At 46.9% G+C, this 144179-nt stretch overlaps 2 protein-coding genes across 2 annotated transcripts in view; one reads left to right on the forward strand and one right to left on the reverse strand.

Moving 5' to 3' along the window:
• Nucleotides 1-23332: 23332 nt before the first annotated feature.
• Nucleotides 23333-110964, forward strand: LOC128278963 (protein dead ringer). Its single transcript, XM_053017686.1, has 9 exons — nucleotides 23333-23400; nucleotides 23502-23989; nucleotides 24716-24816; nucleotides 72806-72878; nucleotides 98226-98409; nucleotides 107819-107945; nucleotides 108694-109046; nucleotides 109128-109999; nucleotides 110528-110964. Exons 1-9 carry the CDS (start codon nucleotides 23348-23350, stop codon nucleotides 110962-110964), a joined length of 2688 nt encoding a protein of 895 aa, XP_052873646.1. The 5' UTR covers nucleotides 23333-23347.
• A 6548-nt stretch (nucleotides 110965-117512) lies between these two features.
• LOC128269379 (uncharacterized) overlaps nucleotides 117513-144179 on the reverse strand; it is a 27562-nt gene continuing 895 nt past the window's right edge. The window contains exons 2-7 of the mRNA XM_053006825.1: nucleotides 120957-122845; nucleotides 120621-120868; nucleotides 120350-120544; nucleotides 119904-120267; nucleotides 119674-119768; nucleotides 117513-119391 (exon numbers count right to left, since the gene is read on the reverse strand). Coding sequence (XP_052862785.1) covers nucleotides 119040-119391; nucleotides 119674-119768; nucleotides 119904-120267; nucleotides 120350-120544; nucleotides 120621-120868; nucleotides 120957-122845 — 3143 coding nt within the window. The 3' untranslated portion in view covers nucleotides 117513-119039. The remainder of the gene's footprint in view (nucleotides 119392-119673; nucleotides 119769-119903; nucleotides 120268-120349; nucleotides 120545-120620; nucleotides 120869-120956; nucleotides 122846-144179) is intronic.

Raw genomic sequence — 144179 nt, forward strand, 5'->3', positions numbered from 1 at the left:
TGGGCGCATCTGCTACACTGCACCGGCCCAGCAAAAAATGTAGGTCGCAGAAACAATGCACACAAAATTTGTTGGCAGTTCTTTGTATATTTTAATGTGTAATCTTAATTAGTGAATGTTATCCTTATTCTTCAGTTAGAATAAAATCAATTTTATAATAAACCATTATCAACGTTATCCGCGTTATCTGCGGTATCTGCCAGCGCGCTGTGTTTATGAACTTGGGTTGATTATTTCGGTTGCGTCATGACAAACACGATTAAGCTCGCCTTCGGCGGACCGAAACGCATCTATCTATCTTGATTGAATATTTCGTCCAACCTCTGTGTTCCCGGTAAAAGCCTGCGTGTGCTGGTGGCTGACGCACAAAAAAACGGTCTATCGGGTTATAGTCTCTCTTTCTCGGCAGATGAACTTTTGCACCTTCTAAACGTATTCGTCAGTACCGTTTCGAAGCTGACCGAAAGGCGGGTTAGAGTTATGAAGCTGAAGGCGGGACAGTTCCTGGTGCGTCGGTTTTTTGTGCTCGGTTTTCGGCGCTGTAGCCTCATTAGCCATCGTTAAATGTTGAACTGACAGTAGTAACGTAGTTTTGTTGAGTCTTGGAATTTGCTACGGGTTTTTTCGGCTTAGTTCTAATTGCACGTCCCTTAGATGAGAAGAAAAGCAGTCGATGTAGAAGGCTTTTTTAGTTTTTTCTTACGAGATCCTTTGGAAAGCCTCCTTCCGAGCTGTCCACTGAGCCGATGTGTCTCTATCGGAATTGGCTGTATAATTACAGTTTATTCTTCTTTAAACGACCTACTTTTATCTACCTTTTTTTGTTAGTGTCTGACACCGTTCGCTGTAAATTGTGTTAGTGCACGTTTGCGTTAGTAATGATAAATGAGTCCACGCGTTCAATGTAGTTATCTGTGCAAGGGAACTCGTTGCAAGTGTACGTAAACGCGTCTGATACGGCATTAACCTCTCGATGTACGGAACGATTGGGCAAAATCCAAGAAATCTTTTATCAATAGCAAAGTATAGCCATAGAAGGACCTTTGTCACTCAGCAACGTCGTTTAGAGCGGTATCGGTGTTTGAGTCGATCGTTGCTAGAAAGGCTTCATAATTAGAGTCAAAAGGCGAGTGCCCGTTCCGCTTTCGGGTGTCGTGATGGAGGTTAGCGAACGCCGCGCGGAAAGGGACACAGACTCCGATCTTGGGGATGATTCTCCGTTGGTAAGTTGCATCGCACAAGCTCGACGATTGGATCGTGACATTTGGAAATAGTTTACTATTTGTTTAATATTAATCAGATTGAGCACTTGACCTTTGGACCTTTTTGTTCAACAATAATTATGTTAGACAATATACTCACCACGTAAGACTCGACAGCTGCTGGTAATCCGAAGCTAAGCTTTCGGCGCGACCAATGAAGCGGCCACAGGCTCCGATTACGCCCGTCGCATTCTAATTGCAAATGTAAAAAAACGTAGACAAAGTTCAATTTATTTGCAGTCCAACGTTAGAATGTGTCTTCAAAATAATGCCACACAGATTATGAAAAAATTCAGAAATTTGTGATAGGTAAACTATCAATAGGGACCCGAACCCTGTGGATCGAACTTTGTGGACAGTGTATAAATGACGAAAATTAAGTTCGCAAAAGTATGACTCAGTCTGTGGGCGCAAATAATATCAGCACACCGAGCCGTTCCGGCGGAGGAACCTTCTCGTAATGGCGTTTCCCTTTTTATAGCCACCAATTTCGATAAACTGTCATTAGTATGCATGAGCAATTTATGCAAAATATGCTGTCGTTTATAAAAATTTCCATCCACACTCTCTCGGTCGGTCGCTCGGTCAAATGGATTCTTCGCGCCAGCGCCATCGTTTCACCGTCTTCACAGGACAAAGCAATTAATCTATGCGTGGGCAATAAAACAATCCTTCCAGCAGTGGAATGCGAATGGTGCACGGTTCGCGCCTAACCCGAACCCGGATTCCTTCCTCGGGGACCGCTCCGGGCTAAAGCTTTCCTTCCACTCCGGCTGGTCAGTTCCTGCCTGGTTTCGCCGGTGGCAGCGATTTTAAGCGAATTTTTCTCGTTGTTCGCTTTTAATTACGGTCCAAAGGCGGACACACACTCACACATATGTACAGCGGACTGGTGGTGGGATTTAGAAGCCAGCCCAGCGGGAAAAGCCGGCTTTTTATGTCGAAATGATATTATTGGCCTGGCCGCTGATCCTATTCTTAATTCCTTGCCCGGCGTGTTTCGAAGGAGCCCGTCTTTTTTTAATGGGCCAATGATTGCAGGCGGGCGGGCTGGGACATAAAATTAAAATTCAAGACCCCAAGGAGGCGCAGAGACCCCGGCGGGAAACGGCAAAAAACCGTATAAAGTAACGCATCGCGCGGTGAAAAACGGACTGGCGCGTGAAGAAGGAGGGGCCAGTTGGAGGTGTTTACAAATTGCATTTCCCGGCGATTTTCCTGCGCATCGGTTGTTGTTGTTTTTTTACGGGCCATTTCGGGGTTGCGGGCCCGCTGAAGGCCCGCAATTGGCCCCGAGGTGTGACGCCCGTTGGTTGGCTCCGAAGGTGTCCCGGGCCCGGCGAGAGCACCCCCTTTGGAGCACATCTTTGGCCCACGGGAGCGGGGGCCTTCCGCTGACCTCCCGAACCGCACGGCGCGGCGGTGGCGCATAATTATGATTTATATAAATATAAATGAACCACTTGCTGTGGCCCAACGAAAGCCCAACGGGTTGTGAGGGGGTTAGTTGGGGGGCCGGCCGGGTGAGGGGGCTGGTACATGTGCCGTTGAAAAACAAGCAGCGAAGCATGCGATGCCAAAACATCTCTCGATTGGTCGAAAACATGCACCGGCCGCGGCCGCCAGGGGAACAGACGGAACGGGGGCCGGCGGTCGGCGAAGGGACCGAAAATTAATATGAAAACGCAAAGAGGAAAACCCGGGGCAGGAAAAACGCGCTTTTCTGCCTTCGACGAAATGGCAGCCATTGAGTGGCGCAGGTCGCTCGCCCCTCGCTGTGTGTGTGTGTGAGAGAGCAGCGGTATCAGCGGTAATTAATTCAAAACAATTATCCTGCAATTAATACAAATTAACCGGAGGCAACAATAAAACGGAACAGAGAGAGAGAGAGAGAGAGGTGCAATGGTCGGCCATTGCGTTGGCAGCTCCGTCTTCGAAGTGATGGCCGCTGCCGGATTTTTCGCATGCCGCGGTTGACTGGGCGCCAGTGCCGGGGCTCTAAGTACAATTATCATTGCGGATTGGCAGCCACCGTGTCAGCCCACCGGGAGAAGGCCACCATCCGGTTGCTATCAGAAGCCACATCGAGCCGTCTCCGCGGTGGGAACGGGCCAAAGTCGTTTCAGCAGCCTTCGCGCAGATATTGGAGCGTTCACAAAGTGCTGAAGCTTTGGTGATAATATAATAAGTGGCGTAATGATCCATTTGCGGCATCGGAAGAGTGAATTTTCTGTAATTCGCTTGGCAATACCTTGCAAATTAAACTTTGTAAAATGTATGACGTCGATACCGTTAAGTAAATGCCGGATGCCCGATCGAGCTCGCAAGGAAGACATCAGGTCCGATACCGACACAAAAAAGGACGATATTTCAGAAGCGTTTCTGCGACTTTTGGTCGGGATCGGCAGATGCTCTTTTTATCCGGCACCGCGACAAACGCCGAGAGGTTTTGGCCTGCAACAGTTGCTAATCTTCTATTGCTTTCCCTAACAATATTGTTTTCTGCGGGCATAGTCGGGCGTATATCCCCATGCCGGTCTAGGGAATCAAACCATGACCAGCTGCGTGACGACGACGTACCCAACCCAAATAGTACGCCTTGTTGGCAGTCGTGGCTTCTGGCAAGAATTCAATATGCACGTTGGTTGGCAAATTAACTATTTTTTGTGGCTATTTCTTGTGTTTTCTTCAAGCAGCAACAAGGATTACGAACCGTTGAAACCGATTTTAACACAAATTCGCTCGTTGTTGCTCATTCAAATCCATTCTTAGAATGCTCTAAAATCGCCAGCACGCTCAGACACACGTGTAAAGTATGTCCCACTTAGAATCGGGAACAATTATTCAAGGTATAAAAATGAAGGTATTGTGTTGTACCTCGAGAGAAAAATTTCAGAAATTTATTATGTCGGTCGTCGGATGAAATCGCGAACTTTCTTTCGATTGCGCGCCATCATTTTCTGTACAATCTTCTTGTACACCTCAGCGGCTAATTTGTTCCAATTTATTGCTATCTGTGCCACATCCTACATCACCTTTCCAGTCTTCTTCAACTTCCTTTTGATTATTGCCCAATAATTTTCGATTAGACGGAGTTCAGGGAAATTTGGTGGGTTGATATCCTTTGCGATGAAATCCACCTTATTGTCACCCGATACCACTGAACTACCTCCCTGTAGTGGCAGCTTGCCGAATCAGGCCAAAACTTAACCGGTCCTTTATGTGACTAAATAAATGATAGAACTCCGCCTACAGGTGCCAACTCCTTGCCAGATCATTAGTTTCCGTGCAATTTTTTTAGCGAATACATATTTGAACTTGAAGGGGACATCTCCCCGGGCCGTGACGAGATAAAATTTTGGTCCAGGAAGCTGTCTAAAATCAATTTTCACGTATGTTTCGTAGTCCATAAGCAAGCAACCTTTTTACCTCGTCAAAACCTTCTCCTAACAACTTACTAGCGCGTGTTTTAGCGACTAGGTTTTGCTTAAGTGTCCTGTTTGGATGGATAGGAAAGAACACTAGCTTCTTCATAGACAGATTCTCTGGACAGTACTTCAGCTTGCACCATATTTGTTTACAATATCTCGAACCGAAAGTCCAAGATTTGCCTTCCAGATCAGCTGCAAGTCGTATATTCCACTACGACACCTACTCTAAATCTTTCGGTCTTCGGTATTGGGTTGCCAGAAACGTTAAAGCACACCATATACAGTTGATTTTGCGAATTTTAGTGTTTTGGCGATTGTTAAAGCAGACCACTCGGGGTTCTCGACGTGATTTTGTAGAATTATGTTTCTTCTTTCGAGTTCCATTGAGCATAACTTTCTGTAAACTCCGCGTACCAAGATGAAACTTTCAACACTAAAGTCTTTGACATATCTGTCAAAACATCAGAAATCCGACCACCAGAGTCCTTTGATTGCCCTTGAGGAGTTTGCCATTTCCGCTGCTAGAAGACATACAACTTTTCCCGATTCTAAGAGGGACATGCTTTACGTAACTAGACGTAACTTTCACAACCGATGATGAAATAACACCAAATATTTGTGGGGTTCTCAGAAATAGTTGACAGTTAACGAAACAAAAGACTAGAGCGTCGTTCATGCCAGGATGTTTTTATCAAGTATAGGCAGCATTTGTCAGTGATGAAAGGGAATCTTTGATTTGTGTCCTCCGGTGGATACATCACTTGCCAAATGGACAGGTGCACCACGACGGGGTGACTGTGGACATCTGCGTCGTAAATATGGCGTGCAGGGTGAACTTTCTCAAAGCGTTAGCGTTAGATAAGCTGAAGCGACCAGCGATTGTGTAGTTATGATTTTACAAGCGGTCCAACTTCAAACGTGTAACACTTGCCCTGTGCTGCCCTTCACGTTGCGGCCTATGGTCCGGTGGGCTCCGGTGGGGTCAGAGGTAAGACGACGATCCCGAACCTAGCGAATCTCCACCACACACACACACACACTGCGCTACCACAATAAATATTTATTGCCACCTTGCGTCCGTCCGGCAACAATAAAGCAATAATTTGATGGTTTTTAGGAAGGCGGCCAAATTGATGGCGTTGTCGGCGGTGCGCAGAGCCTGCGCATCCCTGCACGGGGCGCGGCATGTTGGCGCATAAAGAGCAAACATCGTAATAGGAAGTTGACGTGCACGTTATGCACCGTGCACACTCCGCTCGGGGCCGCTCGTTTTGGGAAAATATGGCCTTTTCCGATACAATGTTGGTACCGTTAGGTCTCCCAGCGTAAGGTCTCGCCACGGTCGCCTCGGCCACCTCGGCTGCGTCTCGGCGGCCCTCCAAACACAAAACCATTTAAACTTAATCGCTTACTTGACAACCACCCCATGCGACCCAGTGAGCGTGCGAGCCGGGACCAAGTGAGGCGGAAGTGATTGTGGCTAATTGATACAGCCGAAGAAATTAGCATCATTTGACGAACCTCTGTAAGCAGGCAGCCCGCTGTGGCGAGAAACCGCAACCGCACCGTGTGACACTCGCCTGTTTTTTGCCGGAGGAGAAACTTTTCCGTTGAACCGTGTCCGAAGCGGCCTTCCCCGCGTCCGAGAACCCCTTCCGATCGCTGATTGATTGATTGCCATTGAAGGATGGCGCCTTCGATAAGTTTGGCCCGCTTTCCGGCACCGACAAAATTGTGCTTTTTATTCCGAAAACTGATCAAACTGACCAACCCAGAGCTGACCTTTCACGGAAACGCTTCACGCTGAAAAAGGGACACAAAAACTGATCTGCCGACTACCCATCTACGGACCGAGGTCTGGACCGAATTGGTTGAATTAAAGGACAGCAAAAAAGATGCGGTAACATTACATTAAACCGCATCGTCGTCTCCATTTTGGGGGGCCCCAAATCGGGTCCCGATGGAAAGGTTTCATAATTATGCTCATCGATTGATGGGCGCCCGAGCGGGCGAAAGGCTAGCGAACGACCTGTCGATGCTAAAATCAAATGCTCGGGTGGCCGAATTAATAGGCAGCCCACTCCTATCGGCCGCGTGGAACGCTGGAATCGCGTGAATGGGCAAGGAGCGGGCAAAAAGCCGAGCGACTTGACCACTTCTTGTAATTACCCTTGAGAAAGAGGTTGGTAATTATCGATGTTACATATTCGACCGCTCTGCCTCGGCTGTGGAACGTGTTGAGCGACTGGGAAAGAGGTATGACTCGTCGAGGTGCACACACGCATGCAATCACGCACGCACGCACGCACGCACGCACGAGACCCAAATGGTGCGGACAGATACGGTGCTGTTTACCGTCAAACTTATCAAATCGACAATGGTTAACCAGACAACATAAAGCTAACTCTCTCTCTCTCGGTTGCCGGTGGCCGGAAAATCTTTTCTCACCATTCAGATCTTAACACACACACACACACGCGCGAGAAGGAAAAACGGCAAACGGCACAGGGAAGGTTTGGAAGGTTTACCCCTCGACCGTAAGGTTCTTTTGGGGGGGTTGTTGCGCGGGTTGGTGGTGTCCATTTTCGCACGGCCTGCATTTTCTCACACTTCCCGGCAACCCCGGCGAAGAGTGGGAAGAGCGGCGCTGCACACTGAAAATGGGGCACTTTGGCGCGAAATTGTCTTCGCCGTTTTCTCGGCGTCGTCGTCGTCGATCGTGTGACAAATTTTGCATAGATATCGGAGACACGGACGGGGTCTCTGCTGCTTTGATGATGCAAAACGGCCAACGAGCAGCGGCGGCACCAGTGGTGGCAACAGGGGCGACCACTTTCGCAAGTAATTGCACACAAATGGTGGAAAACTTCCAGCCCTCTAACAACGGAGGGCCGAAGGATGAACGGCGAACGAGGTGAATCGGTTTGCCGGAATAATTGGCTTTAATCGGTGCACACTTCGAAGCGATCGCTTTATTGCGGGATAACGCGGGCGTTTAAGTCGCGGGGCCGGGGCTGGACAGTTGCATCACTGGCGCGGATGCGGACCTGCGCCTGCGTGTCCCTGGAACCGATTGTTGTGCGCCGAAGGTCCGGCCTGCCGAGGTACTTGCTATCGCGGCTTCCTAACAATTGACGTTCGAAAGCCATTTACAAAGCCCCGACGCTACCGACGGTTGATTGATTTTAATTCATTTTTGTTTCGTGACTTGCGTACGATAATTTGTTGCAGAACTACAGCCAAACTCGAGGGCAGCAGTTGCAACTCAGATGCATTCACACTCCACCCAATGGGGCTCCATTTAAGTAGAAAGGTATATCAAAGATACATAAGACACTAATACGAAAGTAAAGTACGTTCTTAATCATTTATCGATTTGCAACTTGTAGTTAAATAACTTGCCGCATGTTCTGGATACATTTTGTGGTTTTCGTACAATATACGTTTCAATGTACTCCGGTAAGCATTTAGCGGTTGATGTGATCCAAATTTAGACACACGACATGTTAACGATCATTTTTTGGAAATGTGGATAAATTGAAGGGTACTAAGGCGGTGATCGATTGCTAATGAAATCTCTAATTGCCAATGGTTGAAGAATGCTGGCGTATCTCGCAGTCCAGTTGATTGTAGTTTATGATACAACAAACTTTTGGAACAATGGCAAGTGGTGTTCTATTCGCCTGACGAATCCATGCTCCATTGTAGAGCTTTTCTGTAGACATGTAGATTGAGCTAAATGTTAGCTAGGCCTTCGTTTTCTATGTTGCTATGTACGAGGGCTGTTCAAAAAGTACTAACACATTTGAATTTCTGTGGGCTACGTATATCCGATTTTTTAGTGGTGTTATGTTGCTACACATGTCAGTTATTTATGGCGAAAAGTTCGACCATTTTCAGTAATCGGCCAAGTTTTGACAACTGTTTTGCTTGGACAAGATTTGGCTCATCGGCGATGCCATATTTATCTCCTAAATCGTATTGTAGATTCGTCATTTCATGGCATCCTTCAGTTTCCGAAATAAGAAAAAGTCACAGCGGCCCAGATCTAGAGAATAAGGTAGCTTTGGCATCATTAGTTTGTTGTTTTGACCTAAAATTCGCGCAGAAACCACGATGTGTGAGCAAGAGCGCGACAGCCAATTTTGGTTTTCTCACAAATCCGGGCATTTGTGGAGGATTGCTTCGGGCGAATTGTGCATAACTTGCAGGAAATATTCTTTATTGACTGTTCTATCTTTTGACAACAATTCATGATGCACCACGACCCTGCAATCGAAGAAAACTGTAAGCAAAACTATTCACATGCGAGCAAACTTTTGGGTCATAATAGCTTCGCCATAAGCTACAGTCCTAGTACTTTTTGAGAGCCCTCGTACTTTGCATACTGTCAAATATTAACAAGATAGCTCCTTCCTTCGCCAGTAATGGCTCCTTCGCACGGTCTTTGTTCTTTCGTAGCCAAATACCTATTTTCAATATAGCAAAACCACCTCTTCATCATTTAAACAGTTAAAAAGATTTGATAAAATGATTAGGACCATGTCAGAAACATCCCATCGCTACTATTAAAATTTCATAAATGATTCAAAATTCTTCTACACTCAGTCAACTTTCTATAGACACAAATTATACACTATAGGTTAGACAAATTTATGCGGATAGGAAGCAATACAGCTCTATTAATGAGCTTAAAGCATCCATTTTGGAAGCTTGGGAACATATGGACCGAAAAATATTGAAAAACCTGGTTAACAGTATGACAAACAGAATTTTCCAAGTCATTCGGCGATCAGGGAAGCCAACTGACTATTAATCCTCATAATAAATACTGAGACATGAAAAAAATCCACGCATATTGATAATTTTATTAGGTGCGGCTATAGAAAGTTGACAGTGCCTATATCGTATTTGGTCGATAAAAAGCTAGAAATCATGAAACTTCAATCCAACCAAATGGTTTTATTCATAATTTGCCTACTTAAAAAAGTCCCAAAACCAGAAGTTGAATCGGAAAGACCGTTTGGAAGATACGTTAAAAACGTGGGTGCGGCTATAGAAAGTTGACTGAGTGTATTGTCCAGCACTTATTACATAACATCTAACTCTAATAAGTGATTCCGATCGACTGATAGATCGTTTCTTTTAACACGGCATCCCGATCCTTTTAACAGCAAAACGCAAAATCTAATGTGGGGCCAACAATTTGCAATAATCTAGTCTTTGCGATGTGATAAAATTGTGCCAATGAGCAGCATACCATTCTCATTCTTCCAACGGTCGTCGTATGTCGCCTTGGCGTATCCCATCAGTGCGAAGGGGCTCCTATCACCTATCACCAGGCCGCATGCCTTCTCCGAAAGAGGGGCACCACGAGAAAATTAGTAAAATGAAAATTAAAAACAGCCTGCGGCCCCTAATTGTTCGCTTCCTCATTCTGCCCGTTTATGATCGCGCCGCCGAGCGATGTTTCGATTCGCAACCCGCCGGTCCGGACCGGAAATGGGGAAGCAGAGTAAAGGAAAAAAAAGTGGCTGAAATGGAGCTTGCGAGTCGCGGAATTAAAGTGTTTCCCGTATCGATTTTTCCCCCGCCTAGCGTGGTAATCTTATAAACGCCGACCGTCGATCAGCGGATCGAGCCGTTTTCTGTGACACGGACGCGGTTGCCCCGTGGTCCTCCGCTGGCCAGGACTTTGGGTGCCCCACCGCCCACACCACGCCGGGAGCCGGTTGATTGTTTCGTGAATGGAGCAAGCAATAAAAACTAAATTACCAATAGGCGTGGTCCTCAAGTTTTATAGCCGTTTTACACCCCAACATTCGGAGAGTGCCGGGAAGCGGATGGTCCAACGAACACCGCCATCGTCGTCTTATCGTCGTTATCTTGCGCCTGAGGACGAAGCGTACGTTTATGTCGAGTTCTGGACACTAACACACACTACCGTGTGGCCGTGAGCGCGAACGCGAAGGTAATTTAATCGCGCAACAGAGATGTATGATAATGCACTGTGTAATCCATTAAAACAAGAACTTGAGGCTCGAGAGGTGCGAGCCAGGGTAGCGGACGAGAGGAGCCCTCGGTTTATCGGTTCGGTGCATCGCAATGTAACGAACGAGGCTTTGGCTTCTTCTAACCTCTGCTTCTTCGCATTACAGCGCATTCGATTAGTGGCGGCCATCGTGGATTTATAATTGCATTCCTGGCCAGCGCCGGCGTATGCACAATTAACCCTCGTCCTCGGTAGTTTCGACCGATCCGTTTGCGTTACACCGAGTTGCGTGTTTGAACGTTGCGTTGCGAATTGGTCACCGAGTTTTGCATTATTCGATCGGTAATCGTCAAAAGAACCAATAGTATTTACGTTAGTAAGAGTGGAACGGGCATTTCGTTGTTAAAACATTCCGATTTTGCACATCTATGAAATGTTTCCATTGGTGTAACTGTGCATAAGGGTCTACTGTCCACATCCACTGTCCACTTACTGACACACTGCCCTTTTAGTTGTCCTTACCTTACTAGGTCGATGCGTCGAGATTCGGAATTTGTTTGACACACAAAAATGTTTAAAAAATTTGATTGCGATTTTCTACATTGTTCAAAGTATGTGCCATTGCTAGCTATACATTTCTCTTATCTCTCTGCTAAATCATGGATTCCCAGAGGAAAGAATTCTTCGACTTTTTAAGTAAACTAATTAGTCTTCCCATTTCGACTTCCTCGTAGAAAACGAAGAGCTGCTCAGCCAATACGTGTCCCATCGAGGAAAATGAATGGTATTCGCAAAGAACCAAGTCTGGCAAATAACGCGGGGAGGGATAGCAGCTTTCATCCAAGTGATTTGATAGTATCCTGAAACAGTTTTGTTTTTTTGGGCGCCTAGTGCTTGATTCCACGGGCCACCAGGCGCCCCCATCGAAACCCCCTAGAATTGCATTTTGGTCATTTTTCGATCAATGCATGGTTCAAATAGGATATTTGTTATCAGTAGCGATCGGAATTAACGTTTGCATCAGATTTTAGGAGCTTGTGAAACACCACAACTTTCTGTCCCACCAGAAAGTTCGTTTTTTGGAGTCCTTCAAGGCTTTTTTTTGTAAAGTCAAAATCGCCATTTTGAAATGTTTTAAACCACTTAAAGCACTGTGATCTTCCAAACACAAGTCCCGACAAGCATTTGGTGCGATTCCGAAGCAGTTTTCTTCAACAGGGGCAGAAAAATAATAATCCCCGCAAAACGTCATTTTCAGGCACAAAAGTTGGCATGGTCTAACCCTTTCAAAGATGGGTTGCAAACCGAAATATTTTTTTCTTCGACCTGAAATCATTTACCGGATATCAACACAAGGTAATGATGAATGAACAACAAAACTGGGAAGTCCCAATCGGCAGATACAGCCATCTTTTTAAAATTCCGAATCTCGACGCATCGACCTAGTAGACTTTAAATTATTGCTTAAACAACAGCAAATATTGTCAGTAATAGTTGAACAATTGCCATTTTGTACATCACTTGTTGTGTGAAGGACTGTTGGTTGTTTGTTGCTGATAATGTGGAAACAATTGCGTACACAACATTGATTTTTCGACCGTGTTTTCCAATTACTGCCTAAATTTTCGCTCACGTTACCTCTGCTAACGCAATCAGGAAACATGTCCACCGGACCGTGGCTAATACAGGTAATCACCGCAACGTAACTGCAACGTATCACCCTCGCCGTATCACCCTGCTGCACACTCCACTCGACACTTCCGACAAACCAATAAGGAGAAAGAGAGAGCTAAGCAGACAAGGTGAGCGGCTAATTTCTCGCGCAATTTACTGTAATTTAAATCGATAGCCGTTGCTCGCCGCGCGGACTGCGTGCGTTTATTGATTTCCTCGACGATGACGACGCTGAACCGCTGAGCCTGGTGGGTTCGGTTTTGGACCTCATAAGGCACCCCTCTCAGTGTCGTTGGCGAAACGAAGCTCGCGTTTATTTACGTAACGGTGCAACTATGTACGGTACCACCCACCCACCCCCACGCAAGCATTATTGTATCGACATTTTTATGCACAGCACCGAGCACGAGCACAGTCGATACAGCCGATTAGAGTCGCATTTCGCGTTGTTTTGTGGCCCGTTGTCGCGGCCCAGCGCTCCTTTGGCTGAGGTTTTCTGTTCGTGCAACTCACCGGGACCAAGCTTTGATCCTTTTTTCACGAGCCTACGGGTGCTTTGACGCAATGTATTTGGTGGACTCAATGAAGGCTAAATTCGGTCTAACGGAGTTATGTACACTTTTTATGTACAAGTTTCAAATTATTTAGTTTTTCCCGTCATCGATTTATTAATAGAAAACTGTTTATGTTTTGAAAACTTTCGATGCTGCCACTTTCTGATTGTTTAGATGTATAAAACAATCGTTTACGGGAAAGATAAAATTTGAGGTTTGCTGGTTTGTTCGTTATTCATCGTAGTATTGAGCAACTGTGCAGACAGTTTTCCAATTATGATTGCAATCTAGTGGCCGTGCAATTTTCTCAAGTTGTGTCAATGCAGAAATACAAGTATGTTTCAAATACAATGCTTTTCATAATGATAGCTTTACCCCTTTTTTTTGTCACCTAAACGCTGAACCTATTTTTCGTAACGTAACAAAAACTGTTCGTAGTGTTAGACGCAGCTTTAACTACTCTTCGTTCATCTCGAGGGTAAAGTAGTTTTGGCCGTCCAGATGGCTTCCGAGTTCCATATTCCGATGGATCTTTCAAGTAAAATTATTGACTACCTTTAAAGATCGTTTTAGTAATAAGGCTATTTCACGATTTGACTTCCCAACACTATGGTACGCTTCAATTTTCCCCTTTTCGCCTTCTCCTATTTAAGTTCCACTACCCATTTTTGATCAAAATGGCCAATTGACTACAGGAAACATGCGAGTCTACTGAGATAATAAAATACAGTTACTTGACAATTCAACTACTGTTAGCAGGACTGGACTAGGACAGACTTTTACAAGTGAGGCTATCATTTTGAAACAGCCGTTTTATCGTTTTTTTGGCTCCCTAAGTCAAAATAATTTTTATTTCGGAAAACCAAACAATGGATATTATTTCTTTTGCAAATTTAATTGATTCCTCATCTACGAAAAATAGTTTCAGCGTTTTATCTTAGCCTCAGTCTGAAAAAACGTGTGAGGCTATGAAAAGCAGTGTAGCTTAAAACTGCTTTAAATCGCAAGTCAAAGGTATTTAGTTAGTTGGAGGATATGATATGATAGTTTTATTTACATGCTTATGATAAGTTGCACCGACATGGTCCTATCAGATGCACACACTTTGAGGCATGTAACTTTATCGTTTACCTTGATGTTTGGTCTAAGTATGCCAGCGATTTGATTATTTTCGGCCATCACATGCATGCAACTGCAACTCGTAAAATTAAATTTCTTGTCAGTAAATAGAGTGAATCGAAACGATATGAATTTATTATTTGAATTTGAAATGAATTTATTGTTGTTAGAACGAGCAGAGCCGTATTAAGCACCGGCTTTGCACTCACGTTGATACACTGTCAGAGGGTCAGAACTGACGTCTTTCGCATGGAAACCGATTAAACGGTACAGCGTAGACGGCTGATCAACGGACGAACCACGAATTGTCATAGGTTCAGTATCTTCATGTTTTTCTTCAATCTAATTATGTTGAAAATCTATTTTACTTCCAAACTGTTGTCGAACCAATGGTACGTTACTTGCGTTATAATTGATTCGCTTCACTCGAGCGATTCGAGGCATTTTCGAAGTGCTTATCGATACTTCTTCGAAGCGATACGGCTCGGAGGCCACGTTTTCAATCTACTTACCGCTGCTGCTGGTTCATTTGGCCCTCGGGACTAGCGCTAATACCTTGCGCACCTTGGTGCCGTTTTAAATTAAAATCCGCCCGCAATATCGAATTTCTGTCTCGTTTATATGCACAACAATTTATAATGCTATCTAGCGACGAAGGGCGGTGGTCGAGGTCGGTGTCCTGGTCCCGGAAGCGTGCGACGGAGACGTCGGGTTCGTCGGGAAGGCTTCACTTTCCTCGGCCAAGGAAGCCAAGCAAGAAAGTGGCAAGCCTGGCCTGGCCCAAGGAACTCCGACGTCTTCGCAATAAACGACCGTCTATCGCTGGCCGGAATGATATCACAACGGCGGCTCCCGTTGCTTCCCGGTGTCAGCTTTTGTGTTGGTCCCTTCGGTTCCGCTGTCCGGTCGGGGATTTGAGGGATTCGATTTCAGGCGGCACCCACCCCCCGCAGCCAGCTTGGGTTTGTTGAGGTCCATGCACGCGCCGTAGGACGACGTGTGCTCGTCGGCCCGGGCACTAGACTTTCGGGTGCTTATAAAGTCGAGTGTGTAGATCGATACATAAATCATAATTTCATAATGTCGCCCTCACAAAGTCGTCACCGCGCGTGTACGCCGACCTTTTGTGGCTTTAATTAAGTTGCAAGGAATGCGGAATAATGCCCGTAGGCCTAGCCGGCGTACACAATTTAATCCGATGACGGGCCACGGGAAGGTTCCAGAGGGTCCCCTGTTGGAATTCAAGCGCCGGGGGAATCGGTTTCGATCGATAGGTTTCGCTTGTTAAGTGGTTTATAAAATTCGGAGCTGGAAGTCCCCGTCCGACCTCCATGTTTTCCCGATTATTGATTCATGCGCCCGCAATTGTCAGGGTTTCCATGCGTTGGCTGTTGATCCATGAGAATTGGTCTTTGGTCAACGTTTGCGGTGACAATCATCCGTTAGCAGCGCGCCCTTTTTTCTGTCGAACCCGTAGCTTCGGAGACTCGGCAGATAATCAGATCGTAGAATGGTGTGTTTTGCGACGAAGTTGACAGAGGATCATGCAGTGACCCGGCCCCAGCTGGTGTGGGAAATCAAGGGATCGCATCGGCACCGCCATTTGGACGACGGTTAATTGGCACACGGACCCGTATGCTGCTGGGTGTCCGTAACACACCGAACCCCGGTGCCTCGGTGCCCTCGTTATTGGGACCTAATGAGATTGAGCGTAAGCGATACGAGACGCAGAGTTTGCGCCTGTTTTCGGCTGTGATTCGCTGGTCAAACGTGGGTGAACCCTCGTGCAATTTTGCTGGGTTTCGAAAAACTACTTATCTATATTAAAGTTTAAGTTCTGTAGAAAATCGCGCCCTTGCCCTTGAGCACTCCATAGTAACGTTCAAGATTCTCGGTTCTTTTGCCGTAACATTGTTGCTAGACAATTGCCACGGAGCCAGCAGCGGTCTGAAGAATGCGCCATGACGATCCGCACCAGCTTTGCGTGATGGAGTATCTTTATACTTCGTGTTGCTTGATGCTGCGTTGCCCACCGAACGAATCCTTGCCCTAACAAGTCCGGCCACTGCCCGTCCGCGGTGCGTTCATCAGCAAACGATGCGCATATGTATGCAAATAAAAATGCTCCTCTATAGACAAGCCATAATTATCGTTCATTAGCGTGTGCTCGATGCGGAGGCATGAGCATGCCGTAGAATCCTGCCCAGGCTCGAGAACTGTTCCTCAGCAGATTGCTGCCGTGGTTTACCGGGTTCTGTTTGCATTATCCCTGGCCATCTAGAGTGTAAGATCGGGCTGGCTCCACTGCTGGTTGCGGCAGTTGGAATAAAATCTTCACATTACATTATCCTGCCGATCGGCCCGAGTGCTCTATCAATGTGCCCCGGGTCCCGCTTGGGTGTCTATTCGACAAAAACTAAACGAAAGAAGCGCTTTGCGTGAATACGCAAGCAAATATTGATTTTACCCTTACGGCGCTGAATGCTGCGCTCGATGCACCCGGCGTTCGGATCGGTCTATCGGCATGCATCGCGGGTTTGCACCCCGAAGCACCGACGGACCGGTTCGGACCAACGAAGTCACACATTGATATTAAAAGGTGGTCCAGCGCGTCTGCGGACTTCCGCTGGACGCGCTCGTTTGTAATCGTAGCTCCAATCCGCCCCGGGGGAAGGGCACGAATTATCCTCTCGGCTCTTCTCTGCCGGACCCGCGCGGTTTGTTTGACTTCTAGCGTCAGCCATTATTGGGACTCGCTGCCGTGCCGTGAACTATACAGCTTTATATCGCACGTAATAAACCTCGGGCGCGCTTTCTCGGGAGCACTGGGGCAAGAGCACCGCACCAAGACTGGACAGGGACCACCACGGAGACGTCCGTCCGGCTGTGCTGTTTAATGAAAGTTGATTCATCTTGTTCGCCCGATGCTTAATGCGGCGTGCGGCCGGAACGACGCGGCGCAGCACTTTCGAGGGTCTTCGCGGGCGGTGTCCTTCGTCGGCCGAGACGAAGTCAACCGATGCAACGCGAGGGGCCACAATAAAACAACAGCGCGACCGGTCGGTAGGTCTACCTCCGGCGGTGTACCGTGGTGTCTTGGAGCACTTTTTTTTTATTAATTATCCTTCTCTTTCGCTTGATATGTCAATATTCAAATTAAATAAGTCAACAGCGGGGAGGGAAGCTGTCGAAATATGCGTGCTGCATGGCGAGAAGGTACTGGGCGATTAAAAAGGAACAATAGTGATGGTTGATGTCCGTCTCAACCCGTTTGTTTGGGTTGGCCGAAGAGAACAGCGTTTGGTAATGTTTTAGGAATTCAGTATCTGACGCCAGTATCAGTCACAGTCAACTAGGCTTTCGATTTATTTTAATAAAACTTGATTTTAGATCATTTTCTAAGCTATGATTGGTAACATTTTTGTTGCCTATTATATACCTGATTGTATTAAGTAATAAACCTTATTGTTTTGGGGTTTCCACAAACGAAAATCTGACCGTTCTGTAAGGTGCAGCTTTTGTCGATATTGTGGCGTATAACATGAAGAGTTAAATTTATTGCTTTAATACGGTTTTTGAGAGCTTTTCACTCAGGAATAACTAGTGTCAGTTTACAGAATCGAGTTTGACGTTTAAAATCCATACACTTCATGGATCACCCCCAATCGCATCCTTTGGGTGCTTACTAACCTAAGTTAAACAAACTGCTCGCATGTAAAATCAACTTCTATTTATTAGTTTTCGGCGAACTGTTTATTCGACAATAATATCTGTTGCTCCAAGTAATCTACTGTCAAGCGAGTTTTGTTAGTGTACTATCGGAAACATCGGAAACAGTACTGTTTTCGATGAAAATATGTAAACCGCCAACGAACAATTCGTAGCATTCGTGCCGTACACACTCATAAAGTTAATGAGATGCTAAAGCAACTGTCAACAGTATTGAGATCGTCGTGGCTCACCCTAAAATGGGGACCCGGATCGATCGCCTTTTTTCGCTTTCGGGCCACAACCGGTGAGTCGGTGAAGGTATTTTTGTTTATGATTTACGTCAACATGCCGTCTTGCCGTAGGGGGCGCACCTCCGGGGGGATTGGTTTCGTGTCCGGTTTTTATGCTTATGGTGAAGGAGACATAACACTTGTTGCTCGCTGCTCGATCGCCCAATATTGACATTACAGTTTTGGGGCAGAGTATAACGCCTGGGTAAAATGGTCGATCCCCGCTTGATGGGTCCATCCCAGATTTCCGTCCCACAATGCTGAGGGTGGATCTGCTTTATATTCGTATAAAGGAACGTGGCCGTTGGATTCTGGGGTTTGTTGACTTGTGGACCCTCGAGCATTCGGAAAGCGTTTCCAATATTTGAACTTATCTTTAAATCAGTGCTAATTATAAATTATTAATAACGCACCTTCACGAGTCTATGACATCGAATTGCACCACGGTTTTCCCCGTTTTTCCCGGAGGCTCCGTTTTCCGAATCCCGTTGTATCGGACGCCTCGTCGTGGCCACGACGTCGGGTGGATTCAATTTCTCTTCACGTCACGCGTCGATCGCCTGCAATGGCCATTCGATGCGTGGCTGGCAGTTTGTCATATTTCATCACGCGACCGAGTGTTGATTTTCAAATTTCCGGTTTCCTCTCCTTTGACGCCGGCCGAAGGTGTGGGTTGATTGAAGACGACAACGACGTCGTCGCTCCAAGACGCTCTGCGCAACGCCGCAAGACGAAGGAAGTCTCGAAAGGTTTAAGGTTGAAAGACGGAAAAAAAGAAACCGGACAATGGAGAGAAGTGTTAAACAGGGCCGCGCGAAGAATAACCTAGGGCGAGAGAGAGAGGGAGAGAAAGAGGAAGAGAAAGAGTGAGAGAGTGAGAGAGAAAAGGTAAAAGAAGTTTGGATGGCAGCAAAAAAATCAAAGCAAATTATGTTGCTTTCCTTCGGTTCCCCGCTCTCCCGTTTCCCGGGACCGAGGCATTTTATTTGCTTAAGAAAAGAATTTCATTACGGAAAGGGCCAAAAGGCGAGGGCCCATCCAGATAGGACCTCGGAGAGGTACCAGTGCGGTCGAGTTGTTGTTGTTGTAGATGGAGAACCGGCACGGACAACCCGGGGACAGGAAACCCGCCCCAGCAGCACCACCCTGTGCTATCGATGGTCTTTCATATTTTAATTTTATGAAAATGGTTGATCCATTCGCCCAAGTCCAAGTGGCGTCTTGGTGACGATCAACATTGTGCGGCAATTGGCTGATAGAGAATGGTGATCCCCTGTGATCGATAAGTGGCCGGACTGATGACCTTCAACATGAGCTCATTTTATGATATGTTTTTTCGATTTTTAGCGAGACCGTAAAACACCGTGTTGATTCAATAAATACACAACGAGTTCCGCCAACTTTCCCGCCAACGAGAGCTGAGTCATGTAAGGCGGTTGACAGAGCGGCTTGAAATATCGAAATGAGGCTCTCGGATCAACCACGGCCACGGGAGATGGCACTCCCATGTCCGGTGTGCGCCAAACAATCGTCCGTTGACGTACTCATTTGGCCGGAAATGGGGTGTGAAATGGATTATGTTTAATTTACTGATCAGCTCCGGCGTGGAACTTCGAGCGGGCCGAGGGTTTTCCGTTTTGATTCACTTCACTTCTGTTAAGCTTTTAAGTGCCACGTGAAATCAGTGACAAGATCCTATTTACATGAATATGAATATGTTTGGTCTCCAATACGAATCAGTTTTATTGAAATAGTCGAATCAGTACAGCATAAGTTAACCAGAGTTACCTATTTACTTTTTAAATACCTATTTATTTTTAAACGATTGAGCACAGCATTAACATCCGTATTATAAAGTAACTTCTATGCTTTATCGCGACCTCACAGAACTAGGGCAGCCTTCTGACCTGACAAACGTTGACTTTGTCCCTTAATGTTCTTTAACCACGGCTATCAACAATATACATTTATTAATCATCGGGTTGTAGAGCGTTGTAATCTGAAGGATCCTGCATTCGGACGAAAGTGCTGTTAGGAGGTGATCGGCGTGAACTGATTGATTTGAGATACAGAGGATAAGATTTAAGAGGAATTTGAAACCATGAGATTTGGAAATTTCTACTTGACGACTCCTAGATAACCCTTGGAGCCTTCGTTGTATGTTCTAAACTACTAGGGTGATCATTATGTTTTGACGTTCGATACCACAAGCTTAATTTATTTTTTGTCATATTGGTACACTCTTTAGATGAACGTATGTGAAGTTTCATTTCAATCCGACTCTTAGTTTATTTTTTCACAAGCCATTTAGTATCGACATGTCACAGTTTTTTTTCAATGGAAAGAATCAAGTATCGTGCAAAGATTTAATTTTTATTTTTAAAAAGTTTAAAAGGAAAGGAAAATTATCAACGAATGTTGAAATTGTATAAGGACTCTTAGCCTTCAATAAAAGGGTTAAAACGGGGGTTTCTGAGTTTAAGCGTGGTTGTAGTAGCCTTCAAGGCGATCCATGTCAAAAACGCCAAAAAACAGACACAACACCTGAAATCGTAAAACAATACAGAATATCGTTTTCGAAAATCGTCCAATCACTGATAGAAATTAAGTACAAGACCTACCCAACTTATTGAGCAGTATAACCAATATTTTGACTGAAGTTTTGGGTTTCAGAAAGCTGTTTGCAAAATGGGTGCCGCATTTGCTACAAACGCATTCGAATGCATCTTTCTTGACAACATTTAAAGCGTTTTCGATAGGATTAGGTGGATTTTGTGCATTGAATCATCACTATGGATGAGGCTTGGGTCTCCCTTATGATCCTGAATCCAAACAAGAGGTTAAGAAGTGGTATGAACCTTTTTCTTCAGTTCCGAAACGAGTTCGTCCAGAAATTGCCTTAAAAGATGTTAGCATCAGTTTTGTGGGATGCGAATGGAATTTTGCTAACGAATTACTTGTAAATTGATGAAACAATAAATTTTGATTATTTTTGTATCATTTTAGAGCAACTGAAAGCGAAAATTCGTGAAAAAAGACCCGGTTTGCAGAAGAAAAACAACCTCTTTCATCAGGGCAACGCACCCTGTCAGAAGAGCATTTAGAAAATGGCAAAAATCCATGAATTAAATAACGAATTGTTGAAGTATCCACCCTATTCACCAGATTTGGCCCCTAGCGACTTCCATCTGTTTTCAAACCTAAAAAAAATCCTGCGCGGAAAGTGTTTTTTATCAAATGATGACGTCATAACAGCTGTAAAACAGTAATGTGACATGTCGATACTAAATGGCGTGTAAAAAAAAACTAAACGTAAAAAAAAACTTCATCTGAAGAGTGTACCAATATGACAAAAAAAATTAGACCCGTAGCAGCGCCCTCTGGTATCGAACGTCAAAACTTAATGATCACCCTAGTATCATCAATGGAATGCATCGCATAGCTTCCGTGGTCAGGCAGTGTCTACATTCCCATGAAGAACTACTGTGACAACAGAATAACAAAAAAAACGGCACATAGCTAATAGCCCAAAACATGATGTCACAATCTCGCAAATCGACCGCCTGACCCAATGAATAATAAATTTAATCGTCGTTCGCGACGACACCGGGCAAGCCGGCTTCCTTCCTTCGTCGGCTTGTTCTACAACTCCAACGAGGTGTCATGTGGTACGTTAGCCGAGAACGAATAAAGCACCCGAATCAGTGGATCCCCGGGCCAGCTGTCATCGGGATCACGCCATTTAACTTGGCGCCTATAAATTATTCAATTAAATTCTGCTTCTCGAACACGGAAGACACGGCCCAACCATCGCCGCGAGCGTCCGAGGTTTCGTGCAAATTAATGCCCCGTTAATCAAGCAAAGCAATAGACGAAAGTCGCACGGTGAAGCTGGGGTGTTTTATTTATTCCACGAAGATGATGGTGGCCCGAAAGACAGGTACATTGGTATCCGCGATGTCCGCGAGGCGACGAAACCGACGATCGTTAAGACGATTTATCCACCGACAGTTCTCAGGGGTCAGGAGTTTCTGTGTGGTGCACATGAATTGAGATATCTTTCGCTGGGCCGAGCTCCCCAGAAGCGGACCGTTGAACAGATAAAATGTAAAAACTACATCAATTTCGTTAATTTGACAGTTTTATATCAACCCGAAATCCTCTGTGGCTTACGGTGAAGTGACAATAAAAATACTTCCGTCAGTCCACGAAGCGAACGATCGTCTTGGAATGGATTGCACCGTGACTCTCTATCGAAGCTTCCGTCTTCTTCGATCGTAAGCCAGCCGCGGGATCGGCGGTTTGTGGGACGCCGGAAAATTGAATCGTTTTCCCTGTGACTCGGGACGGGCCACAAATCCCGTGTTGTCGTCAGTGGCGTCTATCCCGGCGTTGTGTGGACAACAATGTATCAAAAGAGTGTTAAATATATGGACGTGTCGGTTAATCCACTCGCGACAGTTGGCGTTCGTGTGGTCGAGGTCGGGAGCGGGAGCAGCAACCAGTCCCCCCAGGGGTCCGTGTTTGGGAGATTGCCTCCTCTCGTACTATTTTTCACATCTTCTTCGTGACGCGTTGGTGCGCTATAGTTGATGGTGCTGCACGCTGCATGATTAATTATTTAGGAAATTTTATTTCTACCGTTTCGGTACCCGACCCGGCGCATTAGTCTGTCTTGTGATGTCACTACCCGAAAACTTTGTATGTACAGTTGACGGTAGACGCCGTTGGAAGCTAGGGACGACTCCTCACGATCACTTCTGTTCAAAGCATTTTGTTATTTCATTTTATCTTGCTTCATCTAAAATTCGTATGCCTAAAAATTTTTATGTTGTGGAATGGAATCGTGCTTGTTGGTGCACAGTAAATAGTAGTTTGTAGTGTACATTTTATTACTCGTGCCTCCAAATACAGAACGCTTTTGATATTCTGATGCAATTGCCTACCTTTTTCTCTACAAAACGCTTGGCCAAAGTTTAGTAAAATAAAAATACATCATTAGTTCCAAATGGCTTAGCTTAGCTTGATGCCTTTCTCATTGTCGATAACTGTTCATAGCTGCGATGCCTGCGATTCCAGCAAAAGACCCAAACGATTTTGACATTAGTTAGAAAGCCTATGCTTCAGAGATGCAGTTTTCAATCCATTTTCCGATGCAATATTCCCTAACATCACTCTTTCGATTCCCGTTTCACCTTTTCCCAAGTCCAACACGGCGGACGAACAGTCGGACCACGACACGGACCGGGGGCAGGACGGAGAGTCGAGCGACGAAGGCGTTAATGTAAATCGGCCGCCGATCGGCCGACCAAGGATGACATCCGGCATGGAGTTTGGCAGAAGTCCAGACCATCACTCGGAGCTAAGGTTCGGACGAAACGCCACGAAACGCCCCTGCCACGTTGCCTCTAATTAATATCATATTTTATGTGTCTGTCCCCGCGCTCTCTCTCTCTCTTTCTTGACAGTCAAGCGACACAAGCGGTGGCCCAGCTTGGCCCAAACCACCCCCTGGGCGTTCTGAGCAACTTGACGGCCCTTAACATGAACGTGCCGAGCCTTTCGGGGCTGGCGTCGGGCCTCCATCATGGGGATGTGCTGGAGAAGCTGAAGATGCAGGTGCGCGAAATGAAGGTCGGAGCGTTGATGGGCGAGCAGATGGCCGCGGACTTTGCGGCCTCCCTGCACGCCTCCTCCCCGTTCGGGGCGGCCCTCGCGGCCAGCGCGGTCAATGGGGCCGCCAACGGGGCGCTCGGAATGTTCGCAGGGGTCGGCCGAGATGGGGCCGAGCTTCGCGGCAGTGCCGGTGGCAGCCGGGACGCATCGGGGAGCGGTAGTTCTGGTTCCGGTGGTGGCGTCGCCGCCAGCGGCGGGGGATCGCAGGGTCTATCGAGTGGCGCTCAAAATGGGGCCAATTTCTCCTTCACGCTGCCGAACGCTCCGATCAGCAAAGACGGTAAGATAGTAATGCATCCTCTGAAACGTTAAAATATGTCCTCAAAAAATACTACTACTAACATCTTCAAGCATACAAATTTAATTAATAATTATGTTGCGATAATTTGCGACAATTTTACCATGGATATCTAAAATATGCATATTCGATTCTTCTGCAAAAAGTACATGGAGTACAAGGAGTTATTCCCGTTCGAGGAAAAGTTTCTTTTAGGAACTGCCCCCTAAAGCGTCGGTGCAGCTCAAAAGTTACCTCAAACAATTCTTCGATATCTGGTTTACCTTAAAGTATGATTTATGAAACAAGCTCATAGAGGTCATAAGCTCGTTTCTTGAAGTTCCTAAGCAACTCATTTATTACTAAGGTGCCCCACATTAACGCACACAGTAGCACAACTTAGATTCTTTGCATATTGCCGGCTATTGGTCGTGACCAGATATCCAGATACTAGGGACCAGATATCGCGAATCTATTATACTGAAATATTTATTAAACAATCAGATTAGCGGACCAATCGGATCTATTTGATACTCGCTCGACGCTACGAAAATTCATGCTTCAAAATCCCATGCTCAGGCGTGCCTTGTAAAAGGTTACACACCAAAGTTGTTGAGTTGCGTGTGTTTGGTAACACTTTCACCCCGCAATCGGCGAAAGAGAAATTCTAATTTAATAGCACCTACTGACGGGCCTTTCCTTTTTTTGCACCCCTAAACTGCACCGCAGGCAATCCCGGTTCCAATTCGTCAACCTCGAGCGAAACGTCGAACTCGTCGCAGCAAAACAACGGCTGGAGCTTCGAGGAGCAATTCAAACAAGTACGACAGGTAAGCCAAGGAAACAGATACGCTTGCGTTCGCCGGTTTTCGCAACGCCATAATTTCGTAATCAAAAGATGGCAATTTTATAGCCATCGGCAAAACCTCCAATGATGAACAGTACTCCCTGGCCCCGGCCCCAACGCCGGCCCCGACGACCGTTTCGCTGCGCAGTGCAGTTGCAATTTGCAGCGGCCATTCGCGAGCATCAATATTTATGGTTACAATCATTCACGATGTTTACAATTTTAATTAACTATCAAAGCAGCAGATAAATATACTGCCAGGTCTCGCTGATTTCCACTTCGCCAACAGTGCGCCAGCGCGCAACTATGGCCGGAGATGGCCGGAGAAATCGGCCTCCGTCATAAAACCCTGAACGAACCGCGACTCGGCGAGCGGCGAGCGGCTCTGAGAGGTGGCTCTGAAGAGCGCCCGCTTAGTGCAAGATAAATTACGCCTATAACTGGCTGATTAATTGCTGATCGAAAGTCAATAGCACACTACTATCAATTAATACTCTTCGCCATCTTGAGTAACGTCCTCAGGACGTTAGGTGGGGAGCGTCGTGGCAAACGTGGCTTTCGAGTGGTCTCCGGTAACTCCGGATGGACCGATCCATTACGGTGCACTTCGGTGCACAGCGATGCGCAGCGTGTTCGATGTCAACCGTCGGTTTTTCTTGCCTAGTGCCAATAATGGGGTAATTTGAAGAGTTTCGCTCCGGAGTGACCGAAGAGAAATGCATCATTTTAGGCGCACAGCCGTTCGGTGACGGTGACATCCAGCGTCCGAAACTGGAGACCCACTTTTACCAGATAGTAGTGGTCGGCCGCGGTGGAGAAATTGACCGATTCCTTAAATGGGTTTATTGGGGAAAGCATGCTGATGCAACGAATTACAACGTTTGCCATTTGAAGATGTCAAATATGAGGTTGCTTTGGTGGGAATAAAACGAAGAAACTGATCTGCAAGAAACGTTTTACAATTTGGTAACATTTTAAGTACAGTTGTGTAACAATTGTATTACATAATTATGGGGTGTTTTTTGAAAGCAAATTAGGATTTGGCCAACAGTCTAAATACTGTATTTTATCCTGCATAGTTCACGCCCGGATTTTTGGATCGAAAATCTTGGAAAAACCCTAGTCAATAGATTACCGAAGGTCTCAGCTACATCAGTAACATGTAGATCATCACTCTCTTCATAAATTACCTCACCCTCTTTCCCATCCAAATTATTTGTAACTCCTGTCCTTTTAAAAGACTTAACAATGACTTCTTTCTGGATATCATCCGAAGCATGAAGAACCCATCCACACACTTGCTGGATACTAGTTCTAGTTCAAACTTCCTTTCAGCAGCTCTGTTGCCATTTTCCTTGGCAAATTGAATTACTAATAACTTAAATTCAGCTGTGTAAGCCATTCCTTTACGCTTCGCATTCATATTGGATTGCCGATAATCACAATCTAAAATTAGCAAAAAATAAAAGTAGGATTAGCATTATGCAAGAAAACGGTTACTAAGTTTGAGAAAATAACAACTTGCGTATTTGTCAATAAGTTTGACGAATTAAGTGTTCGTCTCGCTTACTCCTCATCTCGCTCATAACACTTGGTTTTCTTCGAGTACAATAAATTTTGACTACCGTAGTGTAAGTCGCAGACGATTTTCAAGCCTCAAACAAGCGGACAAAAAGGACGACTTATACAGGATAAAAAAGCGCAGTTTTTGATTGCTTCCCGTTGATAGAGTACTCGGTTATGCTCAGCATTCTCACGTAGCCGGCCTGGGTTCCATCATAATCCTGGGTCCTAGGTTAAAAATCCATCATAATGACGATATATGAGAAGCACTGCTAGATGGCCTTTTGCGAAGTCTTTTTGAGCATCTATAGCATAGTTTCTTCAATAACTTGTCTGATAGTTTCGTTCAGCGCCCTCATTGAATGTCGTTTGCTCGTATAACGCTGCGATTCCAAATATCTCGATTAAAATTCTCTAGTGATACGTAATCATATGGTTTCGAAAGGCATGGTTTGTTTGCAGCGTTCGAAAAGTCGGGAGTTCTCTCTCTTCGTTCATAGCGCGGCGGTTTGACTAACGAACAAGTTGATCCAGATACGATTTTTCCAATATTAACTGTCCGATCGTCCAAAGCAATCGGATATTTTTAGGAAACTTTCACGATTCCCAAACAGTGTTTTTACCAAAAATTACCCTTCGAATCGTAGAATTATAAACCATTAACGGCCGGTCGACGGTAATGGAAGTGCGTTTGTTACAACACTCTTATGAAATGAGTGATCATCGGAATCACGGCCTCGGCCTACCCGTAGTTGTACCCCCTGCCGAACGAAAATCGTGTCACGTAATCTGATATAAATTTACCCCCAAAAACAGTAGACAGAAAAAACAGGGACTTTTGGTCGGGGTCTCCTGGTCGCTACGCCTCGGTCTCATCGGTCGACCCAAGCAGCATGTTCGATATTATTATTTTTTATGTCTTTACTAATCGATTTACGTGTGGCGGCGGTCCACATACACCGGCGGGGCAGGGTACCGGACCCGTCCCGGCGTGCCCACGTCGCTGTAGAGTCGCGGTGGTCCAGAAATAGCTGCTTCCATTCCCGATCCCATGGTGCGCGGTGTGGCATTCCACCACCCGAATTCTAATCCACACCACATCGGACGGAGTCCGCCGTGTGTGTGTGTCGGCCTCTTATGCGGTGTCCTGTCAAATGCCAACGCCTGTTTGAATCATCGAATGGCCGTTCCAAGAAGAAAGAAACACATCAGAGTTTTCGGGGGGGTTTTGTTTTTTTTTGCTGTTCGGTTGACGTTGATTGATTAATAATTTCGCTCCAATGATCGGAAAAGTGTTGCGCAGTTTTTCCACTTTTCCTAGCGTGCTTCTGTGCAATTTGATTGACACCAAAATGCCCCGCACTGTGTTTTCCTTCACCGGCAACGGTATTGTCCGTGGGGGGACTGTGTTTTAAAACCATCCATACAATGTGGTCATCGAAGGACATCGGACCGAATGGCGGTGAAATCATCGCTGACCGTCGCTGACTTTTCGACGCCGATTTTCATGGCCGTTCGGCTGGCCGCGGCTTAATTAGACGACCATATTTATTCCCTCATGCGCGCGTCATACGACGAGGCGTTGGGAATTTGTCGAGCATGTCCACCACCACCACCACCACCATGTGATCATGTTTGCACTCCGTCTGACAAGCCGCCCTGCCGCCGAGACATCCGACTCGGGGACGTTCGGAATAAAGTAATCAACCGCAGGAGCGGCGCGAGATAGGAGAGCCCGTCCGTCCGGACCAGTTCGGGTGAAGGGTGTGCAGTTTTTTTTTTATGGTCCATGTTTGCCAATCGTCACCGTGGCCCTCGGATCCTCGTGCTTGATCGGATGATCGTGATGATCGTGGGGTTGCGCCGCGACTGTGCCAATGTTTTAATTTGACATAATGTCACGTCCGTCTAATTAAATTAACTTCACTTGGAACGGAATCGGAAACCGAACGCGGATTGTGTTGCCACCGTCGAAGATACGACAACAAAAGCGACCGGTTCAGTTGGCGCACCCGTCCACTGGTTGCAACAATCTGGCATTTTTATTACCCAAAGTGCAGATGGCTTTCATCACGCCTGGAAATTGCAGTGGCGATTTAGCGTCTTGAACCTTGAACGCGCCAATTGCAGATTCGAGGGTCTCCTGCTCGTTGCGTGAAAAGTGCATCTTGGCGTCGCTGTCTCCTGTGCGATTGAGTGATCAGAGTGCAGCGCAAACGGGGTCCATCGATCATCACGCACGCTAAGGTGGACGGAGCTCACGCACGGCTACGGTCGCCAAACCTAATTGAAGCCGGGAGGAAGCCGATAGAAGCTCGACGCAGATCGTGACTGGCGGTGAGCCGGGATCCTGAGGTCGGCCCAACATTACAAAATGCATGCCCAGCGCAAAACGGAACGCATCGTGCGTCGTTCGTCTGTAATATATGCCGATGCATTTGTCTTTTAGCCACATTTCAATTTGGTTCGATGGGGAGTGATACCACCACGCACAACATAGTTGGTGGGCTTTTTATGCGCGTTCGCTTGGAATGGACCGCTTGCCCCGGAGGTCACCGGAGGGATGCGCATGCCTTCGCATAACAGAGCCCATGTACCGTCCTGTCTAAGATGATATTTCATAGTGCATGGCCGATGGTAGGTGCAACAATTTCGTCTGCCGTTAGTGGAGTGGACGGGTCCAAAAGGGCGATTGGAATTGCACTCAATCGCCCCGCACGTCTATCGGTAGTTTCAATTCAAGAATTCAACATAGGCTGGTAGAAAGTATTGCGTACCATTTCGAAGATATCTTTTCCGACTTCCGACTTGTGGTTTTTGAATTTCATTCAATTGCCATTTGTGACGGAACAGTTGTTGTTGTGTTATTATAGAGACTTTGAGCGCAGCTTCATTCGTCTCTTAGTTGGCTATTGTGGTCGTTGCTAGAGGTTGTTGCTGGTTGAAGTTTATCTCAAAGTATTCAGATTTAGGTGTATAATCCGGGATATGGTTGGGATATGTCTAGTTCTATTTCACAAATTGATCTTTCTAAGGAGTAGCCATAGCAGTCCAGGAGAATGTGGGCTACTGTAATATCAACTTCGCAGAACTGACATAAAGGCTTACTGAATCCTACTGGGTCTAATAGGTGTGAGTGTGTTAGTCTGATGTGTCCAATCCTCAGTCGAGATAGGACTTTTTGATGTTGACTAGAGGTGTTGTCCGTCCCCGGCGTGATGGAAGTTTTGATATATCTGAGGGAGCTTTTATTCCATTCACGTTGCCAGTGGTTGGCAATGTTTTCGGAGGTTATTCTAGGAGTCTGGCTTGGTTAGCGAGGTTGTCGGCTATTGAATTCCCTTGGATTCCAGAGTGACCGAGGATCCAACAGAGGGTCGTTTTTTGGGATACGGTGATTTCATTACGGTGATTACTTTTATGGACCCCTTTTCCAGGGCCTGTAGGACACTTGCGGAGTCAGTGAAGACAATGTTCAACTGATCCCATCTATAGTGTATCTCTCAGCTGCAATAGTGAGGGCTACTGCTGCGGCTGAAAAAATGGAAGTGTGATCAGGGAGTCGGATTGCGCGATCCACTGTGTCTGAGTGGATACCACAACCTGTTGTGGGTGTGTAAACGGAACCGTCGGTGTAGATGTGTTTGTGGTTATGATATTTTATACAGATTAGCTTGTGAAGGGTTTGGGTAGATTTGATGCTGATATTTTTCTTTTGAATGAGGATTTTCAAAGTTCAGTCTGTTTGGGGTGGGATTGACTTCAAAGGCCTTGTTTCAAGCCTTAGGAGTTCTTGTGTTTTGGGGAGTTTTTGTTTTGTTAGGAAGAAGAGTGTTTTGTTTGTTCTTTGAAGGAAGTTGGCGGGTTTGAACCCTTTTTCTATGAGTCTGCTTGTGGAGTCAGTTAGTTTTTTGAGAAGCACCAGGTGGAAGGGTAGTAGTCCCATCTCACATAGGGTGGATTCGGTGGGGTTTTGTGACGGAACAAATTCAATCAAAATGACAGGAGAACGATAAAGGCGACAGAATTATTTGAAACACTTGATCGTCTGGCTTGTTTTGGATGAAGACAAAATGGTTTGATCTGTGAAACGGTTGAATTCTCATTGTGACCCATTGGCTATCGAGTAAACACCTAAACTACGAAAGAGATTCTCCGACTGCTTTAAATGATTCATGAGCTGAAAATCTCCATCTTTCGCAAGTACACGGAACTGTTTTAACCCCCAAACGCCAAACATCCGTGACCTCAACCAACATATCTGCTTTCCATTAGACGAGAAAGAATGCTGTGAAATTGAGAACAACACCGTAATGGGGGCTCCGATAGGAGCGAGCCAAAATAACCTCAAACCAGCAACAGTTGTTGCCTCTACCGGGGGACGTTTCGTTGCAAACGACACCTGTACTTCCTACGCCCGAGACTCCCGGGGCCGGTTTGGATTCAGATAGAGTCCATTAATTCATCGCTGTGTGTGTTCGCGTTCGGCGGAAGCAACGTAACCCGGCCATCACACCATCTTGGCGACCCCACCTGGGCGGAGTGGAAGGGTTGAACGCCAGACTTGACAGGTTCTTTGCCGTCGAAAACACCACCATCCACCCATCCGGGGGAATATAAATGACATCGATATTAAAATGATTTCTGCTAGATGGAACCCATCTTGACGGCGCTGGTTCGGCGTGGTCCGCATCGGAACGGTCACCCGAGATGATCTTGACCAGTCAATCGAAGGATAATGCGGGGCGTAAAAATAATCTCGAACACGACGACGACGACGCATTACACGAAAAGTCTGGACGTGTTCCCCGAGTCTGGTGCTTCAGTTTTGTGCAACTCAACCATTTTAACTACACAGAATTGGCAGACGCATGAAACACGGCGTCGGCAAGGTAGCGGGAGCCATTTAAAATGGGAATCAATTGGAGGTGGCCCTGAAAACGGCTACATTCACGAATTTTGCCCGCCGCACGTCACGATCGGGGTTTGAATTAGAACGCGCACATGTCGGCAGGACCAAATAATAGCGAGCACATTCTTCCCGATCCGTCTGACGTTGTAATAATTTATCCCAAATTATTCTCTCTTCGCTCCACGGCGACCATGCGGAGTACGCAGGCCGGTGCGCAGGGTGGTGGAGCAATTTGCCGCTGGTCTTTATTATTTTTTTTCTTCTTATAAATAAGCTGTCGCTGTGCTTCTAATTTATAAAAAATGGCCCGCTCGGCGGCCAGCCGAATATTCAAATTATATTAAATAAGCTTATCACGAAAGCTTCTGAATTTCCGAGCGTTAGCGCCCACGGATCACGGCGCGCAGTTTTGGCGCACCGCATCTCCCTTCTTAGGCTCGGTTTCTCACCTTCCCGCTGCGTCTAAGGGCAGGCACGGCCAAAGGGCGCCTCTCCTCCGCTTCACCCAGGGATGCATAAAAATTATCATCCCAGAAAACCGGGAGCGCGTTTGCCCGTTCGTTCGCATGTCTTCGCAGGCGCAGGCTGAAAACAAATGATCAAACCCAGGGCTCCCAGGGACGCTGTCGGGCCGGGCGAAGAACTTTTATCAGCCTGCGTGAGCCTAATGATGCGATTCCGGTCGATTGTGCACTCGGGGAGCTGGGAAATAATACATTTCGACGATACCCATCCCGATCCCGGGCATGTGGCCGTCGACGATGCAACCACCGGCCAGGCCTGCCAGGCTCGCAACGGACAGGGGAATAAAATAATCTTCGGAGCGGCGTTGCGTAGCCGTGGCCACGTCTTTGGCCACGATTGATTGGTCAATTTGTTGCTGAGCTCCAACTGCTACTGCAGAACGCAACGCCGGTCGCTGGAGGCAATGTTTTCGACGCTGAACAACGCAACGCTGTGAGCTGTGATGCACCTTCGTCCTTTCCGGGACGATGAATTCAACGTCAATTCGTCAATGTTCTCGGTCTCTCGATTCCGGTGCAACTCAACAACCAATAACACGAAGACATACTTCTTGCTCAGTCGTTGAGCCCTTGCTTCCTTGCTTTGCGATCTATTTGCGAACCGTTCTGCGAGCAATCGCTCCTTCACAAGCACTCTTGTGTGTCCCGGTCCCGATCGTGTTCAATTCTTCGGATTTTGGAGCAAACCTCGGTCGAAAAGGAACTCTTAGAACATGCTGTGCTGCTGCAAATTTTATCTCCAAAACATAGACCAAAACATAGTCTAATGAAATGCTTAAGACATGCATTTTCGAGCCTCATTGATATCGGTTTAGCTTTCTGGAAACATTCTAAGTTCAAGAGATGCTGATGATTTTACTTCGTATCAAACATTTGTGTTCCTCATAGACCCCGTCGGTCGTAAACTACATTCCATTCCTGCGATGGCTAAGAGGGTTTTGTCAGTTTTGGACAGAGTCCATATCTTAGTTACGTACATTTTGGGATTATAAAGGTTCTACATAACCCCAGCTTCAAGTAGTTTCCTCTGACTATAGAAAGACCTATCGGATGGTAGCACCCTAGCGCGAATCTCCTCAGTTATGTCTATAGTTAGTGCTAACCTTTGACCCTAGCTCGAGCTCGAGACGACTTGAAACTTTCGGTCACCTTTTAGTACGCCACCTCTACGTCAATCTCTATTTCAGTCTGAGCTACATCGGAGAGCCTTCGACCTATAATGTCTATGTCATCAGCATAGGCCAGGATCTGACTGGACTTGAAGTAGACGATCTGTGAGGTCTCTACTCGGGACGGATGGCTCGCTTCAGCGCGATGATGGAAAGGAGACAGGCTTGGGGAAATCCTTTTGTAGTAGCGAAGGGATTAGAGAGTTTTCCGTACATTTTCACTTGCCTTGTGATGTTGGTCATGGTCATTCTAATAAGGCTGATAAGTGCGGTCAGTATTCCGAAACTAATCAGGGAGAAGATCTTGTAGATTATAGACTTCCTACACAGTATCCTGTCTCCCTTTTTGAGTGCGAGGTACATGACGCCAAGATTCCCGTCACAAGGTATCGATTCGATATACCAGATATCATTTGGTGAATCTCGTTCTACACTATTTCTCCTCCATTCTTTACGAGATCGGCTACAATCCCGTCGGTGTCTGGTGCTTTGTTATTCTTTAGTCGATAGCCCTCCGGATCTCTTCGATGCTCGAAGACAGAAGCAGATTTGGATTTGAGAAGCAGAAGCATAGTGGAGTTTCTGGCTACTCCGTAATTTGGACATTGAGTAGTTCATCAAAATACTGGGCCCATCGCAAGATGACCTCTGGCTAATTACTGACCAGATTTCCAACCTTGTCCTGACAGCAAGTGACTTTAAGTACGAAATTGTTTCGGTGGCCTGCTTTGTAAAACTGTCTTGTGAGTCCATATCGCACTCTGGTTTTCATCAAGTCAACCGTCGATACGCCTAAGACTTCTTGAACACAGATTAACAAGTCATGCAGGAATAATTCGGTCAATATGACATTAGCGTGGTTGAAACACATTAGTTGCGCAACAGTGTAGATTCTCTATGGGCCACATAAAGAACATCATGTTTCTGGCAAAAAACATCAAACGCGCATTCACAAGAGTGTTAATAGCTTCTAACTCAGCTAAAGTTCGAGTGGCGGCCGAATGCAATTGTCGATAGGTTTGGCGGTGCATCTTCGGCACTGTGGAATGTAGCAACCCCGTACCAGGAATTTGGAATAAATGCACTAATTGAGTTAACACCCACCGTTGTTCTGTGCGAAAATGCAGCACCCGCGCATAGTTTTCCGTGGGCGTCCTACTGTTCCACGATCTCGCCAAAAGATTCATTCTTAAGACTCGAGATTCGAGATTCGAATTGACTGTGGAATGTGCGCCAATCTCCCAATGGGTTCGGGTCGCTACTGGCCAAAGTTGAAACACTTTCAGGCGGGCAAAACAAAGGCAACCGGCGTTTCCCAGTGCACCAGTGCCGTGTTCGGTGCATTCCAAGTGCATGCACGCTGAACTAATTAAATCCTAATGTACCGCAAACGCCCCGGCAGTTTTTCATCACGCTTTACGACCGACAACCGAGCGAACCGCTTCCGGGACATTATGCCGCTTAAAAAAAAAGCGAACGAACAACCGCCATCAATGACAATCATCGCAATGGCGCTCGCGTGGAAGAGATATTTCTCAAACTTGCGAATGTGCACCGAAAGCCCATAAAGTACCACGATTTAAAGCGGCGCAAGAGGAATTTCGCGTCCCGCGCTTAGATGTCGGCGGTGCACAGGTTGTAAGTCGCCGGGACATAGCATGGCAGAAGTGTGAATTGACCGATGTTTCACGGGGACGCTGATTCGTGCACGACGCCGACCGCCGACTGCGATTTAAAGCGTTTCACGTGCTGCGAGCCGCGTCTTCGTCTCGTTTGTGGTAGATTAATTTGCTGATAGATGTTTTATTGTGTTTTACACGATGTACATTACTCTTTTTCTCGCGCTTGCTCGCTGCATCCATCATACGCCATGGTGCGCGTTTGGCGTTTTCTCGCAGACGCGAAAGGATCTTGCCTCATCTTGTCTGTGGCGGCTTCTTCGCGGCGGCACAGGCCAGAAAGGCCAAGAGAATGCTAATTTCGCCCTCGCACGCGCACTCCCTCAACACTTCACTTTGCCGTTCGCGTGATTTGAAGTGCATGAGAGGGGCTGGATGTAGGGGCCACCTCGTTGCCATCCCGGTTGCATCCCGGGCGCTAATATGCAACTGCAGTACGGAACGCGAAGAGGAACGCCAATGCGCTTGGTTTAGGTGAGTTGCACTGTCTCGTTGGTTCCGTTTTTGGCCACACCAAAGGCGGTCGACTCGAACGTAATGGGTTCTTTTTCGGTCATGTGTTGGTGGGATTTGTAATACATTTTTTGCGTTAATTGAACATTGTTGCTATACATTGAACATTGAACAGGCTATACTGGCAATTAATCTATCTATGGAGGGTAGGAAAATTGTGGAATTATTGTGGAATATTGTTATTGGAATGGAAATTGTAATAATGGAAATTGTGGAATATTGTGGGAATTAAAATTAATTAATCTGTGGAGGGTAGGAAAATTGACTTATGGTGTCAAATCGAGTATTGCACTCAGTGTTGGTAGTTTTATGTTTTATAGTATATGTATACGCTTCCAAGAATGCATTTAGTAAATGTAACAAAACTAATTTTCTGGCTCGCCGGGAATGGCATCCGGTGACAAAATTTCCGGTCTTAGTCGGACCTCTCTCAGTTCAAAACATTTCCATCGCTTTTCCAATAGTGGCTTTAGTAACCTATATCACCAATGACGTCAGGCGACATTTTGTACTCGATAGTTTTGGTCGAGTTTGTGCCGAAATGATCACGAAATGATCACAAAAATGTGATGCAAAACCATCATGAGGAAGTGGAACCAAGAATTGTTTCTCCACAAATCTGGTCTTGACGCACAGCATTTTGCAAACCAAACCACTAAACCACAAGGATCGAAGACAACTGGTTACTGTTATTTTTTGGCCACAGCACCAGATCGGTAAACACATCCTGAAGCCAGTTATTAAACATTTTGATTTTTAATGTGTGCTTCGTTGTTGAATAAGCAAAAACCAAGGTCGCTCTAGATAAAAAAAATTGAATTGCTGTGCTGATTTAGGATTTAAAAAGTGATTTGTCGGGTTGTGCGTTGTTTTTGTTGAGTAATGTGGTTTGAACAATATTAAGGTCTGTTCTTTGTTTCGCGTAAATTTGTATGTTTGATGGTGATTTTTGAATTTCATGTACGGTTATAGAGTGTACTAATTTCGTATCCTCAATTGTATTGATTCGTACCTGTATTGTCAGTATAACTAGCAAACTACGTGGATCACCTTCTCCTGTTAATGTAGCATGAATTCGTGTGTAGAAAATCAATCGCAAGAACCAAGCATCGACGTGGCTCGTCTGTAGATCATCTGTTTCGCTGCACCGATTAATTGGTTTGCATGAGAAAGACGTCAGTTCAAACCCTGCCTCCACTTGAGAACAAGACTTTAAGTTGGTTCTTAACAAGGCATTGTGGTAGGAACAGCTAGAATAGGATCGAGAATTCAACGCGGTAATATACAAACATAACGCAAGAAGCGGTTAAACATATCTAGAGAAAAGTAGGATAATATCTAGATTGGCCATATAATAACTAGAAAAAGTACGTGAACATTTTTTTTTGTAGAGGATCAGAGAGGGAAGCGACACAAAATTTTGATCAGTAAAAGTAAAAAGTTAAATTAAAAGGAAAACTGAAACTGAAGGAAACTGGATTCAAAACTGTGTTATTTCTTAAATTACGGCTCCAAAGCCAACACATTGCCTGATCTAATAATAAATAAATAAGAAATCAAGAATCGGTAAGAATCAATTGTGTCAGGTTTTTGCCAATAGCATCGAGGCATGAGAGCAATACCATAAGAGCTCTGAGATTTGACCCCTAGCGAAGCATTCCGACTATGCCTAACGAAGGCTCCAAGGGAACCCTTCGAAACTGACGTATTCCAATCACATAATAAAAACAGAAGAAAACCACATCAATGATAAATTGAGTCTCTGTTTCGAATAGCTTAACAGCTCCAAATCTGCGCCACATGCGATCAACAACAGCTTCAATTGTGTTTGCGATGCGATCATTAAACCTGTACAATTTCGGGTTTCGAAAAGCCACCGGATGCTACTTTCCCCGGTTTTCCGGCAAACCGGCGAATTGAAATGGCGGAAAACCCTTTCTTCCAATGTGCGCGCCCTTCACGAAAGAGGGATAAATAAATTTTCGCAACCAACCGCCGCCGCCGCCGCCCCCAAACACGATACCGAAACGATGTCACGTACGTCGCACGATCATGCTGGTTATGGTAGGCCTACGATTTAAATATGAAACCGTGATGCATCGGCATGCGGGTATGACGCGCGTCTGACGGCTGTGGAGCGTTTAAATTCCATATTTCATAGCCCCACGACACCGGTGAGAGATTGTAACACTTTTATGGCCCCCGCGCCAAGTTCCTGGACCGTAAGAGGTCGGTAATGGGGTACCCACTCTTACTGTGCGACGTGTTTGATAAATTGTGGTCATACCACACGGATAATATAAATTTTATTCCCATCCCCGGTCAACATTGTGGCGCATTTGGGACACGAGACACGACGACGGTCCGGACCATAGCTGGACCAGCTCGCGGAGCACGTCGCCGTCTCGGTGAAAGAAAAGCCAAAGCGGTGCTAATGGCGGGCTCCGAAACAAATTGAATGAAAATGAGACTCTTTTTTAATAGAGTCGCCAGTCGCCCGTGTGGGGACCGCGAAGGTGCTCCGGCGTCGTCTTCGCCGGTTGGAATGAATGAACCAAGTCGCCTTTTTCACACCTCTACTCATCGCCGTGCAATTGATCGGGCCACGGGATTATGAAGAGACCGCGACCAGAAAGTGGGGGGGGGGGGGGGCTGTGTGACACCACGCCGAAGATCTTTTATGTCGGGACAAAACGGTCGGCTGATGAATGTGGCGCAAGATTATGCGCGCCGGGACGTGCCACGATCACCTGCCCGGGGAGGACAGGACTCCCACGGTGGTGTCGAAGTCGTCCACTTTTGATGTGATAATTATTTATTGCCTTCGCCCCAGATGCCCGAGGCAGGATGGACCCTTCGGCCGGAAATTGATCCATCATGCCCGGGACCCGGGTGGGCGGGTGGTTGGTGTTTTGGGGGCGGGTGGTGAAAAATACTCCACACAAAGCGGTCGACGATCATAATGGTGTTTAATACTAATCCTCTCATCGCCAGCACTAAATGGCAATTGCTCGTTTCGAAGCCGTAATTATTTTCCTATTTCAACTCTCGGTTTCGGTTTTTAATTTCTCGAACTTACCCGCCCGGTCGCCCGGTGATCCACTTTCCGGTGGGGAAGGACGTCGCGAGCGTCGCGAGTGCCGCCGCTCGCTTCCCGATTCCCGTTCCCGTCCCCGAAGAGCGCGACGCTCCGAGGAGCAGGCAAATGGCGGACGGTGGGATGATAAATTGTTTGGAATTATTCATTCTTTCATCAGAACGACGATAAATTACCGACTTTTAACGAAATAAACATGCGGACATGCGGGGGACACAGGGGAGCAACAGGGGGCCGGCTGTGGCGGAGCCGCTTCCTCTCTTCAATCCGCATGATCGGATATTTAAATTTTGACAAATTGAAATCAGCATTATGAAGCTTTTCTTGCTTCTTTTATTTGTTCAACTTTCAAGCCTTGAAAAAAGACGGAGGTTTCATGCTCTTTGCGCATCTAAATACCCCCGATTCGTGATGCTGCTGCAACAAAAAAAGGGACCATTATTGGGGCTGCCACAATACCACACTTCCGATTGTGTAATGGAGTTTTGTGTTTTTGTCCCGTGCATCGAAAAATCAATGGTCAATGCTGAGGCGAATGGCTTTAAAAGTTTTACTCATACGTCGAAACCGGTTTATGGGGTTGTTGCAATATGTTTTAAGGTAATATTGATTGATAAAAATTGATTACACTTTATTTTACTATACTTCACTACTTTATTGTTTGCTGCTGTTTACGGTTTGCACTTCCATATACCGAGTCATGTGAGCAGCCTTTGCTCGTTCCTGTGTTTGTTGATTATTTTTGTTATTCGAAAACAAGCTTCTTTTATGAGTAAATTTATAATTCCATCGGAGTTTAACTACTCTTCTCGCTCATCAACCAAACACGTTCCCAGCTCACTATCGGATGCTACATTTTGGGATTCTTTTTTCATGAAAACAAAAATCCCAAAAATAAATAACCACACAATATTCGACACAATTGTGGATCAAACAGTGCAAAGTCGTATCCAAAATCGAAATTATCTGTATCGGAAATAAAATTAAGTAAAGTGGTTGCTTATTAAAGTATTTCCTATCCACTGGAAGCTTCTCAGTCGCGCTAAGTCAGAACAAATCATTTAAATAAAACTCGAATTTTTATTTGCCAAAACAACATTTTATTTTCACTTTTCTTTCTCTTAGTTCTCTCCAATTTAAAACTCTTGACAGAATTGTTGAACTATCATATTTAGCATTTAAGATATAGTAACTATATTTAGAATCAGCTTCCAAAGGAGGTCTGATGTTTTGGACTTTTCTATTTTAGACCTAGTATATTAATGCATCATTAATACATGATTCAAACGGGCATATCTGTGTTGTTAACAACCAAATTTTTGTGTATAAGTAGATGTCCTGTAGCGATGGAACTGCTTATTGCCAATCAATCGTTCGTCGACGAATGATCTACGGTTGAACCGTAAATTCACGCTTTTCTAATCTTAGATGTTCTTTACTTATTTCACTCATTCCGAATCAAATAGAGCGCCGATTGGACAATTGTTCTTAATCGATGTTGAAAACATGAAACAGAATAAACAAGTTTCGCAAAGATCGACGACAGTTTGGGCACGAGCTGACCAATAGATCGATTGCATCTGCATCCTGCATCTTCGAAGGAAGACTTCTCGACTAGTCGGCCTGGCGCTGATCGTAACCCTAACGGATAGCGCAAAAAGTTGCTTAATTTGTCGCATTCGGCATTAAATTCATAGACCCCAAGAACATCTGTGTCTGGATGATTCAAATCCCGCGTCTCGAAACGATGATCGTAAACATCATTAGCATACGTGCACATGCTCCAACATTCCAAATAAAGAGATTTATCATTTTGATTCGCTCGAAGAAACGTGCGCCCAGAATAATTTGCTTAATGACTGCTGAAGAGGTCGGCCCGGTGCAGTACCGTCCGTTGGCCGCCGTTGGTGTCGGGGAAAATTTAGAATGCGCTCCTGCGGCGCCGCAGACCCGGCCTGGTGCCAGGTCGTCCCGGTCGTCCCGGTCGTCCCGGTCGTAAATGCTCCAGAAACCTTTCACACGAACTGCGGCGCGGTGCGGCGCGCACACTGACGGCCGCCGGCAGTGACACTCGCCGGCCGCAAATGATGATGCGCCACCCTCCGCCCACCCACCCGAGGGGGTGGACACGGTCACAGACAAATGAGACACGGCACGTCGGGTCGGGCGGCGGCGTATAATCAACGGAACGCCTCGCGATTCGCGACTGACCACGCGCGGCTGTGTGCCTCCGAGATATAAAACTAGTAATTACCACTGATTAAAATGATTCCTACTAATGACCACTTTCTGTTCCTTCCTTCCTCTCCTCCTTCTTTCTCTTTCACTCTCTGTCTGTCTGTTCGCTCGTTTTGCGCCTTGTTTCCGAACATCGCCCGGCATGTGCTGTGTCACTCTCTAGAATATCTACACGCGGCTCATTGGTGGCCAACACCGGGTGAGCCCTTAAAAGGTCTGGACTGGGGGGTTGCGAACTTGTTGGTGAACCCTACGTGCGATGATGACCTGCGCACGCCAGGTCCTTGCGGCCGATCCGTTTGGGAGGTGTGAGCTACGGGACATATGTTTCCGTTTTGAACTTTCTAATGTTATTGATTGCCGGGGGTCAGAGAAGCGAACCAAATGGGCCTTGGTTCGCGACCCTTCTGTCCAACATATTGCAACATTGCACGTTTCGCATCACGTTTTCGTAAACCGTCCGTCGTTGATAGCCCTTCCCGGAGGTGCCGGCGTGTCAGTGCCAATAGAAGTACATTACTCTCACCCGCGCCATTCAATTCACCACCAACCGAGAACATCGAAGCATGATGTTTCCTTCCCAATTTTTTCACTTACCTGAACTATGCAAAAGTCCACTTTAAATTAGTTGATCGTCGAGCGTAGGAAACCAGAGAACAGGTCGTTTGACCCCCAAGAGTTCGTGCGTTTAAAGAAAATATCGTTGAGTTTATTTCTTCATCTATTTAATACTTCTTTGGGACCAGTGGATCAGAGGATAAGATCACTTAGCCTACTTTGGTAAACATTCTGGTCGTTGATAGACATCCCACTACCGTATTAACGGACACATGTAAAGGCAAGAACCTGAACCAGACAAACTGATGGAAGTTACAAATTGCGATAAACTTGATTAAAGCTCCTACATTTGTTGCTGATCGGACTATACGGACTACGGACGGACTACGGACGGACTACGGACTATCTCGTTGAATAATTAGTGTCGGACAGCACGGCTCAGTTCCTAGCTGTATGTGGTAGCGCAGGGATACTGGCTTCACTGGAGAATTGGGCTCAGAATTGGGCTCAGGATTGGGCTCAGGATTGGGCGTTCGCCAGGCGAACAACACTGTACGTTAAGCTTGATTGGTTTGACCTATTACATGAATTTATTTATAATGATCGGTCAAACTAATCAAGGCTGTATATTGATCTTGGAGTGAATGTGTTTAGCGATTACGAATGCGACGATGTTGATCTTTATTCCTTTCTGTAACGTTATGTTTATACGGACGGACCCAGCGCCAACCCCCCTATCTAGGTCTAGGGAATCGAACCTAGGCCAACTGCGTGACACCGACGAACGTTACCGACAACTTTATCAACGGGGGGTGCGACTACTGTACCTTATATGCGAGCGTTTGCCAACGACGTAAACAAATTCCAATATTGCAGGAATTCAACCATGAAACCATGGTCATGAAAAATTGTGAGCAAAGACAATTGTCGTCAACTCGTTGGTACAGAGCTTTACATTTATTTCCAATCTTCCGCCAGCTTGTCAACTTGCCCGGCAACTCCATTGCTCACCATCTGCACATGAAAAGGACATTACAGGACGTGGATGAACCAACTCACTCACACACACGAGACCGAAACATCCTGTTTGCATGTTTCTTGGCACTTAACACGAAATATCGATCATCATCCGTTTGGGTGCCACGGGTCCCGGGGCCACCGGATCCGTATCCGGGATCCGAACCAGTTTGAAGGGTAGTAGCACTCACTATCGTGACCGTGAAAGCAGATAAAATTGGTAATAAACACAACCCACAGGGATCTGGGCCGGATAAATGCACTCTCTCTCTCTCTGTCCCGCTCTCACTGCACGGCGGTGTCGTAAAAGGACGCTTTGGTTGCGCCCTCACCCCCCGGGGTGCATTTCGGAACGGGCCAACGTCAGAGTCCAAGACATCTCTATATTTAGCGCAAGCGATTAATTTATCGATTGTCACGGCTTGTTGGAACACTGCCCTGCCCTGTTGTGTGGGACATAAAAGGATGCACTCATCACCATCGACCTGGGACAATCGGAACTGGGAGCAACCTAAATTGCCATCTTTCGAGAGCGCGGGGCTGAGGTCGAACCGTTACACGCCGAGAAGGGGCCCGGGACTCTATTAATAGTGATCACTTCATCAATTTCCAATCAAAATTAATCGTCTTCGGCGATACGTTTCGTTCCGCGGATGCTGGTTGTGAGCGGCGGCAGCAGCAGCAGCAGCAGCAGGCGCGCCCGAAGGGTCGGTAGATTGCAAGATTTAATTAGATCCTTTCGGCGCTGGGCACCGTTTATGAGGGCGCTCCCGACGACGGAACACACTTTTCACGGCCATCGTGGGTGATAATGATACTGCTGTCCTCGGCCCCGCCTCGAGTTGGGTGCGGTGGCACTTGGGAGAGGAACGGTTTTCGGGGAAAACCAACAGCTGAAACGGGGGAAGTGCACGAAACGGGTGTGTAGGATTTTAATTTCCCTTTTGAATGCTGATGTGCTCCGTTGTGTGAATGTTTGTCTTGCGACTCACGGCGGGTTGTGGCTTTTTGGTTGACGGAATTTTGCTACGAACGTTGTCCTTTTGCGAAACACTTCAAGTTTGGTGAGGTGCATGTATTAACTTGCGATCGAATTACCGTTTGCAGTATGCTTCACACAGTCTGGATGTACTACTCTGTCCAAAAAATAACGGAAATTCGCTTATAACTTGAAACCTCTTTATTTATTCTTCTAAAAATATGTCAGCACTTTTAAAGTGATCACAATTCTATGTAATACACCTATTTCTATATATGCTCAAATGGTGGAATATATGCGGAATCACCTTCAACACATGCTCCGTTTTGACTCCTATCTCAACTGTTGGTTGTAAAAAATATCCACGGATCGGCCTCTTTAGTTTAGCGAATATCCAGAAGTCACATGTTGCTAAGTCAGGCAACTGCGGTGGTTGCGGAACGATCTGGGTCGGGTTTGTGGAGAAATGATCAGTGTGAGATGGTATCTCCGCTAAGAATTGTCTTTTCTTCTCATAACACCCAAGCAGCATTCTTTATTGACAGTTTAGCCTTTTGCAAGGATTTCATGATGCACCACCCCACGAAAATCAAAGAAAACTGTCAACCTTAATGTTTGACTTGCTTTAATGTGTTTTTTCCCGATTTTGGCTCACCTTTAGGTGCTCACCCGATTGATCGGTCGTTTCCAGGTCATAATCATAGATCCAAGTCTCATTTCCAGTTGTGATGCATTTAATATTGTCTTGTTAGTTGAAAAACATTGCTTCACACATTTCACCGTGACCCTGGTTTCCCATGAAATTGAGCGTTTATGCCATTAACCGACATTTCACTGTTTTGAGACCCAAATGGTCACTCAAAATTGTTTCCACTGATACTTTCGATATTCCAATAAGATAAATAAGGTCTTGGACTGTCAATCAATGAATTTGGAGTACCAATTTTTAGATTTAATTGACGTGTAGCTAGCTCACCAGTTAATGTTGATGGTCGTTCTACGTCTTCAACGCTTTTCAGACCCTCTTTGAACATTTTGAACCACTCATAAGCTCTTGTTTTCTATAGAGCTTGCTAACCAAATGCCTTCTGCAATATTTTAAACTTTTTTGGCAGAATAAATTTCATTCCGCACACAAAATTAAATGGATCTGCGTTGTTGAACAGTTTCCGACATTATGAAAAACGGAGAATTCACTTTTGACTGTTTACAAAAGGACCCGTATCTCCAAAACTGGTTAGTGTTTTAATGTATAATTTGACACAGATGTTGGTGATAGTGTGGCCAACTTAGACACATTTGCCCCTATCGGAATCACAAAACGAGTTCTAAATCAAAACTCCCGTAACTGTTTGGCCACAGTGTTATGTCCAGTCCAATAAGTTCACGATCATCATTTTCTCGAAGAAGATTGCAAAACGGGACTGTCCGGGGCAGACAAAAAAAACGGTAGAGATGGGAGCGAAACACACGGCCAAATCGTAGCTGCAATGCGCATCGGCGACCGACGTATTGTCGCCATATGTTTGGCATTACATTCGGGGATTCGGCGGCATCCCGACTTGGCTTGGCCCGACCGACGCATGCCGGTCGTCGCCCAACCAAAGGGATAGTAAAAGTGGCTACGTCACAAGACAAATGTACCGATTTTATTACTTTTCCCCGAAGTGGGCCCGGCCACTCGCCGGCAGCCGAAAGATGCTCCGATGACGACAAATCCGCCGGCTTCTGCTTCCGTGCACTTGGCCCCGGCAGCCGCCGTTCGCGTCGTTCGCTTAACATGAATGTCAATTGTTTTTATGTCGTGCCCTGCCACCAGACGGAGGTTCGTCAATAATGTTTCGGTGGGTCGCGCCGAATGTGGGTCAAACTTTAGAAAACTCGGCGTCCCAAATCGTGCAGCTGCAGCACCCTCACAAGCGGGGGCCCCGTATGTGTGTGTGTGTGTGTGTTTATGGCCGTGGAAAGCGAGCAGATAGGCCGGAGACGGAGACGGAGCCGCGGGCCGGAGATTGTGCCCTTTTTCAGCCCAGGGATCGCGGCGGCGGGATCCCGCCATTCGAGGAGAGGGACGACTTATGCAACATTTTTCACCGTGGTGTAGGTCATGGTGGTGTGGTGTCGGTGCTGATTTTGTGTCACATTTCCACGCCAACTGGCGCGCGATCATGTGATGCACGATCTTGAGAGGACGCAATTACAGCTTCCTCCTCCGTGCGCCTTCTCCCTAGTTTGGTCCCGCACTTCCGGCCCATTGTCGTGAGAATCGTGAGCCACAACACTTTATTATTAATGGGACTGTTGTTTTGGGTGCCGATCCCGATGGGTCCCAGGGTACATCCTAGAGCCTTCGCTTTCTTAGTTTTCCCGCTAAGACTTGATATTGCACTGATGAGCCCTTCGAGAATGGCAACGCCAGAGAAAGTGATCGGCGTAGGGGTTGGTTAGTTAGTTCTGGATGTGGGCGAACGATCCTATAGGCTTATCGCTCAACATCACAAATTAGAATGTGACCACCGTCAGCAAACGTTCGTCGTTAAGTAGAGAATTTAGTTTGACCACCACTTCCGGATCTTTGAGGAAACTACTAGAAATAGAGGAAGAAACCAAGAAGCGAGAGAAACGAGAATAAAGAAGCGACAAATTCAATGTAGTGCTTTAGTTGTTTTGGCGACATTTTGGTGCAATCGTTAATTATTCGATAAAATAAATAGTGCTAAAGTTATCGATCTAACGGTGGGTTATTTAATCAATATTCGGTTATCCGATACACACTCTCACTATGATATCGAGTGTAATGTATTTACTTAAAGTGTAACTGGAGGGCCGAAACGTAAAACCGAGCGTAAAACCGAGCGTAAACATTGTTGTCAAACGCTTTGTTTACAAACAGAGGATAATGCAAGTTCTTATTTGTGATGTTTTTTTAAATTTTAACTATAATTGCATTAAAAAATTAAAAATTATTCAGAAATGAACTTACCTCTTCGATTTCTATTTTCTTGGGCCACAAACACGAATGTAAATATGTTTGACATTTCGGTATAAACTTTTTTATAGTTGAAGCCACACGAAGCGCAAACGATTTGACATAAAAAAATTATTTTACGCTCACATTTACGCTTCGTTAGGCCTTAGCTTAAGAATTTTTATTCTTTTCTGTACCTTCAAAAATATTCCTTCCACCGTTCTCCATTTTTGTGTTTTAATGTTAATTCGATTATTACAACATATTGTCATGCGCTCTGCCGAGACACACACACACACACACACACACATTCTTTCACACAAAAATCTGATTTACGAACCCATACAAATCGAGCGGCCGTTCATCGAAATGGAAAACATTGGGAAAATCAAAACGCCTGTCAAGCAATTTTCCTTGCGCCTTACGATTAGGCGCAAGCAGGACAGCTGGCTGCAACATGATGCACGCGCGCTGTCTCCCTCACTCGCCGAGTAGGTTTTGTTAACTTGTACTTTATTTATGGGCCAATAATTTGATCATACGACGGCTCTCGCTCACACTCACGCGCAGCTGCGATGATTCGCATCAATACTCACGCCATGTTTCGCCCTGGAGAGGGTAACGCATTAGTAGGGGAAAGCCGTGCTTCGGATCGCATGTGCATGTGTAGTGGTGGTGTCGTTTATCTCAAAAGTGCACTATGCGCGCGCACGAGAGAGACGGAGAGACCACCTTACTTTATACGGAAATTGCTGTAACGGTGCACAAGTGTGCGTGCCGAACGATAAAAAGAGAACACACAAGAAAGTGAGTGAGAGTGAGACCGATATCTTGTGGTGTTGGTGATTAATAATCGAAGCGAGAGAGCAACAGTCGAAACGACAGCAGTTGACACAGGACAAAGTGAGACAAATGTGGTCTTCTCACGTTCTCTACAGGACTCATGCGCACTCTTTCCCGCAACCGGGCGCTGTCTCGCTCGGCCCGAGACGAAGCATTTTTTTCTAAATTGCCATGTATTTAATTTTAGTTTATCGTCGACGATCGAAGTGTGTGCGCGATCGTCTCATCGATTGCGGTGTGTGCTCTTCGCGGTTTCTCGCCTTCGGCATATTCGATTCGGCGACGTTTCATATTTTTGTTTCAATTGTTATTCGTCCGTCTCGCCGTTCTGTGTGCGAAATGAAAGTGGAAAAGGACCGGTTAGCAAGTGCACTTAGTTGATGCTGTGATAGTTTTCTAAAAAAATTGATGACAATCGACGAGGAACGGATACTGCCAAAAAGCGAACGCTGACTACCGGTTTTAACGGTGTTGGCGGGGGGTGCATTAAGACGTTAGGTGTTCGGTTCGGTCGAAAAGTGCTAACCATGTCGTGCCAGACGGAACATAGTTAAAGAAGGTAGAGTTGGAATTGTGCCGCCAGGCTTTTGGGCACCCACCGAGATTAAGCAGGAAACGATCGTGCCGAGCCGCATTGTCCTGGATGCTGAAATCATTTTTCCTTCGTGCCGATAGTGTCGCGATCGTATCGGGTATGATTTAAGAAACAACTGTGAATCTGTGTTTGTGTGCATGTGTGCGTGTGTGTGTGTCCGTTCCAATGAATGTTAGTTGAACGAAACAAACGAAAACAAATTGCTGCCAGTCTGGAAGTGGAAAAATATTAGAAATCTCGGCCTCGAGGGTGCCTCGGAAGCGTCGGCATTTGGGACACTGTTCACCGACAGACCTAGCGAGCGAGGCTTCAAAATGCTACCCGTCGATAATCAACTCAGCGAGGTAGGAAATGTGTTTTCGGTTAAATGATGGGTTCCCTGAAATGTGTACCTCGTAATCGAACGAGAAAAGGACGAGATAAATAAATTCTGCCATAACCACCGATCTTGTGCCATGCTTCGGCATGAGAGTATGTGCGTCCCTCGTACATGATCATCTGTGCGTGTGTGTGTGTGTGTGGAGGAGGACGTCTGGGTGCACGGAGAAGTACCTCACGTAGTGTCGGTGTTTGGGGTAACTTTTTTCCTTGGTTTTTTTTTCTTTCTTCAAAACTGGACCCGGTCTTTCTGGAAAATTCCTTCCACCTCCTGTGATCCTGTGCAAACACGGACCCTTTTGTTCTTCGGTCGGCCGTTTGCTTTTGGTCATATCTTCTGGAAATTCTTTCAAATTTCATATGCAAATCCTAGTCGGTCACTCGGATATGCTCGAATGATCGGAGAAAGGTTCCAGAATGGAGAAGAAGCTGCCCAGCGCTTTGACAACCATATTCTTCCAGACCCGGGCGGGCGGGTCCTTCTGAACGGCGCCGATGCGATCGTAAACCGATGGCTCCGGCACATCGATCTTCCAACGTAATATTTGTTCTCTACCGAGTGTACTTTAGGCATATTCTAGGCAAGGAAACTTCCCTGTGTTCTGATGATGGTTAATGGTCGATACGCTTGGTATGAAGCATTCAAACCGCCGACAAATCCTTTTTAGAGACATAACTACGCCCTGTTTCATGCTTTTGTTAATAATCAGGCAATTTAAAAATTGTTTGCGTATCAATTTTATAATATTGGTTCTTTTCTATATATATTGAGTTCAATTAAGCAACAAAAAAAACCAAGGCGTGTTGACCAGTTTTACTTACCAATTTATCGGCAGTGCGAGTTGTGCATTTCAAAAATACTTTCTTTCAACTCATCACTCGTCCGATATTCCGACTCCGCCAACGACACACATTTTCCCGGAGGAGTTTGTTATCCACACACACCCTCGTGTCCTTTTCGATCGCTTCTGAATGGCCCCGGGACTTACTCGGGAGGGAACGGCATCGTCGCCGCTGTGTGAAGTTAATGTGACAAATCTCATAATCCTCTTCGATTGCTTTGTCGTTCGGTCGCTCGCTCGCAGCCCATTTCCAGCTGTGTACGGTCACGATGCCCCCGGGGGTGCCGGGAAGAGTAGCATATAAATAGCATCACATGTGGGTGCCGAGTTGTGTGTTTGGCTTTCGTGCCGTGGCTTTCCGTGACCGTGTGTATCCTGTGCACATCGTCTCACTCCGCTTCACGTCTTCGTTTGTTTCCACACGGCAGCGACCTCACATTCAATCCGTTTCTCGTCCTCAGAGTGGCTCGAGCGCACGAGTCGATCCTTACCCATACCTTTTCGACCGGCCCATTCAGCTGTTGTCCTTTTCAGAGCAGAAGCATCATCTTCTAATCTGCCTCAATCTTGCATGTAACGATTAAACCCGAACCTGCCCGGCGTTTTATTCTCGAAGCTCGGAGCTCGGAGCGGATAATTGTAACGGAGTCCGTCCCGCTGGCGATTCGATTGATGTCACTCGATGAAGCGATAGAAAAGATGAACGTTTTCCTTCGTCCTTCTACTCTTCGCTGGCTACCTGTGGTGGTTGCGGTCGATGGCACGAGCCCCGACATCCCTGGCACACCTGGCAGCTTGTCCTTTGGAGCACACGTCGATTCAACGTCTTTATCCGTCCTTCTCCCGGGGCGCGTGGAAAGATTTCATTGGAATCGACACCTATCAATTTGTATCCGGCAACGGGAGGCAGATAATTGTGATGGGTTCTTCGAGCCGATGTCATCTGTTACATGGTGATTTGGTGCTCCCTCCTTGGCTACCTGTTCGCTTGATCGGCTTTTTTTCCTCGCAACCTTCTGGTCGGATGCTGATACGTCTCAGATTTATTGCCGCATAATGGGAGCTTACCCATTGTAAGTCCTCGAAAGGCCTTCGGAGGTGTGCCATCGAACGGATCGAATAACGGGTGCAATGATTAACGACATCAGGTAGACAATAAAGACATCTCAACCGGGTAATAGCTGGACAGCGAACACAATCAGATTATGTTGCTTTATTTGGTGAAAAAAGAACAATAGGTGGTTGATATCTTTGGTCGGACGGTCGTTGCAATATTTCACCAGTTTCAGGAAATTCGTTATAGAGTAGGCTGCAATTGCCATTGACGACGAACGGGTATGAAATATTTTGAAACAAAACGAATGGACGCTTGAAGCAACGTTGAAAAATATCGTTCTAAAATATTTAAACGAAACTGGTTATTTTGGCAGTCGGCATCATCACTGTCCTGCTGACCACGCTAAGCCGAGGGTATCCTTTTACTTGTTGCATCTCCGAGAGACCGAAAGCCCTTAAACCAGTGGCGACGGTTTTATGCTAAGTGCGCCCATCACCAAGCCACTCAAGCTCAGGCCTATCCAGGCCAATCATGCCGAAGGTGTCCGAGCCCGCAGAAGGGACCGTCTGCCACAGGAAGTGATCAATTTAGTGTGATGTTCGATGCCGACCAATTCAACACTTGGGCCCGACCAGCACCGAAAATCAAGATGTTTGCCATCAATCTCGGTAATCTCCTGCTGGGCCGGGCGCTCTTTCGTCCATTGCGTCCATCCCGTTCGGTGTTGGGTTCGGTTTTTTTTGGAAGGCTTCGGTGCCGCATTTGTGAATGAATTCCGAGGTCGCCAAGCGAGAGAATTCGAAACGCCTGGGATACGCACGCCGGTCACGACGAGCGGCGACTTCGCGATGCCAAGGCGAAGGACCTTGTTTGCCTGCAAGCACATCTTCGTTGCCATTGAAGCGAACCGGGATCGATACGCGACACAGCAAAGTGTATCCTTCGGCGTCCTCGATATTTGGTGTCCATTTTTATCACTCCCGGGCTTCGGGTTCGATTGCGGACCGAGGCCACGATCACCGTCTCGGGGCCCGCCAATAGTCTCGGGGGAGGTACGTTGGCCAGGCCAGGCCAGTCTGTGGCTGTACAAGGACGACCGGCTCAGCTGCTGTCTGCGGTGACATCCGTCGCCGTCTCGAAAATGGACGTCTCGGAGCAACAAGACCCTTCGACCCGTCACCTACTGCTTGTTTACCACCAGGACGTAGGCTAGGTAAGGATGCCGAAGAAATGAGGGGTACAACAGACGAGCCAAGGATACTGGCACAGCAAACCCTCGGTAACGGGAGAGGATTGACGGAAGAAATGTGCATACATTATATCGAACCAATCCGATGGTCCGAGGACACTCGAGTAGGCCGGTCGGCAGTATTTCACCAAACAGTCATTATTTATGAGCTGCAATATCTCGGTCCTATTGTCCTGGTGACGTCATGCTCCTGTAATATGATCGTTGCAGAACAGTTGCTGGACATTTTGTTAAATAATTTATCACTTTGGCAGCTTATTCTAGGAGAACTTTTATCGGATGCTCTATAGACTTGGAAGAGCTCACTTGACTTGGAGGTTTGCTTAATTAATTCATATCATAAATGAAGATATTAACACACCGCAAACGTTAAAACAATCGGACAACGTCTGACAAGATCTGACTCACCGCAGGGCCCCCGAGGGCGCCGGCACATATGCAACAATGGACGATCGTCGAACTGCAGCATCTGTTTAGCTGCAACAATGTGCGCAAACGACGTTCGGTACCTTGTTTGCTGTTGTAACAGCAAACATTCTAAGCCTCCGTTACGGCGAATCTTCTTTTATGGACTGTTTAAAATCGCATTTATTAGCCACCGGTGCCAATCCGGTCCGGCGGCGGCGGCGAAGGCTACGGGACCTCCTGATCTTCTCGGATGCGGGCCCCACCTCTCAGGCGCGTAAGAGCTTCTGAGTGGCCGGGCAATAAAATCGTGCGCAACCGGCCTTCGTTCGGTAGCCGAGCCGACGATTCATTCATTGCTTTCAGACGCATCATCATCGTGCGGATCCTTTTCGGTGCGATCGATGCCTTTCGGATCGATCTAATCGAGAGACGCGTTCGCACACACACACACAACCGAGGAGAGAATCAACCGCAACGTCCTACGCCGTTGGCGCTGACGGTTTACTACTCAGCTCGGTCGGTCTCGGCTCCTCGAAGGGGCCGCTCGTTAGCTGGCGGGTGCTAATATATCAATACGGTTGATTAAAACACCGCCTTATCTCACAATGTTGCAGCCTCGACTGTACTGCTGGCCGCTTTGATCGTCACTTCAGGTGCGCAATCGGTTTTCGACGCTTCGAACGCTCGCTCCCCCCCATCGTAATTATGTTTTAACGATTAATAATTTAGACTGGACGAAAGAGCTGCTCGTTGCCGCTGCCATGTTTTACACCGAATAGGCCACGCTGCCTGTACCAGAAAAGGTTGCCACCAACCGACGGGGAAGGAACCCAAATAAGTCGCGCACCACTCGCGAGATTATCTAATCTGATCGAAGGACACTGGCGGTCGGTGTGGCGACTTAGCTCTCTCCGTACCGGGCTGGCAATCCATCATCGGGCGCAACGAGTTGGGGTTTTTGTTAAATGTCGAGCCGGAGCCCGGCAGAGGCGGGCCCATGGACGATCGATCCCGTCGACCGGATCGTCTGCAGAATTACCGTCTGATCCGATGTTTATTGATCGTAAAAGTTTCTAATAATTATGAAACCGAAAGCGACCGCCGTACGCGGCCGCTTCTTGGAAGCGACTTGGAAAACCAATCCGACCGGGGACTTTGGCGCTTTTTTTTTGCTTCCTTGCTTCGTTTAACTACAAATGGGTTTTTAGTTTAACTACCGACTGCGCCCGCTGCTGCGGTCCAAGGTCTTTCGAAACGGTGGGGGAAGCCTATTAAAGATGAGTTTTAATAGTGACCGCGCGCGCGGTTTATGGGCAGAATATGTCTCACTCGAGAGGGAGACCAATTGAAGGTTTAAAGAAATATTAGTTTTAAAAGAAGGTGCTTCGGAGTGTTTGTTAAGGTTGTGCCAAACTTCTGGCAAATTAGTAAAAGTACTTCAATTCACTAGCTTACATTGTGGCAATCAATGCCGGTGTTCCATCACGATCAAACTATTTAAATGTTGAAAAACTCCGCTATTTGTAAGTCGATTTCGACAAATTGCCCAGGTTCGGAAACATCAACTTTGAAAACTGTACGTGTTTATTAATGTCGAATATCTTCTGACTTTCTGTGGCGCGATTTGAAGATTAAGGTTTATGGCAGCCAACCGAAGACCAACTGAAGAACTGAAAGCTAACATCACTGCGGAAATTGCTGCTGCTATGTTGTCTACTACCGAAATATTGTCAAGTACTATGAAAAATGCCCAAAAAGGACCGCTTTTTGTGTGTATAATGGAGGCGGTTATTTGATCGATATTGTATTTTAGGTGAATTGTTATTAAAAGGCATTCTATACCCCAAATATATCTTGTTCAGTTGCCGAAATCGACTTGCAAATAGCGGAGTTATGCAACATTTAAATATAAGGTTGGCTAAAAAGAAATCGACGTTTTTTGGGTGATATTTAGAACTATATTTAACAGGTTTCCAATGGTCCGATTTGTGTCAAATATGCACCATTTTGTTGGAAAATTTGTTGTCTTTTCAAAGGTAGGCTTATAATGTCTCTTTTGTAAAAGGATTAGTCGTTATTGGCGAAAAACTCGAGAAATCGATTTTCATCATCCTTTTTTGATCTCAGTTTTTCATCACTCAGGACATTTTATAATGCGCGAAAAAGGTGTCAATCGCTTAGTGCAAGGCCCGAACTATACGGTGGATGCATTAAAACTTTCCAACCAAACTCCCGGACTTTCTGGTGAGTCACTAAAGACGTGCGTGACATTTAGTTTTCCTGATGGAACACAACACCTCTTCTGTTGGCCGATTCTGGTCGTTTCTTGTCAATTGTTAGCTTCAAACCGTGCAGTTGTTGGTAGTAGAGATCTGAATTTATTGTTTAGCCACACGGAAGCGACTCATAATAAACGATTCCTTTCAAGTCCCACCATATTCCCAGTAGAACTTTGCTAGCCGTTATTTCTGGTTTGGCCACAGGTTAAGCTGCTTCACCACGCTTAGACAACGACCGATTTCACACAATATTGTCGTAAGTGACCCATTGCTCATCCCCAGTACCCATTCGTTTAAGAAATGGTTCGATTTCATTCCGTTGGGCCAAAACTGTGCAAATGGCCATCATGTTTTCTATGTAAATAGGGTGGCGCCCAAACATCTAGCTTCTTTGCGAATCCAGCTTTGCGCAAATGGCTTTAAGCTGTTCGATGATTGATCTTTAGCTCCTGGTCGATGCTCTGACTACTAACATGCCGACCAACTTTGATTATTTCTGTGATTTTATCGACATTTTCGATGACGTGCCTGCCTAGGCTTTAACATCAAAAATAACTGAAACGTGTCAACGAAACCAAAATTTGACCCAGCTAGCTGTTAGAGTATCGGCACCATGAACACCATGCAAAATTTCAGCGACCTAGCTTGAATTTTCACCTTTATCGGACAAGAATTGTAAAATATACCGAATTTTCTCTGCGTTGGCCTCCATTTTTAACACCCTGTAACTCACAAACGAATAGAACAAACAAAAAACAATGAAAGCATTTATTGAAGTGTAAAGAATCAGCTTTAAAACGAGCCTAAATTTGAAACTGTACGATCAATACTTCACGAGATATCGATCACTAAAGTCATCTATCGTGAAAAACGTCGATTTCTTTTTAGCCAACCTGATAGTTGGATCGTGATGGAACACCCTGTATCTTGGTCCGAAAGAGGTCCGATCGCCAAGTCGGCCCTCATTTGGAGAACAATAAATTGTGCCTATACTGAGTCAACTTTGTTGCCGATCTGAGAAATGAGAGTGAGGTAATGCGTGATTCACTCCGTTCGGCCGTGCATACGCCGGAAAGTCCGGAAAAGCGCCACCCAAGCGTGGAAACTCGGAGGCTTTATTGAGCGACCTGCCCGTTCCTTCTGTCTGTTGTTTGTTGTCCGATTGTTGTGTCGTCGGCATTCTTCAGGCTTCGGCTGCGGCGGGTATTCGGGTATTTCCAGCAGCGCGGCGCGGTCGTCGCCGTATTTAGTGGTCTAGATTATGTTGTTGTCCTTTCGTTTCTTTCTCCCTTTTATGTTGCCCTCCCCGGGTGTGCCAGCCTCCGTGCGGCTCTGGCCCAGGCGGCGCACCCTCCTCGCGTCCTGCTGGTCTGGTTGTAAAGTAGCGGGTAAACCTTCGCCGGTGGTGGCGGCAGCGAGGCGGCCCATTAGTGTAGGGACTGGGTCACGGGCAGAGCACACGATGCATTGTCCTGGAATTAGGTGAAAAGCATAATAAAAAAAACACATCATCCTGTTGAATACCTGTCGCCTACCGGGGCGAGAAGAGGAGCGACGAGGCAGCAAACCGGGACCGGGTCAACATCTAGCTTTGCCACCGGACGCCGTGAAGGACCGCCGCACAAAGCGTATGTTTTGACTTGTTGCACGCGTCCGGGACCCGGCCGGAGGGAACACGCTGAACAAGAAAAGCATAACGATACGATTAGCCAGAGTCCTTAGCCGACCCCGCCAATCTGGCTCTGGGTTGAGGCTGGCTCCGGGGGCTGGACATTAAAAAAGTGAGATAAATCGCCGAGGGTCGGAAAGTCTCTTGCGTGCGCCTCGGCAGGAAGAACGGAACCCCCGTGTTCCGTTGCGAATATTTAGGAAAATGATTCGTCGATCCCAGCAAACCGAGCGTAATTTCGTTTCCTCCGCTCCATAATCACTCCTCCTCGGACCATCCATCCGATCCATCCGGGCAACATGAGCTGATTTATTATTTCAAACTGCGCGGTCGCGCGCGCGCCTCCGAGAGAGGTGTAATGATCTTTCAGCAGCAACCCCCAGATGGTTCTAGGGTAGCACGACCCCCCCAAGTGGCCACGTCGTCGTCCTGTGCGCGCTCTCTGGCGTCTGGCCGCGTCCGGCACAGACTAAATCAATTTCATCGGGTATTAATTTAACCTGGGTCAATGTTTTGGGTTTTTATGGTTGTTACCCGCTCGGACCCCATCTCGTTACCCCGGGGTGGGGCGAGATGATCCGATGCGCCTAGTTATTGTAATTCAGCCTCCGTCCCGTTGCCGCTGCCGAACCGACTCCTCACCGGACCGATCGAAATAATAACTGATGAGCTGTGCCGGAGGGATGAGACCCGGAGCAAAAGAACTTAAGTTTAAGAAAGTTTTCGGGAGGGGCTCTGGTTGAATGAAATCGATGGATAATTGCGTGTGGTTGCGCACGGAGCATAACAATTGGTAATGGTGGATCCCAGATACGGAGGAGTCGTCGGATGGACAGCCCAGCGCCGCCACAATTCGCAATGGAAAACCGTGGGAGCCCCAGCGCGCGCGGAACCCGGGTGCGGGGCGGAGGGGACTTCTTTCCCGGGACCTCCGACTTTTGAAGCGTGTAATTGATATCCACCCATCAAGGGACGAGCATAGTGTTTTTGTTTTGTTTTAGGCTCTAGAGTCTGGGACTAGAAGACCCTTTTTGGTGGTTTCCCAAAGCTGACTTTCGGTCATCGTGGGGAGCTCGAAACAAATGGTGGCCGTGAGAGAGATAGAGAGAGCATCAAAATAGAATAATGACAGTTGTCAGTCTGTTCAATTTTTTTAAATTGGATCTTTATTAGACATAAATGCTTGACTACATTAGAGTACAGAGATATTCCACATTGGGATTGCAGCTATTTAATAAGTCTAAGGTATCAATCAATCGTGGATAGAAGTATGGCATCTATTGACTAAGACTTCTTTTAGTTTGTTCATTTCTAACGATAGTCTTTGAGCGCCAGCAAGGTTTAGGACAAGATTTGTTGGTGTTCTCCAGTGTAAATTAAGAATCATTTTGAGAATTTTATTCAGTCTGATTTGTATGGACTGGTGGAGGAAGCCAAAAGCCATAGGTTAAGAAAGAGTGAGGAAAATTGTTTTGTATATTTGAGTAGAGCAGTTTAATGAGTGTGTCTGATTTTTTATGTAACATTCCTAAGTGTGGACGGTAGCTAAGTTTATTGTTCAGTAGCAGCCATAGGTACTTGATGTGAGAAGACCAAGATATATTTTGATTATCTATAATGATATTTTGTCCAGGAAGACGAACAACTCGCTTGCTGAATTTGTATGGAAAGAATATAACCCGTACTTTTGAGGGATTGATTTTTATCTTCCAGTTATTGTAATGATTTTTATAGAAATTAACGCTTGTTCGTAGGTTCTTAATCGCTGTTTTGGTTACCTTGCTTGTTGATGTAAGGGCGTCAGCATACGAGGTGTGTTAAAAAAGTAATGATAATAGCTAGGGCTACATAAGTCCGATTTTTTTGTGGCGATAAGTTACTAAACATGTCAGTGATTTATAGTGAACAGTTCGGCCATTTTGAGTAATCGGTCAATTTTTGACAGCTGTTTAGCTTGGACAAGATTTGACTCATCTTCGATTTTTGTCTCTTCCAAAAAATGGATGGCAAAGAATCTTTATAAAATTTTCTGTGAAAAACGAAAATATTCGATTGGACGCAATCGATTTGTTGACTGTGGCTTATGGTGAAGCTTTTAAGACCAAAAGCATTGCTTATCGGTGTTTCAAATTTTTCTCAGTGGGCCGAGAAGATGTGAACGTCGAAAAGCCTACTTTGATCGATTGTGAACAGTTTTGCTTGCAGTTTTCTTCGATTGCAGGGTCGTGGTGTATCATGAGTTGTTGTCAAAGGATAAAACGGCCAATAAAGAATATTTCCTGCAAGTTATGCGCAGTTTACCCGAAGCAATCCGTCACAAATGCCAGGATTTGTGGGAAACCCAAAGTTGGCTGTCGCGCCCCTGCTCATACGTCGTAGTTTTTGCGCGAATTTTTGACAAAAAAAAACTTTAATGATACCAAAGCCACCGTATCTGGCCTCCTGTGATTTTTTCATGTTCCGGAAACCAAAAGGAGGCATGAAAGGACGACGCCACGATACGATTTAGGCGATAAAGACGGCATCGAAGATGAGTCAAATCTTGTCCAAGCTAAACAGTTGTCAAAAATTGACCGATTAAAATTATCATTACTTTTTGAACACACCTCGTATATTGCCATTTCACGTCATGTCGAATGTGAATATATTATAGAGGGAAGGACCAAGGATACTTCCTTGTGGGTCCGTGCAATTCATCGCGCGTTACTCGTAGAACATCGCCCACCCGAACACTCGGGTGCGATGTTTTTCTGTTGGAATTTGTGAAGCTCTCTACGACTCTGTCCAATATTTATAGTGGCCCAGTTGGTTGCTCTAGTCCCAGGCCCTACGTCCCGACCGAAAGAGGCTCCATCTATCGAAAGCAAAAAATCCTTCGATTTTGTCATCCCACTGCTCCTGCTCCGGGAACTGCTCCGTAAAGTGTCATTACGCCGGTCTCCGCCGGTGCACGATTCCCCGGCCCGGACCGCGCGGTGTTCCGATATGTAGCCTTGCGGCGCTCTCGCTCTGGTGTGCGGGATTTTATGGTCCGGTCCGATTCGGATTGAAACCCATCGGCGGCCTCAGAGCGAGCAGCGAGACCCGTTTTACTGTTTTCACCCCGCGCGCTCCCCGCGCGCTCCTCTCCACCCTCCGGGTCGAGACGGGGAAATGTTATTAATAATTGTAATAAGACATTTTATATCCAAACGTCAAAACATAACCCACGGAACATCATCGGCTGATGAGATGGTCGGCCCGAACGGCGTTCGACCCCGGCGCGGCGGAGGGACCGCGAGAGGGGAGCAGGAGGGCCGGACGGCGGGCCCGACCGAACGCGGGGCAGAGCGAAAGGCAGATTTTATAAGATTCATTTATCATTATGATGATTTTTTGCTGTTGTTTTCACGATCGCGCTCAACCTCTGGGTGCGCGCGTGGCTTGGACCCGGGGGTTGGACCCTCTCGGTACACCGTCCGTCCGTCCGTGGCAGTGTTCCGCAATAAACCGGTGATGGGGTGTCTGCGCCTGTAACGCACACGCAGCCGCGACCCTAGAAGGACTCTGGCTGATTTTTTTTGGTTTGGACTCTTCGGCCGGACGACTAGAACGTGCCTCCGGCTTTCCGGGGACGAGTCTGAGAATTTTCTAATCGCCAACGATGCCGGGAATTAACTACCCGGACGGGTGACGTACGGCCCCATCGGACGTCCAGAAGACCTAATGATGCCTAGACTGTTGGATCCCCGGCCTAACCCCAGCATCGTCCCGATGTGGGCTGCCCGCTCTGCAGTACCTCCAAGGGTCACTCCAATGCTTTCTCATCAAATCGGGTCGGATGAAATCAAAATTCTGCATTTCTGAGTTGTTTCCTTGAACCTTGAAGCGTGTGCAATAAATCAACCAACCGAACTTAGCATTCGCGCACAGCACACACCTCCCAAGAGCCTGATTGGCGCGATTAATTAATCCTACACCAACCGTCCTCGGTCGGTCGGTTGGTTGGTACAACGTGGAACACGAAATGAAATAAAATGAAGTAAAAATGATTGAGAACCCCTCGCCGCCGTCGCACACCGTTACGTCGAGGTCGGGCCCCGTGGTTCCGTGGTTCCGCGGTTCATGTGTTAATACTTTTTTCTGTGCCGCGACCCGCTTTGATGAAATTCGAACTTCGCCCAGTTTGAGGGCCGATGCATTACTCCAAATGCAGCGCGGGGCGAGAGAGACAGAGCCGGGCTTGTGCTGTGGATGTGTGGCTTGTAGTTGGAGCGCCTGGCTCGGCTCGACTCGGCTTGGATTTTGATTAATTGTAGAATAATTACAGAGAATGGTGCGCGGGGTGTGCACCTAGTCCACTACATAGTCTACCCGTTCCGTCCGCCCGCGGTATAATGGACTCTTGGTACGGCGAGGAGCATTACCGGAATCCACGGCGGGCCGTTGGGTTCAAGAATTTTGATTACACTCCGACACTCCGGTGCCGGTATAATTAAGGACATCGATCAGTTGCGTCTCCTGCGACGCGCTCCGTCAGGATCACGCCCTGGTCCAAGAATGATCGGGGAAGTCGCTCCGGACTGACTCGCATCCTCCTCAATCCAGGGACATCCACTAGTCCATCCCGGAACCGAAAAGACTGGCCTAGAGAACACGCAAGAAACATAGACCAAGAACATGGCTTCATGGCTCCGACTCCGACTTGAACTAGAGCTCCTCCCAAAGCGCTCGAATCGATCACTCTGGAAAAAGAGAGATAGAGAGAGATGTGTTGAGTGTTTTAATTTCCCACGGTTACGGGGCGCGAATCTCAATTTGCAATTTTGATTACAAGAGGATCACGGACACGCCATCCTCCACACGGTCAGAGCGAGGCCACTTCTCAGGCCCCCGGCATCGGTCAATTGGGCTCAGGAGTATTAGCTCGCTCGCTCAACGTTCGCTCCTACTTCAGTGGATTGGATTTCGCCAAGACGCGGTCCGCGCCCCAAGTGTGCGGGGATACGGGATCTGAACAGGCCTCCCTCCCCCCGGGGCCTACGCAACGGAACGTTTACGATGCTGCCGATTGGACCGACGGGATCGAGAATCTCGTCCCGCGGAAGCGCGTGGCTCATGTTTGTGTATCAGCACACGCCCAGGTCTGTAACGGTCCGGTCGCAGTCAAACATGGGAAGCCCACGTTACCTGGCTAGGCACACACCACTCCAGTGGCCGTGTCTAGGTGCCCCCCGTCCCGACCCGTGATTCGATCGTGGTTTATAGATTTCAATAAATTAATTCTCCAAGTACCCGGGGGCTCTCTTCGGATCGGCTAAGGATCGTTGCCACGGTTCGTTGGGCCGGGTGCCCTTTTGTTTTTGGGGCCCCGGATGATGCGCGCACACTCGAGTGGGCGGCAGGGGATCCTCGAGAGGCCAGAGGCCTGAGTGGTCCGCGGTCCGAAAAATGGCTGACTCACGGACGGAGGCGCGTGTAGGCGCTCAGCGAGCCAGCCAGTCAGCCAGTAGAGTGGCACGGTCCATTTCCTCCGCCCAGCCCAGCGAAGATCCCGTTTAAGATGATCACCCTTGATCGGCTGAGATCATCACGCCACGCGGCCAACCGGAGGCTACTGCTGCGCGCTCGATCTAGGAGTCGATCAAAAGGCGCGATCGAAACTCGGCATCTCCCAGCTACTTGTTGGTGATTTTTCGGGGCTTCGGTTCTGCTTCACCGACGGACGGAGCCAATCAAGTGGCCCTTGTTGGCTGGCGGTACTGGCGGGCTTAAGGGCACAAACACACTACCGGGCAAGTCCCGATCCCGAAGAAAGTGTGCGAGGAGAAGATCACTTCTCGATTACAAACATGGGCGCGCGCGCGCGCGCGTCTTCGCACGCAACACATTCTATCGCCGAGGACGTCTGACAGTTCTTAAGCCACATCGGGAGCGCGCATCCAACTTCAGAGGCCGGGTCGGGCGGGCGCTGGGCGTGTGTAAGGGTCTTTGATGCGCAAGTGTCAAGTGGACCCGCGCGCCGCGGTGAGTCGCGACCACGCTAAGCGTCTGCTTCGTTCGTTCCTTGATTTCGTCAGGTTGTGCGTGGAAATGGTTTCGGGCTGAAGAGTTTATGAATGAACCCCAGGCGACGACGGCACACGCTCTAACGGTGAGCAGCTGGTCGAAAGTGTTCAAGTGGCCCACGGCAGCAAAGTTTATCGTCTGCTTAAGAAGTCTCGGCGACCCATGTGTCTGCCAACCCCAGCATTAGGCGTTCGATCTCCAGACGGTAGCGCTCCTCTTGGGAACGCGTTGATGTCATCGGGGACTGCGACTGATTCTCGATAAACTTGAGCCGATCCGTGGTTCTTCATCGAAACCACAATATTTAGCGATCAAATGGTGCAAGAACCGTTGGGTGCGTTGCATGCTTCGTGTCATTATTGCCCACCAGTGGGTCGCAGAGCTATCAGAGCCCAGCCCAAGGGCACACCGATCGTGTGAAGATCGGTCCGATGATTGGCTGCTATAAATTTTTTAAACGATGTTATAAAAACGCTACATCGTCCCTAATTTAGCCGCTCCATTCATGGATTTGCCGTCTCGTGACGGAGTCCTGGGGGCACAGTCGGAACGCATTCGCACAGGTTAATCACGATCGCTCCGTCCGTCGGCCCGCTGCAAACGCCGGCGCATCACAACGCAGACAGGGTAATCGATGAGCCCGATGAGAGACTAGAAACGGGTCAGCAACGGGTGCCTACGATGGATGGAAAACTTGAACTGCAGATATAATCGTCAGTACCGGTTGCCTCGACTCGTCGACGGCAGGCAGGGCAGGGTCTTGGGTCGGCGGCTTGTCTCACGCTGGATTACTCCCGTGGCGAGACACCCAGCTGCGATCGGTGGCGGGCTGCTGCTGTTCCCGTGGAACGCCACACCGGCCGAAGCATTGATCCAACACCTAGGTCCACGGTCCACGGTTCCGCGCCTTGCGTGCCACCAGCCACGATCCGTTTCTGCCACTTAGCTTCAGATAATGAACATAATAGGTGAACCATAATCATAATAATTTGCTTACTGAAATACACATTAATTATGGTCGTGAGAATCCCACAAATTACGATAAAGCGACGCGACGACGGGCGAAGGAAAGCCGACCAGACGGCCAAACGCAAACACACCGATTCGAGCACAGTTAATTGAATAAACATCCATCCCTCGGCGAGGTTTCCACCGAGGCCGAGACGAGGCGCGACCTTCTTGTGGCCGTTTCTATGTGTCCTCTTCCATCATCATCATCAGATAGACGTGTTTTTTTTTCGCTCTCTCTTGGCCGTGTTCCGCAAGTTTTCTTTCCCACCGGCCGATTAGGGGCCGTTGTTCTAAGCGACGCGATTTCAAACGTCTACCGAGAGTGAGGCATTAAACGGGAGGCGCGTTCGGAAAAATGATCCTTAATCCACCCGGTTATTGGTAGAGGACAGTGGGCCCGACAGTGAGCGCTCTCTGGCCACACAGTGGATTAAGGATTAAGGACGTCGGTAGCCGGGAGAGCTCCTGCTGTGTAACCAATCAACAAGGGTATTGTCCACAGTCCACAGATCCGCAGGATCGCAGGCCTCAGTCTGGTTTGTGATTCGTCAGAGTTTTGGGCTGGGTGCTAATTGGTTGTCACTGTTACACGCATCCGCCATGTAAGTCACAGCGTTTAGCGAACACGCAGCCGCTCCAGGATGTTGATCGGCAATTGATGTATTCTTTTACAGTAAAATCGGCAAAATTCACAACCAATGCTCATTTGTTGCCAAAAATATGAATAAAACTTTGTATAAAATAGAATTAGTCTCTTTTGATCTGCCAAAATACAAAATGTAAACACCGAACCGAGAACGTCAAATGGAACGTTACCGAACGTTACCGAACGTTACGGAACGTTACTAGAGCGTTACTGAATGTTGACGTTATTGACATAGCAACCATCAATGAAAATTATAACAACAAATGCTCGTTTGGTGAATTCCGCTTCACCGCTAATACTAAAGAATGTCCAGGCCCGGCTCTAATTGTTCAACGTTCAACACGGCCCCGGTTATGATAAGGAATGGATTAAGCTTCGGAGCTCGATGTTGATTGAAAGAATTGATTGGTTTTTGCACATCGGCTTTGTTGCGTGCTGCGTGTCCGGTCCGTGCCGATGGCCTTTACCGTTAGCCATGGCCCATTTCCCAGTCTCTCGACCCAGCGGAGAAAATTAATCCCCCAGTGGAGAATGAAAGGATCATCCGGCGTTCATGGGGACGCTTGAATTCGGGACGAAGACCGGGACGAACTAAACACCGTGCTTCGACGGGCGTCTTCGACTTTCCACGGGGTTAATGCGTTTCGAAATTCGACCGTTCGATTTACGATTGTCGAAGAGAGCGGGGGATGTCTACGGCAAAAGCGCAGGCAACGGAAGGCGCGTCATTCAGAAACGCGGCTTGACACTAATAAAATCAGCGCGCGCCCGGCCCTCTGCCGCAAAAGGATGCGAAACGGTGGAGTGATTTTTACGACTCTAAAATTACTACCCTCACTTCCTTTTCTCGATGGACCTGGTCGGCCGGTGGACTGGACCGCCGTTGAAACCCTGGGTGTCCTTTGGCCTTCGGATGCGCGGCCGGCGCGGGAAAAAGGTGCCAATTCGTCGGCTGGGCTGTAATCTCCTCTAGCCTTGGAACGGATTATGCTTTTTCACGCCGGCCGGCTCACCGTTGGCGATGTACATAAAGTTGTGAAATTTATTCGTTCGCCATTCGAAGAACCAGAGAGAGTGAGAGAGAGAGACGGGGAACGGGAGAACAAAAACATTTTAATAAATTTGATGTTTCGTTCCCGTTTGGCGATCGATTTTGTGTTTTGCCAACGGAGATCACTCTTCGGCGACCTAACGAAGGGCTGAGAATCGATAAAGGCCCCTCACCCAGGCCTCGCGTCCTCCGCGTGTTTACGGGACCATGCGTCAATGTGTTTCCCTACTTAACGTTTTCAACATTGTTTTCGCGCCGGGGATTAAGTAAATTATCGCATTATTCTCGTTGGAAAAAGCGTCTGTGTGTGTGTGTGTCTCGATTGATGTTGTTGCGATCCGCGGCCGGCGGCACCACGTTTGTTCAATTAGTTTTATTTCGGTCCAGCGATGCTGTGGGCGCGAACCACAACCGAAACGATTTGGCCAACGATTCTGACCCCTCATCGTAAGCGGATTTGTTATGCCATGTGTGTGTGCGAGTGTGTCTGCCGGTCCCCCGGAAAAACTGCAACTTTGGGCTGGTCCGGTTGGTGTGTCCGCCGCCGATAATGTCCTAAGATGTTGAGCTCTGTTGCTTAGTAGATGCTTGAGAGCGTTGTTTAATTATTCCGGATTTTATAACAATTACTGTTGAAATAATTTTGTATTTCGTTCTCGACTCGTTGCAGGTAAGCAACCATTCCAAGAAGCAATCTGCCAACCGAAACAATGTCTGGCACACTGTGAGTAGCACTACTGCACACTAACGGTTTAGGCGTACACTCACATCTTAAGCCCCTTTGTTTAGTTGTGTTTGGTGACTTTGGCGCTCAAATTTTAAGAGCTGACGCTCAGTGCTTGTTCAGTAGTTATTCTTAGTGGATAACTCCCAGCTGATCCCACCAGGTGCAGAAAATTGCGTTTCCTGCCGTGGAGCGAGAAATTATGAAAGCATCGCGAGACTCCTTCCGTCATTCTGTGAAGTCGAAACATTTTCGTGTTGGCACATCCTTCGGTAACAGGTTTATGGCAAACTTGTTTACAATTATGTTCCGGCAAAAGTAATACTGGTGTGGCGTAGCAGACAAGAGCCGCGAGTGCTAAAATTGCTGATTTATTAAACGATCGCGTTCTTGGCTGCAAAACGAGCAACGGAAAGGTGTGTCAGATCCATTCGTCGTCGGGATCCGCAGTGGCAGCTGAACCCTTCCGTCGAACCGGGCAGTGTTTGCTGTTCGCCGTGTTGCAACGAACAATAGGAGCGAAAATGGCGAAAAATTGCTTCCATTTTCTTCGATTATCGCCCGGTTCCTTCGTCGATCGTGTGGCCCCTGATAGTGGAGAAAAGGGGTTGAATGTTGCTCGATCTTCATTTGCATCGTGATCGTCCATCGTAGCGCTTCATTGTTGCACGCTCCCCACGAGCCCAGCCCGCTGCTTGTTTGATGTGATCCGCTCCATGGGTTCCGCACACCGCGCGCGTGAATCGTGGCCAATGCGCGCTATGGGCACAGATGTTAATTGAAAAAAAGGCGGCCGCCTTCGGTACCTCGCGGGTACGACGAGCTACAAATCGATGTCAGGTGTGTCTGGCGTGTCGGGGGCGGTCGCACCTGTTCCCGAAGACTCTCCCGAGTGCTCGTCCGCTGCATATTACAACGTTGCAGCGCGGCTTATGCACCAAATCATGCACCGAATGGACCATAAATCACCGCCGAAACCGGCGGCAACAACGGTACGGCGCGAGAGGCCAGAGGACCGTCGCAAATCCTGAAGACGACAAACGCGCGCGCGCTCGATGTACTTTAGCGCGGCACCGCCAGGGGGAGCGCATAATTTATGGGCGACTATTAAATATATTTTCGCATCGGAACCGGCGGCCTCCCGGCGGAACCTCTTGCGGGAGAGGTAGGAACCGCTTCTGATGAATGAAGAAGCGTACCGTGATCGAATCATCAAAACCTAAACCTCACGTGCTGGTGGACCCGAATCGAAGGCTTAAATTGACATCCTTGTCCGTCTCATCCTCCTAACGCGCCAACGGCTTAAGATGTTCCAGCTCTGGGACGGAGATTCCTTCCGAGTCGTGGGTCGCCGGGAAAACTTTATTACTCTCACCGTACGCCGCGTACCGGGGAGACCGTTGATTGATTGCGTAAATTATTCCACTACACGGTCGGTCGGCCCACCGAGATCCCGTGGCCTAGACGATCTCGTCCAACCGCCGGTGGAGGGAACACAATAATGACGCGTTTCGTTTCGATGATAATCGTTTGGGGGAAGAAAAATTGACCATCCCGGCGCACCATCCTGCGCAAGCGCGTTGCGCGGCCTTGCCTTGTTGGCAGATCGTTTAATTGAGGATGAAGAACTTTTCTATCGACCACCAGAAGACCGGGTCGGGTGGAGTCGGGGCTCTCGCGAGGTAACACATCGTTCAATAAGTCCCGAGACTAGCGTAGAAATGGCGCTAATAATGCCATTTATATACCGACGTTCGGAAGTACCAACCTTCAGATGAGGTGTGTCAAAATTTGATGTAATTCGAAGCATAACAAAGAAAGCTATAGTGGTTAAAGTGACGCTACTTTTGCAGTCCTGAAAAAATGGACCAAAGCGAGTTTCGTGTGTTGATAAAACATTGTTTTCTAATGGGGAAAAAACACTGTTGAAGCTCAGCAATGGCTTGAAAAACGTTGTCCGGACTCTACTCCGTCAAAACCAACCATTTTTCGGAGGTATGCTGACTTTTATGCGGTCGTGCTGATACAAATGATGCGGAACGTTCGGGTCGGCCAAATAAGGCAGTAACTCCCGAAAACATCAAGCAAGTATTGAAAATCGTGATGGAAGACCGCAAAATGAAAGTGCATGAGATAGCTGAGATGGTGAACAATCAACTGGTAGTGCATTTACTATTTTGCACCAAAAATTGGATATGAAAAAGGTTTTTTTCAAATGGGTGCCGCGTTTGCGCACATTGGAACAAAAGCCACCATGGCACAATTCAATCAAAACGATGATTAAATTCAACAAATTAGGCTTCCAACTACTCCTCATTCCCCGCACTCGCCGGATCTGGCCCCCAGCGACTACTGGCTCTTTACGGATCTCAAAAAGATGCTCCAGGGAAAAAGATATGGCTCAAATGAGGAGGTGATCGCTGCTACTGAGGCTCATTTTGAGCCAAAAAACAAATCGTGCTACAAACATGGAATTGAAAAAATAGAGAAGTGTGGAATGGTTGTATTACACTTCAAGAAGATTATGTTGATGAATAATAAAGAATTTTCCCGATAAAATGTTGTTTTCATAGTTAGTCTCGGGACTTATTGAACGATGTGTTAGTAAGTGGTCCCGGAAACACGGGCCGCATTAGAGGCGCACGGGTCCGAGGCGCTGTACTACACGTGAACGTAAATGATCTCGTTATAGGCATTAAGATCATAAGTTGTATTAATATAAATTAATTTTTCGTGCTGCCAAAGAGCTCTCCCTTCTGGGGTCTTCCGATCCGTGGGTAACGACCTGCTCCCCCGTTGGAGTGGCGATCGAAATTAAATGATTGATTATGGTCCCTCACTCTGTGGCTCTGGCTGGGCTGGACGTCTTCGTGTGGCCAGGAAGTTGGGGCTGCTGCGCCCTCTCCTCGCGAACACTCTTCCCTCCTAATTGACGATGAAAATAGTGATTTGATCTGGTTAATGATGCGCTACAATCGTTTAGGTGTTTTCGGTTGCGACCCGAGCGTTGCGACCCAGGTTCACCGCGCACCGGTGTGCTTCTGTTGCATCCGCCTCTCCTCCGCTCCTCCACGCGATCTCGCTGGATCGTGGCACTGTCCCGGGGGCGATGTCATCTGGTGAGGTGCTAAAATCAGCGACGCATCCGTCGCGACGCGGCGCAGGATGTACGAGCTCTCGTGTATAAATATAATCCTCATTTTGTGCTCGTCGCCCTGCTCCACCGCTGCTTTGCCCTGTCGCCCCGTTCCGATGGAAGTCCATCAATCAAATTCAACGCGAGTCTCCGGAGTCGTCGGCCATCATCTCACGTTCGGAGGTGAGGTTTGGGACTCTTCAGTGCTGGCCGCCACCGCCGATGACAAATGGTAACGAGCTTATGGGTACGGTTTACGGTCCACTGGCGCCAGTCTTCGGTGTGAAGAAGACCATCGCAGACCAGCGCAGACAAGCGCATTAACCAACATCACGCACTCAATCACCCCGCGAGTTGGGGAAAACCAATTCTAATACCTGAATTGATTTGCTATTTCTATCACGTCCGCACCGGGGTTCTATGTTTTCGATGTGATGCGATGTTTTTCACTTGCAACCGATCGCCGAACGAAGTTCTCGCCCTGCGACGCCTGGTTTTATGGTAAAGTAACTCACATCATTATTCCAGGGTTTAAATGGTGCGATCTCCGCCGTCGATGCGTCAGGTGGCGGTCCCACATGAGAAGCCCGGGCCTCTAACAATCGCACCGCTCTTCGTAGTCACATACGGGGGACGACCCACTGGCGAAACAATCGAACGCATTGTCGTAAAAAAAAAACACGACCAGAAAACGAAAGTGTTAAAAATTATTGCTGCTTTTTGCGGTTTTTATCCCTCGGAGAATCCCGCGACCGCAACCGCACACATGTTGGTGGCGGTGGTGGTGGTGATGTGACCCGCTTGCTAGGTCCTGCTTTGGACCTGCCACATTTAGGTCACTTCGCGCGCCCGGCCATATCGTGATAGTGGCCCGTGCTGTTGTTGAATGTCGAATAATGTCTGTGTCTCTGTGGTGAGACCCTTCTTTTCCTTTTTTTTTGCTGTGGCCCACAAGGAGTAGTTGGACCCACTTCCCACGGTGCTGGTCTTCGGTCCCAAGTGCTTCGTTACACCTGACAAAATGGCTGCGGTGACGTTTACGATGGGAGCAAAGGCGCCCAAGCAGCAGCAGCAGCAGCAGACAAACGGTTGACTTTTGCGGCGCCGTGGCTTCTATCGCCCGTTAATCAAGTGTGAATCTAGTGTGGAAACAAAAGACCCCCCCGCCCGCTATCGTGGAGCCCCTCGTTGTGGTGGCTGAGTTTTGAGGGCTTTAAGCATTTTTGAAACCTTTTCCACGCTTTGGCGTGTTGAAAAACGTACCCGTGTGAGGGTAGCTAAGGATATCCGTCCCAGCGATTGATCGAAGATCGCGAGCATCAACTGTCACTTTTCGAAATTACACCTGTCAGTGACAAGTGCCGTGCCGTAGCCAAACTGTGACCCTTCCCGACAAGGGTTACGGAGGCCGGGTGCTGCTCCGATCGATGTAGGGATGGCTGGGCACTCGGTATGCAAAATTGCTCACGATTTCCGTCGCCGATTACACGATTTGCAATTAGTGTTCTCGTGTTCGGCGCTGTTGGTACTATCGTTTGTATTTGGCTATTTGGCCGTTGTTGCATGTTTCGGGTCTGCTGCGGCGATCCAGAGCGCCCGAGGGCTTGCCGCGGTATGCACGGTAGCAGTAGCAGCAGCATCGTTTAGGGGCCAAGAACGGCGCAGGCGGCGGTGGCTTGACATGCACGCCACGTTGCATGCTTTGGACTTTGGACGGACGAAGCGACCTCGAAAGATACGTAACGTTAGCCGTCAAGGACAATTATGTGGAAGCGCGTTTCTGGACCGAATTCTATCGATCGGCCCTATCGATCATCGGCCAGTCGTCGTCGTCGAAACAAATCCTTGGCAAGCAGTTCCTTCCATCGCGTGACACTTTGCCGCAATATCACTGGCTGGAATCGGTTTCTATTTTTTGGTCACTTTCCATCGTCCAGCTGAATCGGGCCGAGCCGGGTGCTTTCGAACTGTTTGAGGCTACGCGTTTCTTGGGCAGACTACGGGCGGTTTGAGATTGGGCAAGACTAGTAGAAAGAGCTGAGGAAAACCAGCGCCACGTTCTGCTTGTGAGGCTAATGGTCGAGATTGAGGTTTATATTAGGTCTGCAAATTAATTCGTGCGGTTTTTATTCGACATTTGTGACCTAACTACAACAAAACGCATAACTACCTTCATGAAAGTATTGTCCGTCGTTAGCTACTACTTTCTGCCATCTTTTAGGGAGTTCCTTGATTCCGTGTCGATAGGACTTCTTATCTTTTTTAACGATCCCCTCAGAAACCCATTTTTCTATACTTTCATAAGAAGTGAACCGCTGTGCTGCCAAATCGTTACTCATGTAACGGAAAAGATAGTAGTCCGAAAGAGCAACATCTGATGAATAAAGCGAGGGGGTTAACAGTTCCCAATCGACATTTTCGGGATAGGTTTTGACCGCTTTTGTGGTGTGGTTGTCATTTTGAAAAATCAACTTATCATGTCTTTAATCCCATTCTCGTCGTTTGATGGCTAAAGCTTTGCTACAAATGCATTAATTTTTGTTGATGGGATTATCCTTCAATAACTTTATTAGGTTCTGAAAGCTCATAGTGCACCACACCTTTCAAATCCCACCATATGCACGGCATAACCTTTGCGCAGTGAATATTTCGCTTTGGTTACGATGGACTTGGTTCACTAAGCTGGTTCCAGGCCTTTTTGCGTTTAGGATTCCCCTTTTCATCGCCAGTGACGATTCGGTACAAGAACCCCTTTCTTTTCAGCCGCGCAAGCAGAAATTCGCAAATAGTTTTCCGTCTTTTAATGTCTCTTTTTTTCAATTCTTGTGGAACCCATAGGACATTTTTCTAATCATTCCCACGGCACTCAGGCTATGGGAAACTGTCTTCTGGTCAACTCCTAACATTTCTGCAAGTTCTTTTTGCGTCTGACATGCATTCCGCTCGAGCAATGCTACCAATTCTTCATCATCAACCAGTTTTGACTGTTCAAGTCGCTTTTGGTCTTGCAAGCCAAAATAACCACTTTTTAACCGCGCAAACCACATCCGTCACGTTCTGTCAGTAAGAGCAAGTTCACCATAAACTTCCATTAAAATTTGATGACTTTCGGTAGCCGTTTTCTTCATATTGAAGTAATGAAGTAGTACTGCCCCCAAAAACACTTTATCAGGAACAAAACTCGACATTTTCAGAAGCTTAAAGCAGATGTTGTTTACACTTTGACCAAACAATCTATACTGCGTTAGATGCGTAATGACAGTAACTATCAAACACATATTTCATTAAAAAAATATTTGTTATATTTAGTGAGTAATGCCATCTGTTGTAAAACCGCACGAATTAATTTGCAGACCTAATATCTCCTTATAAGACAATACCAGTCGAGACCTGTTGGTGCTCAAGAGCTTCGGAGGTTTTATTTATGAGAAAATGATTTTTACAAATTACAATTTGAAGGACGGCGGAGGTGACGTGCGCGCACCGATCAAACGCTCAAACATTCGTACATTGTTGCGTTTATTCGCGAATTTACGTAATTAATCATTATGCGGCCCCGATGGTGTCCTCTGCAGCAACATCTGCAGCACCGGTACCGATAATGACACCGTGATGCGTCGTCCCCGCGGGCTGATTACTTTAAACCGTCGGACAACATTACCGCGGCGCTACAATTAGCTATCGCCACGGTTACGGCAGTTGTGCCGTTTTGCTTCTAGTGTTTTTTGCACAACTAGCGAAACAGTAGCAGCAGCAGTGAGCAGCCAATTTCGGTGATGGCGTTCGGTTCGCGTAACGGTTCCTGGACGCGACGGACGGGGTGGCCTTCATTTTCACACGCAATCGGCCTCGCGCATCACCCGTCCGACCGCACTGCACTGCTCTTCCGATGCACCCCCCCTGATGCAGGAGGCCAGTTATTGTCCGCGGTGTCCGCGAATCGCTTTCTTCCGGGTCCGTCACTACTCGGCGCACCGAGCGGCGCATTAGCATACTTATGATTGGCCGAGTTTAATGAACGGCCCCCACCGGGAAGGGGGAGAATTTGCTCGAAATCAATTAAACACCTCGCGCAGGAGTAGAGGAGTGCAACTCTCACCAAGGGGCTTCAGTCGCTGGAACCGACGTTGCGGAATGCCCTAGCCGAGGTGGTTGTTGCTTTGTCTTGCAAATTAATTGCCAGCCACCCACCACGTGAGGTAGGTTGCATTGGGGGGGTGCAAAAAACACCCTTAGTACACCCCTTTCGTTGCGGGTGTGTGCGTGGGGGCTGTGTTGCAACTCGTACGCTAATAAAAATAATTTCAAGAAGCACGCAATCAATTTAAATAAGTTTAATGCTGCACTGCGATGCCAATCGTAATTAATGTTGGTCCACACACCAACACACACACACACAGTCAGGTGTGGGTCTCAGGTGCATTCAGGTGGTTCGGTGTGTATGTGTGCACGCTCAACCACAAACTTTCCCGTCGTAGCGCCTCTTGAACGATTAAAACTGCGCTGCGTTCGAAGTGGTCTCTCTCTCTCGAAGGCATTCGAATGGCGATGGGCAAAAATGGGTGGATCGGTGGTAATGTTGGCCATATACCGGCCAGGACTGGTCACGGAATGCACGCTCTGCCTATCAGCTTTCGGTGAGGGGCCAGGAATTGGTACGATTGATTTTCCTCAAAATGAAACATTAACTAATTACACCAGACCACGGTCGACCACACGATTTCGGGTCGATTTTCGGGGACCTCCGGACTTTGTGGGACAATTTTATCACTCTCTGGTGCTTCATATCTGGTCTTTTCTGGTTCTCTCCCCCGTGTAGCTGTACGAAATCAACGATGACCCGAAGCGGAAGGAATTCCTGGACGACCTGTTCCTGTTCATGCAAAAGCGAGGTAAGTGCGCGCGCCTTCCGGTGCTGATTATTCGGTGACTGTTTTAGGTTCGCCTTTAGGGACTTCACTTTTCGCCACCTCAAAACGGGTTTCCCGAGAGCTACAGGTGCACCGCGGCCGGGGACGACCCAGGCCCAGTGAAATGAAATTCCATTCCGCCCAAAAACTCACAGAGCGATAAACGGGGAGTGTGGAACGGAACGGAACGGACCGGTTCCGGTGCGCTCTGTGAGTCACCAGCGGGATGCGGCGCATCGTTAGAATGCAATTAATCATTCCGCAAACACACACACACACACACCGGGCAATTACCGTTTTATTAGAACCTAGCCAAAAAAACCAAGGATTGCACGGGCGATCATTTCCGATCCGATCCGTTTACCCGAATGTTGCTCGATTTGTTTTTTCGTCCATTTCCTGATCCAATCATTCTGGGCGCGCGGTGTGACAGTTAATTGCCAGCCATTGATAGATGGTTTTGCGTGACGCACAGAAGGACACCGAAGGGTTGCCCGCCTTGGTTTGGGCTTTGGGGTTTTCATAGGCGAAATTCCGGCCGGCGAAAACTCAAAATAGAACAAACTCTATAAATGGTCCTCTCGACTCTGCGGGGTCTGCCACTGCTTAGAACGTGATCTTTAGCCGCCCATTAGCCGTGCGCAGGTTTTTATGGAGAGATGCATTTCATTCATCAGCCACCAGCACCGGGGGATCTCGGAGCTCGGATTTTCGCTCGAAGTTTTACGACTTGCCAGACATCATGCGCCGTCGCCGCCCGGCAGCATGAATGACCATGGCATGGGGAAATCTCTCGGGGCCGGGGCTTGAATTACAATCATAAACCCGCGCATGAATGACGAGTTTATGTACCGAGCCCACATGTGACATGATTTGCATCCGCCAGTCCTCTTAAGCACTCTTCAGACAGCGAGCTGAAAGTTGGGATCAACCAAATTTGTGACCGACGGCTTCACACCGCCGTCGCCGAATTTGGAACCGTCATTTCGCCGCTGTCGTTCGGGGGAAAACATTGAGACACCTTGTGTATTTTAAAACTAATCGAAGTCTACTCAATTGAAATTTTTTTGTATCACAAGCATGCAAAATAATTTTAATTTAATTATTACTTGTAATTCAAACACAAATTCATCATAAAACTGTTTTAATTCTCGCATCAAAACTCAATGTCTTGAACTTGCGAATATAAACACAAATAATCTGTCAAGAGAAAAAATGTTTTGAGGCGAAATGCGTTGTTGTTGTTTTGTTATGACTGGTTGGCAAATCTGTCAAAATATTTTCGCCCCGTCCACCACACTTCCAACTATACGAACCTTGACAAATTTGCGAGCGCAATGCTGTATATTTTATGACTTTTACTTTCGGCGGCGTAACTTGACGTCGTTGCCTGTGTGAAGTGTCCCATACAATCCAATGCAAGACAACGCCTGCTGACGTTACGAACTTTCATTTCCCGAACGAACGTCGGATGTCTGCAGAGTGCTTTAATTCCGATCAAATCATGCACACAGGCTCGGCACCAAGCACTAACGTCCTTCAAACCCGAACGTCCACCGGCGTAAATCCGTTCGGCAATGTTTCTGGTAGCCATTAACACCTTCGCCCCGGTTTGATTCGGGGCCCCTCACTCATCCGCCGATGCGGGATCTGCGGTTTTGATACAATTTTTTGAAGTTTGCCGACGACGAGCACGTGTCTTCGGGAGAATTGGAACAAAACGCCAACACGGTGTGAAGATGTGCAAATTGAACTGTTTTGATTCACGGGATGGGTATTTGGGAGATTTAGGTGTCGCGCTATGTTTTGTAGCTCAGTGTTGCTGCCTTCTTGAGGGTTTGGTAAGAAAATACTACCATTCTATTACTTAATCTTTGACCGGCACTAATTACTTTCCTGTATCGTGTCGAATAAACTTCGAACCTCAAAATTTGGTATCAGAAATATCGCTCCCTCTGGGGGTGAATGTGGAGCGCAGCACCACCCCGCAGGCCACCGACACCGACCGTCGGGCGTCGTGTTGCGCGATCAAACCGAATAAAACAATTAATCAAAGTCAAACTAGAAGCTCGACCTCGTACGAGATAATCGTAATTTACACTGTTATTGTGGTGCTCCGAGGCTGGCCGGGTGCGCGGAGGGGTGTATGCTGCTAGCTGCCCCGTGTATGATGTTGTATGCTGCTGCTGCTGCGGCTGCCGTCGGGGCTGCCGAAACATCACTCATAGGCACCGATAGGCGCAGACCTTCGTCGGCCGGGGGTGCATGTTGAACCAGCGAGAGGGGCCCATCCCTAGCGGCGTGCGGGGGGAGTGCTATATCGCGGCCAAGAAATCACGCATACCCCATTAGTCCCGCGGAGCATAATATGCCCATGAGCGCGCGTGTGTCTCGGTCGTCGGGGCGTCGATCCTTTTTTTGTTGTTTTCCTCAATGGAGTTCACGATTTGAATCAAATCATGATCTCCCCGTGATCGTGTGTCGAACGGACGAAGGAACGGAGCACCCCGAAATCCCGCCACCCCCCCGGGCAATCAGGAGAGATCGTGGCCTCCGCGTGGCGGAAGAAGAAAGCGGGAAAAAAGGAACGCAATTTTCTCGCTGTCAAATCGATCCGAAATCAATATATCAATCCTTCAATCAATCCTGCGTCTCGCACGCGGACTCCGGCGGCGATCAAGATGCCGCTCTGTGGTGGAGGCCGCTTTTGCACACCTCGTACCTCGGGTCTCCAGCGGGGACTTGTGGCCATTTCTCTTGCGTGGCCCAGACCCAGACATCAAGTCCGGGCCCGAGCCCGGGTTTCCTTTCTACGCCCGTCGTGGCGTTGGGCCGGCCGGGTGATTAATAAAAGTTTATGATGAATAATTGGAAACGGGACACACGGCGCTGAGGCGTTGAGGCGCTACAATCAAGTCAAAACAACACCAACAACACCGTGCCCGACCTCGACCGGAGGACTCGGATGAATGATCGGTGGCGGGTCGGCGCTGATCATCATGGGCACACCGCGGAAAGCTACATTTCTTCCCGATCGCCGGGGATCACTCCGCGGGAGGCATCTCGGCCGCGGATTGTGTGCCTGATTGCCCCAAGAGGGCATCAGGATTTTCAACAGGTCCGACGGTGGCGGCGATGGCGGCATCGACGACTGCAGCCAATTTGTTAGCGAATTGGCGAGTGCGTGGCTCGAGGTGCACCGCGAGGTTGATGAGAACACGCTCACTTTACACTGTGAGTGATTTATCTAAGCCAGTTCTTTGGTTCGCCGGTTCTCCGCCGTCGATTTTGTAGCGCAATTTGTTGACTTATCGCAACTTCTTCGTCTGCATCCGATCGCGCCTTGCGTCTAGCCATCGATCCCGATCGCTATCCCGATTCGATCGTCGTTCGTCTATGTTTGGATTGCGCACTTGGCGTGTACTGTGAAGCCGATCGAATCGCACGAAAGATTACAACTCCCACAAACAGCCGCCATCGCCATCCGGGTGTGAAACACAATCGGCACACAATATTTATCCGTCGGCCGCCTGGCAGGCCGAGCGGATTTTATTTATTCAGAGAATTTCCCGCAATGTTGCTCGGTGCCGCGCAGTCAACCGTGGGTAAAATGTCAACAATCGGCCTCTCCCGGGGGCGGTTACTTTTGAGAATTTAATACGCGGCCCCCCGGCGAGAAGACGGGGCTTTTTACCGCTCGATATCGCGCCTTTGATCTGGGCCAAGATGCCCGTGTTTTTGGCCATCCTCGTGTGATTTCCATGCGCGTTTGATCCGTGTGCTTCCGACAGCTGGCTGCTGATCGTCTGCATTTGTTTCCGAGATGCTGTGTGTATGCTCATGCTTCTGGAGGAACCAACTCTTTGTTGGGGGGTTTTTTTTTTCCAAGATTTTCCCACTCGTCTCACTCGTGCGGTTGTGTCCAGAAATAGTTCAACCGATGCTACCGATGCTGTTAAAACTCAATTTGTGTTGGTTGTATTTTTGCATGAATAATGGATGAGAAACAAACAAATTTTGACATAAATTAAAAGTACGATCGTGGCCTTAAAAAAAGCGCAGCCGATCTCTTCAACGCCTCAGTCGCTACGATGAAAGGCTCCAAATTGTCTGGCGATTGATCGGAAACGCTGGTCGCGCCGCGGACCTACACCGCCATCGCCAAAGGGCCGGCGGCGGCCGCCGAAGCGATTGAATCGTAATAACAGCCGATGATGGATCATTTGTTTGCATGATTTAAGAACCGGCCGTCCCGGAGGAGGGAGCAGCGGAAAGGCCGATTCACCCGGGCTTCCGAACGGCGGCGGCGTGCTCTTGTTCCGCACTTCCTCTTCCTCGGCTGCGCGCGCCGCGGCCGATTGTTTACAGGAAAACATCACAACATAATCAACTCGTTGGTTGCCGCCTGCGATCGAAAAAGAACCCCTAACCCTGCGAACGACACGGATACCAGAAGCTCGGGCGAGACCGGCACGCGTCCTTTTGAAATGTAAGCCTTAGTAGCGCGGCACTTAGGCAATTTTGTAAACAAATTCCGGCCCAAGTGTTACCGTTTTGTCGGGTGGGGCGGGGGGCAGTGGCCAGGCTCCTCTGATGGATGGAATCCGACCTGAGGCGGCGGCCAATCAAATCGGCCGCCCCCGGGATCGGATCGGCCGCGGTTCTGCTGTGTCATCGGGAGTTGGTCCCTTTGGCCCGAGTAGCTCGGCATATCATGGTCGCGCTTCGTCGCCGCCTATCGAGATCAGATCGATGAAGGCCCGAACCCTCGACATAACTCCACTCGTTCTCGTCGAGTCACGGTCGAGTCGGTTGCTCCGATCGAATCGAATCGATAATCGTTGAGAAAACGGCGCTCACACTGTGTGTTGGTGGTTGGGGGTGGTTTGGCCGCTGCGTACCCAACAGTAGCTCGTCTTAAATCTATTAAACGTCAATCAAACGCCAACAACCCGTCGCCTCCTCCTCGAGCAGCGATGAGTTTTCTTATTTTCCCTGTGTTCGCCCCCTCGAGCGAAGGAAGCGTGAAGAATGTGTTGTGTGCACATTGCGGTGGATCGCTTGTACATTATTGAATTAACATGCGGCCGGGGTCGGGTTGGAATGCTAATTTGAGATACGAGCGGCCTCCCTTTCTGGTCACCAGTGGACCAGTGGAGTAACGACGTTGGTGGGTGAGAGAAAACACTGAACGCCTCAGTGGAAACGTGCCTCAGTTCTCGGCTCGAATCGTCCTTTTTTAAGGCCCTAAATCGAGTCAGTCCACCGGGACAGACAGACAACGCGGTAATTGATTAATTTCAAATTAAGTCAATGGGTCAAGCTGCCTAATTGACACTTACAGGTCTAACGATGGAAAATACTTATATTTATATAAAAAGAGTTTTAAGACACAGAGCAGAGCAAAGGTTAGGTTAGCAAACGTAACAACAAAAATAGGAGAAAAGTGCACGCCAGAAAGAGCAAAAAATAGATAGCATTCTTGCACTGATCAATACTAATGTTGAGGTTCAGCAGATCGAGAATAGACTACGTTGGACGAGGATAAACATCTAACTCATGCTAATAGGACGCCTTCATATAGCCGGCTCAGGTACGGTCAGGTGAATATTTGCCAACAAAAACGGAGCATCCATTTCGGAAGCTAAAAGCTGGAACATGAAAAGAGGCCGGGATACTACCATGGCGAAAAAATATCAAGAAGTCGCTTATAACTCGAACAATGTTTCTTTACTCTCATAAATCAATCTCTTTTTTCTTTTTTTTTTAATCTATGTCATTACTTATACAAATTTACGATATGCTATGCAAATTACTCTATGCAGTACATTTACTAGGTCTATGCGTTGAAAACCGAACTGTTTTTAACCAAAAAAAAAGATTATAACATGTTAATGCGTTTTTTTTTTTATTCAAAGTGTGTGCCATCGCTAGCTATACATTTGTCCTATCTCTCTGCTAAATCATGGATTACCAGACGAAAGAATTCTTCGTCTTTTTAAGTAAACTAATTAGTCGTCCAATTTCGACTTCCTCGTAGAAAAACGAAGACCTGCTCAGCCAATACGTGTCCCATCGAGGAAAAAGAATGATATTCGGAAAGAGCCAAGTCTGGTAAATAACGCGGGGAGAGATAGCAGCTCTCATCCAAGTGATTTGATAGTATCCTCAAACAGTTTGACTTTTTGGGGACATTTGGGGCTCAGGCCTCTGGCCACTGGGCGCCATTTATTTGATAACAAAAACGGCTTTTTGGTCGTTTCTCGATCAATCGATGGGTTGCAAACCGAAATAATTTTTGTTTCGACCTGAAATCATTTACATGATATCAACACAAGGTAATGATAATTTGTTATTTGTTATTTATTAGAATCATCCTACGGGCCAGCAGGCTTAATGATGAATGAACAGCAAAACTGGGAAGTCCCAATCGGCAGTACAGCCATCTTTTAACAGTTCGGTTCTCAACGCATCGACCTAGTATGTCTATATTTGTTCCAATTTTCGAAAGGGTTAGGAATAGCCTTCAACACATTCTTCGTTTCGACTCTCAACTATTGAGTTTAGCGAATAGCCAGAAATCAAATGATGCTAAGTCAGGTGAATACGATGCTTGCGGAACAATCTGGATCGAGTTTGTGTCGAAATGATCACGAAATGATCACGAAAATGTGCTGCAAACACATCACGAGGAAGTTGAGCCAAGAATTGTCCATCCACCCGGCCTTTTTTGACGCACAGCATTACGCAAACGACGCATAACATTTAAATAGTATTCTTTGTTGACAACCGTTTGAAACGGATTCATAATGCACAACGGGTTATTACCATCCCGTTATTTTTTGACCACAGTAGCATTAAACGCCTATGTGAAAGCGGGCGATTGTCAAGCAATAGGACCGCGGAAAGCGAGCCACCAAGACTTGCTTTTATTGATGTTTAATGATACTTTAACATTTGCTGCATATGCTGCGATGCCTTCTGGAGTTTCAATACTGTTGTCAGCAACTTCCAACTTCCCGTATCAGGGGTTGGAACATGAAGGAGGCTCACGGGATATTCCAGCGTACTTGTTGACGGCAACCTTTTGCCCGCGACTGCTCCGCGCACTGCAATCTTTTCCCAGGTCAGCTCGAAATCTCTCACTGCACGACTATCGACCCGATGTTAATCGAATCTGTCGATCGGCGAAGGGTGTTTGCGTCGCTAAACGTGGTCGCCGCGGCACGGCCCGGGCGGCCGAGGGTGGGGGGGAGCGTGCGAAATTGTAAATTAAATTTCAATTAGTAATAAATCTGCGATCTGCGATCGCTTACACGGCGGTTTTATATTAAGCATTGATTATGCGCGTGATTCCGGCAAACGGCTGCCGCCGAAGGGCGAACTGCGGCCGCTGCGGCTAGTCCCCCCCGCCGAATTCACACCTCCCCGCTGTTCCGTTTCGCTTTTATCTCGGCGGGATCATCGGCGGCAGCGGCAGAGGGACGCCGATTCCTACTGCGAGATCCGGCCAAGAGATCGAGCCTTGTCTGTGTCTTGTTAGGGGGAAGCCCAGCTGTTACACGTCGCGGACGCGGCACGTTCGCCGAAAGAGAAAGGTCCCGGAGCGTTAGGACCGGGTCCGCCGCGCCTCACGCGTGCGCGCGCGCGCGGTAGGTGATCTCCGCAAGCGCTAACAGCGCCGCCAAATTGACAGACTGTAAATTGATAAATTGAAGTGTTATATTCACTAAAAAGGAGAGCTTGTGCGCCTTCTTCTCACTGCGGCCGGAGTCGACAATTGGTGCGATCGATTAGCAACAACCGCAGCGGCAGCAGCAGCGCCCCAAACACCACAGCGAGACAGCAGTTTGCTTGCGCTTGGATGGGTTGATACGTTTCTTGACTTTTGCACCGAGAATTGGAAAAGGTCCAAAATAGACAAACGCAATTAAGTGTGGACGCTGACGTGATATGAATAATGCGTTGAGCAGCAACATTTCAAACCGAACCAATAAATGAATGCTGGATATGGATGAAAGATTGAGTTTCACAATTTAATCATCACACTCTACTCTTTATCCTTGAATCGTTGAATTTCAATTTCTCCGAAAGAATGGAATTAAGTTGAATAGCATACGATTTTTTTTTCGTGCAAATTGATATTTGAAATTTTTTTAAATCTTAATAAATTGGTTTTTAATTCGAGCATACAATACAGAAAACGAATAACGTTCGTAAAATACTTTCAGTTGCACTCGAGAACAACAACTGCTATTTGGTTCCTCTGAAGAACTTTCAACATTTTTAGACAAGAGTAAAGACTGTTTTGATCGAAAACAATGCTCCATTTGAACAATAAATCGGTAAAACGTCACCCTCGAAACGTCTAAAGTTGCCTTACCCTGGAAATGTCCCCGAGATCTGTGAGGAAGTTAAAGTATCAAACAAACCCATAGCACAGCATTCAATGTAATTTATCATCATTTGGTGCATATTTTCGGACTCTTATTATTTAATTTTATCATTTATTATTTTATTCGTTCCATGCTGGAAACTTATCGATCCAACGGAAGGCGAGGGCACCGAGAACGAAGCGCAAACGGTGTTCAGGTCCAGCCGGTGTCCGGTCCGATTGGCAGCATAATTCGATTATAATATTTATAAATTGTATTCGAGCATCTGCATCGGGCGTTCGGCGGGATAACTGGCGGGATGATGATCGGGGCCGATAAGTGTTGACGTTTCGGGGGCTGGTGTGATAACGACCGGGCGCACGCGTGTGCGACCTTAACAAGATTTCAACGCATTTTATTTATTGCACATTTTTCACTCCACTTTCCGAGTCCTGCGGGGTTTCTGCGGTTCTGTGAGGTTCGTGGGAAAAAACACAATTCGACCTTACAGTGCCGGAGACATCGATCGAGCGGAGTGGATCGGTGCCTGGTATGCGGCCCGGTTGATGACGTGTGTGGCTCGGCGAACTTGGATCACGAATTTTTCCGCTCATTAGCCGGGGATCGGGGGAGGGATGCCCGCTATTAATAGTCGGTGGCCCAAAAATCACCGCCGAATGGAATTGTCATCTGCATGAAAATCGCTTCTCAGATCTCGTTCGATATCCTTCGACCTCCGGCGGGGGGCTAGAGCGCACCGCACACACTCAAAATCAACAACGAATGACATATGATTCCTGTGGCCCGGAATGGCGGCCGCGGTCTTTCGAGTCCGACCGAAGGCGATTGAGGAGAAAATGATTGACGAGGTCCCGCGGCGATGACAATGGCGCGGCATCCGCTGCCCGGGTTTTTGGATGGCGGGGCTCAAGAGGATATTTTTGGGTCAGCCAGCCAGCATCGGCTGACGGGTCCCGCTCCGGCCCCCCGGTGACCCCGTGCGGATGTTGCTGATGCTGATTGAATGGCCCCCGGTGGCGGTGGCCGTGGAGTCGCCGACAGGAAGCCCACAAGGAACGGCGGACTGGGCCGGCGGTGGTAATGGTGATTCAAGTGACAGATTTCAAGTGAAGGGAAAAAATAGATCGATCCTCGGAGGTGGCGGCCGCCGAGGAAGAGCAGGATGAAGGGGGAGGGCAGAAGGAGGGCAAGCAGATCTACTACACAATCGCAACTTCGGCCACGGATGATCGCCGAACCGGTGACAAATGACAAAATCTCCGTCGATCAGAGAGACAAACACTCTGCTCCCCGCGAAAGCCGACGACGTCCGGCCCAGCGCGCTCGGACACTCCTCCGATGTGGGGAGGAAATGTCACTTTGAGCGACGACGAAGGTGAAGGCGATTTGAGGTTTGGTCTAAAATTATTTGTCCATCATTTCCGTCGCGCACAGCCAAAGGCTGCCCGGTGCGCGCGGATGCGGATGACGTGGACGTCGCTTTTGTACCAATATGTCGGCGACGATTATCGACCACGGTGGGGGGGAGGGGTGATGTGGGTCGGGCTGTAAACCACCCGCCCCGGGACACAGTTGTCGGCACCATTTTTTTGTCGTTTCGAAAATGGCTCGTTCCTTCATGACGACGAGGCCAAGCACGAGCAAGCCGCAAGCCGATAAGGCCAGGATGCATCGCGTGACCTCATCTCAGATTTGATAACGATTTTCCATGAGTCCTTCGTGAAAAGGAACAGCTAAATATTCATGAACGCTATTGCGAAATATAGTTAAGAGTCTATAATACTGGCGTTGGTACGATCATCTACCTGCCTTGAAATGAACCGGGCGATTTTTTTTCTAGAATTATGCAATAAGTTGTGTTTCATTATTAGCTGTAGCCTCTACAAGCGTTGCTTCACTTCTTAAAGTTTTATTTCTTTACATTACGGTGGGTTTGGGTTCCTAAAAGCAGTCTTTACCTGCCATTCCAGGATTTTAAAACATTAATTTCGTTATGAGGGATCTGGTTAAATTTTGGTTATGGAATTAGAACTGGGTAATTTCTTTCGGTTTAGTTTTTCCTCCAGATAGATACACAATCAATTCTGACGGTTTTCCAACTCGCGAGCATACCACATGACAATTGACCGCTCGAGAAGCAATCATTTAGCAATCATTAATCCACATACCTGTAACGAATGTCCCTGCGCCTTTGTTTATCACAATAAAAAAGTCGCACGAAAAACTGCTCCCTATTAAAATTCGAATGGCATATTCCTAGGGTTGTAAGGCGGTCATGTTATCCATTAACTTTTTCATGATCAACTGAGTACCATTGCATAGTTTTGGTGGATTTAAATTTCTCAAAAGAACAATCATAGCTCCATTTTTCAACTTCAAAATATGGGACGGCAGTCCTTGTAAATCAGTTAAGAAATCCTGGTAGATTGACAGTATCGATTGACGTAATAGTCTTCTCCAGGTGTTCCATCTAGGCATTCCAGTTGTTTCCTCAGCCACTAATGATTTTTGTATTAGGTCTAGGTGTTAATTCGTGCGGTTTTTATTCAATATTTGTAACCTAATTACAACAACATAACGTATAACTAACTTATTGAAAGTATTGCCCGTCGTTAGCGACGACTTTCTCCCATCTTTCGGGTAATTCCTCGATTCCGTGTCGATAGAAATTCTTATCCTTATCAGCAATCCACTCAAAGACCCATTTTTCTATACTTTCATAAGAGAAGAACCGCTGTGCTGCCAAATCGTTACTCATGTAACGGAACAAATACTAGTCAGAAAGAGCAACATCTGGTGAATAGCGCGGGGGGGTTAATAGTTCCCATCCGACATTTTCGAGATAGGTTTTGACCGGTTTTGCGATGTGGGATCGAGTTTTGCCTTTTTAAAAATCAGCTTGTCATGTCTTTTATCCCATTTCCGTCGTTTCATGGCCAAAGCTTTACTTCAAATGGATTATTTGTGGTTTATGGGATTGTCCTTCAACAATTTAATAAGGTTTTAAAAGCTCAAAGTATACCACACCTTTCATATCCCACCATATGCACAGCATAACCTTTGCGCAAGGAATATTTTGCTTTAGTTGCGGTGGCCCTGGTTCACCAAGCTGTATGCAGGGTTTTTTGCGTTTAGGATTCTTGTAATAACTCCCCTTTTCATAACCAGTGACGATTCGGTACAAGAACCCCTTTTGCTGCCGTGCAAGCAGTAATGAAAAAGTACTCCCCGCAAAACTACTCTACAAGGACCAAAACTTGACATGTTCAAATGCTTATAAAAGGTGTTGTTTGCACTTTAGCAAAAAAACATATACTGCGTTAGATGCGTAATGACAGTAGCTGTCAAACACATATTTCATTTCAAAAATATTCGTTATACTTAGTGAGCAGTGCCATGTATTGTAAAACCGCACGAATTAACACCTAGACCTAATAATTTAGGGCTTTTTTGGGAAAATTTTGTTGATTTGTGGTAGTCATTAGACTACAGAAGTTTGTTGGCAACATGATTGAATGATCTCATACATACACAAAGAAAACATTCACAAAGCTTATTAACCACTCTACCTTTATATGCGTTGTGATGAATTTCGCTCCATAAGAAATATATTCCGAAACGTTTGTCAAAATTTAAATTAAATTAAAAGCATTTGCTGTGAATGCAGGCATAAAATGTGATACAAAATGCATCCCAACTACTTGCCTTACGTTACCGTAAAGTTTTCAAAACATGCGTTTGAAGCGACGACATCACATCGAGTCCCCGAAATGATCAAAACATCAAAAATAAAAGCAATAAAACCGCATGCTGGACACATTCACGCATCGAACTGAGCGTGTGTGTAGTCCCCAGCATGATGTGCCCATACCGATGGGCGCTGCAGCAAAAGTCGTAAAGTGCATTCCCGCCGCCGAAAGGCCGAAAATCCAATTCAATTTCCCATCCAACGTTTTAATGCGCGCCCGTTCAAGGAATTTGTCGCTTTGGAAGGCGGCACAAAGCGAGCCGAAGAACGTGGATCGGCCCCGAGTGGAAGATGAGCAATGAAAGTTATAACTTCATTTCCACTCCCAGGCACACTTCCTGCTCCATACCGACAGGCCGGCGTTCGCGAAAAGACCCCTTTGGGGCCGGCAAAAAAGCCGCCGTTGGCCCAACGGGGACTGCATTGTATTCAAATTGTAACGTTTTACGAGCGCAATTAAAAAATCACAACCACACACTGTAGATGCATCGCGCGCAAATGATGCCGCGAAATAATAAGTCCACACGACGTGTCACAGATGTCCCCACCCGTGGGTAACGTTCTCGCGCAAAAACCGCAAACGATCCGATGCGTGGAAAATGTGTCTCCGTCTCCGTTCCGACACAACGTTCCGACGACGACGATTTGATTGAATGCTGCGGGTACTGCGCGCGGACAACGCGGCAGTCGGGAAAAATGTGGGTTTTCCAGGAATAAAATATAAAAATTCGATCGGAATTCATTCCGGAATGGGGGTCCGGTCAGTCCGGCACCGGGCCGGGCCGGGCTTGCAGGAAACGACGCCATAATTCATCGTCTTCCTTGAAGGTTTTACACCGCGGCCACATCGCGCGATTCTGTTTGATCCGCCACGGAACAATCCCCGCCGGGCGGGTTTTATGAGTTTTAAAAGTTCCGGTCGCCGGAAAACAAACGAACGCGAAAGACGCGTGTTGTTGTGTTTACCGGGAACTAATAAGGGTTTGTGGCCGGCGACGGGCGGCGAAGGCTTGACAAGATCATAGCCGAGGCCGAGAAATTAATGATTAAAAATGATCAGGCACAGCGTGTTCTAATATAAACTTATGCTTTCAACTACTGAATTGACCTTTGCTCTACTCATTTGCGTACCCGTTTAACTTATGCCATTTCTGATAGAGTCGAGATAACCATGGCCATGTAAAGCTCTTGGCCTTTAGTAGATTCTGAGTCAGAGCGAGATGTCAAGAACAATACTAGTGTGTTCAATAAGTTCGTAACAAAGGGCGCTACTACAAGCCTAATTTGTTTTTGTTATATTGGTACACTCTTCATATGAACGTATGTGAAGTTTCATTTCAATCGGTCACTTAATTTTTGTTTACAACCCATTTAGTATCGACATGTCACAGTATTTTTTATTTTGAAGGTGGGTTTTGAGTTTAAAGGTGGTCGTACTAGCCTTCAAGATGATCCATGTGAAAAACGTCAAAAAACAGACATAACACCTGAAATCGTAGAAAAAATACAGTATATCATACCGGAAAATCATCAAATTTATTTATTTATTTATTTATTAGTATAAATTTGACAATGGGCAACGGAGCCTAGTTGACAAAAAAAATTTAGCTAACCTGAACAAAGCCCTAGCTAGCCTAACAGTGCGACTGGCGAAGACGAGGACAAAAAACCGGTAACTAGACATTAAAAGGACGCGAGATCAAGGAAATTACGACACTGACGAATAGACAAAATCACTGAAAGAGATTTAGTACAAGGCGTAGCCATCTCATTGAGCAGTATAACCAATATTATGACTGAAGTTTTGGGGTCCTAAAAGCAAAATGGGGGCCGCAGTCGCTAAAAATGGAAAAACGCACCAGGTTAAATGGAACAACGCACCAGGAAAATGGCGAAAATCCATGAATTAAAATTCGAATTGTTGGAGTATCCATCGTATTCACCAGATTTGGCCCCTAGTGACTTCCAACTGTTTTCAAACATAAGAAAATCGTGCGCGGAAAGCATTTTTCATCAAATGATGACTTCATAACATCTGAGGAAACGTATTTTGAGTTCTCACTCCAGGGATGGAATTTATAAATTGGAGTCTGGATGTGTTTTTCTTATCGACCATACGAACTTATTGAACAGCCTAGTATTGATAAACCAAACGAATAGATATGTAACATGTAACCGATTTTGTCAGACTTTCATTAGATTCCGGGCGACTTGAAACTTAACAAACCATGACAACACCATCAAAATTTGAAACTTCAAGTTATTCCAAGTTATTGGTTGGAATGAACGTTGTTTCCAACGAGTTAAGATGTTCTTCTTACATACTTACGAACTCACTGTTCTTCAAAACGCTTCCTCTACAAATTTCTGTCTGATTCAGATTCTGTCTGAGTCTGATTCTGTCTTCAGACACACCGGCCCGCAGAATTTTGTAGGAAATCTTTGCGCAAACTATTGGACTCGCAAGCCGATGGGTCGATCGATACATTGTCTCAAGCGATCGTGCGCACCGTGCGCGGCGTACTTTGTCGGCCGACAACTATTTTAAGTACACAAATCTCTAATGCAAACTGCGCGCCCCGGCGACGTTCTCGTATTTCAAATTAGAGATTGAAAAGACGGGCTTCCAGAGGATGGATCGCACACGAGATCCATATGTTGGTTGCAATTAAGCGGCAGCTGAAAGCGACGCCGATCTCCCGGTGACGGGGACGCCCGGCCAAAGGGCACCTCTCCTCGAGCGGGACAAGAAATTCAATCCACTCGCGTGCGCGCTAATGCGAACGCGGTCGCACCGGAGACACCATTTTCCGATTGAACCGCGCCGGTTTCCCGTCCCTTTTGGCGTCGAATTTCTCCGCCGCAGGATTTATAATTCTTGCGCCGCGCCGGGTAAAGTGAATTTTCCAATTCACCACCATCATGCCATCAACCCGAACGATTGCCGAAGTCGAACGCGCCAGGAAATTGACTGAAAACATCCCAGCCAGCCAGCCAGCCAGCCAGCCAGCAACCGGTGGCGGCCATCTTTCCTTCGCTTACTAGATCCGGCACATCCTTTGCCCTGCTTTGCCCGCGTGGCGACTCTAATTATACGTATAAAGTTATTTTTTGTACAGTCTACCCGTGCGTGTGTGTGTGTGTGCTATAAAGTCTATTGCGAGACCCGGACACCCAGCGCAAGGGAGGACTTGTTTTCGGAAAAACTCGGAAAATGCTTTTCGATCGTTCGACAGAAGCGCGGGCACCGGCCACTCCGGCCTTCCGGGCGTGTTGCGGATTTACCCCTCCCGTACGCCGCATAGTTTTGACTGACATTCGATGTCTAACATATGTTAATTTAGTGTAAAAACATTTCCCTGCCGCCCTGTCGCCACCGAGATGCGCCGTGGTGGCGGCGCAGCAGCAGCGTCTCTGTCTGTGCACCGCTTTTGACGCCGTGCCGGTGGCGCGCCAAGCGTCTCCGTAATATGCTCTCTTGTGCATAATGTTTGTGAAGATTGAATTGTGTAAGGATGAAGTACCTTTGGCTGGTCGGGCTGGCTGGTAGGCAGGCAGGCAAGCGGCATCTTTTTCGCACGCAAATGAAGAGTAATGTGCACCATTCGGTGTACCGCGAACCGCCCTTGGGGACTCTTGCTTTCGGTCCCCACGGTGGCTCGTCCGGTTCATGCCAGGAAAGCACGGCAAAGAAGGTGGAAGGTGCCGGATCACTTTTTTTTCGTCTTCCGCTGTAGAAACGACCACTGGGCAAGTCCCTCGGCATGGGGCTAATTTTCGCTAACCGTAGAGTAGGAAGAAAAAAAAGCCAGCAGAACATAAATATTGATTCATGCCGGCTTGGGTCCGGCGGGGGGTCAGGTGAGAGCGACGGCGCGACCGTGGGGAGGTTCGCAACAATGTTCGGGTGATGGATAAGCCGAAAAATAAATTCCCATTAAACCCGCGCTCTGGTGACACGCCACAGCCTGTTTAAGGCAATTTTTCCTATCGTCGTCCGTAGATCAATCGGCAAAGCACCGCACCGATCTGATGGGCGGCAGACGTGAGTTCGAACCCTGTGACAGTACATCAAAAACACAGGGTGTTCCATTACGATCTAGAGATTGAAATGTCAAATAACTCCGCCATTTTTTAGTAAATTTTTACAAATGAACAAGATTTTTTTAGGGTATAGAATGCCGTTTGTTGATAATTTATTCAGAGTACAATATCGTTCAAATGACCGCCTCCATTAGACTTACAAAAAGCGGCCCTTCAATTAGTTCTTCAATTAGTTCTTTATTAGTTCTTCAATAGCCTTCAGTTTGGTGTTTTACCGTCCGATGTTTATCCATGACTAAAATGGCATACATTGACGTTTCAGAATTTAACTGATTTGTCAAAATCGACCAAAAAATGGCGGAGTTATTTGACATTTCAATCTCTAGATCATAATGGAACACCCTGTGTTAGGTGACATTTAATTTTTAAGGATCCTTTTCTCTTTGATCGGTATCAAACCAACTATTAAATGATTGGATTGCTTTGAATAAATTGACCAAAATCTCATCTTTTTATGCCGTTCAGCACGGACGATTATCGGAGGGCGAGATCGGTTGAGGTGTAAAAATAAAATGTTCACAATGACAGCTTTCGCAACACCACGGACAGGCCGGTAATCAACCGCGCAACCGGATGTTTACGAACGTCTGGTTCAATTCGAAATCGGTAACTAGATTCGTGGTTAAAACAATAGCCCCCCCGACACCACAGGCCGTGTGGACACCATCATCGGCCGGGATGGGTCGCAATTTTCTCGAAATGATGTTGTCGAAGAAGCAACACACACACGCGCGCAATGCTTGGCTCGTGTTGGATCCCGGCCCCGGAGATAGCTGCGAACGGCCAATATTGACTTAATTAATTGAATCAATATTGACCCGTGCGTTGCATCATTCTTCGTCGTTTTTTTTTTTTTTGGTATTGGCCCCGAATGCTGCGGAATCTGATTTCCGTTGCCATCGCGAGTGCTGTTTGTGCACCGATTGTTGTAAAAGTTTAGCTTTTGTTTAATGTTGTTTGTTGGTGCTTCGTTCCTTGAGGACGCCTGGACCACGGAACTGGCGGAAGGACTCCACGAAACCAACAGTTATCAGATCCCCCGAGGGCGCTCTCGTGTGCACCGACGAGAGGGCGAACAAAATGGCGATCGACCCCGGTCACCGTCCGTCGTCCGTCGTTCGGTTGAAGCATAATTTTATTGCTGAGCACTTACGTCGCACCACGGGCCGGTCGAGGGGGTGCCCGGGGGACCCTGGGCCCCCCTCGCGTTATGCTCGAATGGCCCCATTTGGAACCGCCCTACGACGCCCCCCGCCTCAACCGAAAGGAGGATGCGAACACTTATCTTGAAAATTGCCTTTTTATATACAGCGCGCAGCGAACGACGAGCGCGCAGGAATCGATGGAGATGCATCGACAATCATCGAAGGCATTAAAATTAGTTTTTTCTCTTCCTTGCGCCGACTGGCGACTCCTCTCATCCGCTCTCGCTCTTTCTCTTTGCTTGCCTTTGCGTTTCTGCACTTTTTGCCGCGAACAATGCAGAAACGTCATGCAACTGGAGCGGAAGGAATCATGTTCCAGGCCGCCCCCCTCACCCCACCCCGTTTGCATATATATTCAGGCCAACAGTACACACACACGCACACACACGTGCGTGGCCATGAACATTGATCGCCATTTTCCCATTTCCCTGCGGCCCAGGAGCAGGGCACCCTTCGTTCGTTCGGCGTGCCTCAGGAATTTCCTTCACGAAGCGAAGGGTTACGCCGAGATAGAGCATAATTATATTTAATAATTTTTATTATACATTCATGCAGATTATCTTAGCTCGGCGGAGTGGCCACACCGTCGAGCGAGAGCGAGGTTCCGGTGTAGCGGTCGTTGAAGATGCCCGACCAGTTCTCTGCGTTTAGCAGACGGGGGTCCATGAGTTTATCAACCCTCCCAAAAGGAGTTTCCTTCAAAAACTGGGAACAAGGGTTTTCAAGTATAAAAAAGGATATCGACACTGTGACCAAAAAGTAACGGGAATTTTGGTTTTGAAGTCTTTTTGTGTTTCCGATAGGGACAAAAGTTTTTACTTCTAAGTTGGCAACACTGTCACAGGCATCTGGGTCGTATTATGTCAAAATACGAATTATTGTTTGAGATATGGGTCCTTTTGTAAACAGTCAAACGTGAATTATTCATTTTTCATAATGTCAGAAACTGTTCTCTGAACCCAAATCCATCAAATTTGCTGTGCGAATGAAATTTCTGCTGGCAAAAGATTGAAAATGTTGCCGAAGGCCTTCGGTGACTAAACTCTGTCCAAAACAAGAGTTTATAAGTGGTACAAAATGTTCAAAGTGGGTCGAGAAAGTGTTGAAGCATCATTTGATGGGCTACACGTCACTTCAAATTAAAGAATTGTTGCTCCAAAATCGTCTACCTATCGACAGTCCGAGACCTTACTGACCATGTTGGAATATCGAAAGAATCAATGGAAACCTTTCTCGTAACCATTTCGGCCTCAAAATAGTGAAATATCGATTGGTAGCATAAACGCTCAATTTCGTAGAAAACAGCGCCACGTTGAAGTAAATAGGTAGTAAAGAATAAACAGTTTTTCCGTTAGTTTTTGGTCACAATTAACGGGGACAACGAGTAAGCCGTTTGGTGTCACAAGTGTCAGTACTTCGTACAGCTCATTGTGGTCTGTCTGATGTGTTCCTTCACAGGTTGGACCTTGGTTTTAATTTAAATGAAAACAAAATGGAAACATAGTCCAAAAGGATCCATGGCTGAATCAAATTATGGATCACGCGCCGTGATGGTGGAAGGGAAAAAACGGAGGAAATTTGCATAAAATTGGAGCACCCGGTAATTTGAATAAAAAAGTGCGACTGGCCTGCGTGCGGCCAAACGAGCCCCGGATGTTGTGTTGGCCCGGTGTTTGGAGTGGCGGATATGTTGTTTCCCGGGCGCGCGCGCTATCATTTTGTGGCAGGTGGCTTTTGCTGGGTGCTGGGTTGAGATTAGTCGGAATTGGTACAACATTCCCCACTGCCGGATGCTCCAACCAGTCCACCGTTCACCGTTCTTTTGCCCTCTTTCCGAAGGCCCGCTTTTCGTCCAAGAAAGTACGCCCGGTGCTGCGTGGTCAAGACCTCGGTGTAAGCGCAATTAAACGGCGGGCAAGGAAGAGCGTGCCTTGGCTTGCGTTTATAAGGCTTACCCCGTTTTTTTTTTGCATCCTGCGCCCGTCTTTGGCCCCTTTTTTCGACGCATTTGGGCAGCGCTCTCTACGTCCTTGTTCTTTGTTAAATTGTAGCCGCTGGGCCTGTTTCGCGTGCGGGCAACGCTCCGTGTGTCATTCGTTGGAAAAACGATCAAAAGTTCGCCGAACGAAACGGATGACAGTGTGGGGTTCTCAAGATAGCTACTCGCGGATAGTCCGTATGTCTGGATGGATATCCCAGAAAGTCGTTGAGTTTGGATACGGTATCTCGCGTAGCATTCGGTGGAGTTGGTTAAACCTGGCTTCGGCTGCTCTCATATCACCACCTTCAATAAATCTTCGACACATCATCATCACATCTTCGGCTTCGACCTTCGCCAGGCCGCGGACAGGACTACCACTTGTTTACATTACCCACCAGCCCATCTAACCCGGGGCTTTCCCTCTTTTCCCGGGTGGTTTTCGGCTAAGAAATAAATTTTATATCAACATAAAACGCACCCAAATCGCTTCGGCAAAATCGGGGCCCCTCGGGGCGAGCCGGCGAGTTCTCTTCTGGGTGAGATGAAAAGTCAGAAGCCGCCACTTGTGCCAGAGCCGAACCGCGCGCACCGTAGCTTAGCTCTCTAGTGGACTAGGTTTTATAGCTTTTTAATGTGATTTATAACGCGGTTGTTTTGTGGCAAACAGTGTGCCGATGATTTGATCGGTTGATTGAAATGAAAAATAACACCATAACAATCCGACACGCACAGGCCGAGAGCAAGAGGGCGTTGGGGCTCGGGCGTTATGAGCAACTTTGCCAGCCCATCATCAACTGGGTCCATTACTTCTTGGGTCTATTAGGAAGCGTTGCGTGGAAATATTTACTCAGAGACGCAAATCCAACACAACTTTTAGCCGCCGAACGGTCTTGGGGTCTTCGCATCAGACACACTATAAATCTCTGTTGCTTTCTGTAACATTGTGTTTTTACGGGCATGTTGCGTCGGTCTCGGGAATCGAATCGAGCTCTGGGAGTGGAGATAATTTTCGTATCATCGTGCCATTGATAAAGCCATTCGCGTGAAGGGTCGACAAGTGGAGCGTGTATTACGCCCATCAAGCGCGATGTTTGGCGCGCACATGGCAATTAATCGATATCAGCGGCCGCGCCCGGCTTGGCGAAGGCAGATTGAGACTCACCACTCGACCCACGATCGGCAACATTATTTCCACCCACTTTACGCGTTTCATTACGGACTCCCAGTTTTTTTTTTTTTTTTTTTTTTTGACAAACACCAAAATTATCTGTAACCAAAGCGCGACGAGTGATGCTCTCGGCTCGAAATTCGTTCGTCCCGGCACGGCACGGCCCGGAGTGACCTAGTGCGGGTCGGCATCAGAAGACGGCCTCTCTCGGGGTGTGGTGGAACGACAGCGACACAATCGAACGGCAAGCGTTCACCGAAAATTAACCAAACTAATGGATTCTGTCGTTTCGTCGTCCTTCGGTCGGACCACGCGCCCGGAAAATTCGACGCTCCCGGCTTTTACCCTCTATTTTCCTGTGGCCCCCGGCCTAGATTCGAAGAAAAATCGAAGCCGAAAAAAGAAATATCGGACGCAATCGAGAATTAAGTCTGACAGATCGGAAAACATGTACACGGCCAAACGGACGGCGGACCGACGATCAAGATTATAGGGCCCCAGGACGCCCGGACGGCGAGGGCTGCGTTTGATTAATGCATCGGTGACGGGATTTGTTATATTAAGTTTATGTTTTGTTTCAGACCCAGGTCCAGGGTTCAGGGTGTGTGGGGGGCGTTCTCGTCTATTTTCGACCGAAATATGTCCGTAAAATGGTGAATGTGCCGCCGCCGCCGCCGCCACCGTTGGTAGGCGGCAAAGATGATGATTGCATGCATATGGAGATGCGCGTGTGGAGTGAGAGTGCGTTGTGTCCCAGACGCGGGAGTGTCTGGGACACAACCCTGCCCCACACGAGTGCATGTTTTCATTTGACACGAAACTGGTGATCGAAATGATCCAGGGGGCCTACGGCACGCGGATAGATTCGGCGGACCAGTGTCGAGTTTGCTTGTGTCTTCGCCAACAACCAACTAACTCAATTTGCATTTGCTATCGTTATCATGGTGCATAATCGCCGACGCCGGAGTTGCTGCAATGCTGGAAATGCCATTCATTCGGTGGTGTTTATTTTCGCACGTAATCCCCGGATTCGTATCAAGCGGGCGAGCCAAAGCGAAACCCGCCAAGTGTCGCAGAGTATCACTTACCGTTTCACCGTACACTACGGTTCTAGATTGTATTAAAGTATGGTTTTTTGCATTCAAAGCACCAACATCTGCATCGGGTACGTATAGGGTCTGCCCATTGGAACTATTTAGATAAATTTACGGTAAAGCTTCAACTTATTTGTTGGCCCGAGATGAGCTTCTAGCCGAGTTTATCGACCACCGATGACATTCTCTGTCGTCGAAGTGCTCGACGATCGATAGGTGATTAAATTGGGTCTGAACTCCTTTTTGGTCACAGTTAGTCGCATTTCTACCATTTCGTTATCTTTTTTAATAGCAATATTTCGAGATCGATATGTTTTGAAAGCATAACTATCACCTATCGACTGTAAGTGACAGCTGAACAGAACTTTCTTGTATAGAACAGGCGAATATCAATTGTACATCAGTTAACGAACTGAAATGAGGCCGAACTCGACTGAGCAACGAGATGAAACATGTTGCTACTGCACTGATTAAAAAAGGGAATGAATCTCGCGAAAGTGAGAAATGATTTTGCTTTTTGATCGCTTTGCCAATTAAACCGTATTTTATTCTGTACAAGTTGAACCAGGATTTTACGATCGAAAATCTTTGAAAGCAACATTTTCCATAAATGTTACCATCTTTCAAGCATACTTTAGGGTTATTGAAAAATATTTTTTGAAACAATAATAACTTGGCTTTGTGGCATGTTCGGAATCTATTCAATAACTCCTTCAATCATCATAGTAGAAATGAAACTCCCCCTCAGAATCAATGGTATCGACAGTCAATAGATTACCGAAAGACTCAGCTACATCATCAACATCTTTTTAAAAGACTTATCAATGACTTCTTTCTGGATACTGTTCGAAGCATGAAGGACCCAGTATCTACAGCTTAAATTCAGCTCTGTATGTCTTCGTTTACGCTTTGCATCCCTTTTCGGTTGCAGATAATCATAATCTAAAATAAGGAAAGGAAAAACCGAACTTGCTTATCTATCAAATAGTTCGACTAATAAAGCGTCAGACGTTCATTCCGCTCACTCCGAGCATTGTTGCTTTGTTCATATCAGCGGCAAGATAACACTTGGTTTTCCCCAAGTACAAAACATTTTAAGTCAAAAATAAGCGGCATCAATAATCAATAAGCAATAAGTAATCATCGGCGTAGATCTTCATCGAAGCACTAATTTTTTCAACAGATTCTGGCAACACTGTCGAACCAAACTATCAGTGTTCGTTTTAATCGTCGTTGGACAGGTAATTAGACGGTTGAATGGTGCATTTTGGCCGTTACTGGGCGTTGCTGTGCCGGAGCTATACTTTCTTCTCTGTGTCTGACATGGTTTCGGTTCAATTTCTATCAATTAGTTTGTCCATGTTCTACCATCATGGAGATTGTTCTTAAAAAATAGTATTTCTTTTGTGCATTGAAGTCAAGTATTCAGTGAGAAGAATTTCGCGTTCCTAGCAAACATTGGAGCTCATGTAACAAACGAAATTCGTGTGCATACACATGTGTTCACAGGTTTGTAGTGACGTGCACCACGTTTGCACCATAAAATCGCTTATGTATTCAAGTCTTTTAAGCTATCCGTTGATTATCAGCGAGGTCAGATGTTTGAAACATATTTTTTGATCTCTCAACCACTTGGGAGCTCTATAACCTCTGAACCGTACTGGAGACCTATAACCTTATGAATTGCACCTTGGTTGCTGAGTTCGTTTCGTCAATCCTAAAGGCCCGTCTACACGCTACGATATATCGTTTCAGATCAAAAAAATCTAATGCGCCGAGCATCAATTTCGGACCAATTTCCATACATGTGTGCGTGTGGATAGACATGTGTGCATTGTAGCGATAGCGGATCTGAAACGATATATCGTAGCGTGTAGACGGGCCTTAAAATGGAAGAATGTGACAGAACTCCTTTAAAGTATGTTTTATTTTTGAGTTTTGAAAACCCATCAAAACCGTTCGCTAATTAATATCCCCAGCAAAACCCAGCAAATTGATGGGCTGCAGCGGTTTACCAACAGTTAACCACACCAAGCGGAAATGTTTGTGTTTAGCGTTCCGGGCAGAAGTTTGTAAACAACTCAATCCCACGGGCGGCGAGTGACGAGCTGACCTTTCCGGCCGGCCCAGGAACGTTTGGACAGTTCTGGCCCACGGAAATTCCGCAAGTTTTTCATCTTCGTGGCACGTCGGTGGCTCCTCTTTTCCGGCTGTTCCCGGTGCGCCGGTCCGACCAGTTCCAGTTCCGTTCGGTTTTATTTTCCGCGCTTGTGTGATATCCGGAGCGCGCGTCTGTTTGGAAAAGCGAATGTCACAACATCATCAGCGGGGCGAGATGGTGGAACACTTTTTTTTTAATGACGATGTTATTAATGTGTGGCGACAGGCCGCGGCCCGATGGGGGACCTTCGAAAGAGCGTGGCCCGCGCGCCCCGCCGAATCCACGGCAACCGGCTTTCGTGATCGTTCATTACGGTTTCGGCGACCATCTGCGCGATGATGCTAATTTGTCAAAACCGCCTGCTACCGGTACGGGCAAGCGGGGATAGGGTCGCGCGGAGGCCACTGTAGGCCACTTTTTTAATCATACACATATTTGTTTCCTCTTCTTTCGATTATTTATAACCACAACACGCTTGGCGCTTGTCAACGCTTGGAGTCGAATCGAGCGAGGTCGAGTTGAAGTTTGAAAATTTACATTTTGCCCAACAATTTGCTCCAAGCCAGCGATTTAATGACATCCGAAATTCCGGGTCCTCGAAATTGACCACTTTTGCTGGCGCCAGCCGCCCAGCATCGCGGACACTTTATTGAATCGAGCGCGATCGAGTAATGCGTCCCGCGTTACGAAGTGGACGGGAACCCTATTCCGGTGTGGCTCCCAGGAGCCACCCTGGGGGCGGGGGAAAAGGGTTCAGGCAATTCACCAAGGCCCCGCTAAACCCTCTACGGTGCCCTCGGTGTCTTGCCCCGGAGTCTGTCTGATGAATATATTCATCATTTATGCGCGTCGGCAGCCATCCGGGAGCATCATCGGAGCAAGAAGATGTCAAAATTGATTGTCAGATACGCCGCTCTGCTTGCCTGCGCCCCCACACACCCCTCACGATGGGGACAGGAGGTGTGTTTTTGTGACCGCGACTCGCCCATACCATTATTATTATTATTACTGTTATTATTATTTCTGTCTCTCGCGGTGCCACCGGATAATGATCTTCTTCGGCGGCTCCCGGGGGCAAAATATGTGTTGGGGTTTCTGGTTCAGGCGCTCTCTCTGTCTCTCTCTCTGTCTCTGTGCCCCGGCTGCGGAGGTCACTTTACGTTAGCATAATAAAAGCGAGTAATAAATAAAAATAGACATTTTTTCCCCGGGCTGCCTTCGCGGGGCGTCATCGCCCACCATCTCCTCGGTCCGGTCCTCGTGGATGGCTTGGGTGATTCGGTTTCGGTGTAATTTGGGGAAAATAAAAAATGCATCCTTTTTGGGGCTGACTATCTAATGGGGGGAGCTGTTAATCGACCGAACCAACGGCAGTCGGAAGGAATTCCAAGTAGGAAAGGATTATATGTCAAGTTCCCCTTCGGTGTAACTCAAAGTTTCATTTCTTTTTCGTGCCTTTTTTCCCCCGACAGGAACGCCAATCAATCGTCTGCCGATCATGGCCAAATCGGTGCTGGATCTGTACGAGCTGTACAACCTGGTGATTGCCCGCGGCGGGCTCGTCGACGTGATCAACAAGAAGCTGTGGCAGGAAATCATCAAGGGTCTGCATCTTCCGTCGAGCATCACCAGCGCCGCGTTTACTCTGCGCACACAGTAAGTACCGTGGCCCGCGTGGGTCCCTACGTTTGATTCAAGATTTCTACACCCCCCGGCCGAGATCGGGGTCTACTCGGGGTACCACGAAGAAGGTGGTACCCTTAGCCGGCACGCCATTTTGTTCCGCGAGGACCGCTAGCCGCTCGATCGACTCGGTTTGGTCGGAATAAATTAAAGCCCGGCCGGCAAAACTCTGGCGACGTCTCGCGAGACTCGTCAGCCCTCTCGCTTAAAATGCGCCGAACGAGTTGCTCAAAACAAAATAAAGTCAATTAATTCGTCAAAATGTCGTCTTCCGTGCGCTCGCCGTGGACGACAGTGGCGGTGAGCACCACCACCGAAGTCCTCAGCCCTCGGTCCTCGGTCCTCGGTCTCAGATTTCGAAGCAGGGGACGAAACAGAGCTCGCATCGCGCGGGGAAATTGAATGTTTCGACCACAAATCGAAACGCGCCCGGTTACGCGCGGCGGCGGCCATTACATTAGAAAGACTCCCAGCCAGCCAGTCCAGTCGCCGGGACACGCCGGACAAAATGAACACGTTCTGCGCGCTTCTGCTGCTGCTGTTGCCGCGATAAGCATTGATTGCAGACATGGCCGACGGAGCTCCTTCTGGGCGGACGAGGACGAGTCCCCATAAATTATGCTCTACGGTACTTTTGCATACATAATCGATCGAACTCTCTCTCTCTTTCTGTCTAAGAAGAAGTGGAAGGACCCTCCACTTATCGAATGAAACGTTCGCCAGCATTTCTGTTTAATTTTATTAAAGGTCAAAAAGGATGAAATTGGATAATTTTTTCAAAGAAATAATTCAAATTTAAATTGATCATTTGCCGTCAGTAGCGATCTGCATTAACGGTTTTACCAGCCTTTAGGCTTTCTGGGGGGCAAGACAAAGCGTAAACATTTGACATTAATCGATTTGACAGTAATCTTTAATGTCGAATCGTTTGCGCTTATATCAAAACTTTTATGCCTCATCGCACACGTAAAAACAAGCGTAAAACCGAGCGTAAACACTGTTTTCATACGCTTTGTTTACAAACAAAGGACAATGTAAGTTCTTATTCGCTGGTACAGCAACAAAATCTAAAAACAAAAGAAAAAAATATTCAGAAATCAACTTATCACTTCGATTTCTAAAACGTTTGACGTTTGACATTTCGGTTTTATATTTTAAGCCTGCCACATGAAGCATAAACGATTTGACAATATAAATTAATTTTACGCTCCGTTTTACGCTTCGTCTGGCTCCCCACTTTTAGCTATGTGATACACCACACCTTTCTGGTCCCACCAGATACACAGCATTGCCTTTTTGCCGAATCGATCTCGGTTTTGCAATCGAAGTTGATGGTTTTCCCGGATTGACCAATGATTGTTTGGGACCTTTTGGGAGTTTTAAAAGGAATCCAATTTTCATCGCCAGTCATAATCCGATGGAGAAATGCCTTCCTTTCGTACACAGCGAACAGAATTTCACATTTGGTTTTTCGGTTTTCTTTTCAATCTTCTGAATCTTTCTGACATTTAGCTGATCCGCGAGTTGTTTTTGCGTGTCAACTAGATCCATATCTTATTTACATAATCTTATGTCATACTTTTGGGCCATCTAATTCTTTTTGCTATCAAAAGTGGAGTTTGCTACGTAAAGGTGGCTATTTTATAACGATCCCCCCACAGCAGCACACTAATCAATCCATCCAGTCCGCGTTCGTCCACCGAACGCGTTGTGCATCGCGAATCCGACCGCGGCCCTGACGGATGTCCGCGAGTGTGCGCCCTGTGTGTCTGTGTGTGCAATGATTTATCGCTTTAATGCCGCCCTTTTTCCGCGAACCGCAGGGCGACCGGCCGCCGCGGCCGAGCATTTATTATTTATATTTTATTTTATTGGATTTCATTTTGCTTTTCCCCAGCAACAACAACCGGGGCGACGCGCCAACGCGCCGTTGCATGGTGCGGCACGGTGGCCTCGCCAAAATGGGGTGGAAGTATTAAATTCGGGACCCGGGACAAACTCATACGCCGACGCGCCTCGCGCGCCTTCGGGTCCCGTTGAAGGGGTTGTAGCGCTCCACCGCAACCGTTGCGAGCGCGGATGCAGCTTGCCGCAGGAACCCAGACGGGTAAAGGGAGCCCCCCCCCGCCGTTCACTCTCCGGAGCTCTCTCCGCCAGCAGCGGCAGCATATGCACGAAGGAAACGAAGTTTTATAGGCCTGCACTAAATTAAACTGCATATTAACTGCGATGTTTTGTTTTTGACCAGCGCGCCCCAGCGATGGACATCTTTTTCCTCCCCGCACGCCCCCCGGCGCGGGGGGGAATGTCCGGGACCCGGGTCCGGCCCTCAATAAAGTTGGCTAATTTCATTAAAATACAAATGAGACCCGCGCGCACGTGAGTGTGTGTGTCGGGCGCCATGTTGCTTTCCGACCGTTTCTGGGGTTGTCAGTGAGGGGGGGCCGTATGTGCACTGGGGGGGTGCGATGGAATTGATTTATGAAGATCGATCGTTAAAGTGCGCTGCGCTCATTGATTAAAGCGCGTAAGCCAAACGGGGGCTGCCTTGGCTCTGGCTGGCCATTTCGGTCCGGTCCCGTCCTTTCCGACGTACCCACCGGAACACGTACCCCGGCGCGTCGTCCGGTCTGTTTAATTGTTTTACCTTTCCCGTCCACACGGCGATTCGACGAAGGCGAACAAGCGGGGCTCGGACTCGGATGATTCAAATCGAAATGTGCTGCTAATTTCTCGCGTTTTTTGTTGTTTAATGGTTTGGGCACAGCACAAACCGAAAAGTCAGTCAATTTAAATTCCGCTCCGCGTCGTTTCCGGTCGAAAGGCTGCGATCGATTGATTGGCAAGCTGCGCTTTTGGGAATATTTTCGAGCAATTCGTAACCCTTCGTGACGTTGTCTACAAGTAAGGAGAACGTTGGAACTAATCATTCACCTGGCACTCTTCCTTACGATGGAATTGATCCTCACGGGCCACGGGTGATATTTTTCGTGGCCACTAAGGTCAATTTAGATTTGATTTGGAGAAACAAAAAACAAATGACGATCGAGTGTGGTCATCACGCGCCCCGCTACATCGCCGAGCTTCGGCCTTCGTGGTTGGCTGTGACCCTCCGGAGCAGTAGGGCGATCATCGCGTGTCCAGCAAAACCCGTGCCCTCGGCTGGGCTACATAATGATGTGCTGTGGTGACCACCACACACCTCGCAGAGGAAGAAGAAAAAAACCCCATCAACAACATCAACAATCACTTAATTGTTCAAACAGCGACGTGTTTGATATCGTGTACTAAATTGATTGTTTTCGGCTTTTTCCCTCTCGCTCTCTTGCTCTGTCTTATTTGGTCTCTGGGGCTTCGTTTTATCGAGCCAACATTTACCGTGCCACAAGGAGTGTTGCGGAGGAAGCGTTTCTCCAACAACTCTTTCGGGTGCGAGTTTTCCGATTCCCCGCAAGAGGGCGTGTTTCCTGCGCTCCGAATCCTGCATCGCTGCAGCCATCGATAATTCATGCTCTATCAATTTAGGGTCTCGGAGACCCTTTGAATGAAAGCCGTCGGTCGCGGAACCTGGACTCGCGGAAGAGAACGAGAGAGAGAGCTAGTGGCGGTAAACACCATCACCGACCGACCGACCGACCGGGTCCGAAATAAAAAAAGCTCGTCTCGTCAGCGTGATTCCATGAACGCTTAAAGGACACTTAGTCATACGCGCCCGGGGCCGGGTGAAGCCGAACGGAGTTGGAGTGGTCTGCGGCACACCTGCCGTCCGTCCGTCCGTTCGGAGGGATGTTTGAATTTAAATAGACAAATATTTGGCCACGGTGTCATCGCGCTCGTGTGGCGTGGACATAGGCGATGTAATTGATGTTTTGTGTTGGTAATTAGTGGGCGAGAAGCGTTTTGTCGCGTTGCTCGGTGTTGGCGTGCGCCATTTTACGGGCATCTGCCCCTTTTTATAACTCAATAAAATGCAAAAGCAATGAAATATTAACTTACACAAAGGGTTGAGTGGGTAAAAATATCCCCCCGGGGAAGTTTACCCCATACATATATTTTAACACCTCGCGAACCTCACGGAACTCTCTAACTGACGCGACTCTTTGATTGAGCCATTGATACAGCGTTCCTGGGGGTTTTGGATAAATTTTTGAATGCAATCCTTTTTATTCTAGGTATCTAGGTCTAGGCTCACTAGAGAATTAAGCCTTACTGGGAGCCACACGAGTAGTAAAAACTCAAATTGTCATTAATCTGTAATGTCAAATCGTTTGCGCTTATGTCAAAACGTGTATGAGTCCGCGGAGACATAAAACCGAGCGTAAACAGTGTTTGCAAACGCTTTGTTTACAAACAGAGGATAATGTAAGTTCTTATTTGCTGGTACAGCAACAAAATCTAAAAAAGAAGAAAAAAATTATTCAGAAAGCAACTTACCTTTTCGATTTCTATTTTCTCGGGCTAAAAATACGAATGTAAACACGTTTGACATTTCGGAGACAACTTTTTTATATTTTAAGCCTGCCACACGAAGCATTACTTTACTACTTTACATTTACATTTTTTACCGCTATTTTACATTACTATAAATTAATTTTACGCTCGCTTTTACGCCAGTCCGTTACGTCAAATGGTAGCATCTCACGATGGACTACTCTGCGCCAATCCATCAAACGCACAGGGCACTACCTTATTTACCGCCCATCTCTGTTTTGAACGCCACAATGATGCATTGGGATCGAACGTATTTGATCAATTTTTAACGCCACTAATGATAACTGTTGGAATATAGCAACCGTTAGCGTTCATTATAGTGTTACTTTATAGCAACATCGATATGTCATCTGTCAATAAAGTATTTTGTCACTTCTCATTTGACCATCACGAAGCACACACGTACATCCAGATTACTGCGCAAAGCCACGATCTCTTAATAATAACCTTCTCAGTCGTTTAAAGGAGAAAGCCCCAAATTCTAAAAGTTTCTTGACACCAGACGATGATGGCTATCTGAAGCTGGGTCTGAGATCTGAAATAAAATCATTCTCAGACTGGGACATTACCGGTTCTGCCGACGGCGACAGTTTGTCTGCCTCGCTCGATTCCGGAACATATGAGAACCTCACCACGTAACGCTGTGACTGTGACACTTTGGTGCTGCAAATGGCCCTGTTTTGCCGCAAAATTATAGCCGCTTTCGGGCAGATTATGGCCCTGCGACACCCATCATTGTTCCCCCAACTAATGGGGGTCTCAGACTCTTCTTCTTCCATCCCGCAACTTTGTGGGACGCGCGCGGACTCCTTATCAGAGACCGTGTGCCGATCGGGCGTGAAGCACATGAATCACATTGCTAACCGAACGGGACACCACCAAGCTCTGAATGGCGCGACGTTGTCCTCTCGGCTGTGGGGTTTTGCGCGTTTTCGCCTTTTTTTCGAATTTCTCATAATTCCGCAGCTCGGCGGGAACAGAGAAGCGAGGGGCCGCTGCTCGGATGTGACCCATAAACCGTGGTCCTAATTTTCGGGGGTCTGTCTCTCGGTTCCCGGGGCTCTGTTGCCGGCTGTGTCGGATGGTAATTTAAATATGAAATTAATATATTTTCACTCCGGCGGCGGACCGGCCGGAATTAATGTCCCCCGATTGTCGGCGGTGGTGGCTGCGACGGTGACGGCCGCGGTGTGTGTTGTTGTTGTTGCTGTTGGATGCCGGCGGAACCACCATTCATATCGACGAAAGAGCATATGCCGCCGTCATTAGTCAACATAGCGCGCGCGTCAACGATTTGCGCTTTCTCGCACAAGCGGGGGGGATGGCGTGGAGGGGAGCTTGGGTGGGTGGCGGCACACCTTGCAATGCCGCAACCCGCATACACACCACCTTTGCGGTAAGTCAATGTTGATAATTTTGTGACATTTATTATGTCTCTCTCGTGTGCGTTTGTTTTCGAGCTGTCTTTTGAAGTGCTGCGTGTTTTTTGGTGCTTTATTAGGCATTCTCGACGAGTGGCCGACGGAGGCTGGCGGGTGTGTGTGTGTGTGTGGCACATGGCCACTACTTTGGTTCAGTTTGTTGAATGCTTGACTTTGATGATGTGACGCATTTATTTGCCCGATGGCACAGCATAATGGCCCAAAGCCGACCGCGGTGAGGTTATCACACACTTCCTTCCTATCCTGTGGGTTGCCAGGTCCGGAACAGAACAAGAACTAGCCAACGTAGGCAACGATCGATGGTGGTCTTTCAACCAATAAAAGGAGGGAGCCTTTTTAATATTGGCATTCTTTTGTGGTTGAAATTAAATCGGTTCAGAGTGTGGACCGAGCAGAACCGAACTCCTCAAAACGACGAACTAGGGATGGGGGACCATTGACCGTTCGAAAGCCGCCCCGTCTTGGACATTGCATTTGATTGCAACCAATCCGGTTGGTGTGATCCGCTGTGAAGAGAGAAGATACGACCCGCCGAACCTCTGCCGAAGATGAGGAAACATAAATCGTTGAATATTTTATTGCCGGCAAATTTAAAAACGCGGCCAACCCAACCCATCAATAAATGGCGGATAATAATGAAACCGTTTTTCGTTGAGTTCCGCGCTCGGATCGCTTTTTTTCGAGAAATGCTCACATTTAACGATTTGAAATAAATGCTCAATCCATCACGCTCTTCCGCGGTGGTCTCGATCGAAGGATCGGCGATGAAGTGACAGATCGCTGCACTGTTATTTACGCGATTTTTTTTTTCCGCATCCTCTAACCGGCCAGACGGAATGCAAAACTATTGATCACCTTCACACGGAAGAGTGTGAGAGGTCGTGTGGTGTCCCAAGTTTATGTTGCCGCCCGCGACGGCATCGTAAAGGACGGATGGGGCGCATACCACAGACGCAGCAGCTTCTGTTTCGTTTGCGAACAACGAACCGAGCGCAGTGACTCACCCAGACCCCTCCCCTCGAAAAGGAAGGATGCGCGGAAGTTTTGGGCACCTTGGGCAAATCTCACAACAAAATTGAATGAATCTCGAAGCCCATAAACGATCGCTATTAATGAGATTTTATGGCGTGTTTTTGGCGTTTTTTCCCCCCCCCGAGGGGCTAAAATAAATTAAAAACCAAACACACCGGGCCAAAGTTGTGGAAATAATCCTTCCTCCGTGTTACCGGAGGATCTCTCGTTCTCTCTGTTTGGGATCCGATTGATGTTTGATGTGGATTTTTGTTTTTCCATCTTTTTAGTTGTGGTTTTTAGTTGAGAATCTCGTGTCGGATCGACTTGTGGTGTCCGGGGATCTCATCAAACAGTTCCAGGCTGCTTCCAGGAATACACGGCACTGGATCCGAAGCTCGCGGTCGATCAGTTCGTTGATTCGTTGGTTGGGTTCGGTATATTTGGATTGGCAATCGTTACAAATAATCGATTAATTTTGACCATAATACAAATTGTGCTTGGATGGTTTATCGTTGCAAATATAGACTGTTCATTATGTCTAAGCACGATTTTGACAGATCACTACTCACTCCACATGACGTTTAAAGTGTCAAACTCAACAGATTCTTTTAGTATACACTTTAACTTAAAAAACGGTGTATCATACGTACAGGTTTCCTGAACTTTTGTTAAAATGCGAAGCATTTCTCCAGAAAAGGGAAAACCGATTCTGCACAAAAGGTGCACTATTCCCAACATTTCACTGAGTCAGTTGGCAAAACAGGAAAAATAAGCATTGGAGCGATTCGAAACGCAATAAGGAAATTAAAAAAAGAAAGCAGCTTTCAGGATAAAATGACATCTGGGTGGAAAGCGGGTCCTGTGGATAAAATTTGGACCAAAAAGGCATGCGTGTTTACACCAGCAAGAAAAGTGCCTCCGTCCGAGATGTGGCTAAAAAGGTGGGATCAACTGCGAGTACCGTCCATCGTGCCAAAGTAAGATTAGGTCTGAAGACATACAAGAAGCAGAAAAAACCGAAACGGAGTGCAAAACAAGCTGCTTCCGTTAGACCACGAGCCCGTAAATTGTATGATCAACTGCTTCGTGACAAACGAGTTTGCGTCATCATGGACGATGAAACTTATTGCAAATTTGACTACAAAACTCTTCTGGGTCCTCAGTATTACACTGTTCTGGATCGCCAGAATGCTGATGATGCAGATACATCCATTTTTACTGAAAAATTCGGAAAAAAAGCAATGGTTTGGCAAGCCATTTGCGAGTGTGGCATGCATTCCGAACCATTCGTGACAACAGAGACGATGAAATCCGAAATTTACATCCCCGAATGTCTGAATCAACGCCTACTGCCTATGATTCGAAAACATAAAGGCCCGGTACTATTTTGGCAGGATTTAGCATCCGTGTATTACTCCAAGAATACAGTAGCCTGGTTCCAATCCAACGGGGTTCAGTTCGTTCCGAAGGAGATGAATCCGCCAAATTGTCCACAGGCAAGTCCGATCGAAACTTTTTGGGCACTTACCATACTTGAGAAAACATGTAAAGCCAACCAACACCATTGAAATATTCGCCAAAGATTAGAAGAAAGTGTCCATAATGATTGCAAATCAGTCTGTGCAAAAGCTGATGCGTAGTGTTCGTTTAAAAGTTCGATCATTGGCATACGGTTAACCGGAATGTAATTTTGTAAAAATGTACTGTTATGTAAGATAACAGAGCGTTAAATACAGAAAGAAAAATGGAGTTTGCTTTTAATTTGAATTTTTGGCGTTCATTTCGCTTAGCTAGCCTTCTGCTTAGACATAATGAAACAGTCTATAAACAGGCTGTTGCAACGCGGGGCACCGATCGATCGGTTCGAGTCCTTGAAGCTGAACTTTTGACTCGGCAGATAAATCGTAACAGTTACTGCTACGTTACTGCACCAGAGACAATCTGAAACTTCTGTTGCGTTCTGTAACATTGTGGAAGCTCGCTGTCACGCCGCTAACGCCGGAACCCTATCAACGCAGGGCAACTACTCCCAATCTTTCGGCCTATAGATTGATGGGCTAAATTTTTTAGAATCGTCTTCCACGCCAAAAAAGGGAACCCTTTCGAAGGGTGTGCGCGCGACTTTGTAGCATAACGAGCGCCCTACGCCACACCAGAAATGCAGCGCTGCACGGCGTGTTTTGTGTGCTTTTGTGGATGCACAAGTGTACAATTTTGTTTGCGCAGTCAATTAGAACACACTCGCCAGACGTTGGAATTTCTCTGCGTCGAATTGATATTTGTGTTCACACGCACAGCATTATTTATAGACGCGTCAGCCCGGCGTGGGACGGCGCTGGCCGACCAACCGACCGGTCAGCGTTTCGCAGACCTCTGCCACCGAGTCTGCCACGTAGTATCATCCCTTTTTCTCTTCTCTCTCTCTTCCCGCCTAGGTACATGAAGTATCTCTACCCGTACGAGTGCGAGAAGAAGAACCTGAGCACGCCCGGGGAGCTGCAGGCGGCCATCGATGGTAATCGGCGCGAGGGTCGTCGTTCGAGCTATGGCCATTTTGATTCGGTAAGTGCAACGAACGGTCCGGTCCGGACAAGACAGACAGTTAGTACAGGTGATCGGTCGGAGAGGGCGTGCGATTACCCTAAGGTCTCGCCCGACCGCCATTTAGACCACGCCGGGGATCATCTGCGGCAATATTTGCCCTCCGTTCGGACCCGTTCATTAATAATGAGCCCGCGCGATGCTTCGAGGTTTATGCAAAACAAACACCGAGCGCGTAGCATGATGATGCCCTTCGTGGTCCTCCTGCCCTCCTGAAGAGCATCAGCTTTGATGGCTGGTGAAATCGAATCGACACCGTTGGCGTTGGCCCCGGTCCCCGGCGAATTCCGATTCCGATGCTCGTCTTACAAGGACATTACAATGTTACGCAGCCGCAACGATGAGCATGTTTTCGCCGTTAGGTTGCCCTGCTCGTGACCGAAGGGCTCCCCCCGCCGGTGAAGTGCGAGATCGTGCCCCGGAGAATCGAGAGCCCCCGTAGTCGATTCATGCTTTCCACTTCCACGTTCCGCGTGGTTAATTGGTCTCCGCTCCGATCGCACTCCGATGTTGTTTGTTGTTGTTGCGATTCGCGCCCGGCCGGCCCCCTCCGTTTCATTCACGTTCCGACTCACGCGCCCATTCACACCAGTGCGGGGTTTCAAAATACGGGGTTTCTTCTTCGGGGCGTCCGGGCATGAATGGCGGGCCGTTTCCCGCGTTTGCTCCGGTTTTGATCGTTATTGTTTGCTCGCTGTCCTTTCCGTAGCCGTCGGTGCAGCGTTCGCCGATACCGCAGAGCATCTCGCAATTGCCGCCCCTGTCGCTGGTGTCGCACGTCAACCAGCAGCAGCAGCAGCACCATCACCACCACCGGCTACTGCCGCCGGTCGGGCAGCTGCCGAACATTCTGCCGGCCGAGTTCGAGCAGCGCATGCTCGACTACATCAAGCTGTTCCAGCCGAAGGAGATGGCCCGCGCCCAGAGCCCGGACCAGGCCAGCAAGCTGTCGGCCCTGAACGCGCTCGAGATCTCGCGCGTCGCCCTGTGGAACATGTACAATCCGGCCCCCAACAGCCCGCCGAACTCGCTCAACACCAGCCCGGAGAACAACATGCAGAGGTAAGTGTCCCGGTGGCAGGGCCCCCCCCCCGGAGAGGGTTCACTCTAATCTCTAATTCGTCTGCTTTCTCTCCCCGGTAGTGCGCTCGATCTGTCGGAATCGCCGGACCACGCCATGGCGTCGATCAAACGGGAACGGGCGGAGCATCATCCGGTTGACTTTAGTGACCCGCGCGACTACAGCACCGGACTACCGCCGCCGGCCAAGCGCAGCCATCTGGGTCACCAACACCATCACCACAGCCGCTCGCTGACGCCGCTCAAGCTGCACAATTCGTCGCACGACGAGGACGAAGTCCGGTCCGGTTCCGGCACGCCGATCAATCTGCGGGAAAACGGAGGCAGCTCCAGTCTGCACCATCACCACCTCCACCACCACCATCACCACAATCCCGACGATGAGGATTCCCAGGGTGAAGATTCCCAGGAGGGGCCGACGGAGGAAAACAACATGATTCACCATCATCCGCTGGCCCTTAGTCTGGCCGACCACCATCACCGCGAACGCGAGCGAGCTCACCAACAGGTGGCAGCACATGTCGCTGCCCGGTTCGTCGATAATTTTGGACACGAAGCAGCGCCACCTGAAGCAGAAAAGCTGAAGCAACACATGGCCACGCTGGATCTTAGTATTTTGGACCGCGAACGGCTGCGCTGCGATAGTGCCGATAAGCTGAAGCAGCGTCAACAGAAGCAGCAACAGCAACAGCAGCAACAGCAACAGCAGGAGCAGCAACACCAAAGGCAACAGCAGCAGCAGCAAGCATCGAAGCTGGCGAAGAACGGAAATGGCGATCACCGGCTCAGCTTAACACCGGACAGCGAGTTTCACCACGCAAAAACCAGCTCGGCGGCGACGGCACCGGCAACCGGTGCCGGTGGGTCTGGTCTGCCGGATCCGTTCAGCTCGCCGCTCGGTATCACCGGCATGCAGTTCAAGCTCATTAGCCGAGGTAAGCGTGCGCCAACTTAATTCCCGAACACTCGAACCGGGTTGCTTAGAAGCGCTTGGAAATGTCACTAAGGCCGTTACACTAAGCAAATCCGTTGACGTTTCCGTGGCCTGTTACTAGTTTAGCGTTTTACACACTATTTTTTATTTTAATCGGGGAGTTAACAACAAATTTTGTGAAACTAAAGCAAAGTACGTCTTTTCTCGTTGGAGTCGCGTTGATCACGAAGGTCGTCTGTCAGTTGTACTGTCTGGTCGTTAGCGCTATTGCGTGACATTTGGCAGCGCGTGTGCCTAATGGTCGTTGATGTTTCTGGATCGGAATTGTTTTCGCCTAGATGGCGCTAGTTGTATAAAAATTGAAAATCATCGCGATCGATGGTCGCTACACTAGTAAACAACAAAACAATGTCGGGTTAACGGAAAGTGGCAATAATTACAGTATATTACTCGCTCGTCCATACTTTCTTGCTGTTTATATGCTCTTCCCGAATACTATTCACTTAACATTTTCTCAACTTCCCAACAGGTGATGCCAGCAAGGGCGACCAGAAGCTGGTGGTGACGATGGAGTTTAATGGCGTGCAGTACGAGGGTGTCCTGTTTGCCAACCCGATGCCCCTGTCCTCGACCACCGCACCGTCGGCATCGACACCACCGTCCTCCTCCATTTCGGCCACATCCGCCTCACCCATCGGATCGCTGGTGTCGCCGGTGAAGACTGCCACGATTTCGGCGCTGGACGAACGTGGCGAGAGTGGCGGCGATGTCTCCGGTTCCGCCGACCCTGCATCCGCAGCCCTCAGCAGCAACACGAGTGGGGCACCACTAATGGCCCACAGTTCCCCGGGTGCGGTGTCCTTCTGTAGCACTCAGAAGACCGAAAGCGGTGCTCCGGCGATGGTTCCGATGGCGTTAGTCGCTCCCGGAAGCGGCAGTCCCACGGCTGGATCGCTGATGTCGTAAGCTCCGAACTAGGCTGTGGGAGGACACCGAACGGCAGGCTCTCTTCCGACGTACGGACGGTCCACCAATCTATGTAGCTTTGTGTATAATGGCGCTATATGGCTCTCTTTTGCTCTTCATCGGTTAGTCGTTTCTTAGTTTTCCACGCTCAATCCCTCGCTCCGGCTCTCAGTGTGTCCCTCCTGTACCCAGAACATACCCATTTTCATGTAGCCGGCCCCCCCGGCAGTAGTAGCGTGCGGTCCGCGCCCTGCAGAAGCTAGTTTATTTTAATGTGTGAATAGTTTAGTGACCTCTATGCGCCCCAACAGCAATAGGGCAATAGAGGGAGGAGAATTATTTTAGAGATACAAGCAACAAATATGTTCCCCGAATGTTTTTATACATGAATATCAGAGCTCTTATATTCGTTTAAAGCGCGCAGTAATTACTATAGTGAGCTTAGTAGCGACAATTTTTATTCCTAGCCGCGCGAGGATCGCACGACACATTTTACTCTCCTGACTAAACGGTAGCTGCTAGACACACACACACACACACGGTGTGTGTATTGTATAGATTCATAGATGTTTAAATGTTTTTGCAAAATTGTAGACGATGTTTAGGAAACCGCGGCAAACCCACGGGAGGCAAACCGCAGTCGGCAGATTACATTACAACACACGGTTTATGGGGAGGCCTGTTTTGGTTTCGTTTCGTCAATATTCTTCCATTGTTGCTCCAAACCACTCTGACCACAGAGCTGTGCGACAAAGTGGGCGACAATTTTCCAGCAGAACTGACCTCGTTTTCCTCTGTCTCTCTCTCTCTCTATCTCGAAACTCGGCACTTTTTTATATTTTTGCGATCATATTTTTCGAACCAAAAATTACATTTAATCGTTAGAGGAATCTTCTCTCTCCCGTACAATTATAGTTTTATTAAAAGCGCTCTTCCCCACCGGTGGCCGCGATAGGGATAGGGACGGATGATGATGATGTGCAGCTGAGCAACAGCAGATAAGGAAACACGTTTATACGATCAACTTAGAGGTACACACCGACTGCGCGTGGTGTTTATTCGTTAGGGTAGTTGGTAGCGAATTGAAAATAAATAATAGACAGAATCAAGAAACACAGAATAGTTTTGAGCGCGGCGAATCCACGGTGTTCGAATCCACTTTATTACGCTCGAAGGCTCGTTCAAAGCTCGATCCTGTGCAACGCTGTTCCTCTGTCAGGAAGGTGATCCTTAACGATCCCCTTTAGGCACGCACGTCGCGGTGGCCCAATACTAAACTCTCAGAAAAATCACAGTCCCTCGCAGTAGGAACGTAAAACTGTACGCTGAAGCTCCGTGGGGCGTAATATACGAAGGATGGTTGGCTGTAACGGTTCGAATGCGCAGTTAGAAGGTGTTTCCTCCGCCACGGCATCTACTTATGGAACTTATCGCACTGTGTAGTAATTTATGTAAGCAGAAAACATTCAAGTGCAGAACTTTTGTCGCCGGGATTGAAACGAATTGATGAATAAAAACAAAAGTGCAAACTAATAGTAGAATGTGGGGGCTCCGTTGTTGTGCATGGCAAGGTTAAGCCAAGTAGGTAATTTTTTTGTATTACTTTGTATCACTCCTTAACCGCACGTTAAAGACAGCAAACACGCAATCTTCCTGTCAATTTTCCATACCGTGACCGCTTAGAAAAGGCGCAGGAATGGAACACAACACATACTAAATGGTCTGTTAATAAAAAATAAAACGTTAGCTAAACTGAAACTACATCACGAAGAAACTTAATCGTGTCTGTGTTTTTCTCAAGGGGATATTCGTTACCATCAGCCGCCCTTTCAACTTTATCGGGAAACATAAGTGCGAGTGACGTAGTAATAGCTGACCGAAAGCTCACATGCAGAGGACTCTGGGATATGGACTCGGTCCAAAACTGTCGAAACAATCTCAGCCGCGTCCTTGAGGAAGATGCTCAGACTGATACTGGGCCCCGAATTTGAGGGGGGATAAAGAAGATGCCGCTACAATAGTGAGCTGCGCTACACCTCGCTAGGATCCGTTGGGCTGGTCGTGTCATAAGAATGGCGGAAGACTAAACGACCCACAAAGTCGTATTTACTTTATTTCACTCTACTTACTTTTAACGCCCGTTTACACGTAGCGATATATCGTTGCAATGCCTTGTATGAAACCAATTGCAACGATATATCGTTACGTGTAGACAGCAAAAAAGTACCAATTTGCTTGTATACGACCAGATTGGCAGATCAAAAAAATTGAATGCGCCGAGCATCAATTTCGGTCCAATCTCCATACATGTGTGGACGGTGGATAGACATGTGTGCGTGTGTTGATGGTGGTTTGGCATGTTGTTTTGAATGTTTTTAAAGCAAAAGTTTAACGTGAGAATAATGGCTTCGCTTTAAAAGCCATTTCCTCGACCACTGGGACTGATAAGTACTCTTGGCACTGTGGCATATACGAATAGGAATGGAATTGGTATGTGTGAATTGGTGAGCGCAGTCAGTCTGACGATGGACATAGACGTGGACGGTTGTGTCCGAGAGCTGCGGGAGCGGCATAGTGAATAATAATAAAGTATAAGGATATCACATTGGCGATCCTGCCATGTAAGATTTCATGGCGGAACGAATTGGTGAGAGAGCAGCGACCCGGTTTCGGACCATAGGCGCTGGCCAAGAGTGACCCCGCAGGCAATGGTAGTCGGGTTAAGACCATCGACACCGGTAGAGGGGAGCAGCGACCCGGTTTCGGACCATAGGCGCTGGCCAAGAGTGACCCGGCTTTGGGCCAGGAGCATTCGGAGACAACGGTTAACACGTGGGAACGTGCAGGAACACGAAGAGTTGGATAGCTTGGATGAGGTAAGAAGATACAGTGGAAGAGAGTGCTGTACGTAGCAACGGAAGTTCGTGGTATTGGTGTTGGAATGGCAGTGGCGGAGTAAAGCAAGCAAGATAGGATTGCATAAAGAAACACGTTCGAAACTGGTGCGAGAGAGGATTGTGTTGGTGGCTTGAAATACGAGCGCGAGAGTCGGACGGTACGGGGAAAGAGAATAAGCTTGCAGAGCGCAACACGCCTGCCCGGGCTTGGCCCGATAGCGTGCGCAATGCAATGCTTATGTGTGGGGAGAGTGTCGAGGGTCGCGCGTCACGATGTGGTGCCCGGTGGGGCTAACACTTCGAACGCTACTCGCCCGCCGTGTGCGCGCGCCCTCACAGATCGCCAGTAGTTCAAGTATGTGCGAAGTGCTACACGCCAGAGCGGACTTAGTCCGGTATAGCGTTGCGCTCCGCACATGTGAGAGAACAGAGAGAGAGTAATGAGGGTCGCGTGTATTGGTGTGGTGCTCCAACGAGCAAACACTTAGAACGCTTTATGCCCGCCTAGTGCGCGAGCCCTCACAGATCGCCGGTAGTTTAAGTATGTGCGAAGTGCTACACGCCAGAGCGGACTTGGTCCGGTAGAGCGTTGCGCTCCGTACATATGAGAGAACAGAGAGAGAGAGTAATGAGGGTCGTGTCTCTTGGTGTGGTGCCTGGTTGGGCAAACACTTAGAACGCTTTATGCCCGCCTAGTGCGCGAGCCCTCACAGATCGCCGGTAGTTTAAGTATGTGCGAAGTGCTACACGCCAGAGCGGGCTTGCCCGGTATAGCGTGCGCATATATGAAGAGCGAATAAAGAGAAAAAGGAGGAGACGGGCGGCGCAGATGGAAGCAGACAATGCGCGAATGCAGAGCAGCGATGGTATGTATCGGTTGGTTGGTAGTGGTATCGAGAGAATTAGCGAGCAAGCCTAACGCGTTGGCAGCGATGGGAGTTCCATGTGTTGGTACAAGTCGACAAGAACAGCGGTGGTAGGCAGCGTGGAGCACACGCTGGAGCATCGACGTTGGACATTCTGGTGTGATCGCTTGACGGAGAAGTTGTGAAATTTTGGGTGTGAAGCAAAGAATACAGAATGAGTGGACAATGGGTAGTGAGTGATGTAGTAGAGGAAGGACAGCGAGTGAGAGTAAAGAAAGAAAAGAACATTTTGATGGGACCGTGGCCCATCCAACCGTTTGCCGAGGGGCTGCCGGTTCAGGAGAGAAAGGCGGAGTGGTTACGTGTCAGACAAGCGTTTGAAAGAATTGTGGAATGTAAAGGCGTTACATCGCAGAGGAGCAAATTAAATGCGTTGAAGATATTTGGGGGAAATTACCTGCTGTCGGTAATTGAAACTAAAGAGGATAAGGATGGTAGCTATGAGAGAACGATGCAGGCTCTGGATAATTATTTCGGTGACATGTGTGACGTGTCGAGAGAAAGAATTAAGCTGAGGGAAATGACAATGCAAGCGAATGAAGCATTTAGTGACTGGGTGTTGAGGTTAGAGAAGCAAGTACGATTCTGTGAAATGGGAGAGGAACAAAGGAATGAGGAAATCAGGCAGGCTTTGTTGCGGCGGTCGGTGCCAACAATAGCAGAGAAGCTAGATGTGATGGCAGGAATGTTAGAGGACAATGTACCAAAGATTGTTAAGATGGGGGAGAGACTGGATGCGGTAAGGCGGGAGAAGCAGGAAGCTAGCAGCATGAGTGCAAAGACAGTTGGAGCGGAGAGTGGCCAGCAGAGAGAGCTGGAAGTGAATGCAGTGAAGAGAGAGACGGGTGTTGGAGGGCGAGAGACTCCGTTTAGGGAAAATGGACCGATGCGAAGTGCAGGACCAGAGAGAAGCTGTTTTAAGTGTGGACTGGTGCACCGGGCTCGCGAATGCAAGGCATTTATGGCAAGATGCTTTAGCTGCGGAATGAAGGGGCACTTCGCGAGAAAGTGCAACAGGAGTGGACCTCGCAAGTGGCAGAACGAAGTAACTAAGGGGGAGGCCCCGTAAAGCAGGCAGATAGTAACAGAGATGGTATTGGAGAGGAGTAGGAGATATGACGCTACTGGTGCTTATAAGTTGTTTATTTTTGCTGATTTGTTTGGTTAAATTCATGTCTTTCAGGAAGGAGAACCGTTGGTGAGGCGAATATAGAGGCAGGCGGACGACCCACGTATGGTGGAGGGCAGAATTGTAGACGGAAGCATCATATTTTTGCTGGACACGGGAACGTCGGTAAACACGGTGACGGAAGGAGTGTGGTGGAACATCAGAGAGGGCTCAGCGGCTTGCGTGCGATATTGGACACCAAATCCGGAGGAGCAGCTGAAAGGATATGGAAGTGCGGGCAGGCTGAAGACAGAGAGTCGATATCCACAGTTTATGGAGCGAGTTAGAGCCCCATGAGTTGTTTAGTGTAGAGGCGGATACGAAACTGATTGGTAGGCAAAGGTTTGCTCTAACAACAAAGCAAATTATGGAGGAGTTGGATAGAGATGAAACGGCACGTTTAGTAATAGAAGTAATAGAACGGCTGGGTAGAGAAGGGGAATGGCCGGAAGGAATAAGAGGAATAGGTGATAGAATAGGAATAGGTGAATAGCTAGTGATGCAGAGAAAGAGAGAGAAGCTGGATCCTCTATATGAGAAAGGGGTACATGAGGTTATAGCGATGGAAGGAGCTGATAGGGTAACAATGCGTGACTTGGAGTCCGGGAGAGTGAGAGTCAGGAATATAAAATGTTTCAAAGGTTTGTGGAAAGAGAGGAGGTGAAGGGTAGGAGCAGAGTAGAACTTGACAATCAGAGGAGAGATAGCATCAAAGGTTGGGGTAGTAACAAGACAGATTAAGAAAACCGAATAGATTGATAGAGACGTGAATTGTTGCGGTAGTGTATACGTCGTGCTCTGTGTGTGCAAGGGGAGGATGTGGCATATACGAATAGGAATGGAATTGGTATGTGTGAATTGGTGAGCGCAGTCAGTCTGACGATGGACATAGACGTGGACGGTTGTGTCCGAGAGCTGCGGGAGCGGCATAGTGAATAATAATAAAGTATAAGGATATCACAGGCACGTTCTATTTTTTATTTTTAACCGAAACGCACAATGGCAAGACAGACCAATACAGTGTTACTTCCATGGCTGTCATTGCAAATTGCAACGATACATCGTGGCGTGTAGACGCTCCACCTTGGCTACGATATATCGCTACGATTAATCGATACAAGGCATTGCAACGATATATCGCTACGTGTAAACGGGCCTTTACTTCACTCAACAATTGGTTGCTTTGATGAGGAAATGTTTTGGTGGAGCTATTTTTTCACACATTCTGCTAAAACAAAAGCTGCAGTGCGAGTACATGTTCGATGGCACAAACCAACCCTATAGTAACCAAAGTCTAGCGGCGCGAAGCATGATATGAACATGAACCATGCGATCGTAGATGCCGATTGAACAGTCTATTTAAACTCTCGCCCTTTGTCGTTATATTTTCTCCTGTTTTCCTTTTGATGGACTTGATCGATCAACTTCTTATAGTTCGGTTGCGTTAAAAGCAAATAAATACTCAAAAATACAAGCAATTTTTAGTTTCATTGAATTTACAATTGTTTATTAGTTCCTATAATGGTCTGTCTGTCGTTATTTTTCCTCTTGCTCTATCTCGGTGTTCATTTACAATTCATCAGTGTTTCAAGTTTATCTCCCTTTGCCCCATGAGCGCACTTACACGGCTGATTACTTTAACAGTTCAAATAATATGCTTGCAGTTAGTGATACTAACATAAGGTTTTAGGTTTACAATATTTGTTGCGCAATGCACATTCTCGTTCGATATATGTAATCTGGTACGTGCCGCAGTAACAAGCAATGCTTCACACACAAAGTTCACTCAATATTGATTTCAAAACAATGCCAAATACTATCATTTTGCTAATTCGTTCGTTTCGCTAATCACTCGTTTTTCTTCCCGTTTTGCGCAATCTTCTTCTCTAAACTATAAAAACCTGCACGCCTTTAAAGGCGTATCACCTCAACAATTTTAATTGATCAAAAAAAATGTTAGTTCAACAGATATTGCACCAAACCAAATTGTTCCATCACGGTGGAAATCCAAAAAAAGCCTTCTTATCGGCAAACAACATAAGATATGTTGCCCATTCTAGTGCAATGTTTATCCTTTAGTTCGAAAAATTTGTCCCATAAGGATCATGTCGACGTTCGAGAAGTTCTACTAAACAAGGCCTTTGTTAGAATATATATGTTACAGGCGCTGCGCTTTGAGTAACGTCGAACAAGCAATTACTTTTACGTGCCTTGCTTTTGATTGGTTAATTCACAGTTTGCTGGCTAATCGTTTTGTATGTGTATATAAATTATATATATATATGTATTCCCTCTATTCTGTTAACTATCGAAAGGCTCTAAAACAGTCGATCTGATGCCGTCTACTTCGGGTGCCCCTAGCATGCGTAAATATTCATACGTTCCTGCTTCCGCATTCGTTATTTGCGTTTACGTGGATGTAATTATTGATTTTTTACTAAATTATTTTTATATGTATAGTTAATTTAACTATAAAAAGTTAATGCCCAGCAGACAGCGGGCAAAGAAACACGAATTTTCTCCATTAACTTGATTCTCACTCGCTATACGGAACTGCATTTTGTCAATTCGCGAAGCCGTTTGCCGATAGTTGCTCCACAGACAGTGGAGTAGTTTCATATTCGTTTGTCTCACTCTATGAGTTTCGTAATCGTTGGTATAAATATGAAGTATAAAATATGTTTATATAGTCCTTTGTGGTCCGCTTCAGGCAGGGGAAAAGAGTATGTGTGTGTGTAGTTGGGGTGTATATGTTTCGTCCTATATCACTAATAAATTAATGTATAAATTATTGCTGCTGCGTTCGATTATCAAAAGGCGTTCGTCGTAATATGCGTTCGTGGGTCGTTATTGTTCAATTCAACAATCGAATGAGGGTACCACCAACCTCTCACAGGTCATCTTAAAATCGTACCTTCGTAAAAAGCACTACCCCAATCAACGCCGCGTCGATCAGCTACAACCTAAATAGGGCTGTGGTGCTAATCCTATCGACGCTCTTTTCCTCGCTCTTCGTCGCGAAGAACACGATCGTGCAGAGGTGACGATCGCATTCTTATCTTCTCGCCGGCGTTCCGACTGCTCTCAGGCACTCTGCGCTTGCGCTTGCTTGCCGCTGGCCATCATCTCGAGAGCGCCACCACCGGTAGTACCGTTTTTCTTGAGCATGTCCGTCGGCTGAGCCGTCGACGGTGTGGTGAGCATGTTGTCGGCGGACGATTGCGCCTTCGCCTTGTCTTGATCCTCCTTGAAAAATATCTTCGTAATCACAATATCGCCCGTGCTGAGCGTTTGACATCCCGCATCCTTCGTTTCCTTCGGTGGCATCTGTTGGTGCTGTGCTGAATGCTGATAGTGGCCGGTTACTTGAGCTGGTGGAGGCGTTACGGAGTGTTGCAAACGTGCCGCTATTTTCGAACCGGGTTTGTTCGTACGCCTGTTGGGAACGAAAGAAAACTGTTCAATATCTGATAGGGGAGTTTTTGTTCTTTATGGAGCAATATGTTTCTTACGGTTTATAATCATTTAAATTTGAAAAAAATGGATAGATTTTAAACAATCTTAAAACAAGGTGATGATCGATTATTCAATAGAAACGGTAGCACCGTAGAAATTGTAGAAAGTTTAGCAGCGTTTAAACTTTTTGAACATAATCAACAATAATTAGATCGTTACTTTTCATATCGATCGTTAGCTCCGGTCGAGTATCCGGACTTACCCTTTGGCGTCTTTCTCCTTTGCTGGCTGTAGAACATTATCGTTCGTTACTACAATTGTATTGGCATTGAAGCTGGACATAGTGTCCGCGAACGACTAAAATGGTGAAAGTAACAAACGAAAAATAATTAAAACTCCGCAGAAATGTCCGACAAATGAACACAGTATGGCGGGCACAAAGAAAGTCGATCTTTTCTTTGGCACGCTCTCTTCGTGGTTCCTGAGCATTACCTGATCGTTCGGCAGTAGCGTAGCGGCAGAAAGGATCGCTTCCAGTTTGTCGATCTTGGCCATTCGATCCATCGTTGTGTTGGACAGGATCTCGTCCATCAGCTGCATTGACTCGGTCAGACTGGGCGGCTCGGAGCTCTTCGGTGAAAACGTTCCACTGCCTGCCGTACCCGTCCCAGGTAGCGAGTTGTCGGACGGAACACTGTCCATACTCTGGTAGTCCTGCTCCGTGGCGTCACACTCATCGTCCGAATCGCTCTGATCACAGCGATCGCGGTCGTAATTTTCCAGTTTGTCCAACTTTTTCGCTACCTTGTACGACACTCTCAGCTTCTCCTTTTCCTCCTCCGTCAAATCCATATACCTGTGACCGACCGACGATAGATAGAAACGATTGTTTCGAATAAATTCTGACGAGCGTCGCGTCGTAATCAATCACTTCATACCTCAACAGTCTGATCTCTCGATTGCTCAGGACAATGTTTTTGCTGGCGGATTTTAGTTTCACCTTAAGGTCCTGAATTTCCGATCGCACTTTCCGCTGCTTCTTGCGCATCTTTACGTCCACTGGGCGGATTAGCATTAAAATCTGCTCAGTACACAGCTCCGACAGCAGCTCACGGTATTCAGACTTGATTGATCTGTAGGTAGGTAGATTTTACAAGTAATGATTTTATAAGATTCGTTGGGAAACTGATTCAAGGCAAGCCGCCTTACGTCGCCATGTTGAGGTAGAGTTGTTCATTGATCAGAATCAACACGTCTCCGGCAGCGTACAGCAGCATATCCCGTGTCAATGGCCTCCGCGCCCAGTACTTCTGGTCGCGCCGATAGACGTTCTTTAGCTGGTCCTTCATCGGGTTCACGGTTGCATTATACATCTCGCATAATGTATTGAGGGATACGTTCTTGACCTTGTACACCTGCTTGCCCTGGTCCTGGAACTGCAGCACCGCGTGTGCAGACTGAAAGTGAAAGAGAGAAAGATGTACATAAAATCCCCTGGTGTGTCGCTTTTGCGTATAAATTGACAATAGCCAGAGTCGTGCCTACCTGAGTATCGAACACGTTCCGCAACAGTATCTGGAACTGGTTGAACAGATTGACCGAGTCATTCCGGCAGTCGTGTATCACCTTTACCACCTTCTCAGACTCGAGAATCTCCTTCAGCCCTCCTTCCACTACCATATCGGGACAGGTGGCAATGTCGAAAATGAACGCTTCGCCACGCGTTGTGCCAAGCTGTACCATCGTTATCTGGCCACGGACGCCCAGATTGATGCCCTCACAGTCGAAGGAAACGATGGCCTGTTCCTCAAGGGCGGACCTTAGGATGGCGTTGGTCACGAACAGTGATTCTTTAACCGTAGCAATTACCCGCGTATTCTGTAGCACCTTGATTTTCCACGTATCGCCAATGAAGTAGTTGTTCGAGTGGACCGGACTTGCATTACCACTACCGACGGACGCCACCGGAGGAGGCGTCGGAGACATGGCGCCTCCCTGACCACCCCCGGCGGTTCCGCCCGTCGTCCCAGGACCGGGTGGCGAGACCGCGTGTTGTTGCTGCTGCTGTTGCTGCAGCTGGATCGCACTCATCGAGTGTTTATCCTTCTCCAGGTTCTCGGCAAGCGTTTTGATCACGAGACTATTGATGCGTTGCTTGAGCGTTTGATTTTTGGGACTCACAGCCGCACCACCACCACCACTGCTAGTGACGGTATTGGATGTCGGTACACTACTGCTGCTGGCGGTTCTATCGCTCCCTACCCGGGAGTCCTGAGTGATCGTCGCTCCTGACCCCAAACCCGTATTCGTTCCGGTATCGTTCGTCCTAGCCATTGGCGACGGCAGGAGCTTTGTCGTCGTCGAGTAGCTCGTTAGCATTGGGCAGTTTCTGGGGCACAGATTTTCCATTTTGAAATCGTTCGTTATGAGCAAACTATCGAAGCCACTGTTCGGTTCGCTTTTCATGGTCGACACCAGCGTCGAAGCATTGGACACGTTGGCCGCGCCTCCACCGAGGCCCACCGAAACCGGTTCGTTTAGCTTGAAATCTCCGATCATATTCTTCGGTGAAGCCGTCCGGCTGGTGTTGCTACTTCCGTTCGCGCTACCCATCATGCTGCTGCCGCTGCCTCCGCCGACGTCCCGGCCGATGTAACCGCCGGCCTGTAGATTATGTGGACTCCCGGAAGACCCACCGCTGTGGCTACTGATATTACCTAAGCTATGATTACTCTGATGATGCTGACCACCCTGGAAAGTGCTGTTGGAAAGGTTCAACTTGTCCTGCGCCTGGCGGATGTGCGCATCGGACAGTTTCGGTTTCTGCAGCAGCGTGACTAGATTGGACTGGATGTGGAAGCAGTCGGAGAACAGCTTCAAAAACGTTTTCAGATCGCTGGGGTTCTTAAACATGTGAAACCACTGCTCCTGCGGGAAGTTCGACGTCACCATGTGGAACAGCTGATCGACCAAGATGGGGCCCTTGATCTCGATCACCGTAGCGAACGAGTCCAGCAGCTGCTGAGTCGCTTGTGTATCGATCGTCGAGTTTGGCAGGTGGAGCCTCTCGGATGCCGGCACCTCTTCTTCGTCCTCACAGCCCACCAGCACGACGCTCTCATTCTCGATCACCTGGAACGTGTCCGGGTGCTTGAGGAGAAACTCGGTAAACTCGCGAATGTGCTGTCCGGAGATGTGGCGCACTTGAGGCGACGCCTGGCTACGGTGCCCGAGCAGACTGCGAATGGGCACCTCCGTGCCTTTGCCGTACTGGAGCAGCTTGTGCTTGAAGTAGTCTTTCGCCTCTTTAATGTAATCTCGTTTTCCCGAAACCGACGAATCATCCTGGTTGTTCGACTGGTACGAGTTGATGTGCACAAAATCACCATTTATCTCGAACAGGGCCGGATATTGAGCAAGAAACTTCTTTAGGCCTACAATGAGAGTAAGAATTGAAAGAGAGAAAAGAATTAGTATTTTCAGATACAGATGAACGATTCTTCATTTGTGAAATCTGAACCAATATCAAGTGTTCCTTCAAATACTATTTTCTTACATCTAGTTTTGGTAAGCTTTTGAGTCAACACGACCAGGAAAAGTCACCGACTTGCAAGTTTCATGGAAACAATGCATCCCTAAACCATAATGACTTTGTAATTTACTTTCTGATGTTGATCTACCAAAAGTTAATCAGCCCAAAGCACCTTTTCCCAGTGTAAGGAGAGTTTCAAAGCATGCCGATGGTTAAATACTATTTTTTTGTTCAAATTTAGCTAATTTGAATTCAAACAAGGGTTCGAAAACATTTGAAAACAAGGCCTGATTTTTCGACATCGGATGATATGCACAAAAGGGGCTTGTAAACCTGACGGATACAAGAGAATTTGTAGTTTAGATTCTCACTGTACGTTTATTAATACGTTCTGGTGTTGATTTATTACGCCAACCAGCTTTGATACGTTGAACACGAATTTCATTTTCATACCGACTGTTGCCCTACTTTTGTCGAATATTTTGACAATATCCTTTTGATTTTTACCGTTAAAATTTAAGATCATTTTACGTTCTTCGTCGATTAGGTTACAACATTTCAAGTTTTTGCCTGCAATATTTCAAGTAAACTGAGAAACGCAATATTTTATCGCACGTTTCTCATTTCTATTTGTGCATTTTGAATATCAAATAAGTTAATGTATTCTAGTTGCTGTAGTGTCGAGCAATATGAAGCAAACAAATGTCTGTCAGTTCATCTCCAAGCGATCGTTGATCGTTGATCGGACAACAATTTTAAAAGGAGTTTGCTTCCGGTTCCATTAAGTATATGGGTTTTGTTTTTGCTCTTAAACAGTTTCCCTTTTTGTATTCTTAATTGCCCATGATTGGGAACAACTAGTAGTCAGTAAATAAAAGGAGTTCTCTCAGAAGAAACGATTTCGAGAGCAAGTGTGAGGCGACTGCACCAGAGTGGTTGATAAAAATCTGTCGATAAGATGTTATCATTTCTCCTAGGCCACCTAGCACACACACACCAGACGTAATTCCGTGTCAACGGAGATAACGAAGCACCGTCCGCTTCTTCTCTGCCCATCCGGCTATCTTTCGTAACGTTGCGTAAAACAGCACTGCACCGGAGTGTAAATCGGGTCAATTTATTAAGCCACAAAACTATCGTTACGCATCATAACGCAATTTCGGAGTGACGCGCGCGGGCAGTTCGAAATCATCGCCGTTTGGCTCTCGTTTTCGCAGCATTTAAGAAAAAGTGCACACTTTCCAACCCAGCGACTGAGGTCGGTTGAGGAGTTTGTGTAATAACGCTGCTAACAAATTCGACCATTTCTACCGGACCCGGCCGAGCACATTAAAAATCAATAAACGGCATAACGACACCCAACAACCTGAGTGCATCGACGAGGAAACGATACGCGCGCGCGCGGGGAGAGCGAAAGACCAAATGGAAGGAAGTGAACCACCGAATCCTCCGAACCTCCCCATGCGTGTGGGATAATTTGACTTCCGCTTGCATGTAACCATTTTGCCAACCTAAAGTGCGAAGAAATGGTTCAGTAGACGCCCGACAGTTGACGCCAGAGCCATTGCCACTCGCTGCTGACGGTCGTTGAGTGTGGGAAAGTGTGATTGGCATATTGCTACCGGTTACACTAAGCACAACCGATGTTAAAAACATAGAACAGCTCGGTCGACGCCGACATTTTGGCCGGATCTAGATTCAAGCCGAAACCATTACACAACAAACAGACAATGATTCCCGATTCGTTGAGGGGCCGCAACCGAAGAGTTGCATTGTGCAACTGAAGTTGTGACGACAAATTCCGCACTAAACTCTCCCATCAGAGATCCCACCGGCGGGGCTGCGACTGTTAAAAGTGTTACAACTGCCGTCGACGCGTTTAATAGAGGCTAATTTTTCGGCTTCCCAACCCGCCACAGAGCCACAGCGTAGAACATGGAAAACAGTCGAAACCAAACCATGGCCAGGCTCGTCCTCCGACGTGCGTTTCTACGCGTTCCCGCAACGCAGCCCGTGATTGTGCGGCGTAAAATCTAAATAAATTCCTCTCACAAACTTGTTTAATTTATGTATGTGGGTAAAGCGTAAACATCACCGGCGGCCTCAAAAAATGCCAACAAGCCACATTGGAAGATTTCCGCCGTCCCGTGAATTTCTTCGAGAGCCTCCAAGAAATCAGGTGCGAAAAACACTTAACACCCATTCTACGGCCACGACGATGGCGCTTCTGAGCGGGTCGTTCACCCTTTTCGTGGAGAACCGGGCGTCCCGGCGGGGTGTGGATGACGTCGTCTCACGTCACCACCATTCGAAACGGGTTGTCACCGGGGTGCGCGGGCTCTGGAAACGAGTTGGAGCTGCCTGCCAATGTCACCACTCTCGACGACTGAACCACGCGATTGACACATCGGTCTTTGCCTCTACGAACACATTTGAATGTTGTGCCGTTGCGCTCGAAGCGTTATGATTTCGGCTCACGTCGCACCGGAAAACGAATCATGCAACCACTCTCCGGTTCGCGAGGGGAAAGAAAACCTCCGTTACCTCTTAATATTTATCGGTCCCCGGGTCTCTGGGGCCAGCAAACACCCAACCCCAAACAGATGATAAGATTAAGCGCGGCCCTTTTTTGGGGCTTGGTTGGGCTTTCGTTTGCATGTAATCGATTGCGGAAAAGGTTGCATGAATGATGATGATGGCGATGATCAACGACCGCAACTATCGTAAACTTACAATCACATCTCAATTTCATAACCATAGCCGTTTAGGTTGAAAAACACACCTCACAGGGTCTAAACTGTGAGGTTTAAGTAACTCCGCCTCAAGCCAAAACACTAATTGATCGATGGCGCTTGGCTATCGATGCGGTTTTATTCGCCGCATTTGATGCAACGGAAATCACTTTTGCGCCGATCTGATCATCTGCGGACCAGGATTTGGTAGGATAACCAGAGAGCGATTGCTAACATGTCGGTCAATAAGGAGTGAAGGAAAGCTATAGAACCATGTTTCTGAAGAATTATTCCACAATTGAAGCATTAAACCCAAATTCCGTTTGACTTTAAATGATTTGGAGGTCTGCCGAAATTAACTACACCTAACACATCGTTCAATAAGTCCCGAGACTAACTATGAAAACAACATTTTATCGGCCAAATTTTTTTATTATTCATCAACATAATCTTCTTAAAGTGTAATACAACAATTCCACACCTCTCTATTTTTTCAATTCCATGTTTGTAGCACGATTTGTCGTTTGACTCAAAATGAGCCTCACTAGCAGCGATCACCTTCTCATTCAAGCCATATCTTTTTCCCTGGAGCATCTTTTTGAGATCCGTAAAGAGCCAGTAGTCGCTGTGGGCCAGATCCGGCAAGTATGGAGGATGAGGAAGCAGTTGGAAGCCTAATTCGTTGAATTTGGTCATCGTTTTGATTGACTGGTGGCGTGGTGCGTTGTCTTGATGAAAGGTGACTTTCTTCTGTGGGCGTTTGGGCGTTTTTTCGCTATTTCGGCCTTCAAACGATCCAATAATACCATGTAGTAGTCGCTTTTGATGTCGCGATTTGAGTCGCGGTATATAGATGGCATTGTTAGCGCCATTTGTACGCTAGTCTCGGGACTTATTGAACGATGTGTTACAGTCTCTTCAGGACCTCACGAATTTTAAGTACTCCGTTGCTTCGGATGCGATCTATCATCTTTGTTAAATAATAAAAGCTTATTCGTGGTTCTTCGAAAGAGACACAAATGAATTTATAAGCTCGACATTATAGAAAGATTATAAAATTTTCACATAATGCAAATAACGCTGTTTCAATTTTGGAAAAAGAGTTGGGACGTATTTATGAGTCCTACACTTAGAGGTATCGACTTAACCTTACTTATTCCTAGTATAGGATTTTGCTGCCGCAGCACAATAATGGATGGCCATTGGTGCGCGATTCGCGAGGAACGAAGTTCAACAAACCGTTCGAATTGTTACCAATTGCTGCTGCCGATTTCAACAATTAGACGAGGCGAAAGCAATCACAGCGGCACCATAAAATCGGACCACAAACAAATCCGCCCTCCGGTGGTGCGGCTGTTAGCAAAGTTCGCAATCGCAAAAAATCGACCTACACCGTGTATCGCGCGCGCGTGGCGTGTGTTTATACGCCCCAGCCACACTTCTTGGCTATGGTAATTTGTGCCACTTTCGAGAAGTAAAACGCTCACGATTAGCTCCATCGATTGGCTGTGACGCACTTGTAATTCGTGTAAACAGCAGCGGAGCAGAGCCTCCCGTAAGCCGGTAAAAGGAAACCCTTTTCTGCACAACGAACTCGAGGAAGAATCGCGCGAACGAGCAATTAATTTCCTGACGAACCCCGCGCGGGCAAAATGAACCATGACACACACGAGATGTAGGAAATCACTTTCGATAGATGTTTACGACCTCTCTAACGGGGACCTGCTGCACGGTGACCTTTCCACTGGACGGTGGAGATAATCCAAGCTGACGTGACCGGGGAGTGTTTTTTGGCGGGTCGCCCCTTTCGGTGTACTAATTTGAAACGGTAAAAGCTGGGTCCAGCAAACCGTGGGTCGTGCCGAAGGAACTCCCTGTCCAGCGAATGCCTACGGACAATGCAGACACCTCGTACCAAGTTTTGGTCAAAAATTATTCTCACCCGGCATGGAGCAGCCGGGCTGTCGTATATAATTAACAATAAAACGGCTCATCATCATCAACATGGCTCCCAGAATTGGTATGTGCGAATGTGTCAAATTTAGGGCACCCCCCGATGGTCGACCATCATCATCACTCAAAGCGATGCAAGTAGCGTAGATACGGTTGGGTCTTGAAGAAAGTAGCGCAGACAGGGCGCAGTTCACTCCCACAGGCCCCCAAACCGTCCCCTCACGATTGACAAGCCCCACGAAGCGCGGTGGCACTTCCTCGTTAACTAGGCGCCATTTTTTCCCAGCTCAACCCTCTCCCTTCAGGGGGCATTTGCAAATAAAGCGGTGTCTGCATCGGTTGAATGGATATTTGCACAATTTTCATCACCCAGTGAAAGCGGAAAAAGTGCAGATTGCGTGGCAGATTATTATGACGACAGCAGCTCTGTGCCACCAGATTAACCAGCGCCACCGTTTGAATGAAAAACTCTTCTTCAAAAAAGGGCTACAAATGTCGACGAAAAAATGCTTATTACATATTGATCGCAGAGAATCGTAGATATCGCTCAATTAGTTCACCAACGGTGCTCTGATAATCGGTACTGCAAACGGCGATTGACTTTCTCCTAGATTGATTGACATGTTTCGTCTTATCACTTCATATCGCGCTTGCATGTCACGCGAACTTTCCGCAATCGATCGATGCAATATCGCCGGGCGCAATCGACGGGTTGGGACCAAGCCTTGGAAAAAGTGTCAACTAATGAGTACTTGGTTAATCACTTTCCGAATCAAGCGCCATATCGTGCTTTATATGCAGCGCGTTTGAGACTTTCAAACCCACTTCGTAATACTCATGCAGCGAAGAATCGAAAGTCCTGTCATTTTATTTTCGTTCAAACAATCTGACTAAGGCAAGTTTTTTAACGCCATTTCAAAACCCGAAGACTCTTGTAAAATCTTTTGTTTTCATTCATGCATAAAAAGGTAAACATACACTTTCAAGATAATGCCCAAAGGATTTTGTTTACTAAAAAGTTGTAAACTTGACTCGTCCCGCGCTGATAACGTGTACTTTTTTTGTAAAGAAACATCCAAAACATGTTTAGGCATTTTAGGAGCTCCAAACGTCGAAATAGTATCAAGATTCAAATATTTCCATACAAATTCGAATGCAGTCGTCTTTCGAATGATCAGAGATATCAAAATACACCCCGATCACTCAATACAATCAGCTTAATAATAACGCAATATCGTGATGATCAAAAGACGATAGATTCGATAGGCCAGATTCGGTTTTTATTCGACATTTGTGATCTAACTACAACAACAAAACGTATGACTACTTTAATGAAAGTACAATGTATTGTTCGTCGATAGCTACTACTTTCTCTCATCTTTTAGGTAGTTCCTCGATTCCGTGTCGATAGAATTCCGCGACTTTAGAGGCGATCCAATCAGAGACCCTTTTATCAATACTTTCATAATAAGTTAACCCCTGTGCTGCCAAATCGTTACTCATGTAACGGAACAGACACTATTCCGAAAGAGCAACGTCTGGTGAATACAGCGGCGGGGTTTACAGCGCCGATCCGACATTTTCGAGATAGATTTTAGCCTGTTTTGCGATGTGGGGTCGAGCGTTGTCATGTTGCAAAATCAGCTTATCATGTCTTTTATCCCATTCTCGTCGTTTTATGGGCACAGCTTCGCTTCAAATGCATTAATTGTAGTCGATGGGATTGTCCATCAATAATTTCATTAGATTTTAAAAGCTCATAGTACAACACACCTTTCGCATCCCACCATATGCATAGCATAACCTTTGCGATAGTGAATATTTCGCTTTGGTTGCGATGGACCTGGTTCACCAGGCTGGCCCTTTTGCATTTAGGATTCTGGTAATAACTCCCCTTTTCATCAGCAGTGACGATTCGGTACAAGAATCCTTTTTTCTGCCGTGCAAGCAGTAATGAAAAAGTACTCCACACAAAAACGTTTTACCAGGATCAAAACTTGACATGTTCAAATGCTTAAAACAGGTGTTGTTTACACTTTGACCAAACAATCTATACTGCGTTAGATGCGTAATGACAGTAGCTATCAAACACATATTTCATTAAAAAAATATTTGTTATATTTAGTGAGTTACGCCATCTATTGTAAAACGGCACGAATAAATTCTAAGCACTCCAATCCAATTTCCTTTAGCCAATCATTTCGGTTCCCACTAGTTACGCGGGCAAAGCCTGCTTCACTTTCACCTAACATGAGAAGCTCTCGTCGTCCATTCGCCTCGTGCTGCGCGTCCGTTGCCCAAGCAACCAACCTGTGAAATGACCAATCACATCGCGGTTGTGTTTTGACGAAACTTCAACTTCTTTGGAAAAAAACGCGGCCACACACACCAAAGCAGCAGTAGTTAGAAAAAAAATCGGTCGAAATGAAAAGTAGTTTCTTCGCCGTGTCTTTCGTTTTGATAGCGAACTGTGGCCGCCCCGAGAAAAGCAAACAGGAGCAGCGGCGCTGCGCTGCAATCGGTGCGAGGATCAATCGGAAAACAGATCGCCGAACGCCGAAGAAGTAGCAGCGCGATCGGTGACCAACTCGAAGTTGCTTTCCATTTTCGATTTCCAGCTCGCACCCCCACGAAGTGTGTGTGTGTGCGTGAGTTTGCTTACCTTTTTCCGTGTTTCATCAATTTCCCTCGTTTAAATTCGGTCCACGACGCGGCGACGTCGGCGCGATCTTCGACAATCTTTCGAACGCTTCGCGGTCACGGTTGAATGAGCATCGTTACTCGGCACCGGCGTAGTGCTGACGCGGCTTTTGGGGCGCGCGAAAGCAAGAAATCTACGCAGGAGCAATTAATAATAATTGCACCCAGGCTAATTTACTAACCACGATCTCGCGGGGGGGACGTACCTGTGCGGCGAGGGAGGCGGCCCCGCCAGTCGCCTGTGTGGCAGCAAATATTTGTGTGAATAATTTATGGCGTGCGGTTGCAATCGAGTTAATGCTAATCAGCTCAGCACACCACGGCGTAAAGCAGAGCACGGGGTCCTAAATCGGGCTCTACTTTCCGTTACAGCATGTCTGGCAGGAATTACCTCACATCATCATCATGGAGGTGCACGGTGATCATAAACATCTCCCGGCTTGATTGGCTCATCTTTTTGGGGGATCAAATAAAATCGATCCACATCCAATCGGGTGCTTGGAATGCATATGGGAAAAACTAACAAGCATCATTTAGTAAAAAAACAAACAAACGTGGCCGATCGCTTCTACGAACAATAATTAAACAGCCTTTTAATGTGCGATAAAAATGGTTCGTCTGCGCTGCACTATGATCGTTCGCTCTGAGAGATGACAATAAATAAATAAAATATGAGATAGAAGATTGTGGTGTTTTTCTAACCGATGTCGTCATGTCGTCTGATGGCCGTAGCCGCCATTAAGTGTCACATGAGCGCATACCAATGCCACATTCCGTCCACGTTCCAATAAACGCTACCGTCTGGATGTGTTGGTACTGCTTTTCGCATCTTAATCAAACACTGCAACGCGTAAAATGCGAGGTCACCCCCTTGTCACAGTGTCTCAAAACCCCGCTTCACCACCAAGCGCCGCGTGTCTGTGGTGGTTCCACTGATCCATCCACCTACACTCCACCGTAAGGTGTCAAGAGCATTCGTACAGCGCACTTCAAACGCATTTCTGGATTTCTGATTTTTAACCGATCCTTTCATGGTGTTCGGTATTATCTATACAATATACGAGGTGTGTTCAAAGAGTTCTGATAATTTTGCATTTCCTTTCGTCCATTTGCATTGCATTTGCATTTTCTCATCGTCCTTTCAGTTTCCGGAATAAGAAAAAGTCACAGGGGGCCATATCTAGAGAATAAGGTAGCTTTGGCATCATTAGTGTGTTGTTTTGCCAAAAATTCGCGCAGAAACCACGATGTGTTAGCAGGAGCGCGACATCCAATTTTGGGTTTCCCATAAATCCTGGCATTTGTGACGGATTGCTTCTGGTAAATTGCGCAATAACTTGCAGGAAATATTCTTTATCGGCCGTTTTATCCTTTGACAACAACTCATGATACACCACGACCCTGCAATAGAAGAAAACTGTAAGCAAAACTGTTCACATTCGACCAAACTTCTTCTCGGCCTTCTGGAAAATTGTTGAACCACCGATAAGCGCTGGTTTTGATCATACCGTAGATTACGGGTATTAAGACCCTACATCTATGAAGACCCCTCCTCATTTTTAGATCAAAAATTTAAGAAAAATCTAAATTACTTTATTTTTATTTTTTAACGACTTCATTTATAACTCATTCGTCATAGAAGTTATGAAATTCTTCAGTCTCAAACATATCTTCTGTTTCCAAACATTGATTAACCAGTTTTCTAGCTAATTCTTTCATGTCATCATCATCTGTGTCTGAGGAATCACTTTGGGCAAAAATAGCATCATCTTCAGAGCCATCTAATGCATTACTAATACCTGCTTTTTTAAATGATTTTATGATAACATCTTTCTTGATGGCATCCCATGATGTTTTCACCCACTGGCAGACTTCTGAGATTGTTGGCCTCTTCAACAGGCCTGATGGAGTTAAGTTTGTATCAGATTCACTCATCCATTTGGTCCACTGCTCCTTCATATTTGCCTTAAAACGTTTATTGATACTGATATCAAGAGGTTGCAATTGACTTGTCAGACCACCTGGAATGACTGCTAACTGGGTTCTCAGTTCTTTAGCCTTTTGCTTTACTTTTTCCGTCAAATGTCCTCTAAACTGATCAAAAACCAAAAGAGAATTCTTCTTCAACAGGCCGCCAGGTCGCCTAGACCATACCTTATCAAACCACAAGTCCATGCCCTGCTGATCCATCCATCCTTTTGAATGAACATGAATCAATACTCCTGTGGGGATTTTGTCCTTAGGAAGGGTTTTACGTTTGAAGATTAAAAGTGGAGGCAACTTGGTGCCATCAGCCATACAGGTCAAAACACAGGTAAAATGACTTTTTTCATGACCTGTTGTACGAATTGCAATTGTCTTGGCTCCTTTCTCATCAATTGTGTGATTATCAGGACAATCCAAATTCAGAGGCGTTTCATCCATATTGCCTATCTGTGACAATTCAAAGCTAAACTGTTGCCGGGTATTGATAATAAATTTGTGGAAAGATAACGCTTTTTTAACTTTCATAAAAATCAGGCATTCGTTGGGATAATTTTGTTCTTGTTCTTATAGCCAAACCCTGGCGTTTTCTAAATCTGTAGCACCAAACTGGACCTCCTTTAAAGTAAGTGATATTTAGATCTTGAGCAATTTTCATAGCGAGACCATTTTGCTTGAGACTACACCTATTAAGACCCCCCTGGATTTTAGACTGAATTTTTTTGCAAAAAAGGTGGGTTTTAATACCCGTAATCTACAATAATAGCTTCACCATAAGCCACTGTCAACATTTCCAATACGTTCGTACTCCTAATTTTATTTTTCACAAAAAATTGAGGAAGATTCTGCGCCATCCTTTTTTTTCGGAGTAGACAAAAATCGAAGATGAGCCAAGACACGTGCACAGCAAAACAGCTGTCAAAAATTGACTAATTAATCAAAATAGCCGAACTTGTCACCATAAGTTCGAGTGACATGAGTAGCAACCTAACGCAAAAAAAAATCGAGAATCGAACATACGTAGCCCGCGAGAATTCAAATGTTTTACTACTTTTTAAACAGCCCTCGTATATACAATCTTTCAGACAATGCAATTTAAATGTCAGCTGTTTAAGTAAATTACAAGTGAATTGAAGTACACTTAGTCATAAACTTCCGCCCGGTAGTTGGCCCGGGAAGCTGTGGCCCAGGAGTTATGTGCTCCTTTGGACCTGATCGTCTCGATTAAAGTGATTGCGTGTGGCAAACAGGGCACAGGCATAGTGATGTTTGCGCGGCAGCCACCAAGCTGGCCAAGTGGTGGGCTCACACGGATCGCCACACCGGATACGCCGGAGAGCGGACGCGCTGCCTGCCTCCTGGCGCATCATTGGACGCCAAAAGCGATCAATGTAACATAAACAGTTCCCCGCCACCAGCGACCTGATGATTACGGTGATAGCCGTAGCGAGAGCCGAGAGAAGCGCGGGCGCCCGTGTCTGTGCCGTCGACCGGTTCTGCTCCCATTCGAAAGCATCTGGGTCCCCGGTATTCCGATGCGATTTTTGTACTGCTTCCGATCAAAGCCAACGGGGAATCAACATGTAATCATAACTATATTGCATGCCTCTCGCTCGTGGCGAAAAAAGGAAACGGTGCCTCGTCATTATTGCTTGGAAAGCTGCGTTATGTTTTCAGCGCTGCCTTGGAAGAGGACCAACAGATGATGCGGCCGCGACGTTAGTAGTGGCGGTTGTGAAATGAGAAAATGGAAACAATAAACAACAAAATAAATCATGCTGCATTCGGGAGCATTTATGTTATCGTAAAAGGGTACTTCGAAAGGCGATTGACGGTTCGCCTCTAAAAACAACTTTTGTGTTTCTTGTCAGTTGTTTAGTAAAGTGCTCGTTTGTTATCCAGATATAATTTATCGTAAAACACTATTCTGTTATTTCATACAGTTTACTAGGTGTGTGCGTTGAGAAGTGAAATTTTAGAATGATGGCTGTACCTGCCGATTGGGACTTCCCAGTTTTGCGGTTCATTCATCATTATCTCATTTTGACATCAGGTAAATCAGTCCAGGTCGCAAAAGAAATTAATCAGTTATCAAACGACCGTTGAAAGGGTTAGACCATGCCAACTTTTGTGCCTGAAAATGACGTTTTGTGGGGATTATTATTTTTCTGCCCCTGTCGAAGAAAACTGCTTCGGAATCGCACCAAATGCTTGTCGGGACTTGGTTTTGGAAGATCGCTGTGCTTTGAGTGGTTTAAAAAATTTCAAAATGGCGATTTTGACTTAACAAAAAAAAGCGTCGAAGGACTCCAAAAAACGGACTTTCTGATGGGACAGAAAGGTGTGGTGTTTCACAAGCTCCTAAAACCTGGTGGAAACGATAATTCCTATCGCTACTGACAACAAATGATCAATTTGAACCATGCATTGATCGAAAAACGACCAAAATGCAATTCTAGGGGGTTCCAATGGGGGCGCCTGGTGGCCCGTGCCAACAAGCATCAGGCCCCCCAAAAAACAAAACTGTTTCAGGATACTATCAAATCACTTAGATGGGAGTTGCTATCCCTCCCCGCGTTATTCACCAGACTTGGTTCTTTCCGAATATCATTCATTTTCATCGATGGGACACGTATTGGCTGAGCAGCTCTTCGTTTTCTACGAGGAAGTCGAAATGGGAAGACTAATTAGTTTACTTAAAAAGTCGAAGCATTCTTTCGTCTGGGAATCCATGATTAAGCAGAGAGATAGGAGAAATGTATAACTAGCGATCGCACATACTTTGAATAAAAGAGAACATCGCATTAAAATTTTATAAACGTTTTTTGCGTGTTAAAATATTTCACTTCTCAACGCACACACCTAGTAAACAAGGGTTCCTAAATGAGTTGGGTCACACAATGATTGTCCTTTATATTTTTGACATTTGCAATGACTCTGTAATTTGTCCCTTTGGTGCAGAGACTACTAGGTCTGCCAGGTCTGGCTTAGATCCATTTATATCCTTTTACCCCTCAGTGACAATTTTATGTTCCTACTCACAACAATCTCGTTGCGATCGTCAAGTAACGACGATGAAAATGTAAACAAAATTGAACAAAGCCCACGTCGGAATGTTATGAATCTTGGCCGAAGGGTGACGGGGATGATTGCCCATCCCGTGCCACAGATTTTGAGTTGTACAAGGAAGAGAGGGACGATGACAAGCGCTCCGGGCGGTCCGTGACATCAAAAGAGTAACTTAACTAATCAAAAAGTGATCTAAATAATTATTAATAATCGAAATAATTAAGGTCATTGTTGAGCATGTGGGCTTTAATAAAGAAACAGTGAGATAAAAAGAGACTCGAGATGTGGCAAGAGAACTCCTGGGAAACCGGTCAAAACCTATCCTGAAAATGTCCGATGGGACTGTTAAATCCCGCTGTATTCACCAGATATTGCTGTTTCGGACTACACCTAATACCTAATTTAGGCTTCACACACCTAATAGCAAACTCATAATTTTTTCGTTCAAACAAAATAGTTTGCGTACACTAAGTGTAGCATACTATAGTAAGATAAAAATATTCACACATCAATAAACACATTGGCATATGATCATGGGCAAATGATCATATGATCACAGTAAGCATCACTTAACCTTTCTCCTTAAATGTTACGACGTTACTTAATTTTGAAATTATAAAACACTCATGTTAACAATGCTCCTGCCACTGTTGATGACTTAGACACTTTGAAGATATAAATCAACAAATAAAAATCCAAACATCAACCATTTGTGGTTATCATGGGGTTCGGCTCGAGTGAGACGATGACGAAAAATATGAGGGTGGGAAATTTATCGACCGACCAGGCAATAGAAAATATGGTCACCCGCGCACACTACACAACAGTGATCCTAGTTTTGGTGATGCGAATCGTTTGTCGATGTGCACATTTCTCATTCGCCGGTTCGGAGGCGGTTTGATTGATGCGAAAGAGAAACCAATCCACCAATCCGCTAACACACAGCACACGTCAGAAGAGAAACTGGCAATTAATTGAATAATCGTCGCGAGTAACCACGTTCGCTGCAACAGAAGCAGTTCGAAAAATCGATCGGCGGTCGCAGGAACTCCAATTGATCGATCGGCAACACCATTTCTTCAGCGACCGTCCGATGAACGCACAACAACTTCGCGCTTTCCGTGTGCGATTTTTCACTGTATATGTGCTGCATTGTGGGTCGACGACTCCCGCAAGACATTTTGTGACTTTGGATCCTCAGTGATTGGGACTACTGATCTCCGAGAGTTGGTGGTACTGTTGTTCGGTGTGAACGAAGCGTGTGACGTTGGCGAAGAAATCGAAAGTAGCCAAGATATGATGTGAGTCGGTTGATGGTCGCCACTTAGAGACAGGAAAAACTGGCAACCAAAGGTCCGTCCGAACGCTCCTTATTAGAGTGCAAAGGAATTGTTTCGATTGTATGAGGACGAGTAACACAATCCATCGCTTTGTTGATGAGAATGAATGTTTTAAACTTTAAGCTTCTGTGAGCATGTTTCTGGAAGTTATCATGTTTACGGGTTATCAAACGTTTGTGTGGCGTTGCTTATGAAACAACATCTGTTATGTTGATGTTTTGTCTTTCTCAATCATTTACCGTATTCATCCTCCAAGTAACATAACCCTACTTCTATATGAACTTTCGACGTGTAACTTCATGAAATACTTGGACGCTTCCAAATTTTCAAGATTTTATTCCATTTTTCTAGTATTGGGGCAGCGGTTTTATTGAAAACTTCTTTTTTTGTTTAACTATTAATTACTTTCAAATATCGAGCTTTCTCACGTCACGAATGTTTTATTAAACATCTGTAGGGATAGATGGCAAAGATGGGTCTACCGTTGATGTTAATCACATTATTTTTGCATCTTTCGCTAACAAAATTATAATGAAACCTTTTAGCAATATTTATGTTAATTAAGACAGCACTCCCGCTTTCGGCTTGTTTGCCATTATTATTGAATTATGCAACTTTACAAAATTTATAGCTTTCACTTCACATCAACTGCCTTTTCGTAAACAGTTATAGCCTAAAGCGCCACATTTTAAACTAGCGTTTATTTGATATTGCTTAAACACTTCTTACTTAAATAATTCCAGTAAAGTTACTTGTGATTGCTCTTGACGCCGTGGAGCACTCAAAACATGGCGACTTCAGACAAATCAAACGTACTCGTACAATGCAAAACCAAATACTCGACCTCTTCACAGCAGTGTGAAATCGATCCAAATTCCCCATCACGCTCTACTGAAAAGAAAAGAGTTGTAAAACTTGCACCACGCAGATAGGAATGAAGAACAACGGTTCAGATTATCGACAAAACGCACGCAACAAAGTTTCGTCAAACGTGAACGTGTCCGTGTCCCTGTAACTTTTATCCCTAACAGGATGGTACAACGGAATTTGCGCTCTCGCACCAGAAAAGCATTTACTAACGAATGTTGTGTGATTGCGGGCAGTTCACAGGGTAATGGCCAGAATTTTACGGAAGGTCGTACGATATGCACAACCGACATTCAACAGATTTTACAAACAAAGGGAGCTTTCAGGATGTGGTCTCCGAACAAAAATAAGTCCGTCGAATCAACCTTATCACTTATTAAAAAATGGAAAGTGCACGATTAAAAACTGTCAAAATTCGAATAAATTCCCTCGCAGTTTTAAAATGTCTAAATAAAACAGCTAGCTACTGAATTGACGAATAAATTATATCGTTACTGTGGGGTGCGCGCCCATTTGAATTTCTAATTGTTTTAATACAAATTGCACAATAATTTTTCTATCATTATGAGTAGAGACCGGAGCCGAAAAATTGCCAGCACCACAATCAAGATTTCATAACTTATCACGAGGCCACTGTTAATTAAATCATCTTAACATCATAAATACAGCCGATCCCATGGTGGGAAGTTTAAAAAAGGGTAAAGTGACCACGAAATAAGAAAGGCACAGCGAGCCTTCGAACCACGAGGTAAGAAAATGTAATACAAAAAAACATCATACTACGGTGACATCAATTTCCCTCCCATTGGCATTCCATTGGCGAGCCCGATGGGTGGGTACAAAATAGTTTCCTGAAATCTGTAGGTGTGGCAACTTGGCCGCAACATACGCAAGGCACCAGGGCACACATCGCACGTTTAACTCTTGCCCAGCTTAGAACCTTCGGTAGGTCAGTGGCGAACAACAAGAAGCCGACAGCGATTCAGTAGAAAACGTCCGTACAGCATATTCCCATTCCGTCGCAGTCGAATGGAGTCAATCTTGTCGACGGCGGCCTTATCGCGCACAGTACAGTGGTTTGATCGCTTTTTGCATGACTGACTGACTTCGTTTTGAATTCGCGCCCTTGCGTTACCGACGCTGGCACACTTTTGCGAGCATCGATTCGTGATTTCTTTTCGTGCCGCTCGTTGTATGCATCACTCGCGTTGGGCTGAGTTTATAGCGGAATGTCGCAGAATTTATTAATGGTGCACGCCTTGAAAAACCCTACGTCTGCGCTACGTCTTCGAATAATGCGGAACAGATTGACAGCGGCATAAATAGCCGGGCACTGCAAGTGCTTATTACAATGAGACCGAGTGGTAAGACCGTACAGACCATATAGTAACGACTCCCGTTTGTCGAGTGGGAAAATAAAAACGGCTGAATATTTTTCGATGCCTGAACTTTTATTTGAAAGATTGATTCATGACATTTTTTTATGGAAAACAATTTTGGTGAAATGTTCATAACGATTGACTTGGCAGTAGCTCATTCGGTCGACCTGTTTTTCATACATTTTCGATTGTATCTGGTCCTATTTCGGCAATAGCCACGTGAATTTGGGTCTTGAGGTTGTCAATAGTTGCTGGTTTGTTCGCATAACCTAAATATCGATTGTGGCTTTCACTGTATGGCACGTAGCACCGTTCTGTTGAAACCAAATGCCGTCCAAGTTCTCATCTTCAATTTCGCCGAAGAACCAGTCAGCCAAAATCCGCACCAGACAGTGACTCGTTTTGGGTGCATTGGCTTCTCTTGCACGATATGTAGGTTTTCCGAAGCACAATACTGCTTATTAACATAGCCACGGAGGGGGAAATGAGCTTCAATTAAATTTGCTTTTGACGAATGAGTAGACGACCTATCAGTTTTTAAATAACTTTTCCATATTTCCCAAATTTCTGCAACCAAAATTGTATTTTATCCATAAATTTGGTGAATCGACCTGTCAAATAAATGTTAAAGCATCGAAAAATATTAAGCCGTTTTTTGTAGCCAAAAATAAAAAAGTACGCGCTAATTTGCTCATTCTGTACTACCTACCTCTTATTCAAAAATTTGCATAAACTAAGTGAGAACGGATTGGCACACAAACCGGTCCTATCCAATCCTGATTGTATCGGCCCTCAATCAAAAACAATACTAGATCTAGACGAATAGTCAAACTAAAGAACCCAAAAAAAATGGGCAACAGCAGTATAATGAGCATTTACTACCGATGATGCATGACGTTTTGGGATAAATGAACGAAATTAACAGGGAAATTTAAGGATTATAAACACTCAGCTCAGACAAGTGACGTCTTCGGAACACAGCTTCGGCGACAAAGTCAGATGAATAAAAGATAAGAGATAAGGTTAGAGACGATATTAGACAAAGAAGTGTCATTATCGTGCTTTAAAAACATAATTTTATCCGTTTACTCTGTTGTTTAAAAAGAAATAACAGTCAACAAGCGAACTCAACACGACAGACAGACCGCCTTGAGCAAACCACTTGCAATATCGATTGTCAAACGTGTTAAATTTATGATGTTGAGCCTTTTTCCTAGCTTATTACTGTACCCGCGTACCACCGTCTTTGATTTGAGTGTACGGTCCACTCATTGAACTACCTTTACTGGTAAAGTGAAATGTTAAATTCGCAGTGACAAGGCAACAAAAAAAAGTTCTTAACTAAATTAAAAAACAATACTTTTAACACAAAACATATAACTTTAAGATAAATTTCCTCCAAATAACGAAATGATAAATAACTTGACTCACAAGAAAATGCTCATTATCACTCAAGCCCACCAGACAGGTTTTGCCCAGTGGTCGTTAGAGGGTTGTTGTTTGTGATTTCCAGCTACGGACCCTTTTTTTGCAACATATTTTTGATTGCATGTACCATATCCGGTGAGGTACACCCCGCGGGCGGCAGAACACGCACGAAACGGAGTCGTTCACTGGAGCAACATAAAAAAAGAAACTCCAGCAAGTACGTTCACTTTCACGGCAAGCCCATTCGACCGCCGGATGACGCCCGTTGACCGTTTTCTTCCGAAATTGCGGCTCGGACACATTTTTCCCATCTCCGACTCCGGCACTGCCGTGCCGTTACCGCGGATGCTGTTGGTTGCTATGCGTTTTGGCTTTATTTCCCATTTTTTCTTTTCAGTTTCCCCTACTAATTTGGCCACCGCACGGTGGCAGGAAAACTCAACCCGAAGCCGTCGCCGTTGCAGTCGGGCGCGGCACTCTCGCCGACCGGACACCACCGAACAACATCGCTACGCTGCATCGTGAAATCATAATGCACTTTTTTCCACCACCTTTTTGGCGTTCCACGGGGGGGGTCATCCGGTACCGAGCGCCAATCGTTTCATTTTCCGGCCCCTCCTGAGAGTGCCGGAGGTGTAAACGGCGGCAGCAAAGTCCGAATCCGAAAACCGAAAAAGGAAAGTCACGCAAATCCGTGCAGCGCGCGGCGTCGGCCACCAACTCGTATCGCCACCCATCCACGATTGCAGATCACGAACCAGGAGCGCCTTTCTCCCGGTCTGTGCCTCTTGTTGGGCCTTGCGTTGTGTTCGATTTTTAACCTTTGCTGTTTACCTTCACAACCCACTCACATGACGAGTGGCGGAGGATTTCCCGCGAGCTCCCGCGGGAGACTGATAGATGTGGCTTCCTCGCTTCCGACCGGCCAATGGGGGCCAACGGACACCTGTTGCCGAGATGCCGTCGCCGCCCAGGAGGCTTAAAACACGTTCTGGCGTAATTGTGCTACTGTTGCCCACAATTAGGCTACCGAATACACGGCAATGGCTTGGCTGTCCCTCGAAGCCGAAGGATGTGTACTTTAGTGTCGGCAAACAAGCTGTAGCCAACAAAAGCTGCTCATCTCACGCTGAGCGTGACACATCGCAGAGTGGTCATTCACACATATCACAAGCCGTCGTTCGCATATTACGACGCACGACATTACATCATCATCTGCTCATCTTCACAGCCCAATGTCACCTCTCCCAGAGAATTTCAACTAACGTGCGTCGTAAACCGGTGTTTATTCGCGCAACGTGCCGACAGACAGACCGAGGACATCTTCCTGTGCGAGCATACGTAGGTCAGAGCCAACAATTTTCTTGATTAAGCCCAGTGACGGAACTCCGACAAGCCACTTTTAAGAAACGTATCCATAATTCCTTTAGATTTCTGGCACCAGGGCATTGCGGTGTGCTTATGGTCACCTTAAGTACCGTACACATTCCGTCAAGTACGCGAGGAAAATGACGTAACGAATTAGGATCGCGGGACACAAAACGAACGGGTCACAAAAGACAACATATTTGCTTTGGGTTGTGAGAGAGAGAGAAGGACATAGCTTACGCTATGGACAGTGATTTCTTTGAAAACTAATCCTCTTCTGCCGTCTTGTTTCTGACGGGCAACATATTGACGTGAAAGGGAAAACTGACACCAGAACCCTTGAATGAACTAAACTTTTAAACTGTAAAAGAACGCGCAACATTCTATCCGCAGTCTGCACGGTATTCAAAAGACTGTAAGGTGTGTTGTGTAATGTACCAGAGTCCGTCTGCTTCTCACGCGTTCCCCCCATGCATAAGCGGATTAAATTGAACGGAATATTACAAGAGCCAAATCGTAAATCAAAATATAAGGATGGCTGAAAAGTGATCCATTATTTGTGGGTGAAATTCAAAACTATATTTAACAGGTTTCCAATGGTCCGATTTGCGTCAAACCGGGTCTTTTTTCACGAATTTTCACATTCAGTAGGACTTAAACAATATTCGAAATTTATTGTTTTATCAGTTTGCAAGTAATTCGGTAACAAAATTCCATTCGAAACTCAAAAACTGATGCTTACATTACACCTCTTTGGACGATTTCTGGACACGAACTCGTTTCAGAGCTGAAGAACCGGGTTCACACCACTCTTTAGCCAATTGTTCTGATTCAGGATCATAGTAATAGACCCAAGCCTCGTCCACAGTGATGATTCAGTGCACAAAATCCACTTCATCCTATCGAAAACGCTTTAAATGTTATCAAGAAAGATGCATTCGAATGCGTTTTTAGCGAATGCGGCACTCATTTTGCAAACAGCTTTCACGAACCCAAAACTTCGGTCAAAATATTGGTTGTACTGCTCAATGAGATAGCTAGGTCGTATACTAAATCTTTTTCAGTGATTCGACGATTTTCCAATACGATATTCGGTATTTTTTCTAAGATTTCAGACGTTGTGTCTATTTTTTCACGTTTTCGACATGGATCGTCTTGAAGGCTACTACGACCGCGTTTAAACCCATAACTGTTCCTTTTACCCACCTAATTAAAGTTAAAGAGTCCTTATACACCTTACCTTACCTTATACACCACCTTCCTTATACACGTCTAAACTTAATGATCACCCTAATAGTGTTTGGCTACACGAAAGCAACTCATAATAAACGATTCCTTTCAAGATCCACCATGTACCCAGTAGAACCATACGGGCCGTAAGTTCTTGTTTGCGGTAACTCACAACTGAATGGAGTTAACAAAAAATAGTGACAGCATTTTTTTAAGTGTAAAGTTTCAGCTTTAAAACGATCAAAAACTTGAAACTGTACGATCGATACTTTGCGAGATATCGATCACTAAAGTCATCTACCGTGAAAATAATGGATTACTTTTTAGCCAACTCTATATTTAAAAAGAGGAGTACAAGTTTTAAGTTTCTATAATCGTGTAATCTGATAATTTTTTTCATTATTGCTGTCCATAACACCGAGTGTCCTTATGGGTGACGGCGCAAGCACAATGCAGTTGCACTTGCTGATAGAACAACAAGAGCGGGGACACATGTCCGGCCTCCTGCTCTCGGCAAGAGAGTTAGGTTTACATTTTTGTTATAATTTATTGGCCATTACGGCCAGTCCCCTACGTCACACACTGCAGTGCCGGCTGCGGCGTGTAATGAAATCGCACCAATGATATTATTGAGAAAACGGCAGCCATGCAGCAACAACCCCCGCTTCAGACTCCGATCCGAACAATTCAACCTTTCCGAGACAACGTTCCTGCTGGTTCCAGGCCAGCCAGGCCCTGCTTCGTTCGTTCGCTTTGGATTAAGGTACATGCAACAACTGCTCCAGAAAACATCCTCCTGTACCACCCCTGACCACTGCCGACACAGAATCTGGGAAGCCGTTGCCGTTGCTCTCGGTAAAGTCGGCCACCTCGGCGGTCGGACAAGGCGCACCGGCGCCGGCGGGAAACATGCTTCTGTTGAGCATAGAAATCGCCCATCGATCGCGTCGTGCGGAGAAATCGGTCTGCCAATAGCTTCCACACACTCTAGTTAACAAGTCAAACATACCCTTGCCACGAGAACCGAGTCCGATGATAAGACGTACACCTGCACTGCACAGAGGCAATGTTTGCACAGACAGCAAGACCTTCCGCCGCAACATCAGAGAACTCGCGTTGTGGATGTAAATCCGAAAACAATAAACTATAATAAAATGTGAGCACATCCGTGGCGGCGGCGGGTATGT

The sequence above is a fragment of the Anopheles cruzii genome, chromosome 2 (assembly GCF_943734635.1).
Source record: "Anopheles cruzii chromosome 2, idAnoCruzAS_RS32_06, whole genome shotgun sequence".
In the NCBI taxonomy this organism is placed as follows: Eukaryota; Metazoa; Arthropoda; class Insecta; order Diptera; family Culicidae; genus Anopheles; species Anopheles cruzii.

Bases quoted from the DNA above. Each gene is read 5' to 3' on its own strand.
- LOC128278963 (XM_053017686.1), top strand. From the start codon at position 23,348: ATGACATCCGGCATGGAGTTTGGCAGAAGTCCAGACCATCACTCGGAG. The intron at 23,401-23,501 runs GTTCGGACGAAA...CTTTCTTGACAG, and splicing joins GACCATCACTCGGAGCTAAG to TCAAGCGACACAAGCGGTGG. The intron at 24,817-72,805 runs GTAAGCCAAGGA...TCCCCCGTGTAG, and splicing joins AATTCAAACAAGTACGACAG to CTGTACGAAATCAACGATGA.